Source organism: Lissotriton helveticus, chromosome 2_1 (genome assembly GCF_964261635.1).
Source record: "Lissotriton helveticus chromosome 2_1, aLisHel1.1, whole genome shotgun sequence".
Taxonomy (NCBI): domain Eukaryota; kingdom Metazoa; phylum Chordata; class Amphibia; order Caudata; family Salamandridae; genus Lissotriton; species Lissotriton helveticus.
In genome coordinates, this window is record NC_136059.1 from 1486525767 (window position 1) to 1486669945 (window position 144179).

The window sequence follows — 144179 nt, forward strand, 5'->3', positions numbered from 1 at the left end:
GTGCCGCCCACCTTTGGAGGATGACTATTAGTTTCATCCAGGGTCTGTGACAGATCTGCTATAAACAGATTAAAGAGAAGGGGGGCCAGCACGCATCCCTGTTTTACACCTCTCGTTGTCATAATTTTCCGGGAGAGATGCGTGCCGGACCCTAACTTCACTCGTACCCAGGTACGAGAGTGAAGTTGAATCATGGCCTCCAGTAGTTTGTCAGGGATTCCCCACTTCCTTAGCTTTTCCCATAGGGCCGCCCTAGGAACCCTATCAAATGCTGCTTTGAAATCGACAAAGCAGCATAGCACTGTCCTGGATGTTAAGAGTGCTTTGTCGACGATGGTTGACACTGCTAGGAGATTGGTCATAGTCCCTGAGTTGGCAACAAACCCCGTTTGATTCATCGGGATCCGGTTGTGTTCCGTTGCCCAATGCTTCAGGTCCTCCAAGAGGAGGCCTGCATAGTACTTAGCCTCAATGTCCAAAAGAGCTATGAGTCTGTAGTTGGTAGGGGCAGCGCGAGATCCTGATTTATAAATTGGATGTATTATTGCACCCCGCCATGAATCTGGGATGGTTGCGGTTCTCAGGGCGTAGTTGAAAAGGTTTGTTAGAGTTCCTGACCAAAAAGCTACATCAGATTTGAAAAGGTTCTGTGGCAGGCCATTTGGGCCCGGTGCTCCATCTGATCTTGCTTTAGTCACAACCGTCGCTACTCTGTCTTGGGACACCTGAAGATCCATATTGAGTGAGCTTGATGGCTCATTGGGTGTGTTCCGCTGGGTGCTGGCCCCGATCGCGGTCTCTCTCAACGGTCCACATCCTATGGGTCCTAGATGTTCTGGGGAACTGAAATGGTCTGTGAGGAATATGCCCATTCAGACTCTTGGATATTTGCTGATCCGAAGCTGGTGGTGCTCGAATTGGTGTGGTTTATTAGGGCCCAGAACTTTCTTGGGTTTTTGCTCTTACTCTCCCACACCAGTTTGCACCAAAATTGATTTTCGTGGTTCTGTTTGTCTTTGAAGGTCGCCAACCTAAATGACTTTTGGGCAGCTTGATAGAGATTTAAACATTCGCTGTTCCCAGGATTTTTTGCAAGTGACCGCAGGGCCTTATTCCTGGCTTTCTTAAGTACCTTTGACTGTAATGAAAGTTTGAAATTGTGAGGCTGAGTTGTCCTTCGGGCCTGCTGTATTACTGGAAAACAGTTGGTCAGATGGGAGCACAGCGTTGTCCATATTACGATAGGGGAGATATCTTGATCGTTTCCACCTTTTATACGTTCCATGCATACCTGTAGGATAGTTGGGCTGATATCATCGCTCCACTTAAGGCGCTTAAGATTTTCCGTATATGTTCCCAGACACGCCGAGGGTGCGGGTTTGTGCTTCACTGTGTTTGTGTTAAGGGATATGACCTGGGGTCTGTGGTCACTTTCAGAACGTGGAAGGATACAGAAGCTGGTCGAACAATGAAGCAGGTCCGCGTTACAGATGGTGTAATCCAGATAAGAGTGTTTGCTACCGTTAGACCAGGACCAATTCGGGGGGATATCCCCCGAAGACCTGCCATTCATTACCAGGTAGCCGGCGCTGTATAGTTTCATCACACAGATCTCACCCAGACCGCAATAGGCTTGATTGGTTGGTTTGATTTGTGTCAGGGCCTCAGTAATGGGGAATAAGAAAGGCCCGTCGGTGTCTGATAAGTCCCCCTGGAATAAGTTGGTGTTAAAATCCCCCGTGACAATGCAGTCTGAGTCGGGGTGTTCCGCAGCTATGTCGCTCATTATTTCCGTTAGGCGTGCCAAGTGATCTTTTTTTGTACATGTATTGGGGTTGATATATACATTAAAAAGAAGAAGTGGGCGCTGTTTTCGCCACGAGTTAATTTTAACCCCGAGTAGCCAATCTTCCTTGGTACTTAGTCGTGAGATTGGGCCTTTTAGGTTATTTGATATGTATATTGAAAGGCCACCTTTAGCGTGGCCATAGCGGCTGTCCCTGAGTGCGGGTTTCCATAATTCAATATAGCCAATGACAGGAAATCCTTCTGTAGCCCAGGTTTCCTGTAGGGCTATTACGGCATGTTCGCATAGGAAAGAAAAAGTGTCAGGGTGCGTAATTTTCTGGTGGAGGCCGCTAATGTTCCAAGAACATATAAGAAAAATTGGATCAGCTTCTGGAATTGGAGCGGTTGTAGATGAAACTACTGGTGGAATTGGCATTGCTTGGGGTTTGTAGTTGTCGGCAGAAAGCTCTACTTCGGAGGGTCAATCTGAGCTTTTGGTTGACAGGATTGCTGGAAGCCATTCCCAGCCTAGACTTGTGTCGACGTTGGAGACCACCGTTGGGGGGATATTATATAGTTCCTCGGATCCTGCCGCGTTTTTTAAGATCGAATACGGTCTGAGATAGGGCGCTGGTCTGGTAGTACCAGCATTTCGAGTAGGTGTCGGCTGGATTAGTAGGGAGGTGGGGTAACCTGGAGTGGAATATGGATACACTCTGATGCCCCAGTCCCGAAAGGTGGTCTTATGGTTCAAAAAGACTCCTGCCCAGCTGGCCGACTTGAGTGACACTAGCGTTACCTCGGACGGTTGGGTGCCTCTTGGTGGGAGAAATTCGATAGATTCTATGTCCTCCGATGCCAGGCCTGCGAACCCTGGGATGCCTTCCACGAGTTTTATTATGTTAGATCTGTTGAGGATATCCTGACGACCCCTTGATTTATATTCTGGTGCCAGTAGGATGTGAAAGAGTGAGGAATCATTTTTATTCTCTTCTTTGGGTATGCTTGGGGCCGACTTGTTGGTTTTATTAGTAGACTGTCCTGCATCTGTTTTCTGCACCTGTTGCATTGGACAATTAGGAACCTTCAATGAAGGATGACTGGTTTTGTGCACAGTTGTATTTTGGATGTAAATTGTTTTTGTGAGATTCATTCCTGTTTTTACAGTGTCCAAGCGTGGAGGGGATGTGACCGACGTTGGGTTAGATTTTATTAAAGTAACTGTGGGCCCTGTTGGGCTTGGCTCAACAGTTTTGGTCATTAAATTTTCCACAGCTATGCTTGATTCTTCAGTTGCTGCTCCCCTAGCTGGTTCGATAAGATCTTGGATACCCCCCAAGGATGGCTGGGTGGCGCTTGCTGGTGAATCCCCTTTTAATTTGGGGGCACTGGGACTAGTTAAAGTTGATGGGACATCCGTCTCACTTATGGCTTTCTTATCAATTGCCTTCGCAAAGAGGGGAAAGAAATCCTGGTATGCGGCATTTGCTTTGGCTCTTGTTTTGTTTCTATGTTTGCGCTGTCGTTTGCGCTCTCTCTTGCTGCATGGTGGCGGGGGGGCTGACAACGCTTCTGATTTGGAGGGTACCAAGGCCGCTGGGCTGGCCATTGACCTGGTCACAGGGTTATCCATGCAGGTTGTGTATCCGGTGGACGCCCCGGCGTTTTCACTCGTCACTTCAGTTCGGTCAGAACCTGTTGTTGCTGGTTGGAGGTGTCCGCTTTTTGGCTGATCGTTTAGCTGGTTTGTGCTTGGTTCTGTGCCACCACTTGGCTTTAAGCCTTTATTAGTAATGGAACATGGGTTAGTAGAGGCTTGGTCCGTTACCGATGGTCTTTGCTGTTGCAGACCAGAATTTGTGGGTAAGTTACCCCCCTTCAGCGACTTAACTTCCTTTATGACACTGGATAGAAAGTCTGGAAGCGAAGAAAGTGAGTCAATGATTGGGGAGCAACAGCAGACAGACTGTACGAGCTTGGTCGAGGCTTGTGCTCCTAATATTAAGTTGTTCAATTTGTCGAGTTTATTATCTATCCCTGCCGTGAACAGGGCTAGAGTATTCAAAAGGTCGACCTGCACGTCCAGTTTGTCCGAATGATAATTTAGTGCATTAACTGTTTGTTGAAACGTTAGGAGGAGTTGTGGCCAGACTCCGGTTACTGTTAGGTCTTCTTTGTTAGAGTTAATATTTGGCGTGTGATTGGGGGAGTTTTGAGTGTTTTTAAAAAAGAATGATAGATCCGCTAAGAGCTGGTTGTTCGGATCGGTTTTCTTGGCTGTTTCTCGAGGGGATGATATTTTTGCTGCTGGTGGTGAGAATACAGAGTGCTGAGAACTTGACACGACGTTGTCTATGCGCTGGGGACTTAGCGTGACCGGGAGCTGATTTAATGAGTTTATGACTTGGGGTGAATAGCACGTTTGGAGAGTGATATTGCGCACATGGGAATTTTGCACATGAATTTGTGCAAGAGTTGATTGGCAGTGGGGGACCATTGAAGGTTCATTTGACGGGGCGCGCTCTTGTTGAGAGGTAAGTGCAGGGGACTCTGATCTCGGTTTGTAATCTGAAAAGGAACTTGGGTTGGGTTGCAGGTCCACCGGGGAGGACTGGAGCGGGCATACTCCTTGCTTGTCTGTTCCAGCGGTTAAAAGTTGCTGTCCTAATTGCAACTGTGGTTGAAAAATGACTGCGGGGTTTTGTTTAGGGCTTACGTCCCCTGGCCTAGCCGAGATAGAATCGTTGAAAGTTGATCCAAAGATATACACTCCCGGGGGTTGGACAGACTTTTTGGATTTCATTGACCACTGTAATGGGGATAACAGTTGTGGAGGGGGCACGCTTATTTCGGCCAGTTGGTCCGGAGCATCAAGCCTTGCTGCGTCCTGGGGCTGGGACTGTGGATGCGTATCCAACGTGGGTGGTGTTTTCTTAAAGTAGGACAACAGGTTTGTGTGCTTCATGGTTTTTGGCATGTCCGAACTCTTGCCTTTCTGACTTGAGTGGCAGCAGCTGGTTGGAGAAGCTTTTACCGCTGTCACTATTTCCTCGGGACCCAGGAGGGTTGAATGGCTACCCGGATGGGGTTTCTCTTTGGGTGCCGGTTGTTTTGTAGTCCTCCGTTTGGGTGCCGCTGTGGTCCTTCTTACCTTCCCCGATCTCATTGCCTCAATTAAATGGAGGTAGGGTAAGCTACCAAGGCTGATAAGAGCCTAAAAGTAGTCCAAAATAGTCAAAAAAAGGGGGTTGCTATAGCCTTAAGTCTCCGATAGCTATGCAATGGCTATGCAATGGCTCTGCTGTTGAGGAGTTGGAAGGGATTTAATAGCCTTGGAGCTCTGGCGGGTGTGGTCAATGTGTTCAGTCTGAGGGTACTGCCAGTTCAACCGGTACAGATCTCTCCGTCTGGGTCCGCTATGCTTGGTAGTGCAGTATTCCTTTCCTTTTTGCTCCCTTCCTTTTTGTTCCTTTATGTTCTCCGCATCTGTTCTCCACTATCTTCCGTTTTGATTGATCTGATCTTCGGTGGCTACCCAGCTAGATGATGGGTAGCTAGGTAGCTATTTAAGTGGCACTGTGGCCCTTCACTGGGCGCGCTCAGGTGCTTTGTCTGCGCTTGAGGTACCTTTGGATGTGACACCCCCACGCCCTTTGCTCACTAACCAACCCCTTCCGCCTAACCCACGGCCGCCCGCCAAGCCGCACACCTCAAGACTGGGCTCAAGACTGAGCTCGGAGTCTGAACACAGATGGGAAGTTGGTGTGTGTCAGGCCGACTCAGCTTGTTAGTGTCCTGAGCTTGCTGGGCTCGCAGCTTGGCTGGCTGTCACTGGGCAGGCTGGGGGGGGAGGAAGGACGGCGTGGGGAGCAGCCCCAGAGCTGAAAAGGGCGGCCAGATACTCACACGGCCGACAGCCAGGCCAGTAGGTGAGGTTGCGCGGGAAAACCGACACAGGGCGCCGCAGGGGAGCTTGCTCGCCGGGCGGCCTTCTGGAGTAAATCAGGAGTAAATCAGGAGCAACACAAGAGAGACCTGGGAGATACCAGGGTGACTGTACAGGATGTACAGGGTTGGGGATCTCTCAGCAGCAGGCAGCAGTGGCTCTATGCGACGTGCGTGCGGTTCAGGGCAGGGGGCTTGTATCGCGTTTGTTAGCAGCTCCTACTGCCGGTTATCCAGCCCAGCCCTACCACAGCAGTGGCGGGGCGCCTCTCCACACCCTTACTCCCTCCCACACGCAATTAGCCGACTTACCGGCACACCGCCGCTCTGCTGGAGCCCCCAAACCAGACCTCAATCGGCTCCCGGCTCCCGGCTCCCGACTCCCTGCTCCCTGACCGCACAGCTCGCAGCAGCCCAGCTGCACGGCCTCAGCCAGTCTCCGCCCACCTCACACTCACCACACCTGCCCGTCGGCACGTCCGGGTAGCAGCCTGCACCTCTCGTCAATAGGGCGCGGCCTCGGTCACTCGTGAGCAAGGGAAGTGGTTCCCGAAACGTTGAGTGGGCTGTGAATAAACACCGGTTTTTTGAAAACTAAGCTGGCCTGGACGTCGTTCTTGTGAGACTGGAGAACGTGTGCTGTGAATTCGTAGGGAGTGGCGCTCCCGTCCTGGCCCGCCGCTGCAAGCGGCCACTTATGCTTCGCGCCAAACGTTGGAGTTGGATTTGAATCAAAGAAGCCGTGGCCCGCCTTGGTACCGAATCCCGGACTGATCTCCCCGATGGGACCTCCCGACGAAAGCTAATCCGGGAGTTATCCGCTTGGTTGAAGACCTGATAAGGTAACGCGTTAAGCCGACCTATGCGCTTCAAGTTAAACGTGCACCTTTTGTCTGTTACCGATAAGCGGGAGTCCCGGGGCAGTTAATCTTTACCTAAGGCAAGCGGAAGTCTGAGTGCTACAAAATACTACACGCACTGACTTTCAAACAAACCAGGGGCGCATTGAAATCTAGCGCTTAAACGTAAACAAACATTTAAACATGGCCGCATCCAGAAATTCTAAAAGAAATGAAGCAGCCAGAGAAATGTTCAATGTCGAATCGAATGTGCCTAACACCAATACTGGGCTAAGAAGCGACGGAAGCGGGGAATCTAGGTCTAAACAAGATCTATGGGCAAAACTATGGAAGCTGTTAAAGCTGGAACAAACAAAGTGGTGGGAGGCCACCACATTGGCAAAATATATTGAAGTGGATCGAATTCCACGAGGGCTCAGGATCTACACGACACCAACATTTAATGACCCCGACCCAGAGCTGGTAGACGAGTGGTCTACAAACAGTCACCAATGTTCTTTAATAATGCTAAAGCTCCTTGTAAAATACGCAAATAAAGACTGTGAAAAGTTTGCGTTGGAGATAGAAAAACTGATGGATGAATTGAAATCCGCATGCAGAAAAGATGAGTTTGATTTGGACATGGGCAAATTAGAGAAAAAATTGGAGATCACAGAGAAAGAAATAAAAGAAAAGAAGCAAAGAAAGTTTCTAAGAGACCATGATGACTATGCAAAAGGTCAAGTCCTAACCTTCGCAAAGAAATATGATCACCTACGTGCTCAGGCTCAAGCAAATAAGGCCAAGTCATCTTTAAACAAAACCCCTGTGGAAATTATTGATGAGGATTTAATTGATCAGGGTGATGAAAATGCAACAAACGAGAACCAACAAAATGAAATGCGGGCAGGGTTCCTAAGCCCAAAAGACAAGATTTTAAACGAGTTCACGCTCATGGCCAAGGGGAGAATGGAATCCCAGAGCAGAGTAAACACAGGAGGAACAAGAGGACGAGGAAGAGGAGGGAGAGGAGGAAAGCAGCAAAACACTGCAAATACCAGCGTATCGAGCCCAGTGGGAATGAGAACAAGGGGCCAAAAGAAGCAAAAATGAAAGACACCAAGACTGTAATTAACTTGTCTAGCAGGACACTCAATGACGCGGAAATTGAGGTACTTTCTTTTGGTTTATCTTTCTGTCCCTCCCCAAACTTTAACTATACCCAAAGTCGGATTGACCTTTTCCAATTTACGAGGAAACTTAGACTTAAGAAATGGTTTGCCACTAGGATGAGTGATAATACAGAAACTGGCACTACATTACCCAGTAGCATTCAGATTGGAGATGCTGAAATGCTACAAGTGATGCATGACCTAGGGGGAAATCCAGATGTCATTGAGAACCCAACCCTTAACTTAATCAATGAGAATATAAGGTTGGATCTAAGCAGCAAAAGCGGCTTCAAACCAAAGTCTATTTTTTTACCCATGCTAAATAATGATGCAATTGATGTGTTTGAACGGGGGGTTGTGTCAGAACTGAAAATACTAGCCCAGAAAAAAACGAGAATAAACAGTAACCTCAGTCAGGCACATAGAGCAGCGATTGATAGCTTATCCAAAGACACCAACATCGTCATAAAGAAATCTGACAAAGGTGGAAATATTGTTATTATGTCTAAAGAAATGTATATTAATGAGGGCATGAGTCAACTGAATGATGTTACTAAGTATGAGAAAAGCAGTCGAAAAATCTATGAAAGTAAGAACCAAGCATATCAGGAAAGGCTAATAGAATGGCGGAACCAGGGACTCATTGAGACAGAAGAGTTTAACTTTCTCAAATGTAAATTTCCGAAAATTCCAGCCCTATATCTGTTGCCCAAACTACACAAGAACGCTAAAAACCCTCCGGGGAGGCCCATAGTGTCCTCTAGGAACAGCTGTTTGGAAAACACATCACGGTATGTGGATCATTTTCTACAGCCAATTGTACAGAACCTTCCATCTTACTTGAAAGATTCTGGAGATTTTTTACAAAAGATTACTGAAATCAGAGTAGATACAGACTGTATACTAATGACGCTTGATGTTAACAGTCTGTACACTAACATCCCCCATGAGATGGGAGTTAAAGCCTGCAGACATTTCTTTAAAAGCAGGTCAGTCTCTTACCTCTTTCATACAGACATGCTATTAGACATGATCTATACCTGCTTAACCCAAAATTATTTTTTATTCAATGGCACCATATACCACCAGTTACTTGGGACTTCAATGGGCACTTGCTTTGCTCCTTCTTTTGCTGGAATCTACCTAGGTTGGTGGGAAGAACAAATTGTTAGACAGCTCAACCAATTTCGTACCGGAGTATGTACTTGGCTCCGGTACATAGACGATATTTTTATCGTCTGGAAAGGTACAGCAAAGGAGGCAGAAGAGTTTGTGGACATTTTAAATGTAAATGACTACAATCTCTCCTTCACAAGCCACATAAATGAGGTATCTGTGGATTTTCTAGATCTAAGGGTCACTAAAGAGAATGACCGGCTGGTAACGACTCTATACCGGAAGGAGACGGCTGGAAACAGCCTTCTGCACGCACAGAGCTGCCACCCGAGAAATCTGATTAACTCTATCCCCTATGGCGAACTGTTGAGAGCAAAGAGGAACTGCTCCAAAGTAGAAGATTTTGAAAAAGAAAAAAGCATTATGTGTGAAAGATTTAAAACCAGGGGGTACAGCAAAAAGTGCATTGGTGAAGCGGTGCGCAAGGTAATGGAGAAAAACATGAATCCTGCTACCACAGAAGTAAGTAACACAGAGGAGGAGGGGGTTAGGTTTATCACAGATTATAATCCCCAAGCCAAACAGGTCAGAGGAGCAATTAACAAATACTGGAGTGCCCTCATGACAGATAAGGATATTAAAGCAGGCATCCAAGAGCATGCGCAGATAACATACAGGAGACCGGCATCTCTGAAAGACAGAATCTGCCAAACACTAGTAACACACAAGAAACGGAACGAGAACCCAGTCCAAGGATTTTTTGTATGTGGGCGGTGCAAGGCATGTAAATTTAGCCACAGTGTTAAAGAAATCAAACTGTCCAATGATTGTGAACCATACAGAATCACCAAACATGTGTCATGCCACACAGAATATGTGGTATATGCCCTGAAATGTCCCTGCAAAAAATGGTATGTAGGGAGCACTATCAAACCTGCAAAGGATAGGGTGTTGCAGCACCTCAGAGCAATAAAAAATCATGACAAACAGTACCCTGTAGCAAGGCATTTTGCAACGCACCACCAAGGCAACTGTAACCTCCTATCATTTGTAGTGTTAGATCAAATACCTACAAGGGAGAGAGGGGGGAATAGATTACAGGAACTGAGGAGACTGGAGTCCAGGTTTATAATCAAGTACCACACTATGCAACCGGTTGGGCATAATTCTGATGAGGCATTGAGTGTCCACCTTGGATAAAAACTGACAGTGAATGATAAGTACATTGGACGAAGTAGTAATGTGTCTGGCTGTTTCAAAGTATTTTGTTGTTTTTAATGGTTGGTAGGAAGATTACTTAGATTAAGTTAATCACTGTATTTATTTATTTTACAGGTACCTAAAAACGTTTATTTTGGGAGAGTGTGAGACAACTAATGCAGCACGGAAAGAATGTGACACAATGCGTCAAGTGGTAAATGATTGGCTATTGACTGAGAACTGGTGACCTAAACGCCCACTTGGGCTGTATCAGAGTAGTATTCACGACGTGAGCAGCAGGATCTGTTTTGAACTACCACGAGTGAGTCAACTTGGAGTATGCTGAACTGACACTGCATGATTTATGCAAAGTTTAAAATTGCAATGTTTTGTTTTGCCCACTGGGGCCGAGAATCACGTGAGGATATGAAATACTACCATATCACCATTTGAGGTGAAACAGAGGCCAAACAGCGTTTAAACCTGAGCATTATGAGTATGGCCAAAGCACACCGCCAATGCAAGTATTTAATTATGTAAATTATTTTATTTTCACAATTGAAGGACGCATAAACTTATTTCATTTATTTAAATGAGAATTTTGAAAAATGTGCCACGTTCTACTGACTGTGTATAGAAGTCTGTCTTCGCAGCTCCAGATAACAAATTAAATGGGAGTCTGTTTATTATGTTTATTTTGTTTCTGATCACATGTCAAACCATAAAACACTGGGTGTAAACAGACACGATCACTTGTGAGCAAGGGAAGTGGTTCCCGAAACGTTGAGTGGGCTGTGAATAAACACCGGTTTTTTGAAAACTAAGCTGGCCTGGACGTCGTTCTTGTGAGACTGGAGAATATATATATTACCTACTGGCGGTCGCCAGTAGGTATATATAGTTAGGATTTTTTCTCTATGGGTTTTTTGAAAATTCTATGTCTAATAACTTTGGCGTTTGTGGACGGAATTGGCTGAAATTTTCTGGAAAATGGAACATTTTGTTTCTGAGCAGCCACTGGAAATTTGGGGGGAGTTGGTCCAGGGGGGGCCGAGAAAAAAGGGGGGTCCCAAAACGTGTTTTTAACATTGAGTTTTCCATAGGGCGGTTAGCCTCACTTTTAGCCCGAACGGCTGAATGGATTTGCACGAAACTTGGCAAATTTGTAGGGACTGGTAGCCCGATGTGCCTTTTGTAGGTCTCAATATATGTGCTGCAGTGGATTTTGAGAAAATAACGTTCAAAAAAAGATATATATCTGTAAGCGCGGACCAGGCAGCGCCCCGGTACGCGTACTTGACGCGTAACGGAACTTCGCGTAGCGAAGTTGATTGGCTCTGTGGTGTCTGTCAACATTCTAAACAGTCCGGAGCGGCCGCCATCTTGTCTCTCGGTAGGATCGAGAGACAAGAGGAGGTCAAAAGCGAAGGGGCAAATGACCTTAAGGGGGCATAGTAGATACTCCCTGACCCCCTAGGTTTGATGTGGAGGCTTTAAAGGGGCCCCGCTAAGCAAAAAAAATAAAAAAAAAATTTTGTTTTTTTTCGTGGTTAGCGCCCGGTACGCGAACCGGGAAGCGTACTGGGGAGCGTATCACAATAAAAAATGAATGATAGACTTTTCAAATGCTGTATGTTAATTGATTGTTGGTTTTGTTGATTATTTTTTTTTTTTAAATTTTTTTTATTGTGTTTCATAATTTATTAAACTTTCTAACATTTCATTGTCAGAAATTTCATAATCATGGAATATAGATTGTAGTCTCTGAGGTTGTAAAATGTCCTCATTTGCAAGGAGGTTATCTACTGCTTGCACACATTGCAGTAGTTCTTGGTCCCATGTTTCATCCATAAATTCAATCTCATTTGGATCAATGATTTCTGTGTTGGACTCTGGAAGGACAATTTCAAATGAAATGTTTTGTTCACTTTCCATTTTTCCTGAAATTTGCATAAAAAAAATATATATTAGTAGAGGTAGGGCACTGTTGGGATTAATTTTAGATAGGCAGTTTTTATCAGAGAATTTATCTTTGGGCAGTGTATAGTATCAGAGTGGAAGTAGGAATATAAAAAAGTGTATCTAAATTTATAAGTACTACAGAGGGATAGTATATAACTAACAGAAAAAGTTTGCCATATTAACTTAAAGTGCACAATATACTTCAGTTTTAAAAATAACAACTTACCTTTAAAAAGAAGTTGAAGTTATTAATGAAAATCCAAATGAAATGTACACCAGGAAGTAGTAGTCAAAATGGCTGTGTTTCCTTCTCTTCCTTTATATATATTCGGGTACATAACCAATCAAATATCATGTAAAAAAAGTAGAAAATGAAAGTAACATTTTAATTGGTTGTCAATTCCAACACTTCAGATGTGTTTTGTGAAGTAATTTACCTCACGGTATTTAGAGAGGACTACAGGCTAAATGGCTAAATGGAATTCCAATCAAATTTGTGAAAATGGTAGGGATTGGTATGTAGTATGAGTTATTCTATATTTGGTGAAATTGTCTCCAGTGGCTTTTCTGTGAACTACTTTCCCACCTTTTTTGATGGTGCGCTTCCCAGGAAGCGACCCGGTACGCGAACCGGTGAGCGCCCTGGTACGCGAACCTTAAGCGTAACGGGAGTTCACCATTTTGTGTTTCGGTCGAATTATGATACAAGATGGAGGGCAAATGATGTTCAGAATGGGTAGAAGGGGGCACGGTAGACTTATCTTGACCCCCTAGGTTTTGTGAGGGTGGCTGAGGAGGCCCATATGTGCGGAAAAAGAAACATTTTTTTTAAAAATTTCGCGAGGTTAGCTCCCGGTACGCGTACCGGGTAGCGCACCAGGGAGCGTATTTTGTTGAAAATTAGTGAAAATAGTTAGAGTAAAAAAATAATTGTGAGTGATTAGATGTAGGGTAGCTCTGAGAAGAGCTTTTGGGTTTATGGTACATTTAGGTACTTATAAGTAGGTACCAATGCACATTTTTAAATTCAGAGTGAAAACTCTGTTGCCCTCATCTGAGAAGTGAACTCCATCTCCTCTGTAGATATCTTGCATGTAGTAACGCAAGTTATTGTTGTACAGGGAGCCCATTCCATGGTCTCTCATGTAAGCTGAAACAGATTTGTTTACATGCTTCCTCGACTTCTCAATTTGTGGACAAAATTGGTTTGACCACCTCCATTTCTGTCTTTGGCATATATTTGAATATACCAAGGCAGTCTGAGGAAAAAGTGCCATTAATTGCTCAAAGGTGTCCTTTAAAAGCATTTCCAGACCTACACCAGTCAAAGTGCCCAAGTCATTACCTCCACAGTGCACAATTAACAGGTCAGGTTTTGGCAAATGCATAAAGGTTTTCACCAATGGTATCAATTGGTGACATTTTAATCCTCTCTGGCCAAACCACTTAATTTCCACATCTTGTAAATTGAGGTTAGGTAAATTCCTGCTTTCAACGTACCTTTGAGCCCAGTGAATATAACTATGACCAACAATCCAGACAGAAAACATGGTGAGAGAAGGTTCTCCTGCAGTCAGATGAAGTGTGGCAATGAAATGGCAGTTGAAAAAATGTGAGTTTGAAATGAAAAAAACTGTGGAGTTTCTGTGTTCATGAAGTAGTAACAGTGATTGGTGGATTTTGATTGATGAAAACAGAAAGTTAGGGTGTAGAGATGTGTTCTTTGAAAGATGTATTTTGAGTGGTCAATAAAAAATCATTAAATGAAAGAAAGCACTGGATATGCAGGTGCACTGAGAGTTCAGAGTTCAATTGCAACATTGTTGTGTGAATTTGCAAACACCAGAGTTTCTCCAAGAGGTGGTTGCTATGGAAAATAGGCAGAAAGGGCAGAGGGGGAAGGGTTTTCATTTGAAAAAAAGTGAGGGAAGAGTTTTGATTGGGTGACATGAGAAATATGTGTGAAGAATTACACCATTTCTGTGCTTTTGATAGCTGCAGACTCTGGAGTGCATACCTTTTGCTCTGCTGAAGACAAATTGGTGTGTTTCTGAGACTGTTTTCAAACTCAAAGTATTTGCTAAGGTGAGAAAATATTTCTTTACTTTAGATAGAGAATAGTGTGCTTTAAGGAGAAAATTATGATTTATGTGGCGCAATTTGCTAGTAAATATGCTCTCACATGTGCATGGAAATTATTGATTTTGAATGTTTCTGTTATATAGCCATGTTAAAAGTGACTCAACCATGCTGGAAAGTCAATCAAAAAATGATTTCATGTATTTTAATGACATTTTAAGTCATTTTCTGATGTGCAGTGTTTAGAAATTATGATTTGAAAATCGTTTTTGTGGAAAAGGAATTGTTTTTAAAATCATGACAAGGAAATAATGGTGTATGGTTATTTATAAGGCAATTGACTGTCCTTGATGTTATTTTTCTCATTTTATTGTAAGACCTTTCTCTGTGGCTCAAATTGCTTGTAAATATGCTCTTACATGTGCATGAAAATTTTAATTATCAATGTTTGTGTTACATAGCCATGATAAAAGTGAACCAACCATGCAGGAAAGCCAATAAAAAAACGCTTTCATGTGTTTCAATGACATTTTAAGTCATTTTCTCATGTGCAGTTTTTTGAAATTATGATCTGAAAATCGTTTTTGGGAAAAAGGAATTGTTTTTAAATTCATGAGAAGGACATAATGGTGTATGGTTCTTTATAAGGCAATTGACTGTCCCTGATGTTATTTTTCCCATTTTAATGTCAGACCTTTCTTTGTGGCGCAAATTGCTTGTAAATATGCTCCCACCTGTACATTGAAAATTTTGATTTTGAATGTTTATGTTACATAGCCATGTTTAAAGTGACCCTACCATGCAGGAAAGCCAATCAAAATACGCTTTTATGTGTCTTAAGGACAATTTAAGTAATTTTCCCATGTGTAGTGTTTTGAAGTTATGATTTGAAAATCGTTTTTGAGGTAAAGGAATGTTGTTAAAATTTATGTTCGCCATATGCCCCCAAATTTCTTTCTCAGGGTTGCAGCAGGGTGTTCTTGAGACACCCCTGCACTTTTGGAATAAATTCCTAATTTGTGATGAGCAAATTGTTAATCGCAAATTGCACCTTCATTTATATGAGCCTCCTAGCCCATGGAAATGAATGGGTAATTTGCAATTAGCAATTTTCTCATCGCAAATTTGGAATGGTAAAGAATCGCTATTTATTCCTTAAAATTCGCTTTTTTGGAAATGCAAAATAGTTATATGATACATATGGCGGTTGATGTCTAACAAGATAAGAAGCTTATGGATACATTTATGATGACTGGTGCAATGAAGTAGAAATCACTTACTTCATTGGTAGGCCTTTACAATAAATTATCTCCTCTGTATTCTTCATCAAGCATAACTTTAATCTGCAATCCTGAGTAGGCCTCACCTTAAACAAACTTCTGGATAGGCCACATCTTATTGTCATCCTGATTTAATCATTTATAATTCTAGGGACAGATTTATGATAGGTGTATACCTCTTTTGTGCCACTTAGAAAACATTGTCCATGGGGAAATGAATTAAAATGTCATTAAGACACATGAATGTGTTTTTTTTAAACGTTTGCAATTTTTTTGGGTCACTTTCAACATGGCTATGTGTCTGAAACAGTCAAAATCTAAATTTGCAATGCACTGGTGGGAGCATATTTACAAGGAATGTGCTTCATGGGGAAAGGTCTTATAATGTAATATGGGAAAAATGACATTAGAGATACTGAAATGCCTTATAGAGAAGCATACACCATTATGTCCTTGTCATAAATTTGCAAACCATTACTTTTCCCCAAAAACGATTTTCAAATTATATTTAGAAAACAGTGCACATGTGGAAATTACTTAAAATGTCAATAATTCAAAAATTGTGATTCCTTAAATGCAATGTATAAAAAAAAAATATGTAAAAAATGATATTAAGGATTTGGAAACTACCACCAACTTGTAGTTTGTGGTAATTTGCGAATTCTTTTCAAAAAGAATTTTTTTTAAAAAAAAAAAAAGGTCCCATATGACGCCCATACATGCCATTAGGGCATGTAGGTGTGCCATGTGCTCCCAAATTTCTTTTTCAGGGGTGCAGCAGGTTGTTCTTGAGATACCCCTGCACGCTTGAAAAAAATCCTATTTTGTGATGAGCTAATTGCTAATCACAACTTGCAACATTAATTCCTATGAGCCTCCTAGCCTATGGAAATGAATGGGTAATTTGCAATTAGCAATTTGCTCATTGCAAATTAGGAATAGTAAAGAATCGCTATTTATTCCTTAAAATTTGCTATTTATAATATGTAAAATATTTTGATGATACATATGGCAGTTCATCTGTAACAAGATAAGAAGCGTAGGGATAGATTTATGATGAGTGGCGCATCCCCAGGGATGTGACAGTCATCCTGCGCCACTGTTCCGCCACCCATGGTGTGCTGCATTTACAATGCGGCGCAGCATGGGGCAAAAAAGGCACAGATGCGTGACGCATCTGTGCTGTAAAGGTGGCGCATTGCTGGAGTTGTATCGTAAGTGCGATGCAGCTCCAGCAAGGATCAGGGGTGCCCCATCTATACAATGCTGCGTCAAGACCTATGCCAGCTTCAAGCAGGTGCAGGGTTTTGAAGCAGCTTTCTCCTATCTGATTGTAAATGCGGCACACCATGGGTGGTAAAGCAGTGGTGCACATTAACTGGTGCATGCCTGGGGATGTGCCATTTAATATAAATCTGCACTTTAACATTTGAGTATGTGCAGGGGACACAGAGTCGTTGAGGCTTATCCAAGGTTAAGAACAGATGAGTCCTGTTCAGTGAAAAATTAGACATAGGCTTCACCTGCTCAGCATCGCTGGACATGGCTAAATAACGTTTGCAATTTTTTTGGGTCACTTTCAACATGGCTATGTGTCTGAAACAGTCAAAATCTAAATTTGCAATGCACTGGTGGGAGCATATTTACAAGGAATGTGCTTCATGGGGAAAGGTCTTATAATGTAATATGGGAAAAATGACATTAGAGATACTGAAATGCCTTATAGAGAAGCATACACCATTATGTCCTTGTCATAAATTTGCAAACCATTACTTTTCCCCAAAAACGATTTTCAAATTATATTTAGAAAACAGTGCACATGTGGAAATTACTTAAAATGTCAATAATTCAAAAATTGTGATTCCTTAAATGCAATGTATAAAAAAAAAATATGTAAAAAATGATATTAAGGATTTGGAAACTACCACCAACTTGTAGTTTGTGGTAATTTGCGAATTCTTTTCAAAAAGAATTTTTTAAAAAAAAAAAAAAAGGTCCCATATGACGCCCATACATGCCATTAGGGCATGTAGGTGTGCCATGTGCTCCCAAATTTCTTTTTCAGGGGTGCAGCAGGTTGTTCTTGAGATACCCCTGCACGCTTGAAAAAAATCCTATTTTGTGATGAGCTAATTGCTAATCACAACTTGCAACATTAATTCCTATGAGCCTCCTAGCCTATGGAAATGAATGGGTAATTTGCAATTAGCAATTTGCTCATTGCAAATTAGGAATAGTAAAGAATCGCTATTTATTCCTTAAAATTTGCTATTTATAATATGTAAAATATTTTGATGATACATATGGCAGTTCATCTGTAACAAGATAAGAAGCGTAGGGATAGATTTATGATGAGTGGCGCATCCCCAGGGATGTGACAGTCATCCTGCGCCACTGTTCCGCCACCCATGGTGTGCTGCATTTACAATGCGGCGCAGCATGGGGCAAAAAAGGCACAGATGCGTGACGCATCTGTGCTGTAAAGGTGGCGCATTGCTGGAGTTGTATCGTAAGTGCGATGCAGCTTCAGCAAGGATCAGGGGTGCCCCATCTATACAATGCTGCGTCAAGACCTATGCCAGCTTCAAGCAGGTGCAGGGTTTTGAAGCAGCTTTCTCCTATCTGATTGTAAATGCGGCACACCATGGGTGGTAAAGCAGTGGTGCACATTAACTGGTGCATGCCTGGGGATGTGCCATTTAATATAAATCTGCACTTTAACATTTGAGTATGTGCAGGGGACACAGAGTCGTTGAGGCTTATCCAAGGTTAAGAACAGATGAGTCCTGTTCAGTGAAAAATTAGACATAGGCTTCACCTGCTCAGCATCGCTGGACATGGCTAAATAACGTTTGCAATTTTTTTGGGTCACTTTCAACATGGCTATGTGTCTGAAACAGTCAAAATCTAAATTTGCAATGCACTGGTGGGAGCATATTTACAAGGAATGTGCTTCATGGGGAAAGGTCTTATAATGTAATATGGGAAAAATGACATTAGAGATACTGAAATGCCTTATAGAGAAGCATACACCATTATGTCCTTGTCATAAATTTGCAAACCATTACTTTTCCCCAAAAACGATTTTCAAATTATATTTAGAAAACAGTGCACATGTGGAAATTACTTAAAATGTCAATAATTCAAAAATTGTGATTCCTTAAATGCAATGTATAAAAAAAAAATATGTAAAAAATGATATTAAGGATTTGGAAACTACCACCAACTTGTAGTTTGTGGTAATTTGCGAATTCTTTTCAAAAAGAATTTTTTTTTTTTAAAAAAAAAAGGTCCCATATGACGCCCATACATGCCATTAGGGCATGTAGGTGTGCCATGTGCTCCCAAATTTCTTTTTCAGGGGTGCAGCAGGTTGTTCTTGAGATACCCCTGCACGCTTGAAAAAAATCCTATTTTGTGATGAGCTAATTGCTAATCACAACTTGCAACATTAATTCCTATGAGCCTCCTAGCCTATGGAAATGAATGGGTAATTTGCAATTAGCAATTTGCTCATTGCAAATTAGGAATAGTAAAGAATCGCTATTTATTCCTTAAAATTTGCTATTTATAATATGTAAAATATTTTGATGATACATATGGCAGTTCATCTGTAACAAGATAAGAAGCGTAGGGATAGATTTATGATGAGTGGCGCATCCCCAGGGATGTGACAGTCATCCTGCGCCACTGTTCCGCCACCCATGGTGTGCTGCATTTACAATGCGGCGCAGCATGGGGCAAAAAAGGCACAGATGCGTGACGCATCTGTGCTGTAAAGGTGGCGCATTGCTGGAGTTGTATCGTAAGTGCGATGCAGCTCCAGCAAGGATCAGGGGTGCCCCATCTATACAATGCTGCGTCAAGACCTATGCCAGCTTCAAGCAGGTGCAGGGTTTTGAAGCAGCTTTCTCCTATCTGATTGTAAATGCGGCACACCATGGGTGGTAAAGCAGTGGTGCACATTAACTGGTGCATGCCTGGGGATGTGCCATTTAATATAAATCTGCACTTTAACATTTGAGTATGTGCAGGGGACACAGAGTCGTTGAGGCTTATCCAAGGTTAAGAACAGATGAGTCCTGTTCAGTGAAAAATTAGACATAGGCTTCACCTGCTCAGCATCGCTGGACATGGCTAAATAATAGCTGCAAAATGTTACTCTTGTTAAATAATTTTACTATTATAATCTGTGAGATTTGTCTCTTACTCTGCAACATCTCATTGTTGTTGTCTTTCTTTAAAGATAAAGACAACCTCAACATGAGCGACAATCTGCAATCAGTTGATTTTGACCTCATCATTGAACTTGTAATTGAAACATCAGTGGATGTTGATCCATTGGATGATTTAAATCCTGAGGATGAAGAAGAGCGTGATGAGGATGCAGATTTGTCCGAATTATATGATATAGGATGGGAAGCTGACCTGCTTGAGCCTTTGGAATTATAAACATTTATTTTTAAAATTTATAATCAATAAAAAGTAAAAAGGTAAACCGTTTAATTTAAAAATAAAGACACCTTCAAAAACAGGTTATGTGTAGTGTCTTCAATAAAATATTAAAATATGCTCATAAAATTAGATCAGATTCACATATAAAATAGCATAGGTAACATAAATATAAATCTCATTTCTTTTCTGCTACTTCTGTATTGTAAATTTGCAAGGACTAAAAAATCTTCTATTTAAAATGTCAAGTAGTGTGTTATGTTTTTGATCACTATTACTGATTTACTGTTTGATAATATTTTTTTATTAACATTTTTATTATATTTTTCCTCAGATTCAACTATGCCTACAAAAATAAGAGAGATGAAGGCTGCAAAACGTCAAAGACAGCAGGAGAAAAAAAAAATGCAGCAGTCCTCTAACAAAAAGATTTCTCAAGCGATGAAGAAAGCACCGGGTAAGAGCTCTAAATATTTCATAAAAAATATTTCTAATAAAAAAAATATTAGTACAGAAAATGTTTCAATCCATAACAACACAAGTAAATCAAATGGAAAGAAAAGGACAAATGAAAATGTTACTGCTAGAGCAAGAGATAAATCTGTGCATGATAGTAGAAGGAAACAACAGTTTACGGAGATTCGTAAACGAATGTTCCGTAACAGGATAATTGGCAATTTGTTAAAAAATATTAAGAAAGGTCAACAGAAATTAGTTTTTTATAGGAGAAAAAAAAAAGTTGAGAAAGTTATTGATCAGGCTTTTGAAATTAAACGTAAGTTATTTATTTTGATAATCAATAGAATTAGGAAGCTAAACAAGGCAATTTTTGATTTCAAAAGAAATAGTAGATGGAAGAGAATAGTTAATCGTAGTAATTTTTGTGAAGTTTTTTCTGGAGAATGGATACATAGTTCAAGCTGTGAGGCATTTTTTAATGAAGAGAGTTATTTCCAGGATAATGATTTGGTGCATGCAGTTGACATCAGTGGTCGTGCTTATGAAGTGAAAGATGGTTGTCCAGTTGAAAAAGAAAAACTTGTGACAACAGAGGCAGAAGAGTTGTTAGGTAATGAGGTTTTAGGAAGACGTGCTAAGGGTCCTGTGTACACCTGGAAGTGTAGTAGTATTTGCAGTGTGCGACAGGATTCCATCAATTTGCTTTGTGATTTTGTACGGTCATTTAACAAGAAAAGTTTGAAGCAGAAAATGAGGTTGTTGCAAAAATTAGATCCTTGCAGAGTGAGAGAAGTGACAGGTTTGCATGGTCATTCACTGGCTTGTCTTTCCAGGAGAGTATGCCAGAGTGTTTTTCATCATTTCAGGATGCTAGCAGTGCATCATAATAAAGTGAGGAAATTAGTTAGAATGTTGTATTATGCTAAGAGTCCAGCAATTATGCTTAAAAAATTATGTGCTGCTCTTTTGCATGGTTCTGAAATAGATGTGAAGAATATATGTGAAGAAATTGAGTTTTGTTACTTTGGAAGTAAAGAGGACAATGTTGAAATTGAGCAAGAAATAGAGGGTCATTTGGAAGATACTGTACATGTTTCCAGTACAGATAATTTCCAGGGGGAAATTGCGACGTTTGACATGAAATCAAGTGAGAGGCCTAATTTCACTTGTGTGTGTTGTCGACGCACTTATTATAAGAATCAGACTAAGTTAGTGGATTTATATGCAAAAAGTGAAAGGGAAAATAATAGTGAATGGAAGGATTTTGCAACATACTTGATGGTAGAAAATTGTTTTGATTTGGGATTGGATCAACGTGTGTGTACTTATTGTTGTAACAAATTAAAACAAAACCAGATGCCTGCTAGAGCAGTTCATAATAATCTGGAATTGGTTGAGATTCCTTCTGAATTGAAGGATTTAAATACTTATGAATCTATTTTGATTCAAAGTATCCATCCCTTTCAGGCTATTGTAAGAATGGAGCCAAAGACAGGGAAATTGCCTCCATCAGATTTACAGAGAGGATTAAAGGGAAGAGTTGTTTATTTGCCTCTAGATTTGAAGAAAAACATTAACACAATTGGAGTAGAAAAAGTGGAAGAGGAACCTCTGGTTATCTTAGTTAATGGGGTTCCGACAAAGAATAAGAAAATATGGCAAGATTTAGTAGATGTTAGGAAAGTTAAAAAGGCAACATTGTATTTGAAAAAAAATAATAAATACTATAAGAATGTATATGTTGAAGAAGAGGAAGTAAGTGAGGAAGAGGATAGCGATTTGTGTGCTGGTCAAATTGAGAAAGTAGAACCCTCTACTAGTGAGGAAATATATGAACATTATAGTGTTCATCCTTTGCATTCAAAGGAAGTCATGGGGAATGCTATTGAGTTGTTTCAAATGAAACAAGCCAAAGGGAGTCCCATTAGTGTTTGGGAGGAAAGTTTGGAAGCTCGGTGTTTCCCACAGCTTTTTCCAACAGGTCAGGGAGGAAGATATGATGAGCGACCTCATCAAATTCCTGCTTCTGAATACCGGACTTTGCGATTGTATGCAGGAGATGCTAGGTTTCGACAATGCATTCCATATTTGTTTCATCTCCTGTTTGAAAGCGATCTGTCTGGACTGTCATATGCAGTGAACCACATCTTGAAAAGTGGTATACACATGCAAAACATCTCGGCAAGTGATTTTATGGATAAAGTGAATGTCCAAGATAGTATTTTGGATTCTCACCTGATTAATCTCATGGCGTGTCAGCGTGGTACTAATGAGTACTGGTACCGTCGTCATGGTGATTTAAAATGTATGCTGAGGAACTTAGGTACTCCCACATGGTTCCTCACTCTGAGCTGTGCCGAGTATGGCTGGGAAGACTTACTTGAATTTCTACGAGAGGCAAATGCTAACGTAGAAAACATCGAATTCAAGACACCCGGAGAACTGTGCTCTTTGGATCCAGTCAATGTATGTAGGTACTTCAATCATAGATTTGAAGCTATGATGTCTTTCATCATGAATAAGAAGAATCCACCTCTTGGAGAGGTGTTGGATTTCTTCTGGAGAAAGGAGTACCAAGCAAGAGGTGCTCCTCATATACATATGTTGCTGTGGATCAAGGATGCACCTAAATTTGGAACGGATCCAGATGACTCAGTGATGAGTTTCATCCAACAGTATTCTACGTGTGCTGTTCCAAACGCAAAGGAGAAGAAAAGCCTAAGAGAAAAAGTTCTGCGTTTCCAAAGCCATCGATGTGGAAAGTACTGCCGTCGTAAATTCCGAAACAAGGACAAGTTCTACACTAAATGTCGTTTCGGCTTTCCACGACCGGTGATTTCTAAAGGAAGAGTAAACAGTTTGATGTCTTCGCTGCGACACAATGTCATGAAGAAATCACCTAAAAACACTTACAATTTGAAGAGGAACGAAGAGTCCAAGTACATCAACGACTACAACCCGGTGATTTTGTCCATGTGGAATGCTAACATGGATATACAGTTTGTGGCTGATAACTGTATGGCTGTGGCTCGGTATGTGACGTCTTACATCACCAAAAAAGAGAAGACAGAATTGAAGGATATGTGGGAGGACATTTCCCATGAAAAGAGCCTCAGCAAGAAGTTGTACAGTTTCAGTCTGAAGATGTTGTCGCATCGAGAAATCGGAGCGTACGAATGTTCTGACCGGTTGTCTTCAGCAAGTCTCTATGCCAAGTCCAGGAGTATCGTTTGGGCGAGTCTTGGTCTTGCTGCAACGCGTAATCGAGTTCTCAAACCTGTGCGGGAAATTGAGTATTTGGCGGAAAAGGAGCCAAACAGTACCGACATTTTGAAGACAAACATGTTGGATACATATTATCCAAATCGAAGCAGTCACCTAGAGAATGTTTGTCTGTATGAGGTTCTGCAAAATTACATGTTCAAGAGGAACATCAAAGAAGATACTGAGAAAGGAGTGTATGCTGTAATAGGAAGTGAGGGATGTCTGGTGAAGCAAAGAAAATGCCACTTGATAAACCATCGAAAATTGAGTGGCGAATCTCCTGAAAAAAAGGAGTTTTTCTATTTAGCACTTTTGCAACTTTTCAAGCCTTGGCGTGCAGAAGAGGAACTGCTTGGAGATTTCCTCTGTTATGAAGACTCTTTCAATGCCGCCAAGGAGACCATAGAATGTCCTGCTTTTCCGAAATATGTAGAAATGTTGAATGCGGAAATTGAGCAGGAAGCAACGATTGCAGCCGAGATTGCCAGAGACAGTTCTCAGGACAGTCAGAGTTCTGCTTCATTGAGTCAGGATCCACTAGGAGGACCTCTTATTGAAAATGAAGCTGCCACTGCTATGAATGAGGTGGAAAGAGCCATGGCACATGCTCAAGAGGATGCGGTTAACTTAGAAGAGTTGGAAAGGCAACTCAACGTTGAGCAGAGGAAAATATATGACGAAGTTACCATGCAAATTGATCATGGATTAAGTCATGATAAGAAAGAGTGCTCATGTACGTCGTTGAAGCCTGTCCGACTGTACGTGAGTGGAGAAGCGGGAACTGGAAAAAGTTTCCTCATTAAAGCAATTTCATGCTATTTGCAGGAAAGGACAGAGTCATCGCTGTCTTGTGTTGTCACTGCTCCAACTGGACTGGCAGCACATAATATTAAAGGGATTACTTTACATCGTTTACTGATGCTGCCAGTGGAGCATGACAACAAATTAGAATATCACAAGCTATCTGGAGATGCTTGTTTTGAAGTTTCAAGAATCTTGAGGAAAATGAAACTTCTTATCATTGACGAAGTAAGCATGGTTTCCAATGTCATGCTTGCCTTTGTGCATTTGAGGATGCAAGAAGTTCTCAAAACAGAGTATGATGTGTTATTTGGTGGCAAACACATCATTGTTTTCGGAGATCTTCTGCAGCTGACACCAGTGAAAGGGCAACCTGTGTTCAAAATGCTCACGCATGAAGATACCAGGAAGTGCCTAGGCAGCATTGGCAACGTCAATATATGGTTAAACTTCAATTATGCTGAACTGCATGAAAATATGCGTCAGGCAAAGGATGAAGTTTACAAGACTATTCTACAAGATGTTAGAATTGGAAAAGTGACCGAGCATGGGAAAGAAGCTTTACATGCACGATTACTGTCAAATTTATATCCAGAACAAGATGTTGTGCCTGAGAATATTTTTCAGAAAATTACTGATAAGAAATCTGGAATATGTTTGATGCCAACTCTTGCAGAATGTGCCAAATTTAACAACAAAATGTTGCATTTAGAAAAGCAAGAGATTGTGAAAGTGGAAGCTATTGATAGAGTAGAGCATATGGGATCAACAATTATTTTGTCTGAGAATCTGAAATCAAAATTGGATTCATTAGAGAAGACTATATCTAAAACTGCAGGTTTTGAAAAGACTCTGAATGTGTGCTTGAACTGCCGTATAATTTTAAGAAGGAATTTACATGTTGAAAGAGGTCTGGTAAATGGATCAATGGGTAATGTTGTTGATTTTGTGAAATACAGAAATAGAGATGGAATTGAATTTTTAAAAATTAAATTTGATGGCATTGAGGAAGTACAGCTAATTGCTCGTTGTTCTGCTAGATTTTTGCTTGTAAAAGACTTATATGTTCGCCGTAAGCAGTTTCCTGTTTGCTTGGCATATGCGGTGACAATCCATAAATCGCAAGGTTTAAGTGTAGACTGTGCATTGGTGAATATTGGCAGTTCTGTGTTCAAGGAGGGTATGGCATATGTGGCATTGTCACGAGTTAGGACTTTATCGGGATTGTACTTGATTGAGTGTGATGTCACAAACATTTGTGCTGATCTAGATTGTGTTAAGGAATACAATAGGTTAAGAAGAGAGTATGCGCCACATTTGCCTCAGTTTCCTTTGTTTGAGAAACGTCTGGTAGGCCGGAAACGAAGAAATGAGAACAATACTGGGGAGGTTGTAGCAAAAAGACAAAAAGTGAATGAACCTAAAATTACAAGCAGAAACAAAGAGGATTCTGTTGAAGATGTTGTTGGTTTTCAGTTTGAAAACAGTTCTGGTGTCAACTGCTATGCTAATGTAGTAATGAATGTTTTGTTTTCTCTAAAAAATGTAAAAGAAGAGATTGTGGTCAATTCTGATCAAAGATTTTGCAGTTTGTTGAATTCTGTGTTAGAGAAATGTAGCACAGATAGAACAAAAATAGAAAGTGTGTCTGAAATTCGAAACCTGTTAGACAGATGTTCAGGGCAAACACAATTCTCTCAAAATATTCAGCAAGATTGTCAGGAGTTTTTAATGTATATGCTTGATGTATTACATGCTGAAGGTGTAGATGTAGATCAGCTGTTTGGGCTTTCTTATCAATGGCAGCATGACTGCGAGAACTGTATGGTATCAAGTACTACTAGTGTAGACTCAGAAAGATTTATATATTTAACTTTGCCAGACAGTAAATCAGTCTCCTTTAATAAGCTAGTAAAAGCTGCTAATCACAGCATGGAGTGTAGCCAATGTAAATCTGAAATGATGTCCACATTATTTATACGAACATATGGCAAGTACGTCATTTTAATGTTCCAACGATGTAGGCCTGATGGAACAAAATTGACAACTTTAATAAAAAATTTTGTAGCTTCGCAGTTGTCAATATCAGGAAGGACTTTTGTAACTACAGCAATTATATATCATGACGGCCCTTCAATATCATCAGGACATTACACAGCTTATTTAAAGTCTAGAAATGGCTGGTCATTCTGTAATGATTCTGTTGTAATTTTCAAAAAAAAATTGCCGTATGACCTTAAAAACTCTTACCTGGTGTTTTTAAAACCAAAATTTTAGGAAAATAATCTCGGGATATGATCTGTGGAATTTCAAGAAGTTCTAATGGCTCCTACACAATTTGGCCTTGAGGATAAGTGTAGTTCAGAGACATAACTTCTAATCAAAGGATTGGACATCATGGAGATGTATGTGCACTTTAAATGAGTTCAGAAAAATTGTTTCTTTTCATAAGCTAATTGAAGCAGCCAATCAAAATATGGAGTAGAGGGAATGTAAGTCTGCAATGCTGTCTACTGTTTTACATTGCTTTGTGATTAAAAGTGATGTAGAGAATTAAATAATTGTAGTACTCATAGAGGTAGTGTAAGTCTGCTTCATATTAAGCAGTATCAGTGTCATAGGAAATGTAGAACATGACTGACCAAGAAGGGGAAGATATTACTATTCCAGGATTGTGAAAATGATCTTCAACATTTTAATTCTGAAAGTTGCGGAAATGCCAAATGATGGGATTGGCTTACAAGAAATCCAAGAGTTATAAATATCTCTGACTAGATTTGGCCTTGTGGAAAATAGTGGTAGAGAGCAAGAAGTCATTTATTGCATGTAACGTGTTTTTAAAAACGATGGAGGTTTTCTTTCAGAAAGTGGCGGGCTGAAAGTAATAACAGCACAAAAGAGTGTAAGCTGTTCATAGGACATCCTTGGACGTCATGGAAAGTAAGTTAACTTTAAGGAGTTCTGAATTTTATTTTCTGATGTTGTATGGGTTTTTTAAACACAATCATTTTGATTGTGTTTTTTTTTCCCCGCTGTTACATGATGAATACCTTCAAGTCACTGTTTTTAGTGAATTTTGATACATTCTGAGAACAGCAAAAATAAACCATTTAACATGTATAATTAATTCTGTACTGTTTGCATTTATGATGTATATGTAGAACTGTGTAGGAGGCATGGAGAAGGTGAGTTTTCTGTAAGTGTTAAATTTATTGTATGCAGTGCTGCACTTCTACGTATTCTTTCATATGCTGGACTATATCTGCACAATGAGATATCTAAGCAAAGGAAACACAAGTGATGTGATTGTGAAATGAGCAAAATAAATTGCACATATTTCAATTACATCACTTGAGTTTCCTATCATTACGAATCACATTGTGCAGATCAAGTTTAGGTCTGTCCAGGGAAACATAGGAGGTTTCTACTTTGTTGAAGAGTGCAGTGGACATGACTCACTTCATTAGTAGACTTTCACAGATATTATCTCCTCTGTACACTTCAACAAGTGTAAATCTCATCTTGAACTCTGAGTAGGCCTCACCTCAAACAAATCTCTGGATAGGAGACATGTTATTGGCATACTGAAGCGACACTTTTCTGAAACAAGAGCAATGCAAAAGATGCACCATGTTTTAAGATAGGCCTCACTTCATCTGCATCAAGATACTGTTACTTTAAAATGTATATCTTTAGCATTGTGTAGAGGACCTGGAGAAGCAGAAGCTTCTGTCAGTGTCAAAGTTGTTGAAAAACTATTTGTCCTTCAATATTTTCCCTTGTCTTTTGTAATTTTTAAATACATATTTAAAATTTTTTTCAAATGTTGGTTCTCTCTTTCACAGATTGAAAGTATAGAAATAAAATGTGATTAATTTAACGGCAATTACAAGGTAAATAGTTGTACTCTTTTCGTTACATTTCTATCACATTCACCTACTATTAGATCCACTGCTTCACTTCTTTAATCCTCAGTTTCCTGCCTTTGCTACTTTCCTCATTCCTTTCTCTATTACTTATTTACTCAACTCCTTCCACTCTTTTTCTCAGTCCCTCTGTTCTCATAGTTCCTCAGTCTTGTTCACTCACTCCATCTCTATTACTCTTAGTGTCTGTGAATTACTTTCCCAACTTTTTTTTTTTGGGGACCGCTTCCTGGGAAGTTGCCCGGTTCGCAAACCAGCAGCGTTATGGCAGTCCACCATTTTGTGTTTCGTTCGAATCAAGATACAAGATGGAGGGCAAATAATGTTCAGAATAGGTAGAAGGGGGCACGGTAGATGTATCTTGACCCCCTTGGTTTTCTGAGGGTGGCTCAGGAGGACCATAGTTCTTCACTCTTGTTCACTCTCTCTGTTTCTATTAATGTCACTGTTTATGACTGATCAAAAAAATGTTTTTTAAAAAAGAACAGTAACTATAAGGGAAGGAAATAGACAGTTATGTTAAAAGAAAGACAGCTATAGGGAGTAAACTAACGATACTGTTACCTTTAATCCACTGCTGTTGATGTTACTGACCATGTCATGAATGATGTAATATGTGAAATCATCAACAGTGGATTGTAGGTAACAGTATCCTTATTTTACTCCCTAGAGCTGTCTTTCTTTTAACATAACTGTGTATTTCCTTCCCTTATAGTTACTGTTCTTTTTTAAAAAATATTTTTTTGGTTAGCTTCCGGTACGCGTACCGGGTAGCGCTCCGGGAGCGAACTAAGAGAAATACAGGTTGGCAGAGTTCCAAATTTTCTACCAATTTTTTTATAATGGGGAGTTAGTTCTGAAAAGAACTTTTTTTTTTATGTTTTTGTTGTTTTATATTTTTTTTAGTATTTTTTGAACATTTTTTTACTTTTTTTGTATTTTCTGAACGTTTTCAAAATTTTTTTGGTTTTTTTGGGGGGGGGGAAACAAAAACGATCCATTATAAAGGGCTCAACAGGAGCAAAAAAAAAAAAGAATTTATTTTTTGGTGCGTTTTGTGCAAACATTAATATGATTTTGAATTGCTCGCAAAATCAAAGTGATGCTACTTTCTCTGTAGCAGATGAAAGCGCCACATTCCACGCACACTTGTTTTACGTGACCAAACAACATTTGGATGTTTGCAATCATCTCCCTCGCCTCTGGTCCCGACACCTCTGGAACCACCGATCTTCTTGCCATTTGGAGGGGATGTTGTTGTTGGTCACGTAGCTGGGCAGCACTATAGTTATTTGGGTGCCACCTACTCATATGCCGATGCATAGTATGATTCCCATAACTATATTTTTTATCGGTGCCCCTTGACAATCTGTCACCGCATATGCGGCAAAACACGTAACGAGCATTCACTTTCTTTTGCCCCTCAGGAATTCTGTAGAATTGCCAGATATAATTCTCCTGTCGATTGTACCTCCTGGGCTCCTCTGGCAAAAACTCATGCTCTTCCTCCTCTTCCTCCTCTTCCTGTTCTTCCTCTTCTTGCAGAATTACTTCTGCAGGTGGTCCTCTCTTTCTTGGATTTGGTGGAGGTGGTGGGCTAGCACCAGCTGAAGCTACTAATGAAGCCATCACAAAGTCTCAATAAAGGGTCTTTCTCTCACCAAGATGAAAGTCAGAGTGATGAAAGAAGGAGGGGTTTTCATCATTTGGGAAAAACAAAAGTTCTAAACCAATGAAAAGTGTCCATTTTAGATCACATGACCTTGTATTACATCATTAGGAAACCAAAAGTGAAATGAACCAATGAAAAGTGTTATTATCGAGTCACATGACCTGCTATGTTTACATTACGCGGTCGGCGCCGCGCCGCGGATCGCTTCCGGTTCGCGTACCGCTGCGCTTCCGGGTACGCGAACGTAGCACGTAATATGACGTATTACGCGAGAACGCGAAACGTCATGCTGACGCGAAGCGTCGCGATGTTGTTTTGTAACGCGAGAGGTGCGCTAAAGGAACGTTTACCAGTTCGCGTACCGGGTCGCGCCTCCGGATTGAGCTAACGGGAAGCTAACCGGTACGCGTACTGGGAGCGAAACAAAAAAAAATAAAAAAAAAATTGTATAAAAAACATGTAAAAAATATTTTTCTTTTTAAAGAATAATACATTGTAAAGGTTTTGATATTAGCTATTAAAAAACCAATGAAATTCACTGAAAAAACCATAGGTTATAGACCATATATAGTTAGGAATTAGCATTTACAAAACCTTAAAAATTCACTGAAAAAACCATAGGTTATAGACCATATATAGTTAGGGATTAGCATTTAAAAAACCTTATTTTACTCACACAAAACCATTGAAATTCCATATATAGTTAGTTGTACTAACTATATATCACGCACCCGCAATCCACTGCTGATGATGTCACATATTACATCATTCATGACATGGTCAGTGACATCACTGATGACATCACTGATGACATCTCAAATGACATCACTGATGACATCACTGATGACATCTCAAATGACATTACTGATGACATCACTGATAAAATCATTCATGTGATAATACGATGAACCTCTTCAGACTCTAATATAACCTTAGATACACTCAGTGTAAACACAGACTCACAGATTGTCACTCATCCATGAAGTTACACACACACCTAGACAGTCATGCAAACAATCAATCACACCTCCGTTTCATTAACTATACAGTTAAACACACCTTACTTATTCAAACATATACTAAAACATATTTACTCACTTATACAATCCTGGATACAAGTTCACAATGATCCATACAGCCACTCACACATTCACTGGCTCTTATGCACAGTTATTTATATATGTCAACTCTCACATGTACTGTATTTTACATATGTACTTAATTTGACATGTAGCACTGAGATATCTATTCACTCACCAATACAGTCATGCACACAGTCAACCGCCCATACAGCTGTTTCCAACATGCACTTTTGAATCCATACATCTATGCACAGAGTCATACACTTCCCAGCCACCCACACACACACTCAGTCTCCCATACAAATGCTTGTGCAACCAATCAATAACCTATATAGTTACTCATATAGCTACTGATCAACACATGCAGCACTTTACAGAACAACAGACATAATGATGCACAAATTAAGACAGTTTAGTCACTAACCCATGCACTCAGTGAGACACATTTAATCACTCACTCATACATTCAGTCATGCACCTACTAAATCCTTCGTCCAGACACTTATACATCGACTCATTCATAAATATGTAAGACATATTTTAACTTTACAGAAAAATACAGTCACTGGATGTTGTCATCAGTGATGTCATCAGTGATGTCATTTGAGATGTCATCAGTGATGTCATCAGTGATGTCACTGACCATGTCATGAATGATGTAATATGTGACATCATCAGCAGTGGATTGCGGGTGCGTGATATATAGTTAGTACAACTAACTATATATGGAATTTCAATGGTTTTGTGTGAGTAAAATAAGGTTTTTTAAATGCTAATCCCTAACTATATATGGTCTATAACCTATGGTTTTTTCAGTGAATTTTTAAGGTTTTGTAAATGCTAATTCCTAACTATATATGGTCTATAACCTATGGTTTTTTCAGTGAATATATATATATATATTACCTACTGGCGGTCGCCAGTAGGTATATATAGTTAGGATTTTTTCTCTATGGGTTTTTTGAAAATTCTATGTCTAATAACTTTGGCGTTTGTGGACGGAATTGGCTGAAACTTTCAGGAAAATGGAACATTTTGTTTCTGAGCAGCCCTTGAAAATTTGGGGGGGGCTCGTCAAGGGGGGGCTGAGAAAAAAGGGGGGTCCCAAAACGTGTTTTTAACATTGAGTTTTCCATAGGGCGGTTGGCCTCACTTTTAGCCCGAACGGGTGAATGGATTTGCACGAAACTTGGCAAAATTGTAGGGACTGGTAGCCCGATGTGCCTTTTGTAGGTCTCAATATATGTGCTACAGTGGATTTTGAGAAATTAACGTTTAAAAAAAGATATATATCTGTAACAGCGGACCGGGCAGCGCTCCAGGACGCGTACTTTTCGCGCAACGGAGCTTTGTGAAGCGAAGCTGATTGGTTCTCCGGCGTCTGTCAACATTCCAAACAGTCCGTAGCGGCCGCCATCTTGTCTCTCGGTAGGATCGAGAGACAAGAGGAGGCCAAAGCGAAGGGGCAAATGACCATAAGGGGGAATAGTAGATCCTCGCTGACCCCCTACGTTTGATGTGGAGGTTTTAAAAGGGCTCCGCGGGGCAAAAAAAAAAATATTAATAATAATCGAACGGCTGAATGGATTTGCACGAAACTTGGCAAAATATTAGGGACTGGTAGCCCGATGTGCCTTTGCTAGGTCTCAATATATGTGCTCCAGTGGATTTTGAGAAATTAACGTTCAAAAAAAGATATATATCTGTAACAGCGCTCCGCTTCGCGTACTTTTCGCGTTACGGAGCTTTGCGAAGCTGATTGGTTCTCCGGCGTCTGTCAACATTCCAAACAGTCCGTAGCGGCCGCCATCTTGTCCCTCGGTAGGATTGAGAGACAAGAGGAGGCCAAAGCGAAGGGGGAAATGACCATAAGGGGGCATAGTAGATCCTTCCTGACCTCTTAGGTTTGATGTACCATTTTGTCAAGTTTGGTGTAATTCCGTTCAGCCATTCAGGCTGTAGACGTATGTAAATGTCCTATGGAAAATTGCATGGGGAAAACACATTTGAAAGTGTTGAAATTTAGAACCAATTAAAATGTTACTTTGGTTTTGTATTTGTGTGTGATGAAAGTTAATTGGTTATGTATATATGTCAAATGAGAGGAAACCACAGCCATTTTGTGATACTACTGTCTGAGGTACATTTGTGAGGAATTTTTGGTGGTGAATTTCTGGTGTTTGATTTACACAGTACTAACACTTCTGCTACTTTTAAAAAGGTGAGTTGTTAATTTGTAAGGGGAACTATGTTGTACACTTGAAGATAATTTGAAAAATGTTTTCTGTTATTTATTTGCAGTCCTTCTGTTATACTAAATACTTGATAAAGTTAGTTTTATATTATGTATTACTAAAAACGATAAATGAAAGTGATTATTTTTTTCTGCAATTTACAGCAAGCAATTTCAAAATAAAATGGCTCACAATGAAGAGACCGTGGCAATTTCTTTTGAATTGTCCACTACATTGATTGAAATTGAGAGCACCAATAATGAAATATTGTCACAAGGAGGACATGACTTGTATGATTCCATTAGATTGATTGAAATGGACAGCACCAAGAATGAAATATTGTCACAAGGAGATGACTTGAATGATTCCACTACATTGATTGAAATTGAGAGCACCAATAATGAAATATTGTCACAAGGAGGAGATGACTTGTATGATTCCATTAGATTGATTGAAATGGACAGCACCAATAATGAAATATTGTCACAAGGAGGAGATGACTTGAATGATTCCACTACATTGATTGAAATTGAGAGCACCAATAATGAAATATTGTCACGAGGAGATGACTTGAATGATTCCACTACATTGATTGAAATTGACAGCACCAATAATGAAATATTGTCACAAGGAGGAGATGACTTGAATGATTTTTTTGATCAATCTCTTGATGGCGAATTTATCGAGTGTTTGGAGACCATAGAGTTACAAGAATCATCATTGGAGACTTTTAATGAGGACATTGCTGATGAGGACATGTTACTAGTTCTTTCAAATTTAGAAAATTCTGAAGAATAAATTTATATTTAGAAATCAAAAATTGTTTGAGACATTATTCATTTTTATTTTTAATTTATGAGGTTGTAGCGAAGTGATTGTAGTATAAAATGAGACTTATAGTATAGAGTGCAACATTTTTATGTTACATCGTAAGTTTACTCATATTTACTTCCCTTCTGCCACTATATTATCTCCAATGTGTATTTGACATCTCTTCTTCATCTCCGGCCTCCTTTCTCTCACTGTGTGTCTCCGATGCATCTTATCGCTGCTATTTTGTGTAATTACAGAAGAGAGTAAAATAAAATAGTTCGGAACGTGAAAAGGGGGCAAAGTAGAGTACTCCTCACCCCCTAGGCCTTTTTAGGCGGTCCCAAAAGGATCAGTTTCTGCTTTCCTGAGAGATTATGGTATGAGTTCCATATACCACAATAACTTGCATTACAACATGCAAGATATCTATCTCCTATTACCAACTTTTGGAGATATTCGCGCTAAGCGCGAATATCTCCAAAAAGTAACACCTGCCCTGAGCAGTTCTTAGCCATGTTATCCAATGGGAGGTGGATAACATGGCTAAGAGCATTAGCTCGGTAATGCATGAATATCGCTGAGTTGTTAGCGATATTCATGCATTGCGGCCGTTTATTATCGCATTTGCGATAAACCTTGATAATAGCAAGGTTTATCTTCGATAATTTCTGACGATGCTTAGTGGTAAAAAATTGGTTGGTAAGCATCGTTAGCGATAAATATCGCTTAACTTTGGTAATATGCCCCAACGTCTGTTAACGTTCGATTCGAAGGAAATGAGGAAGTGTTGAAAAACATTGTCTGCGCCATCTTGCCTTTTTTGAAATGCCACACTTTTGTCGTGCACGGCAGCCATTTTAGATGTCTTGACCAGACCCACTCTCTGCACGCTGTCGATTCGTAGCATGGCTCCTCACCCACGCAAGCATCTTCCCTAGGCACTGGTCACCACCGCTCTCTGTCTTATGCATGGGCAATAAACCTCCCCCCATCTGCGCTGCTCTTCCCTGAGAATCACACTCTGTGCCCGCCCGACACCTCCCTTTCGCCCTATTCACTACCGCACCCTCTGACACTCCTCTTTCTCTGTGTCCGATTGTCCAGGCTATCAGCTAGCCCTGCAGATGTAGTTTATGGCCCCAGCTGTAAAGAATCACCCCTCTTCAAAGGAGTTATAGTAGATCAAGGCCCACACCCGATGAGATCCGTCACACCACACGTGTTCCTACTATCTGAAAACCATCCTGTATTGTGATTGGGGAGGGGACCGAGCCTGAAGCGGAAGATTCCAGGAATGACTCTTTGTACATCAAAGTTTTTACAATTATGTGTCACATTAAAAATATATAGCACTCCAACAAAGTAGTAGGAATATAAAACTTTAATAACATATAAATATATACAAGAAAACAAAAACAGTAAAAACATTTAAACAACGAAGAGACCGTGGCAATTTCTTTTGAATTATCCAATAGATTTATTGAAATTGACAGCACCAATAATGAAATATTCTTGTCAGTAGCGGTCTGTTGTGCGAATAGTTCCAAGGCAGCAGAACGCGCTGAAATCTAGATGGCACGAAAGTGATGTCTAGTAAGTTGCCGCCCAGCAAAAAACGGCGTGGGGCGCCGCGGGGGTGAGTGAGTCCAGTAGGCACCACAGCTATTCTTACCGGCATTGCAGAATTACTGCTGGGGACAATGCCTGTGCTGTAGCAGGGTCACAGCAGAAACAAAAAGGATTCTGTTGAAGATGTTGTTGGTTTTCAATTTGAAAACAGTTCTGGTGTCAACTGCTATGCTAATGTAGTGGTTAATGTTTTGTTTTCTCTAGAAAATGTAAAAGAGGGGGAGGCAGTCCAAAGTTCCGTTAAAAGGGCAAAGGAAAGGATCGGTGGTTTGAACTATCAGTCAAAAAGGGGAGGGGGTGCAATAATTTTTCCTACCGGGTCACACTGTGCTTTCACCGGAAGTGAGGTCTGCAGGATTCTAGTAATTCAAAGTGAGGCTGGCGCCAGCATGGGAGCGCCGACGTCCCGCGGATACAGTTTCGTCACTCCACGGGCGATCATGGCAGTCATTCCCCATCGGGGGTCGGAGACTCCCGCGGCTCCTCTAGAATCTTCAAGGTCGTGGAGGACTACGGTGGTGGAGTCAACCAGTGACCGGGCCATTTCTTTATGCTGGGCCCGCTCTTGCCAGGTCGACCGCCATTTTGAGAGTTCGGCAGCTACCGGCGATCGCGGGGTCACATGAGCGGACGGGCTCCACCCTGCCGGGCGAGACGTTGCAGCATGGCCACAGTGGAAGAACCCTTTTCCGGGCGCCTGGAGCGCTGAGGGTGCAGCTGGGAAGCCTCCACCTGGGGAGGCGGGAGAGGCCTGTTCGCACCGTCTCTCCCTCCCAGTGCACCCCACGGCGTCTCGCTTGAGATTTGTTATGGCCGGACCAGGCGATGAGGACGAGGGGGGGGGGGGTCGGAGGCATGTGCAAGACATCCCCCCCCAGTGTTGTCGCAGCCATTATAAAAGAAAGAAGTGTCGCGTCCGTCTTCGGGCCGGGCTTCCGGTGGATGTCGGCCGGACGCCCCTGGCTCTGGCCCCATGAACGGGTTTCTTGGTTTATCGGCTGCAGCCGGATCCCGTCGGCCTCGGCCCCCCGACCGTTGGTGGCCGGACCGGAAGAGCATGTGGCGGGACTACCTGCAACTCTCAAGGGCCACCGCGGCCGGACTGGGAGAGAGAGGGGAGGGTCGAGGAGACATTCCCCCCCCCTGCAACTGTTCAGCGTTGTAAAGGCAATCCCCTGGCCGGGTCCCGCTGGCCTCGGCCTCTCCTCCGGCTACACCCTACGTTAGGATCTCCTGGCCGAGGCGTGGCAGCAGGACCTGCCTTATATGGGCTGCTCCCGGCTGGGCGTAGCCGGAACCCTGCCCCACCTTGGAAGTTTCCAGAGTGGGGGCGGATGTTCTACTGACTTGCATTTTCCCTAGTCTATCGATTTTTTTGGCGTGGCAGGCGGTGGGACAGCGAGGGGTGATTTGGTTTCTCTTACTGTTTTTCTGGTCTCTCACCACTGGCATATTTTAACGTTTTCTTGTTTCTAGGACATTAATAGGTTTTATCATTACGTTATGTTATCGTTTCTTTGTTCGTTGTTTAATAAAAGTTCATGTTCATCAGTGGCCTACTGATTTTCGTTTTCCTATTTTTTTCTTTCCAGGTTGTTTCATGGTAAAGTTTCTGTTAACAGGATACAGTGATCACTTCGTTATTATTGCATATGTCCTTTTCACTAGGGGTGCTCTCTGGTCGGGCCAGATGACGTATCTCTAGTAAATGGTCCGGGTAAAACAGGTGCATCAGTCAGTGGGGAGTAGATAGGCATGACAGATTACAACGGGGGAGAAAGGTCCGCATTACGTACCCTTTCACTACTTGCAAAGATTTTCCTACGTTTATTTGCAAACAGGGAATACCTCCAAAAAGAACTAATTCCCAAACAGTCAATGTTCGGACAATCAATCAATCAATGAGGAATGAAATAGGTACGACGTGTTAAAGGCTTGCGTTACCTACCCTTCACTATCTGCAAAGGGAGAGAGAATATTCCTATTCTTCCTCGTTTGCAGGTAGAGAAGATCCTTAAGAGAATTAACTTCGAACAATTCAATGCTCGATTGAAACAATCAACAAGGGGTACTGTGAACACAAATGAACGCCGCTTATGTACATACGCATTGCTATTTTCAACAGGTTGTTCCTAATGTTTCTATTTTAGCGAGGTCAAAAAGAGATCCCATTAGTGGCCTACTGATTTTGCTCGATTCCTTTTGTTTTTTTACACGATTTTTCGCTATCTGCAAAGACTAAACAGAGTATTGCGACTCTGTGCTTGTTTGTAAATAGAGAATGAACCAAAGAGAACAATCAATCAAATGGAGAGAGAAGCAGGCACGACGGATTACAAAGGGGGCAAAGGGCTGCGTTAACTACCCTTCACTATCTGCAAAGAGAGAGTACTCCTAATAGAAATGAGGGGTGGGGGGCAGCATTCAAAGCAGATCAGTGTGCATAAACACGAAAATGTTTTTACTTACCACGTACTTGACATTCGACAGCTTATGATATTTGCTATTAAAAAACCATTGAAATTCACTGAAAAAACCATAGGTTATAGACCATATATAGTTAGGAATTAGCATTTACAAAACCTTGAAAATTCACTGAAAAAACCATAGGTTATACACCATATATAGTTAGGAATTAGCATTTAAAAAACCTTATTTTACTCACACAAAACCATTGAAATTCCATATATAGTTAGTTGCACTAACTATATATCGCGCACCCGCAATCCACTGCTGATCATGTCACATATTACATCATTCATGACATGGTCAGTGACATCACTGATGACATCACTGATGACATCTCAAATGACATCACTGATGAGATCACTGATGACATCATCCAGTGACTGTGTGTTTCTGTAAAGTTTAAATATGTTTTACATATTGAAGAATGAGTAGATGTATAAGTGTCTGGACGAAGGATTTAGTAGGTGCATGACTGAATGTATGAGTGAGTGATTAAATGTGTCTCACTGAGTGCATGGGTTAGTGACTAAACTGTCTTAATTTGTGCATCATTATGTCTGTTGTTCTGTAAACTGCTGCATGTGTTGATCAGTAGCTATATGATTAACTATATGGGTTATTGATTGATTGTCCAAGTATTTGTATAGGAGACTGAGTGTGTGTGTGGCTGGCTGGGAGGTGTGTGACTCTGTGCAGATCAATGTGTACTTGTATCAATGATTGTATAAGAAAGTAAGTATGTGTTAGTATATGTTTGAAAATGTAAGGTGCTCTATGTTTAACTGTATAGACAAGAAAATGGAAGTGTGATTGATTCTTTACAGGACTGACTAGGTGTGTGAGTAACTCCATGGATGAGTGGCAGAGTGTAAGTGTCTGTATAGGTGTATGAGTGCATATGATAGTGTTGTAAAGATGAGTGATTGTATGTATGAATGATTGTATGGGTGAATGAGTGAATGTGTGTGTAGACGTAGGAATCAGTGAGTACGTATGTAGTAACTAGTATTGGTGTGTCAATGGTTTCAAAAATTATACTCTGTATTTAACACTGGGTGAAACAGAGGTTATATTAAAACGTGAGGAGATGCATTGTATTGTCACATGAATGATATCATCAGTGATGTGGTCATTGATGTCAAATGAGATGTCATCAGTGATGTCATCAGTGATGTCACTGACCATGTCATGAATGATGTAATATGTGACATGATCAGCAGTGGATTGCGGGTGCGCGATATATAGTTAGTGCAACTAACTATATATGGAATTTCAATGGTTTTGTGTGAGTAAAATAAGGTTTTTTAAATGCTAATTCCTAACTATATATGGTGTATAACCTATGGTTTTTTCAGTGAATATATATATATGTATATATATATATATATATATATATATATATATATATATATATATATATATATATATATATATATATAATGTTTAATATGCTTTGAACATGTTATAGTTTATTATAATAATAATTTATAAGTATTATTAAGTACATGTATATATTATATTTTATACATATGTATGTTTAATTATTTTAAAATTATATTTATTATTTATAATTTTAAAAATTTTCTAATAATTCTATGTTTTTTTTAATTATAGGTACTATTTACTTTATTTTACATTATTTTGTAAACATTTATTAAAAACAATATTTTTAACAACAATATTTTTAACAACAATATTTTTAACAACAATATTTTTGTACTTACCGTTATGTAGATAAGACTTCAATATTCTGGACAACAATATATTTGTCCTGATATTTTTGTACCTCGACATTTTTGTTGTCGATATTCTGTCAGTGATCCCTGCACTATAGGCTTCCAGGCCTATAAGGACTTTGTTCACAAACCTTTGGAATGTGGCAGATTTATTCTTCGAACCAAAGGACATCACAATAAATAAAAAATGCCCACTGGGGGTTGAAAATGCTGTTTTTGGTTTGACACTCTCAGCTAGTCTGATTTGCCTATATCCAGCAGTGAGGTCAAATGTGCTCAAGAATTTGGCTGAGGCCAAAGTGACTATGACTTCTTCTGGCCTAGGAATAGGGTGCATATCAGTCCTAGTGGCTGCATTGAGCCCCCTGTAGTCCACAAAAAAACACATTTCTATCTTACCACGCTTGAAAGAGGTTTGGGTACCAGAGCCACTGGACTAGCCCAAGGGCTACCTGATGCAATCTCTGACATGGCCAGGCTGCCTGTAAATCTTATTTTTAACAGGTAAGTGCTCATCTGTGTCCACTTAATGGGTACACCAGGTGGTCTGACTTCAAAGAGAACATATGTCTGTATTGATTGACCTTCCTGCACCCAATCTGCTGTTGCTCAGTTAGGCTGCTTGCCAAGGCCACACCATCAACTGAGCCATCATCAGAGTACTGTGAGAGGAGATCAGGGAGTGGGTCATCTCCTCCGCCTCTCCCTCATCAGTAGCCACGAGCAAGCCTATGTCTGCTCTGTCCACATAGGGTTTGAGCCTGTTTACATGGAGCACCCTGTGGGGGCCCCTAGGAGTTCAAAGGTCCACCAAGTAGGTGACCTCTCCTTTTTGCTCAATAATAGTATGGCGCCCACTCCATTTGTCCAGGAGAGCTGCTGGGGCCATAGGCTCCAACACCAATACTTTCTGTCCTGGCTTATAAACAGTCAGTACAGCCTTTTGGTCATGCCAAGCTTTTTGCAATTCGTCACTTGCCTCAAGTTTTTTGCTGGTCTATGATCATGCCCTTTAGGGTTTTGTTGAACCTTTCAACTAACCCATTGCATTGTGGGTGATTGGGTGTGGTGAATTTGAAATTCACGCCACACTCCTTCCACTTTGCAGTGATGTAACTAGACATGAAGTTTCACCCCTGTCAGTTAAGACCTCCTTAAGGAAACCCACTCTGGAAAAAATACCCAGGTGGGCCCTGGCCTCGACAGGAGCTGTGGTGGTTCTAAGGGGTATAGCCTCTGGATACCTAGTGGCATGGTCCACCATCACTAGAATGTAACTGTGCCCAGATGCAGTTGGAGGTTTCATGGGACCAATTATGTAAATCCCAACCCTCTCAAAGAGAACCCCCCGCACAAGTAGTGGTATTAGGGGGTCCTTTGTGGTACCTTCTGACTTACCACTGGCGTCCCCTGACATGTGAGGCCAGTGAAAGTGAGAGACAAGCCTGTCCCAAGTCTTGCTTTGGCAAAGGTGACTTGCCAAGGGAATGTCATGTGCTTGGGTGAGTAGGAAGCCCCTAAACCTCAGAGGTATTACCAGCCTCCTCGTGGCACCAGTCTTAGGGCTTCTACCCTCTGAGTATAGGAGTCCCTCATCCCAATAAATTCCGTGGGACCACTAATACTCCCAGAAGCCTCAGCAGCAGCTTGCTGTCTGATGGGTTCAAGAGAGGGACAGGTTAGCTGCTCATGACTCAGATCTGCCATGGAAGAGCCCCCTGTCCCCAAGTACTCAACCTGGTCAGGCTCCAGTTTATCTGGAACAGTTTCTTCCTATAGACTGGGGTCATCTTTCTCAAGAGACTTACCCTCTTCCTGAGCATGTGGGAAAGACAGAGCATTACCCCTCCTGCTCCTTCTCTTGGAAGATACCTGGTCCATCTTTCCAGAATCCAGCACCTGTTCAGTAGACATCTGTTTGGCCTGTGACCTAGTCACAACAAACACATCTGCAGAGATACCCAACATTGCTGTACGTGTCCTGAGTTCCACTTCAGCCCAGGCTGAAGTCTCCAAATCATTGCCCAACAAGCATTCCACAGGGAGGTAAGAGCTAACCACAATCATCTTTGGGCCAATTACCACTCCCCAGCTGAAATTTACAACTGCCAAGGAATGATCTGTCCTAACATTGTTAGCATTGGTCACTTTGTACATCTCACCCAGTATAATCTGGTCAGGGTCCACAAGAACTTTTGTCACCATCGTGACACTTGCACCTGTGTCCCTATATGCCATGGCCTCCTTACCATTAATCAAAGGCAGTTGTCTGTATTTGCCCAGGTTACTGAGACCTATACATAAGGTGGAAACATCTATCCCACCATCACAGACAAGCACAGCCTGAGCTGGAGTTCTGACTAGGCCAGAACACATCTCAGAGCCCAAGGTTTCCCCTACTAATCCATTGTTCCCTGAATCACCACTTGAAACTGTACTGGGGGAGCAGTTGTCTTAGGGGCAGTGGTGAGTGGAGTTGAATCCTTGGACTTTGGACAACTGATTTCAGATTCTTTATTTAAAACCCCTGATTGGGAACATCTTTGCCAGTATAAAGTCTGAGTTAGTTGTAGGCATTGTGTGGGACTTTGTGTGTCTTACTGCTATGAATTACGGATACGTCTTATTTTAGTCCAGTCATGGGATTCTTTGCAGGTCATCATGATTGTTTTAGTCCAGTTATCTCCAATTGTTGTGAGGGTTAACCCTTTGCTTCTAGCAGTACGCTCTTGTTATCATCTGGTTAGGAACATATGCGTTTTAGCATTGTGCAGCCCGGATCTTGTTCCGTTTCCGCTGACTTGGGTATTTTTTGTTCAGCCAGCATAAGAAATTGACCAATCTACAATTTAATTGTGTATTTCCTGGATTAAAGCATGCTAACACTGCATGTCTCCTGGTCCTAATGCCTTTCTGTCTGAAGTGTTCTTTAAGAAGCTGATTCCGTGCTTGGCGCAGGTCCTTGCATAGGCAGATTAAGTGTAATATGGCGCCTCGTTTGGTGTTGCACAACCTGCACGACTCATGTGCTAGTGGCCTTTGCCATGGTGGAAGGTGCTGATCGCATCGAAGGATTCCCATCCTAGGCCACAAAAAGTTTGTTTTATAGACTTCGAATAGCCCTGGTTGGAGTACAATTGTGGAGCCAGTGTTTTATAGGAGTTAAGGGTCATCCAGGTGTGTGATCTGTTTGAGAAGGTTGCTTTGTCTTCTACCAAATAAATTTGTTTTAAGGATTTCCAGACCAGTTTCTTGAAGTTGGAATAGCCAATGTGTGCATTCCAAAGTTCTGTGAGTTGGGTAGATTCTAGGGCTAGTTGTAGGTAGCTTCTTGCTTGGGAATGCTCCCTGTGCTGAATGTCCTGCCACAGCAGTTTATTTAACCTATTTATAGTTGCACTTCTGATCCTGTGCAAACAGATCATATACTCACCATGAATAGCTAGATCTTGCCATAGGAGACCAAACTCCAGCCTTGTTTGAGCCCGTGATGTGTAGGATGGAAGGCTGAACAAGATTCTACAGGCCTTGACTTGTGTGCTTTCCAACACTTTTCATCTCTTCCCCGCATTGCCTCACTGCCATACGAAATTGAGGGGAGTAATTTGGCCCGGACTACTTTCAAAATTGGAGTCAGGGTAGGCCCCATTAGTTTGCTTGCAAGATTTTTCATTGTTAATGCAATCAGCAGACCTTTCCTTCTAACTTCCTCTTTCTGACTTCTAAACGTCCCATCCTTGTCAAATGTCACTCCAAGGTACTTATATTTTTGAACTGGTACAAGTTTTGTACCATCAAGGAACCAGCTTTTTTGGAGGTTCTTTTTATTGTTTATTGACATTGTCCTTGTCTTGCTCAAGTTTATTTTTAGGTTGCTTTCTGAGGCGTAGTTCTGCATTGTCATCAGTAGACGCTGGAGATCAACATGCGTGTGACTGAGCAAAACTACGACATCGGCATACATGAGATTTGACAGTGTTTGCCCTACAATCCTTGGTGAGTGGGAATTGCAGGTGTTAAGCGCCTTTGGAAGGTCAGCCATAAACAGATTAAACAGGGTCAGTGCAAGTACGCAGCCCTGTTTCAGACCCTTTGTTGTGGGAACCTTTGCAGAGATGTGTGAGCCACCACCTATTTTCACCTGGACCCAGGTATCCGTGTGCTGAAGCTTTAGCATGTTTAAAGTGTGCTGAGGTATGCCCCATTAAGACAGTTTTCCCCATAATCTGGCCCTATCAACGTTATCAAAAGCAGCGTTGAAGTCAATATAACATAAATGTAAACGTATTTTTGAGGCTTTGGCTCCATCGATTATTAGCAAGATCGTGAGGATGTTTGTGGATGAACTTGCCATTTTGCGGAAGCCGGTCTGATTCAGCGGTATTATAGAATTCATCTCTGCCAAGTTTGTTAGCTCCTCTAATACAGTGCCCGAGAAGTACTTTGCTTCATTATATATTAGAGTGTTTAGGAGATAGTTATTGGCCTCAGCTTCATCACCTTTTTTGTGAATTGGCACTATGGTTGAGCCCTTCCTTGATTCCGGTATCCCATTTAACCACCTAACTTCCAGAAATAACAGATACAGGATATCCGCCCAGTCCTCGCGCTTAGCTTTAAACAGGGCTAGTGGAATTCTGTTCGGACCCGGGGCCCCTTCCTTCCTCCCTTTGGCTATCAGCTTCTTGATTAAGAGGGGCTGAGAGCAGTTGTCTGCAGTCAGAGGGCTGTTATCTTTGAGCAGCAGCTCCTGATCCCTCGTCCCCGAATTACTTGCTCAATCTTGATCTCAGATGTTCTGCTTTCAGCCATTAGCGTTCCAGCACTATCGGTCTGATTACAGAACTGAGTGGTGAGGAAATTTACCCAGTTTGCTTCCGAAATGTGAGACCCAGTACTCTTATGGTGTGGGTGAATAATCATGTTCACAGTCTTCCAGAACCGGGCATTATGATTGCTGTTTGTATTGTGTAAAAGTTTTGCCCAAAACACATTCTCAAGGTTGCTGTTGATGTTCCATTTCAGACTTTTTAATTTTGCCCTTTGCTTATTCAAGGACGCTGTGCAGTGGCGTTCTATGGGGATCTTCTAAGCCAGTGTAGTGTAGCATTTATTTACTATTTGCCGCGTTTCAGCTGCTGTCTCTGGTCCTTCGAGATTTTATTTTTCTCCCATGCTTTCTGGGAGTGGATTTTTGTTTCTGCATATTGATCTAAAAGCTTGTCCGTGAACTGTTCCGAGTGGTCAATTTTGTCTTCCTAGCTATTGGAGAATTAAAGAGTTGGATTGCTGCTTCGGCCTGAGAGTTTGTAATATTTATTGTGCATTTTATCCTTCTTAAATTGGACATGGAGATGTGCCCCAGAATTGCATCTGTGCTGATAGGTCTTGCTATGGTTGCTGTTATTTGAAATTCTTGTGGGCAATGGTCGCTATCGCCCCTATCCCCCATTCTGTACCCAAGTATATATGGGAAGAGAGCAAGGCTTACAAAGGTATAGTCCAGTATGGAGCTTGTTGTAAGAGAATAGTAAGAATCAACTGGTGGAGTGTCGTACGAGAATCTTCCATTTAAGGCTCGCAGATTTAGGTGTTCTAGTTCTGCGAGTAGGCAGCTATTGCAGTGCTTCTTCTTTCTATTCAGTGGGTGACTTTGTGTAGTGATATTATGAATTCCATTTTGTATAGCAACTTCCTCTCCTTGTGACAAACCTATAAGATACTGGTTTAGGTCCCCTATCAAAATGAAGTTTGGACTGTTGCGAACTTTGCTACTTGATTTACAAATTCGGTAGAGTCTTACACTTTCCGTTTGGGGTGAACATATGAGTTAATCAGGCACACTTCCAATTCTTCGTCCTCTGTGAGCATTGATATTGTGACTGTCAATATACCGTTTGACAATGAGTCCATAAGAGTTGGTGAGGGTATGCTTGTTGAGGAGACATAGGTTGCCAACCCACCAGAGCAATGGCCGAATCTGCCCATCGTTTTTGCTGGACTCGCGAAGTAAATGTAACCCTCAATGTGCTTGGGAACCGAGAGCCAGGTTTCCTGTAGGAAGATTATGTCAACATTTGTGACGTATTGCTGGAAGTCTGGGTCCTCAATTTTTTTGGCTAAGCCGTTTATATTCCATGAGCAGAATCTAAGAACGGATTCCTTTGTTCTGCTATGGCTTTGAACTTGCTCATCGCGCCATGCTCCTCTGAGCGTAGGATGATGGCTCGCGATATTGATTCCTTATTCAAGCCTTGGGTTGTTATAGCAGCTGCCCATGGTGCCGTTTTTTGTTGATCGCGGTCCGTGTTGGTGCTCTGCTGGCGGGATATGCCCCGTGCTCCTCTGAGTACACAGTTTGAGTGTTGTTGAAGAGTTTTTGGTGTTGGGCTTCCTTCACTAAGTAATGGCGATGGATAGGCTGGTTGTTTAAAAGGAACAATTTCTATGCCCCAGCTTTGAAATATGTCCAGTTCGGCTAAGATTGCCTCTGCAATTTCACTTTTAGTCCACGTTGTTTTGTGGCCTCTAGGCACTGAGGGTTGGTAGAGTGTATGAATTCTATAGAGAGTAGATCTGCTGACCTTATGCCAGTAATATTAGGTATTGACCCAGTTAATCTTAAGAGGTTCCCTCGGTTCAATATTTCCTGAGGTCCCTTGGAGGTAAAAAGAGGGTAAAATACCAGAACCTCTGCTGCCTGGTGTTTTCTTGGATTTGCTGGTGGCATTAGATTTGCTGTGTGTGGCAGTTCTGATTGGAGTATGCTGGAAGTTATTTCTTTGGACTGTATTTCCAGTTTGATATTTGGTGGTTCGGCCGTGGAGGTCCTAAGGATAGGCTGATCCTTGCTTGGCGTGGGGGAGGATTGTTTTATAACTTGCCCTTCGTGCTGAGCCTCCAGCTGTATCTTCCATTGGGCTGTATAATAGGCCCTTTAGGTTCTTCGGGCAATGGCTCCAGGTTTGACCCTGCTGATTTAACTTCGTCCCCCAAGTTTCTCGACTAGGCCCGTTGTTTGAGGTCAAATTGATGTAGATGTTTTTGTGATTTATGTTAGATATCTTTTGGGCTTTCGCAATGCACACTTCTTCCCTTGGTTCATAAGAAGGCACTGAGTTAATGTGTAGAACCCTTGTTTCTCCCATCAAGTCTTGGGATTGTAATTGCTGTTTATTATGGCCACTATCCAGGATTGTTGTATGAGGAGTGATGGTAAAAACTTGTTTTCCCTCTTCTTTGTGATCCTTGCAAGCACTATGTGTGATACTTTGACCATTATCTTCTCTCATTTCTCTGAGTGCCCTAGTTACACGTTCCTGGTGTGCGGCTTCTTCTTGATTCCTAGAACTATTGGAGGTATTTGTTGCCAGTTGTGTTTGTTTTGCAATGCTTACATCAGGTGAGTTACACTCACGTTTGTTGACATGATCTGAGAATATGGGGAAGTAAGCTGTTGCTCTTGAAGGGAGCTTTTGGTTACCTCCCCTCCTTTTCAGTTGGCGGCGTTGCTTTGCATTCAGTTTTGGAGATCTGACATATCTGGGACTGCCCTTTCCCTCTGTACCTGCCTTGACATTTCCTCTATGCATATTGCTGGTTACTTGAACATTGGATGGTCCCTCTGAGGTGCTGGAATCACCCTAGCGTTTTGTTGTTTTCCCTGCTGTTACCCTTTTGATATCCTTGACCAGGCTGCTTAGAATTGAGGGCAAAGTCGATAATTTATCGATGACCTGATCGCAATTGCATCTGAGTTGGAAGTTGGATTGGTCTCTTGTTTTTAATCCATTCAAGTTTCCCAATTTTTCGTCAATATCAACAGTAAAAACTGCCAGTGTGTTCAATAACGTTAGTTGGACTTCCATTTTCTCAGATTGAAATTGCAGTATGTTAACAGCCAATTGTATTGTGTTTAGCAGTGACGCCCACACCCCGGCTTTTTGATTATTTGTTTGCGCAAGCTTTTCTGCACCCTTTTTAGGTTGTTCTGTGGGGTGTTTATCCTCAGAGGGTTCTGTGGTGGTGACCTAACTTTGTTCCTGTTCCTGTTCCTGTTCCTTTTCTTTTTCGTGCTTTGGTGAATAGGTTGCGAGCAATTCTTCCCATTCTTGTGTGGTCAGATAGGACATTGACGCCCTCCCACCTTCTATCTGATTTAGATCCTGTGTCCATGCTCCCATTCCTATTCCTCCAAGTTGTTCAAGTAAGCATCCTTGTCCCGAGGGGTGGCATAGTTGAAAGTGATTTTATGCAAAGTCCATTTTCCTTGTAGCTCCTTTAGTGTCACTCTCATCGTTTGTTTTGTTAATACCCCCGTCCTCATCCCTAGCCTCTAATTTTGGTAGAGATGTGGGGGTCTCATAAAGCTTATGTTCAGCAGTAGGAAGCTCTTGAGGGCTGATTTTTGTTGGGGAAGGTCCTAAGTCCTCTGATGCACTTGCCGGAGGGGCAATTACTGGCAATTGTGTCCATTGAGGCTGTGGCGAGGTTCGGGTTTGGTGTGATGGTTGGTCTACTGTTCTTTCTTCTTCGCTGTATTCTTTGAGCGCCAAGCTTTGGATGGAGGTTTGGGACTGCAAAGGTACCAGTGGAGATTGCAGACCTTTTAGGGTTGAGGTGTTTGAGAAGAGGGCTGACCCTGGGTCCCTTAGAAAATTGAATTTCGTGTAGATCTTCGGTTGACTGGAGTTTATAGCCCTGCTGTGTTCTGGGCATGCTGCAGTCTCACACTGTTGATGGTCCAGCGTAACTAAAGATGGTTCTACACTTTGCACAACTCCGACATTTTTTTTCTCGCCTTTTCTGCCCTTTGATTTGGATGGCAAAGCCTCTCTTGTTCTACCGGACCTCATTTGGCCTGTGTGCCTGTGTGCAGCAGGTCGGCGTGTCACACGTTGCTAGCTGCTTTGGCAAAATGTCTCTTCTTCTCTTGCTCGCTTGCCCACGTGCTCACTCCAGACTTTCTGGTATCCTACTAAGTCAGGGCTGGACTGTGCTTAACCAGTCTTTAATGTCTTTAATATCTTTTGCTATTTTACAGGTTTTGTTGACTTTATTGCTTTAGCTCTCTTTAACTATTCTTTAGCAGATTGCTGTTTGCAGTTTGCTGTGTTCTATTTGGTGCTGGTGCTTGCTTTCTGTTAAAGTGGCGCTAAAGTGGGGTTACTATCCTTGTGCCTGGTTAACTCCAGCTAAGATGGTGAAAATGGAAGTGATGGGAACACTAAAGGAGCCCCGCTGTGAAGGTTTAAAACAGTTGCCCGCTCTGTGCTCTTTGCTCTGTGCTTTCCCGCATGAGCTAATGATCTGAGTATTCCTGGTTTTCCTGGTATCACAGTCTGCGGGGAGCTGGTGCGGAAAGGCTGGTGCGGGTGCTCTGGAGTGGATAGGATCCGAGGACTGGTGCTGAGCTATACAGGTCGATTGACAAGGGAAGAGGGAAGGGGCCACAAGAGAGCGACAAACGACCAATGATGAGCAGGGAAGCTGGAGCAGGAACTTGAAAGGTAATGGCCCCCCCACCTGTCTCCTGGCTCAACCCTCTGTGTAGCACTGTAGGCCTATTGCTGGTCCCCCAAACCTCCTGTCAGGCTGCCGGTGACTCACCACTCACCACTCCGTGCCTGTCCAAGGCCTCCTCCTCACTCCACCGCTGACAGAAGTGCCCACTTGCATGTTGTTTCCCACACAGCCTCGCCTCGACTAGCCTCACCTATTCCGCTGAGCTCCGTTCACCATGATGCCCTGCCCAAGGTGGAAACAGCGGAAACAGTGGAACCAAGAAGATGGGGAAGCCGCCGACGGTAGCCTCAAGGTTCGGGCGGCAACACTGTTGATCTCCCACTGCCGCCGGGACAGCCGCTGGCCGTGACCTTTCAAGTCGCAACACTTTTGATCTCCCGCTGCCGTCTTAGGAGCCCACATCAACAGGAGTAGGAACAGGGGGGAGGAGCCAAAACCTGGCAAGGAGGCTGGAACCAAACCCTGCGAGCCTTTGGACAACTGACATCTTTTTTTCAATTGGTCTTTTCTTCACATAAGTCACACCAAGGTTTCCTTTTGCCTTGTCCCTTTTCCCTTTTTAGATTGTTACTCCCCCCAGATACAGGTTTTTGGTGCCCTGATGAAGACTATTGATCTTTACCCTTTCCCTCACCCTTATCTTGAGTTTTAGAGTCTTGCTTCATCTGGTTACTACCAGAGTTCTGGTTTTTCTGCTTCACCATGGTTCTGATCCACTAATCTGCCTTCTTTCCCAATGTCTTGGGGAGAAGTCAGATCAGAGTCAACCAGGTACTGATGCAATAACTTATTTTGGCTTTTATTAATGCTCTGCTTCCTCATAATCAAATTGTATAATCCCTTGAAATCATTCACTTTGCTGTCAAGTAACCAGCCTTCTAGAGCCTTAATAGCACAATCTACAAAGTCTATCCAGTCTTGAGTCTGTGCCTTCTGGTGTCTCTGAACTTAATCCTATACTCTTCAGTGGTTAAGCCAAACACATCAATGAGAGTACTCTTCAGTACTGAGTCATTGTCCGCATCCTATTCTGTAACAGTGAGGAGCTTATCTCTACCATTGTCAGCAAAGGAGAGCCACTAGATAGCTGCCCACTGCTCTTGAGAGACCCTCTGAACTTTACAGGCCCTCTCCAAAGCAGTTATCCATTTATGGATGTCATCCCTAACATGGAAGGGAGGGACAATCTTGTTCAGGTTCCTATTGTCAAAAGAATGTTCCTTAACTCTAGGGACACTTTTGCTACCGCCATGGGACTCTAGCCCCATCTACTTTCTAGCTCTCTGGATTTCTAGGGTTTCTAAGTTTAAACATAGCTTTCTCAAGTTCAAACAGTTGATATTCTCAGTCTAAGGAATGGTCCCTCTTGCTCGATACAGAGGTCCCTATAGACTATACTGAGTGATGTGATTCTGCAGAGGGAGATCTAGATCTCCTTGGTAAACTCTGCTCTCTTCCGGGAGGGGTAAAGAGGGGGCCATGTTGGCCTTCTCCACCATCTCCCCGAAGATCTGAGTTGTCCAGGTGGGAATCATCTTGATCATTCTGGCCAGGGTTTGAATCTAGGTCATAGAAGGGGTCACCCCCTGCCCTGTCTTCATTCCCTGCCCCACCCACTCGATCCTGTTCGTCTGACCCAGGGGGCTTCCTAAGGTCATCTGACAGCAACACCTCAATGAGGTGTTGAGTGTTGGCATTTCTCCCTGTCTTTATATTTCTAGAGACACACATGGCTTTCAATTCCTGGAATTTAAACTCATTGTACCTAGAAGTCAGAGAGCCACTGGTGGCTTCTCCTTTAGAAGACATACTAAGTGTGGTGTGGTGTATGCACCTACCTAACCTAGTGGGAATCAAAACTCTCGTTGGTTTGAGAAAGGGTGTGATAAACCCTTGACTACCCAACCCCAAGTTCAGTGGAAACTTACTTATTCAAAGCTGGTATATATGTACCTAGTACTTTAGTGGTTTTGAGTTAATCAGTACAAGTTTTATCAGGTAAATCAAATGCAAACTTGAATCCCAACCGCTGCACATCAATGTGAGAAGTTGGCCTGGTAAATGCTGTCCACTAATTAAAGTGGGCACCTTGTACCAGTCCAAACGACCCTTATGATGTTTGAGGTCAAAGATAACCTTTAGAAAGCTATCCTAGTGGTAGCTGTGGAGAGCAGGAATGTGGAAGCAGCTTGCTTTACCAGAATATCACATGTGCATTAACTAAATGAAAAGAGAACAACACAGTAGTCATAAAAATATGTATTTATTTATATAACACTATTTAGTATCTTCTACACGAGGATACAACACAAAGCACACAATACTTCAGCAAAGAAACAGTTGTAAGAAGCACAATACACAGGGGGCTCCAGGGGGAGACCAAACCATATACTAAAACAGTGTCATAAGAACCACGACTGGAGTCAAGACAGTGTATAGAACACGTAGAATTGCAGGGACCCCAAGGAACCACCTAAGGTGAGTAGGAAGAGACCCCATGGAGGACGGATGCAAAGTGCTTAAATAACCGCTGGCTACATACAATTCTACGGGGAATTTGCGGTTATAATTTTAAAGTTTAAGAACCCTTCTTGGTGGACTTTGAGGAATCCCTATGGAACTTAGGAGGTTGGAGAGCCACGCCACCTGTGGATACTGGATTACCCAATTCTCCTATCCCACAGGAGCCAGTTGCATAGATCTGCAGTGGTGTCGGAAACCGCTGTTGTTCTCAATGGAGGGCTTCATAGAAGAGCTACTGCCAGTAAGGAAGAAAGTGTCCACAAGCATGGATTCATGATGGAAGGAATCCGGAAGGCAAAGGGGACAGAGTCTGGGTAACTTCAAGGTGACCATGGGCTCGGTAGACGTATGCCCACCGATGTCAGGTAATTCAGGTGTGAAGAAGGGATGCTTGACTCTGCAGCCACGAGGGCCAGAAGATGTCGAGGATGACCAGGAGCCAGATGCGAGCTGTCCCATTAAGGATGTCAAGTGCTGAGGGAGTCAGTGTCTGGCTGAAGCATCAACAAGCCTTGGCAACAGAAACCCACACAGGAAGGTCAAGCTGGTTACGGTGTGGACCAGCAAGGTCCAGGGGACTCACCAAGTAATGGAGAGTCTGGGCACGTCTGTGGCAACCAAGGAAGCCCAGCAGAATTCAAGATGACCTTGAAGAGGACCCACAGGCCGAGTGAACGGGACCTCGAGCAAGATCACAAAGTACCAGCCCACAGAGCACTCAGTGCAAGGAGGTCAGAGTTCTTTGGTGGATATACAGCTCAGGGTCAGGACTACACAGAGTCTAATGCACAAGCTCGGGAATTGCCAACAAGCATGCACTTGCAAAAGTACATGGTGCACAGGGGTTCAGGTTATGCGGTCACCATGAGGGATACTAGCCTCAAACTTGGTGAGAGGGCAGCTTGACCTCAGCAATCTTTGGAACCTACTTCCTGTGTTGCTGGAGCCTTAGAAGTCTTCAGGATTTGCAGACCAGTCAGTTGCATTACGGTTCCTTCGAATGCAGGGGAGTGACTCCTTCATTCCAAGAGAGATTCTTCAGTTGTCATTATTACTTCACAGGTCCTGCATGGAGCTTGTATGGTGCAAGGGCACAGACGATGTAAATGTAAATGTACAGGAATTTATATAGCGCAAATCACCGAGCGGTTTCTAAGCGCTTGCTTAGGGAACCCGTCCAGGTATTCCCGTGTGAGATAACCCCAGCAGGGTATCCGCAAGGTGAAAGCCAGGCATCCCGCCACGAGGGGCCGTTGTGGAGATTAAGCAAGCTATTGCCCAGAGTCGCAGAGTGTGAACCCGTGAATCGAGTAGGCACCGGAGCGAGAATTGTCGAGTCCATGGACATTTTAGGACTCAAGACCCCGCCGAGCCGGGAATTGAACCCTGGTCCCGGGCTGACCTCTGCTTCCAGGTCTGCCTCCTCTAACCAGTGAGCCACACTCATTACACTTAAAACTTGTAAGTCACCCCATAGCAGGCCTTAACAATCCTGAAGGCAGAGTGCTGGGTTTTACGAGAGAGGGTCCCCTGCATGAGCTTACCCCCTCTGCAGCCTTTGGAGACTATTCTCCCGGATTGTCTGTGACTCAGCCAGACATATAGGTAGAGGTGCATTATAACCTTGCCCTTGCCCATTATAACCTTAACCTTGCTTTGGACAGAGAGGGAGATGAAGTTGGGCCCAGTTATAGTCTTTGAAGTCCAGAGTGTCCAGACCGTCAAAGGTCAGTGGTTTCTTGTTGAGGAATCCTGTCCACATAAAATCTAGAGTCTTATAGCCCGGTAAGCCCTTATGTACCCACGGAAGAGGGTTGGACAGATGCAGGGGTCCCTCCTAGGGAAGGGTCAGGAGAGAGGGGAGGTTACTCTCATATCCTTTGTCCAGTTTTGCAACAGAGCAGGAGCAGGAGCCAACGGCTCCCAGAACTAGTTTGAGCTGGACTATGCACAGGGACACCAAATGTGCCCCAGTTGCAGACTTTTAGGCACTTTGGAAGTGCATCCACCCAGCCCCAATTCACTAAATCCTGTCTAGGAGGTGGTCACGCCTCTGTGTGACAGGATGACTATTGTGCTGCCTTTCTCTGCTTGAGTTTGACTCAGCAGCAGGAGCGCAGAAATGTGTCTCCGGTCAGCAGCATCCATTTTGTGCTGACAGGGGCAAAAAGCCTAGCACCGGAATGACCAGAGACCCCCTACGAAGCTCGCTTCAGAAGGATGGAATCATACCTTCCACACCCTTCACTGGTGTGGAGGTATGATTTCAAGGTGTTTGATACCAAACACGACATGTTTTATTTCAGCCGCTTTTGAGATAGCATTTACTGCAAGGTTATAATGCACCTCTACCTATATGTCTGGCTGAGTCACAGACAATCCGGGAGAATAGTCTCCAAAGGCTGCAGAGGGGGTAAGCTCATGCAGGGGACCCTCTCCCATAAAACCCAGCACTCTGCCTTCAGGATTGTTAAGGCCTGCTATGGGGTGACTTGCAAGTTTTAAGTGTAATGACCTATAGGTGTAGTGAACCTATATCTAAAGTAAGTTGTGCAAGCACCAGCTTATTTAAGCTGCAAGGGCAGGCCTGTAGTTCCAATTTGCATGGCCTCTCATGGGTGTCATAATACCTGCTTCACCCCATGGGAGGACTCTGGGGTACCTGTGCCCTCGGTAATTGTGTACCATATACTACGGACGGATATATGATGTTACTACGCATACTTTTACCACGCATACTTTTACAACGCATTTTTTACCACGTAAATACTATTACAACGCATGCTATTACCACGAGTACCATTACAACGCAATATAGTATAATAAATAGAAATGGCCTATTACAACGAATACGATTAATACGCATACCATTACAACGCAAATGGAATATAATTATAATTTTTTTTTTAGTACAATAAACACTGGAACGGGATGCAGGGAAAATAGGGGTTTTGGGTGGGGAAGTGTTTTAAAAAATGTTAAAAAAACTACAATGGATTAATCAAAATATTGGTTATTTTTGCAACATTAATACTCGAGTATTAAAATTAATACTCAAGTATTTAAATAATTTATTTCAAATTAAAAAAAAAATTTAAATACTATAAATAATCGATGATCCAAAATTACAATTTTTAATTATATTTTGTTAAAAAAAAAAATGGGACGGGATACAGGGAAAATAGGGCTTTTGGGTGGGTAAGTGTTTTTAAAAATGATAAAAAAACTACAACGTATTAATCAAAATATTGGTAATTTCAGCAAAATTAGTACTCGAGTATTAAAATTAATTCTCGAGTATTTAAAAAATGTATTTCAAATTATTACAATAAATTAAATAATTATAAATATTCAGTGATCCAAAATTACAATTTTAATTATACTTTGTTTAAAAAAAAAGGAACGGAATACTGGGAAAAAAGGGATTTTGGGTGGGGAAGTGTTTTTAAAAATGAAAAAAAAACTACAACGTATTAATCAAAATATTGGTTATTTTACCAAAATTTATAGTCGAGTATAAAAATTAATACTCGAGTATTTAAAAACTTAATATATTTTAATACTCATTTCAACAAAAGCATATATTTTATTACCAAAACAACGCATGCAGGAGTAAATTACATAATGTGCTCATTTCAATATTTCAATTTATGAAAAAGAATTATAATAAAGTCAACATATTTCATTATTTACGTTTTGAAAAGCAATCGCCATTTTAAGTAAGTAAATCAAAGATTAGTCCTACAACAATTTCAATGACAGTAAATTCATAACACTACTTACAAAATGGATGCCAAAACGGCACGAATAACCCGATTTACGTTTCTTTAAATAAAATTAAAAACTATATGTTTACACAGAAAAAGATTAGTTTTAAATTTTACATTACAGCGCTGTGTTTATGTAAAAAAACAGAAACATTAACCCTAAACATATAAATACGAGACAGACACCATTTTAAGACCAGTTGATCCGCAACTACCAGAGTGACCAGACGCCAAACCTGACTCTCTGACCTTATCACCTCTTCAAAAGAGAAATCAAATCTCCGGAGTATAATTTTGCGATTTAAAAGTAAGTAAATATAATATATAACGACATATTCAAATAATTAAATATTGATATAACCCCAAAATAATTTGTTTTATATATATATATATTATCAATAAAAACGTATATTTTAATAATTATATTATGTATTATTTTTAAAATAACTGGATATTTAAGAAAGCGATATAAAACAATCCAAAAAATTAATTAATTAAGTCACTAAAAATTAATATTTTGAGGTAAAATATTTTTCCTAAACCTTTTTTTTCCATTAGTCGAACAATTGAAAGCATTGGCGCAAATAACTATAGCAACCAAACTGTGCTAAAAAAAATTCCAGGTAAAATTCAAACATTAATATACATATTTTCGAATCTTGTGAAACGCATATAAAATTATTAATAAAGATATTTTTCAAATTTTAATCAGGTGAAATTATTTGACAAAAAATTCTACTTTTTACAAACATCGAGAATTTCAAGGTCATCACCTTATAAGGTAAAAGAAAATATATATTATTGTATTAATGTTTAATTAAATTAGAGGAGGCAATATTATGGATAGCGTAGTTATATTTTAAGGTAGTATAATGGAGAAAATAATGTCAGTGCTGTAACAGTGTAGTAGTGCTTAAGATTTAGGATACTGTAAAGGTGAAAGTAGTGTGAGTACCATAAAAGTGTATTAGGGTTTTAAGGAAGTGTAAGGGTGGAAGTAGTGTGGGTAGCAGAAAAAAGTTTTACGAATTAGAGTATTGTTGGTGTGAAAATAATGTGGCTTGTGTAGTAAATTTTTTCTGTTTATAATACTGTTGGGGTAGAGTAGAGTGGGTAACGTAATAGTGTTTTAAAACTTACAATAATGTTGAGGTGGGAAAAGAGTGGGTAACGTAGTAGTATTTAAGAGTTAAGAGTACAGTTGGAGTGGAGTAGAGTGAATAGCGTATTAGTGTTTTCGAGTTAATGAAAGAATTAGGGTGATAATAGTATGCATAACTAAGTACTATATTAAGGTTTAAATTAGTGTAAATGTAGGAATAGTGTAGGTATCGTAGAAGTGTTTTAGAGTTGAGGGTAGTGTAAATGTGTGAGTATTGTGGGTATTGTAGTAGTGTTTCATATTTGAGAGTAACAGACACAATGTTTATATCACCAATCAATAAACACAATAATAATAATAATCAACATTTCTCTCCCTTATTTTAGAGAAAGAGAACTATATATATAAACCGCCAACCAAAGATAACAACAAACAAAAGAACAATCTGACCACATTTTTCAGCAAAAACAAGCAGCTACCAATAAGGTAAATAAATTCATAAAGTGCTATTGTAGTTAAAGTGCTGGATAGTGTAAAGGTATTAATTACTATTCCAACTCCAAGTAAGTGCTGCAGTAGAGAAAGTGCTGGATAGTGTAAGGGTATTAATTACTATTCCAACACCAGGTAAGTGCTGCAGTAGAAAAAGTGCTGGATAGTGTAAGGGTATTACTTACTATTCCAACAACAGGTAAGTGCTGTATTAGAGAAAGTGCTGGATAGTGTAAGGGTATTAATTACTATTCCAAAACCAGGTAAGTGCTGCAGTAGAGAAAGTGCTGGATATTGTAAGGGTATTAATTACTATTCCAACACCAAGTAAGTGCTGCATTACAGAAAGTGCTGGATAGTGTAAGTGTATTAATTACTTTTCCAACTGAAGGTAAGTGCTGCATTAGAGAAAGTGCTGGATAGTGTAGGGGTATTAATTACTATTCCAATTCCAGGTAAGTGCTGCAGTAGAGAAAGTGCTGGATAGTGTAGGGGTATTAATTACTATTCCAACACCAAGTAAGTGCTGCATTAGAGAAAGTGCTGGATAGTGTAAGTGTATTAATTACTATTCCAACACCAAGTAAGTGCTGCATTAGAGAAAGTGCTGGATAGTGTAAGGGTATTAATTACTATTCCAACTCCAAGTAAGTGCTGCATTAGAGAAAGTGCTGGATAGTGTAGGGGTATTAATTACTATTCCAATTCCAGGTAAGTGCTGCATTAGGGAAAGTGCGGGATAGTGTAAGGGTATTAATTACTATTCCAACTCCAAGTAAGTGCTGCATTAGAGAAAGTGCTGGATAGTGTAAGTGTATTAATTACTATTCCAACACCAAGTAAGTGCTGCATTAGAGAAAGTGCTGGATAGTGTAAGGGTATTAATTACTATTCCAACTCCAAGTAAGTGCTGCATTAGAGAAAGTGCTGGATAGTCTAAGGGTATTAATTTCTATTCCAACTCCAAGTAAGTGCTGCATTTGAGAAAGTGCCGGATAGTGCAAACATGTCAATTTTCCACATATATACAGTTAAAAGTTTTTCAATTGCAATGAATAATTAGTTTTCTGTTTCAAATTAACAGACACAATGTTTATAACACCAATCAAAAAACACAATAATAATAATAATCAACATTTCTCTCCCTTATTTTAGAGAAAGAGAACTATATATATACCGCCAACCAAAGATAACAACAAACAAAAGAACAATCTGACCACATTTTTCAGCAAAAACAAGCAGCTACCAATAAGGTAAATAAATTCATAAAGTGCTATTGTAGTTAAAGTGCATTAGAGAAAGTGCTGGATAGTGTAAGGGTATTAATTACTATTCCAACACCAAGTAAGTGCTGCATTAGAGAAAGTGCTGGATAGTGTAAGGGTATTAATTACTATTCCAACACCAAGTAAGTGCTGCATTAGAGAAAGTGCTGGATAGTGTAAGGGTATTAATTACTATTCAAACACCAGGTAAGTGCAGCAGTAGAGAAAGTGCTGGATAGTGTAAAGGTATTAATGTCTATTTGAACTCCAAGTAAGTAATTCAGTAATTAAAGTGCTTAAAAGTGTATATGTATTATATACTATTCCAAATCTGATAAAGTGCTACATTTAGGAAAGTCTTGAATCCTAAAAAGGAAGTACTAAGTATTCTAACCCTGGGTAAGTAATGCACTTTTAAAGTTGCAAAATTGTCTGTAGGTATTACTCACCATTCATACTTCTCACAAAATGCTGCATTATGAAAGCTGAATCTTTTAAAAATAATTATAATTTTTATAAATGCAAAGAATTTCACTAAAATTCTTTTTTTTTTCCCTCTAGAACATGTTTACTCATCCAACTGCAAATTTTATTATGTCCAGAAAAGGAAACCGACTATTAAATCATGGTGGTTACATTTATTGTAGGGAAAGAATAAGTTTAACAAGGAATCATTGGAGGTGCGTGAATTACTTTTCAACCCGTTGCAGCGGCAGAGCGGTTACGGTTGATGATATTATTGTAAGAACAACTGACCATAACCACTCTGCCTCTGCAATGGAGGTTGATGTAAGAGAAACAGTAAATGAGATGAAAGTAATGGCAAGCACCTCCAATGATTCTACAGGAACAATTTTAAGAGAGGTTGCTCAACATGTCCCTACACATATAGCAAGTAATATGCCTACCATCCATAATTTGCGTAGAATAATTCAACGTCAAAAGCAGGCAAGTAATACACAAGCTATTACACCACATACCTTTTCTGACATAGTTATACCTCATGAACTTACAATATCTTTTTCTGATGAATCTTTCCTTTTACATGATAATGAAAACCCTCAGAAACGTATATTAATATTTAGTACTCCCCGTAACCTTGTAAAACTGGAAAGCAGTGAAATTTGGATGATGGATGGGACGTTTAAAAGCACACCCCATCCATTCACCCAAATTTGAACAATACAAGCTAAAATTAACAATAGTGTAATCCCCCTAGTATATAGTTTGCTGCCTGATAAAACTTCTGCAACATACACAGAATTTTTGTCTGTTATTAAATCCAAAACTCACCAAAGTCCTAGGAAAATAGTTATTGATTTTGAATTGAGCATGATCAATGTGATCTCCAAAATGTACACGGATACCCAAATTCAGGGGTGTTTTTTCCATTTTTCCCAGGCATTCTGGCGTAAATTACAAAAAACACCCCTTGTTACAGAATATTCATCAAACAGCAAACTACAAGTTGAATTAAAAAAATTAACTGTTCTTTGTATTGTCCCTCCTCAAAGTGTAGACGAATACTACACTGCCATTATAGAATCAGAGTATTATTTAAGAAATGAAGAAAAATTGGCACCCATTCTAAATTAAATGGAAGACACATGGATTGGACACCTAAGCAGATCGGGTCGCAGGAGGAAGCCACGTTTCCATGTGGAGTGGTGGAACTGTTATTCGAGTTGCTTACAGGGAGAGGCTAAAACAAATAATGCCATAGAGGGATGGCATAACTCCTTCAACCATGTAATTGGAAAACACCACCCAAATGTCTACTCTTTTTTGGAAACTTTGAAGAAGGAGCAAAGTTTCCAAGAAATGAGAATTTCTCAAACTCTTACAGGTAAACTAAACTCACGAATTACTCAAAAAACAAAAGAAATGTCTGAACGACTATTGGCATTATTGCAACAGTTTTCGTTGTGCGTGGCTTTGGATTACCTGGAAAATCTTGCTAACATTCTCTCTTTTTAGTTTTTACCATTACATTACTTTCCTGCTTTGCCCAAAAATTAATTACTCATAAAATTTTAAATTGGCTTTTATTTTATAAAAAAATTACTTTTTCCAAAAAGAAGTCGGGGTTCCTTTTTTAGTAATTTTTTTTACACTCTATAATACAATAGATTTGAGTGTTTTTCTACTAATTGGTGATGAAACCAATTTGTTAAAAGTTTATTATTATTTTTTACCATTCTGGATTTTTTAAAAATGCATTATTGATAAATTGTGTAAACTCTTCTTTTCTTTACTGTACCTCAAAAAAAATTTTAATAAAGCTTCTACAACTACCCTTTTTTAATGGCAAATGGATTAAATTTTTAAAAAATTGTTTATATTTTTTCTGAAATGATATTTTTAAATATCCTATACAAATATGTCCGAAATTAATAAATACATTTTTTTCATACTTTGCAAAAACTTTTTGTTTTCTAACAAGTGCAATTATTTTTTTTTAAATTTTCGAAACAACATTTTTCAAAAATATTATGAAACATAGCACTCCATATTATTCAGATGAAATAAATGCTTGCATATTTTTGTAAAGTATTTTCGCATTCCGAAATTATTAAGATGCATAATATTTTACAAATATTTTCTTAAATGAATCACTATTCAAAATCAATTCAAAGTTCACAGACACGTAATCCCAAATTTAAATCTCATTCTGATAATTACATCTCTCAAATGAATCAATCAGAATCGCTGTCCAAAATAAAACCAAGAAAAAGAAACATAACTTTCTATCTACCAACTTTAATCACCAAAATCAACCAAATTCCAACAAAGTTCGCTAATTTTTTTTTTCCGTTTTCAAAAAATAGGAACAAAATGCCCAATCCATTTGCCTAAATCAAAAATAAATCAATCATTCTTTTCCATAGAAGCTTTTTTAAACAATAAATTAACCTCGAATTACTCTCTCTTTTATTTTCCATAATATTTTGGAACATTCAAAAATGCATTTTTAAACAAACAATTCAACAAAAATACATGCAGCATAAATATGAAGCATATACATGTAGCATAAACGTAAACATCTTTTTACATGTTTAAAATGTAATATGCCTTTTTTGTAATGAAATATACATATCGATTTATTTCAATATGGAACCCGACTTAGACATATTCTCGATATATGATTAGCGACATGCATTTATAATTTCGTTAACATCTTTTTTTTAAGAGCAACCTCAACTTATACTTCCCTTACAATAAATGTGTCCCTTTTTAAATATTTTACTTTATAATACAGTTTAAAAAGTTTCCTACCTGAACGCAGATCAGCTTCCTGCTGCTTCCTCCAACGATGCTCTTCAAAATGGCCGCTTACGCACACGTTAACGTCATGACGACATGGATGCCTACAACGAAAAAAAAGGGACTACTTTTTTTTAAAGAATATTATTACTTTGTTGTATTTTTTCATTAATTGTACATGTAGTGCAAAATGTTTATAAAATATGTAATAAATGTAATTAAAAAAAGTACTTTAATTTTAAAATATATTTATTAATAATAACATTTCCAATTAAATTTCTGCCTCTGTTGTTTGTATTAATTTATTTATGCTGTATATAATTAATTGTCTACACTGTATATATATTAACTATCATGTCTCCTTACCTGTTTTCTTGCTTCTGTTCCTTTCTTTTCTCAGTCTATCCTCTTCTTTAATTCATCCTATAACTGTATCGCGGGATCCATATGCAATGTCATAGAAATAAATGAAGGACAATTCTTACCATAGGAAACAGTGTTAAACCGTTGGAACCAAAACTTTCAATATGGTTTTGAGTAATTTATTAATGTTAAATTAACATGAAATATTGATAAATAATTACTTACATTTTTTAGTAAGTTGATAAAATTAGACATTATTTTAAAATTACATTTAAATTTTAATTTTCAATTTTTAATATAAATTACTATAAAGTAATTTGAAAATAAATATAATACCAATAAAATCAAAAAAATTAATATTTCAATATTATTAAATAAATACATTTAATTTTAAATAATTAATTCATGTCTATTATTACAAAAATTATATGTAAAAATAATAACATAATATTACACATTAATTTATTTTACACATTAAATACATTACTATTAATTAAAATATAATTTAAAATATTTTTAAAATTTTACCAAAATAACAAATATTACTACATACATTAAAAATGCAAATATTACTAATTATTATAATTTTAAAAATAAATAACAAATAATATTACACATTAAATATATTACTATTAATTTAATTAAAATCAACATTATTTAAAAAAAATACTGCATTTACATTAAAAATGCGTTGTAAAGTACATGCGTTGTAATAATACATGCGTTGTAAAAGTATGCGTTGTAAATGTATGCGTGGTAAAAGTATTTGCATGGTAAAAGATGCGTGGTAATGATATTGCGTGGTAAAAAATGCGTTGTAATAGATGTATACCACTACGGACTTATAAGAGTACCCCAGTATCCAATCTGGAGTATACCAAAGTACATGGCATAACATTTCAAGGAGAAAGCTTATAGACTGGAGTCCTGATTAGCAGGATACCAGTCAGACTAGTCAAAACAGTGTAACACCAAGTAAAAAGTGGGGGTAACCATAAGAAGCAGATCCTAATTTCCTACAAGGGTGATTTGTGACAACAACTTATCTGCAACTTCTTCACATAAATGTGAGTATTGAATGAGACGAGTCAGCCCATAAAAATGTTCATTTGTGTATTGATGTTTTCCTATGTGTATGTATGCTGCTGAGTGTATGCTATTGTAAATGTAAATCTGTATTTTCAAAGCACAAACTACTCACCCTTATGGGTCTCAATGCACTGGTGGCTGTCTTGGAAATTAAGTGAGCTATTGCCCAGAGTCACATGGTACTGAGATGAGCTGCCGCCGGAGTCAGGGATCGAACCATGAACCCTGTGCTCCACACCTCTCCAATATTATTTCATGGTTTTGGACAGAATGGCCTAATCCAAATTGTCATGTGACAAGGACAATACTACAGTCAGTAAGAGCTTGTGTAGACACTGACATTGGCATGCTTTAGCTGAGACAGTTTGCAACATCAAGCTAAACTTTCAGAGTTCCTGACCCAATTAAGTTTTTCTCCTTCCCTGGATCATTCACCGTGTCAACTGCTGAGTTGTGACCATACCAGACCCATAATCCTGTGTCATCCTCCAGCAGTAAACCGTGGTGGACATCCTGCGCCACAGCACTTTTTGAACAGATGGTCATTTGTTTAGACTTGTGAGACTTTTGTTACAGTGTGATGTGATTGCAGTTTGTGTGAAGGTGCAAGGTTGTATCATTTAACTTAACCTGTGATCTACATTGAGGTGTGCATTTTCTGTTTGCACACATCCACAGGTTATCCTGATACAAAACATGTTCCAGGGAGATCAATTTTGGTAACAATAAATGTTTTAGGGCTTGCAGAGGGCCCATGTGTGCTTACGGTAGACTACAATGGCATCATTACCATGTATGATGGGTTCTGTGATGACCTGATTGTGTCTATCTCTCATGCTGTGACTGGTTACTTCTACTGCCAAACCAGTAGTTGTCATTACTGAATTGATTCCTTGTCCAATTTTGTGGACACCTTCATCTTTGATCTTCAGTGCGTAATTTCAATGTGTTTATTTGTATTTCAAAGTCACAACATGAGCAAGTATTTGGTACACATTGATTTATTTTAGTGCATTGTTTGTTAAAGACAAATGAATTGATGGGGGAGTGATCAAACAAAACAGGGACAACAAAATGCAGAAAGGAGTTGGTATTGTTTTAGATTAAGTTGTCAGAAGTAAATCCAGTTATTTGAGCCCAAATTCCAAATAAGACCCTCCAGCCAATGTGGGAGAGTACAGTGTGAGTCAACAAAGTAAATGCTTGGCACACAATGGAGGGTATCGGGAGCAGCTTTTGACCTCCTGGGGGTGATGCGTAGCCTTCAGTCTCTCATGTTGTCTTCTTCGGGGTGGACCCTTTTTCTTTTTCTCGGGGGGATCCTCGGGTACAGGCTGCAGCAGCGGTGCAGGGGGCACTCCACCAGTCACATCACTCCCTGTGGCTGGTGTAGATTTTGATATACCTGATAGTGTGGGCACACTGGGAGGTGTGGACATGTTGGTGGCAAGACAGGGGATTTAGGCTATGCCCATGCTTTTCCTTCCCCACCATGTGTTTATTTAATTACAGAATCTGATTTAAATGGCTTCACCATGGAATTTCAACACTACATGGAAGAATCTGACAACTGCAGGTACCATTCATTGTTGAGTGGAGTAAGATAGGTACTGCTTTGATTGCAAGGTCCTTAATTGAATTGACACCAAAACCCCCTTTTTCGTTTTATGTTTCAAAGTTAAGGCCATTTCCAGTCCACGTCTTGAGAAGTACCCTAGAACAAGGCAGGGTTTGACACGCGTTGACTCTGAGCTTGAAGTTGGAACATTTGTGGGGCACTGTTGGGATTCATTAAAGAAATGTATTCCCTATTGGTGTAATGACCTCATCTAACATCAAACGGTCTTCAGCTCAGTAAACAGGCAGGACTTTTTGAATTGTGTTATGTCTGCCTGTTACTTCATTTGTTACATAAGGACTGGTGCCTTCTAATTATTTTTGGAGGCAATTGACATTTTGTATGGTGTTTATGTTTTGTTAATGTGTTTATTAATTATTTTGTGTTAAGATTCACAGGCACTTTGCTGGTAAATGTGTTATATTTGTGTCTCTGTGGAGGACATGATGAAATATTTTCAAGTACAAAGTTTTGAATTTGAAAATTAAGGTGAAATAAATTATTCATACTTAGGATTCATTGTCTAGGTATTTTTAAATAATTGTTGAATAACCTATCTGGTCATTTTCTTGTTACTCATGTTATAGTGGTCTAGGCCAGTTAGTGATAGGACCCAAGCCTTTGTTGGTTCATTCATATGACAATTAACTCATCAGCAACTGCCATCCCATCCTTTACATGTCAACAAGCCTTAACCTCAGACCTCTAGTTGCATGTTTATCTCAAACGCCTCTTATTTTTCATTAACTTCCTGGGGTCTGTGAGTGGGTGTGAGAATATCTGAGTGGTTCTGTTAGTGGATGTGTGAGTGTCTAAGTGGGTCTGGGAGCAGATGTATGAGAGTCTGTGTGGATTTATCAGTGGATGTGTGAGCATCTGTGTGGGACTGTGAGTGGGTATAGGAGTACCTGTGGATGTCAGTGAATGGGTTTGTAAGTGCCTACATGGGTATGTGAGTGGGTGTGTGAGTGTCTGAGTAGATCAGTAACTGGGTATGAGAGTGTCTGAGTAGATCTGTGAGTGGGTGTCTGGATGGTCTGTAAGTAGATGTGAGAATATCTGAGTGGGTCTGTGAGTGAGTGCCATTAGTAGGTCTGTGAGTAGGTATATGAGTGTCTGTGTGAGTCTTTGAGTGGGATGGTGTGTATCTGTGTGGGTCTATGTATGGTTATATGAGTGTATGTGTGGGTATGTGAGTAGATATGTGAGTTCCTGTGTGAGTATTTTAGTGGCTGAGGTATGCCCCATTGAGACAGTTTTCCCCATAATCTGGCCCTATCAACGTTATCAAAAGCAGCGCTGAAGTCAATATAACATAAATGTAAAGGTATTTTTGAGGCTTTGGCTCCATCGATTATTAGCAAGATCGTGAGGATGTTTGTGGATGTACTTGCCATTTTGCGGAAGCCGGCCTGATTCAGCGGTATTATAGAATTCATCTCTGCCAAGTTTGTTAGCTCCTCTAATACAGTGCCCGAGAAGTACTTTGCTTCATTATATATTAGAGTGTTTAGGAGATAGTTATTGGCCTCAGCTTCATCACCTTTTTTGTGAATTGGCACTATGGTTGAGCCCTTCCTTGATTCCGGTATCCCATTTAACCACCTAACTTCCAGAAATAACAGATACAGGATATCCGCCCAGTCCTCGCGCTTAGCTTTAAACAGGGCTAGTGGAATTCTGTTCGGACCCGGGGCCCCTTCCTTACTCCCTTTGGCTATCAGCTTCTTGATTAAGAGGGGCTGAGAGCAGTTGTCTGCAGTCAGAGGGCTGTTGTCTTTGAGCAGCAGCTCCTGATCCCTCGTCCCCGAATTACTTGCTCAATCTTGATCTCAGATGTTCTGCTTTCAGCCATTAGCATTCCAGCACTATCGGTCTGATTACAGAAGTTTTTAAGAAGGTAAGGAAATTTACCCAGTTTGCTTCCGAAATGTGAGACCCAGTACTCTTATGGTGTGGGTGAATAATCATGTTCACAGTCTTCCAGAAGCGGGCATTATGATTGCTGTTTGTATTGTGTAAAAGTTTTGCCCAAAACACATTCTCAAGGTTGCTGTTGATGTTCCATTTCAGACTTTTTAATTTTGCCATTTGCTTATTCAAGGACGCTGTGCAGTGGCGTTCTATGGGGATCTTCTAAGCCAGCGTAGAGTAGCATTTATTTATTTTTTGCCGCGTTTCAGCTGCTGTCTCTGGTACTTCGAGATTTTATTCTTCTCCCATGCATTCTGGGAGTTGATTTTTGTTTCTGCATATTGATTTAAAAGCTTGTCCGTGAACTGTTCCGAGTGGTCAATTTTGTCTTCCTAGCTATTGGCGAATTAAAGAGTTGGATTGCTGCTTCGGCCTGAGAGTTTGTATTATTTATTGTGCATTTTATCCTTCTTAAATTGGACATGGAGATGTGCCCCAGAATTGCATCTGTGCTGATAGGTCTTGCTATGGTTGCTTTTATTTGAAATTCTTGTGGGCAATGGTCGCTATCGCCCTTATCCCCCATTCTGTACCCAAGTATATATGGGAAGAGAGCAAGCCTTACAAAGGTATAGTCCAGTATGGAGCTTGTTGTAAGAGAATAGTAAGAATCAACAGGTGGAGTGTCGTACGAGAATCTTCCATTTAAGGCTCGCAGATTTAGGTGTTCTAGTTCTGCGAGTAGGCAGCTATTGCAGTGCTTCTTCTTTCTATTCAGTGGGTGACTTTGTGTAGTGATATTATGAATTCCATTTTGTTTAGCAACTTCCTCTCCTTGTGACAAACCTATAAGATACTGGTTTAGGTCCCCTATCAAAATGAAGTTTGGATTTTCCATCTCTGTTGCGAACTTTGCTACTTGATTTACAAATTTGGTAGAGTCTTTCACTTTCGGTTTGGGGTGAACATATGAGTTAATCAGGCACACTTCCAATTCTTCGTCCTCTGTGAGCATTGATATTGTGACTGTCAATATAGCGTTTGACAATGAGTCCATAAGAGTTGGTGAGGGTATGCTTGTTGAGGAGACATAGGTTGCCAACCCACCAGAGCAATGGCCGAATCTGCCCATCCTTTTTGCTGGACTCGCGAAGTGAATGTAACCCTCAATGTGCTTGGGAACCGAGAGCCAGGTTTCCTGTAGGAAGATTATGTCAACATTTGTGACGTATTGCTGGAAGTCTGGGTCCTCAATTTTTTTGGCTAAGCCGTTTATATTCCATGAGCAGAATCTAAGAAGGGATTCCTTTGTTCTGCTATGGCTTTGAACTTGCTCATCGCGCCATTCTCCTCTGAGCGTAGGATGATGGCTCGCGATATTGATTCCTTATTCAAGCCTTGGGTTGTTATAGCAGCTGCCCATGGTGCCGTTTTTTGTTGATCGCGGTCCGTGTTGGCGCTCTGCTGGCGGGATCTGCCCCATGCTCCTCTGAGTACACAGTTTGAGTGTTGTTGAAGAGTTTTTGGTGTTGGGCTTCCTTCACTAAGTAATGGCGATGGATAGGCTGGTTGTTTAAAAGGAACAATTTCTATGCCCCAGCTTTGAAATATGTCCAGTTCGGCTAAGATTGCCTCTGCAATTTCACTTTTAGTCCACGTTGTTTTGTGGCCTCTAGGCACTGAGGGTTGGTAGAGTGTATGAATTCTATAGAGAGTAGATCTGTTGACCTTATGCCAGTAATATTAGGTATTGACCCAGTTAATCTTAGGAGGTTCCCTCGGTTCAATATTTCCTGAGGTCCCTTGGAGGTAAAAAGAGGGTAACATACCAGAACCTCTGCTGCCTGGTGTTTTCTTGGATTTGCTGGTGGCAGTAGATTTGCTGTGTGTGGCAGTTCTGATTGGAGTATGCTGGAAGTTATTTCTTTGGACTGTATTTCCAGTTTGATATTTGGTGGTTCGGCCGTGGAGGTCCTAAGGATAGGCTGATCCTTGCTTGGCGTGGGGGAGGATTGTTTTATAACTTGCCCTTCATGCTGAGCCTCCAGCTGTATCTTCCATTGGGCTGTATAATAGGCCATTTAGGTTCTTCGGGCAATGACTCCAGGTTTGACCCTGCTGATTTAACTTCGTCCCCCAAGTTTCTCGACTAGGCCCGTTGTTTGAGGTCAAATTGATGTAGTTGTTTTTGTGATTTATGTTAGATATCTTTTGGGCTTTCGCAATGCACACTTCTTCCCTTGGTTCATAAGAAGGCACTGAGTTAATGTGTAGAACCCTTGTTTCTCCCATCAAGTCTTGGGATTGTAATTGCTGTTTATTATGGCCACTATCCAGGATTGTTGTATGAGGAGTGATTGTAAAAACTTGTTTTCCCTCTTCTTTGTGATCCTTGCAAGCACTATGTGTGATACTTTGACCATTATCTTCTCCCATTTCTCTGAGTGCCCTAGTTACACGTTCCTGGTGTGCGGCTTCTTCTTGATTCCTAGAACGATTGGAGGCATTTGTTGCCAGTTGTGTTTGTTTTGCAATGCTTACATCAGGTGAGTTACACTCACGTTTGTTGGCATGATCTGAGAATATGGGGAAGTAAGCTGTTGCTCTTGAAGGGAGCTTTTGGTTACCTCCCCTCCTTTTCAGTTGGCGGCGTTGCTTTGCATTCAGTTTTGGAGATCTGACATATCGGGGACTGCCCTTTCCCTCTGTACCTGCCTTGACATTTCCTCTATGCATATTGCTGGTTACTTGAACATTGGATGGTCCCTCTGAGGTGCTGGAATCGCCCTGGCGTTTTGTTGTTTTCCCTGCTGTTACCCTTTTGATATCCTTGACCAGGCTGCTTAGAATTGAGTGCAAAGTCGATAACTTATCGATGACCTGATCGCAATTGCATCTGAGTTGGAAGTTGGATTGGTCTCTTGTTATTAATCCATTCAAGTTTCCCAATTTTTCGTCAATATCAACAGTAAAAACTGCCAGTGTGTTCAATAACGTTAGTTGGACTTCCATTTTCTCAGATTGAAATTGCAGTATGTTAACAGCCAATTGTATTGTGTTTAGCAGTGACGCCCACACCCCGGCTTTTTGATTATTTGTTTGCGCAAGCTTTTCTGCACCCTTTTTAGGTTGTTCTGTGGGGTGTTTATTCTCAGAGGGTTCTGTGGTGGTGACCTAACTTTGTTCCTGTTCCTGTTCCTTTTCTTTTTCGTGCTTTGGTGAATAGGTTGCGAGCAATTCTTCCCATTCTTGTGTGGTCAGATAGGACATTGACGCCCTCCCACCTTCTATCTGATTTAGATCCTGTGTCCATGCTCCCATTCCTATTCCTCCAAGTTGTTCAAGTAAGCATCCTTGTCTCGAGGGGTGGCATAGTTGAAAGTGATTTTATGCAAAGTCCATTTTCCTTGTAGCTCCTTTAGTGTCACTCTCATCGTTTGTTTTGTTAATACCCCCGTCCTCATCCCTAGCATCTAATTTTGGTAGAGATGTGGGGGTCTCATAAAGCTTATGTTCAGCAGTAGGAAGCTCTTGAGGGCTGATTTTTGTTGGGGAAGGTCCTAAGTCCTCTGATGCACTTGCCAGAGGGGCAATTACTGGCAATTGTGTCCATTGAGGCTGTGGCGAGGTTCGGGTTTGGTGTGATGGTTGGTCTACTGTTCTTTCTTCTTCGCTGTATTCTTTGAGCGCCGAGCTTTGGATGGAGGTTTGGGACTGCAAAGGTAACAGCGGAGATTGCAGACCTTTTAGGGTTGAGGTGTTTGAGAAGAGGGCTGACCCTGGGTCCCTTAGAAAATTGAATTTCGTGTAGATCTTCGGTTGACTGGAGTTTATAGCCCTGCTGTGTTCTGGGCATGCTGCAGTCTCACACTGTTGATGGTCCAGCGTAACTAATGATGGTTCTACACTTTGCACAACTCCGAGATTTTTTTTCTCGCCTTTTCTGCCCTTTGATTTGGATGGCAAAGCGTCTCTTGTTCTACCGGAGCTCATTTGGCCTGTGTGCCTGTGTGCAGCAGGTCGGCGTGTCACACGTTGCTAGCTGCTTTGGCAAAATGTCTCTTCTTCTTTTACTCGCTTGCCCACGTGCTCACTCCAGACTTTCTGGTATCCTACTAAGTCAGGGCTGGACTGTGCTTAACCAGTCTTTAATGTCTTTAATATCTTTTGCTATTTTACAGGTTTTGTTGACTTTATTGCTTTAGCTCTCTTTAACTATTCTTTAGCAGATTGCTGTTTGCAGTTCGCTGTGTTCTATTTGGTGCTGGTGCTTGCTTTCTGTTAAAGTGGTGCTAAAGTGGGGTTACTGCCACTATCCTTGTGCCTGGTTAACTCCAGCTAAGATGGTGAAAATGGAAGTGATGGGAACACTAAAGGAGCCCCGCTGTGAAGGTTTAAAACAGTTGCCCGCTCTGTGCTCTTTGCTCTGTACTTTCCCGCATGAGCTAATGATCTGAGTATTCCTGGTTTTCCTGGTATCACAGTCTGCGGGGAGCTGGTGCGGAAAGGCTGGTGCGGGTGCTCTGGAGTGGATAGGATCCGAGGACTGGTGCTGAGCTATACAGGTCGATTGACAAGGGAAGAGGGAAGGGGCCACAAGAGAGCGACAAACGACCAATGATGAGCAGGGGAGCTGGAGCATGAACTTGAAAGGTAATGGCCCCCCCACCTGTCTCCTGGCTCAACCCTCTGTGTAGCACTGTAGGCCTATTGCTGGTCCCCCAAACCTCCTGTCAGGCTGCCGGTGACTTACCACTCACCACTCTGTGCCTGTCCAAGGCCTCCTCCTCACTCCACCGCTGACAGAAGTGCCCACTTGCATGTTGTTTCCCACACAGCCTCGCCTCGACTAGCCTCACCTATTCCGCTGAGCTCCGTTCACCATGATGCCCTGCCCAAGGTGGAAACAGCGGAAACAGTGGAACCAAGAAGATGGGGAAGCCGCCGACGGTAGCCTCAAGGTTCGGGCGGCAACACTGTTGATCTCCCACTGCCGCCGGGACAGCCGCGGGCCGTGACCTTTCAAGTCGCAACACTTTTGATCTCCCGCTGCCGTCTGTGGAGCCCACATCAACAGGAGTAGGAACAGGGGGAGGAGCCAAAACCCGGCAAGGAGGCTGGAACCAAACCCTGCGAGCCTTTGGACAACTGACATCTTTTTTTAAATTGGTCTTTTCTTGACATAAGTCACACCAAGGTTTCCTTTTGCCTTGTCCCTTTTCCCTTTTTAAGATTGTTACTCCCCCCAGATACAGGTTTTTGGTGCCCTGATGAAGACTATTGATCTTTACCCTTTCCCTCACCCTTATCTTGAGTTTTAGAGTCTTGCTTCATCTGGTTACTACCAGAGTTCTGGTTTTTCTGCTTCACCATGGTTCTGATCCACTAATCTGCCTTCTTTCCCAATGTCTTGGGGAGAAGTCAGATCAGAGTCAACCAGGTACTGATGCAATAACTTATTTTGGCTTTTATTAATGCTCTGCTTCCTCATAAGCAAATTGTATAATTCCTTGAAATCATTCACTTTGCTGTCAAGTAACCAGCCTTCTAGAGCCTTAATAGCACAATCTACAAAGTCTATCCAGTCTTGAGTCTGTGCCTTCTGGTGTCTCTGAACTTAATCCTATACTCTTCAGTGGTTAAGCCAAACACATCAATGAGAGTACTCTTCAGTACTGAGTCATTGTCCGCATCCTATTCTGTAACAGTGAGGAGCTTATCTCTACCATTGTCAGCAAAGGAGAGCCACTAGATAGCTGCCCACTGCTCTTGAGAGACCCTCTGAACTTTACAGGCCCTCTCCAAACCAGTTATCCATTTATGGATGTCATCCCTAACATGGAAGGGAGGGACAATCTTGTTCAGGTTCCTATTGTCAAAAGAATGTTCCTTAACTCTAGGGACACTTTTGCTACCGCCATGGGACTCTAGCCCCATCTACTTTCTAGCTCTCTGGATTTCTAGGGTTTCTAAGTTTAAACCTAGCTTTCTCAAGTTCAAACAGTTGAAATTCTCAATCTAAGGAATGGTCCCTCTTGCTCGATACAGAGGTCCCTATAGTCTATACTGAGTGATGTGATTCTGCAGAGGGAGCTCTAGATCTCCTTGGTAAACTCTGCTCTCTTCCGGGAGGGGTAAAGAGGGGGCCATGTTGGCCTTCTCCATCATCTCCCCAAAGATCTGAGTTGTCCAGGTGGGAATCATCTTGATCATCCTGGCCAGGGTTTGAATCTAGGTCATAGAAGGGGTCACCCCCTGCCCTGTCTTCATTCCCTTCCCCACCCACTCGATCCTGTTCGTCTGACCCAGGGGGCTTCCTAAGGTCATCTGACAGCAACACCTCAATGAGGTGTTGAGTGTTGGCATTTCTCCCTGTCTTTATATTTCTAGAGACACACATGGCTTTCAATTCCTGGAATTTAAACTCATTGTACCTAGAAGTCAGAGAGCCACTGGTGGCTTCTCCTTTAGAAGACATACTAAGTGTGGTGTGGTGTATGCAGCTACCTAACCTAGTGGGAATCAAAACTCTCGTTGGTTTGAGAAAGGGTGTGCTAAACCCTTGACTACCCAACCCCAAGTTCAGTGGAAACCTACTTATTCAAAGCTGGTATATATGTACCTAGTACTTTAGTGGTTTTGAGTTAATCAGTACAAGGATTTATCAGGTAAATCAAATGCAAACTTGAATCCCAACCGCTGCACATCAATGTGAGAAGTTGGCCTGGTAAATGCTGTCCACTAATTAAAGTGGGCACCTTGTACCAGTCCAAACGACCCTTATGATGTTTGAGGTCAAAGATAACCTTTAGAAAGCTATCCTAGTGGTAGCTGTGGAGAGCAGGAATGTGGAAGCAGCTTGCTTTACCAGAATATCACATGTGCATTAACTAAATGAAAAGAGAACAACACAGTAGTCATAAAAATATGTATTTATTTATATAACACTATTTAGTATCTTCTACACGAGGATACAACACAAAGCACACAATACTTCAGCAAAGAAACAGTTGTAAGAAGCACAATACACAGGGGGCTCCAGGGGGAGACCAAACCATATACTAAAACAGTGTCATAAGAACCACGACTGGAGTCAAGACAGTGTATAGAACACGTAGAATTGCAGGGACCCCAAGGAACCACCTAAGGTGAGTAGGAAGAGACCCCATGGAGGACGGATGCAAAGTGCTTAAATAACCGCTGGCTACATACAATTCTACGGGGAATTTGTGGTTACAATTTTAAAGTTTAAGAACCCTTCTTGGTGGACTTCGAGGAATCCCTATGGAACTTAGGAGGTTGGAGAGCCACCCCACCTGTGGATACTGGATTACCCAATTTTCCTATCCCACAGGAGTCAGGTGCATAGGTCTGGATTGATGTCAGAAACCGCTGTTGTTCTCAATGGAGGGCTTCATAGAAGAGCTACTGCCAGTAAGGAAGAAAGTGTCCACAAGCATGGATTCATGATGGAAGGAACCTGAAAGCAGAGGGGACAGAGTCTGGGTAACTTCAAGGTGACCAGGGGCTCGGTAGACGTATGCCCACCGATGTCAGGTAATTCAGGTGTGAAGAAGGGATGCTTGACTCTGCATCCACGAGGGCCAGAAGATGTCGAGGATGACCAGGAGCCAGATGCGAGCTGTCCCATTAAGGATGTCAAGTGCTGAGGGAGTCAGTGTCTGGCTGAAGCATCAACAAGCCTTGGCAACAGAAACCCACACAGGAAGGTCAAGCTGGTTACGGTGTGGACCAGCAAGGTCCAGGGGACTCACCAAGTAATGGAGAGTCAGGGCACATCTGTGGCAACCAAGGAAGCCCAGCAGAATTCAAGATGACCCTGAAGAGGACCCACAGGCCGAGTGAATGGGACCTCGAGCAAGATCACAAAGTACCAGCCCACAGAGCACTCAGTGCAAGGAGGTCAGAGTTCTTTGGTGGATATACAGCTCAGGGTCAGGACTACACAGAGTCTAATGCACAAGCTCGGGAATTGCCAACAAGCATGCACTTGCAAAAGTACATGGTGCACAGGGGTTCAGGTTATGCGGTCACCATGAGGAATACTAGCCTCAAACTTGGTGAGAGGGCAGCTTTTCCTCAGGAATCTTTGCAACCTACTTCCTGTGTTGCTGGAGCCTTAGAAGTCTTCAGGATTTGCAGACCAGTCAGTTGCATTACGGTTCCTTCGAATGCAGGGGAGTGACTCCTTCATCCCAAGAGAGATCCTTCAGTTGTCATTATTACTTCACAGGTCCTGCATGGAGCTTGTATGGTGCAAGGGCACAGACGATGTAAATGTAAATGTACAGGAATTTATATAGCGCAAATCACCGAGCGGTTTCTAAGCGCTTGCTTAGGGAACCCGTCCAGGTATTCCCCTGTGAGATAACCCCAGCAGGGTATCCGCAAGGTGAAAGCCAGGAATCCCGCCGCGAGGGGCCGTTGTGGAGATTAAGCAAGCTATTGCCCAGAGTCGCAGAGTGTGAACCCGTGAATCGAGTAGGCACCAGAGCGAGAATTGTCGAGTCCATGGACATTTTAGGATTCAAGACCCCGCCGAGTCGGGAATTGAACCCTGGTCCCGGGCTGACCTCTGCTTCCAGGTCTGCCTCCTCTAACCAGTGAGCCACACTCATTACACTTAAAACTTGTAAGTCACCCCATAGCAGGCCTTAACAATCCTGAAGGCAGAGTGCTGGGTTTTACGGGAGAGGGTCCCCTGCATGAGCTTACCCCCTTCTGCAGCCTTTTGGAGACTATTCTCCCGGATTGTCTGTGACTCAGCCAGACATTTAGGTAGAGGTGCATTATAACCTTGCCGTTGCCCATTATAACCTTAACCTTGCTTTGGACAGAGAGGGAGATGAAGTTGGGCCCAGTTATAGTCTTTGAAGTCCAGAGTGTCCAGACCGTCAAAGGTCAGTGGTTTCTTGTTGAGAAATCCTGTCCACGTAAAATCTAGAGTCTTATAGCCCGGTAAGCCCTTATGTACCCACGGAAGAGGGTTGGACAGATGCAGGGGTCCCTCCTAGGGAAGGGTCATGAGAGAGGGGAAGTTACTCTCATATCCTTTGTCCAGTTTTGCAACAGAGCAGGAGCAGGAGCCAACGGCTCCCAGAACTAGTTTGAGCTGGACTATGCACAGGGACACCAAATGTGCCCTAGTTGCAGACTTTCAGGCACTTTGGAAGTGCATCCACCCAGCCCCAATTCACTAAATCCTGTCTAGGAGGTGGTCACTCCTCTGTGTGACAGGATGACTATTGTGCTGCCTTTCTCTGCTCGAGTTTGGCTCAGCAGCAGGAGCGCAGAAATGTGTCTCTGGTCAGCAGCATTCATTTTGTGCTGACAGGGGCAAAAAGGCTAGCACCGGAATGACCAGAGACCCCTACGAAGCTCGCTTCAGAAGGATGGAATCATACCTTCCACACCCTTCACTGGTGTGGAGGTATGATTCCAAGGTGTTTGATACCAAACACGACATGTATTATTTCAGCCGCTTTTGAGATAGCATTTACTGCAAGGTTATAATGCACCTCTACCTATATGTCTGGCTGAGTCACAGACAATCCGGGAGAATAGTCTCCAAAGGCTGCAGAGGGGGTAAGCTCATGCAGGGGACCCTCTCCCATAAAACCCAGCACTCTGCCTTCAGGATTGTTAAGGCCTGCTATGGGGTGACTTGCAAGTTTTAAGTGTAATGACCTATAGGTGTAGTGAACCTATATCTAAAGTAAGTTGTGCAAGCACCAGCTTATTTAAGCTGCAAGGGCAGGCCTGTAGTTCCAATTTGCATGGCCGCTCATGGGTGTCATAATACCTGCTTCAGCCCATGGGAGGCCTCTGGGGTACCTGTGCCCTCGGTAATTGTGTACCATATACTACGGACTTATAAGAGTACCCCAGTATCCAATCTGGAGTATACCAAAGTACATGGCATAACATTTCAAGGAGAAAGCTGATAGACTGGAGTCCTGATTAGCAGGATACCAGTCAGACTAGTCAAAACAGTGTAACACCAAGTAAAAAGTGGGGGTAACCATAAGAAGCAGATCCTAATTTCCTACAAGGGTGATTTGTGACAACAACTTATCTGCAACTTCTTCACATAAATGTGAGTATTGAATGAGACGAGTCAGCCCATAAATGTTCATTTGTGTATTGATGTTTTCCTATGTGTTTGTATGCTGCTGAGTGTATGCTATTGTAAATGTAAATCTGTATTTTCAAAGCACAAACTACTCACCCTTATGGGTCTCAATGCACTGGGGGCTGTCTTGGAAATTAAGTGAGCTATTGCCCAGAGTCACATGGTACTGAGATGAGCTGCCGCCGGAGTCAGAGATCGAACCATGAACCCTGTGCTCCGAAGTCAGCTGCCCTGGCCGCTGCACCACACCTCTCCAAAATTATTTCATGGTTTTGGACAGAATGGCCTAATCCAAATTGTCATGTGACAAGGACAATACTACAGTCAGTAAGAGCTTGTGTTGACACTGACATTGGCATGCTTTAGCTGAGACAGTTTGCAACATCAAGCTAAACTTTCAGAGTTCCTGACCCAATTAAGTTTTTCTCCTTCCCTGGATCATTCACCGTGTCAACTGCTGAGTTGTGACCATACCAGACCCATGATCCTGTGTCATCATCCAGCAGTAAACAGTGGTGGACATCCTGCACCACAGCACTTTTTGAACAGATGGTCATTTGTTTGGACTTTTGAGACTTTTGTTACTGTGTGATGTGATTGCAGTTTGTGTGAAGGTGCAAGGTTGTATCATTTAAATTAACCTGTGATCTACATTGAGGTGTGCATTTTCTGTTTGCACACATCCACAGGTTATCCTGATACAAAACATGTTCCATGGAGATCAATTTTGGTAACAATAAATGTTTTAGGGCTTGCAGAGGGCCCATGTGTGCTTACGGTAGACTACAATGGCATCATTACCATGTATGATGGGTTCTGTGATGACCTGGTTGTGTCTATCTATCATGCTGTGACTGGTTACTTCTACTGCCAAACCACTAGTTGTCATTACTGAATTGATTCTTTGTCCAATTTTGTGGACACCTTCATCTTTGATCTTCAGTGCATAATTTCAATGTGTTTATTTGTATTTCAAAGTCACAACATGAGCAAGTATTTGGTACACATTGATTTATTTTAGTGCATTGTTTGTTAATGACAAATGAATTGATGGGGGAGTGATCAAACAAAACAGGGACAACAAAATGCAGAAAGGAGTTGGTATTGTTTGTAGATTAAGTTGTCAGAAGTAAATCCAGTTATTTGAGCCCAAATTCCAAATAAGACCCTCCAGCCAATGTGGGAGAGTACAGTGTGAGTCAACAAAGTAAATGCTTGGCACACAATGGAGGGTATCGGGAGCAGCTTTTGACCTCCTGAGGGTGATGCGTAGCCTTCAGTCTCTCATGTTGTCTACTTCGGGGTGGACCCTTTTTCTTTTTCTCAGGGGGATCCTCGGGTACAGGCTGCAGCAGCGGTGCAGGGGGCACTCCACCAGTCACATCACTCCCTGTGGCTGGTGTAGATTTTGATATACCTGATATTGTGGGCACACTGGGAGGTGTGGACCTGTTGGTGGCAAGACAGGGAATTTAGGCTATGCCCAGGCTTTTCCTTCCCCACCATGTGTTTATTGAATTACAGAATCTGATTTAAATGGCTTCACCATGGAATTTCAACACTACATGGGAGAATCTGACAACTGCAGGTACCATTCATTGTTGAGTGGAGTAAGATAGGTACTGCTTTGATTGCAAGGTCCTTAATTGAATTGACACCAAAACCCCCTTTTTCGTTTTATGTTTCAAAGTTAAGGCCATTTCCAGTCCACGTCTTGAGAAGAACCCTAGAACAAGGCAGGGTTTGACACGCGTTGACTCTGAGCTTGAAGTTGGAACATTTGTGGGGCACTGTTGGGATTCATTAAAGAAATGTATTCCCTATCGGTATATGACCCCATCTAACATCAAACGGTCTTCAGCTCAGTAAACAGGCAGGACTTTTCTAATTGGGTTATGTCTGCCTGTTCCTTCATTTGTTACATAAGGACTGCCTTCTAATTATTTTTGGAGGCAATTGACATTTTGTATGGTGTTTATGTTTTGTTAATGTGTTTATTAATTATTTTGTGTTAAGATTCACAGGCACTTTGCTGGTAAATGTGTTATATTTGTGTCTCTGTGGAGGACATGATGAAATATTTTCAAGTACAAAGTTTTGAATTTGAAAATTAAGGTGAAATAAATTATTCATACTTAGGATTCATTGTCTAGGTATTTTTAAATAATTGTTGAATAACCTATCTGGTCATTTTCTTGTTACTCATGTTATAGTGGTCTAGGCCTGTTAGTGATAGGACCCAAGCCTTTGTTGGTTCATTCATATGACAATTAACTCATCAGCAACTGCCATCCCATCCTTTACATGTCAACAAGCCTTAAACTCAGATCTCTAGTTGCATGTTTATCTCAAACGCCTCTTATTTTTCATTAACTTCCTGGGGTCTGTGAGTGGGTGTGAGAATATCTGAGTTGTTCTGTTAGTGGATGTGTGAGTGTCTCAGTGGGTCTGGGAGCAGATGTATGAGAGTCTGTGTGGATTTATCAGTGGATGTGTGAGCATCTGTGTGGGACTGTGATTGGGTATAGGAGTACCTGTGGATGTCAGTGAATGGGTTTGTAAGTGCCTACATGGGTATGTGAGTGGGTGTGTGAGTGTCTGAGTAGATCAGTAACTGGGTATGAGAGTGTCTGAGTAGATCTGTGAGTGGGTGTCTGGATGGTCTGTTAGTAGATGTGAGAATATCTGAGTGGGTCTGTGAGTGAGTGCCATTAGTAGGTCTGTGAGTAGGTATATGAGTGTCTGTGTGAGTCTTTGAGTGGGATGGTGTGTATCTGTGTGGGTCTATGTTTGGTTATATGAGTGTATGTGTGGGTATGTGAGTAGATATGTGAGTTCCTGTGTGAGTATTTTAGTGGCTATGTGAGTGCCTCTTTGGATCTCTGAGTGAGTATGTGAGTGTCTGAAGCTTTGAATGGGTCTGGAGTGTCTATCTGAGGCTGTGAGTGGGTATATAAGTGTCTGTGTTGGTCTCTGGGTGAGTGAATTCCTGTGTGGGTCTGTGAGTGGGTAAATGAGTGCCTACATGGATATGTAAGTGAGTATGCGAGTGTTTGAGTGGATCTCTGAGTCGGTATATGAGTGCCTGATTGGATCTGTGAGTGGTATCTGAATAGGTCTGTGAGTAGGTATACAAGTGTCTGGGTGGGTCTGTGAGTGGGTGTGAGAGCATCTGAGTGGGTCTGTAAATAGATGTGTGAGAGTCTAAGTGGGTCTGCGAGTGGATGTCTGAGAGTCTGTATGGGTTTATGAATGGATGTGTTGGTTTCTGGGTTAGACTATGAGTGCCTATTTGAGTGCCTGTATATGTCTGCGAGTGGGATTGTAAGTGTCTACATGGGTATATGAGTGGGTGTATGAGTGTCTGAGTAGATCAGTGACTGGGTGTGAGAGTATCTGAGTAGGTGTGTGAGTGTCTGGATGGGTCTGAGAGCAGGTGTCAGACTATCTTAGTGGGTCTATGATTGAGTGAGTGAGTGTCTGAGTAGATCAGTGACTGGGTGTGAGAGTATCTGAGTAGGTGTGTGAGTGTCTGGATGGGTCTGAGAGCAGGTGTCAGACTATCTTAGTGGGTCTATGATTGAGTGAGTGAGTGTCTGAGTGGATCTATGAGTGGTTGCATAAGTGTGTGTGAGTCTTTGAGTGGGATGGAGAGTATATATGTGGGCCCATAAATGGGTATATAAGTGTATGTGTGGGTGTGAGTAGATGTGCGAGTTCTTGTGTAAGAACTTGAGTGGTTTTGTGAGTGCCTGTGTGGATCCCTGAGTGAGTGTATGACTATCTATCTGAGGCTATGAGTAGGTCTATGAGTGTCTATCTGAGGCTATGAGTGTGTCTGTGAGTGGGTATATGAGTGTCTGTGTGGGTCTGTGGGTGAATGAGCACAGGTGTGGGTCTATCAGTGCATATGAGTGCCTACATGGGTATGTGAGTGAGTATGGGAGTGTTCAATTGGATCTGTGAGTGGCTGTGAGAGTATCTGAGTAGGTCTGTGAATAGATGTGTAAAGATATGGGTGAGTCTGTGAGTGGGTGGGTGAGTCTGTGAGTGGGTCTGTTAGCAGATGAGGAAGTGTCTTAGTGGGTCTATGAGTGGATGCTTGCATGTCTGTGTGGGTTTATGAATGGGTGTGTGTGTGTATCTGTGTGGGACTGTGAGTGGGTATGTGAATGCTTGTATATGTCTGTGAATAGGTGTGGGTAAAAGGCTTTAGCCATTTTACAGCTCTGCATGGATAGCACTGTGCTAATCCTATGATTAAAGACTCTGCTGTAGAAATGGCTAAAGACTTTGTCCCTTTCTATCTTGGCGTGGATGGCACTGTGTTAATCTACGCTTAAGGACTTTGATAGGAAAGCAGACATTTGAAGTGAGCAAATTTGGAGTGTCGCTGGTGTTGAGAGTTCTCTGTATTGGAGCTGCTTTCCACCTCAACTTGAGAACTATCAAGAGTTCTCTGCTTCTTTTTTTGCATAATGTATGCATCTCTCTATGCCTGAAATGGTTTTGTTTTGACTTTTACTGGGTGCTCCCTTGTGTATGGACAAAGCTATACCTCTCTGAAGAGCACTAATGAGAGCAAAACAAGTGTTAGGGGTTGCTTTTGTTCATTTTCAGGTTGGATTGTATGGTATTTTATCAATTTCAAGCTGTAATGCTGTGCCTGGAGTGGTAAAAGGCTTTGGCCATTTTACATCTCTGCATGGATAGCACTGTGCTAATCCTATGATTAAGGATGTTGCTGTAGAAATAGCTAAAGACTTTCTCTGTTTCTATCTCGCCGTGGATGGCACTGTACTAATCCTACAATTAAAAACTTTGATAAAAAAGCAGACATTTGAGGTGAGCAAAGTTAGAGGGTTGCTAGTGTTGAGAGTGCTCTATACTGGAGCTGCTTTCCACCTAAACTTGAGAACTACCCATAGTTTTCTGTTTCTTTTTTTGCATAATGTATGTGTCGCTCCAAGACTGAAAGGGCTTTATTTTGACTTATACTGGGTGCTCCCTTGTGTCTGGGCAAAGCTATGCCTCTCTGAAGATCTCTAATAAGAGTGAAACACATGTCAGGGGTTGTTTTTACTCATTTCAGGTTGGCTTGGATGGTATTTTATCAATTCAAAGCTGTAATACTGTGCCCGGAGTGGATACATGTTTTTTTCCATTTTACTGCTCAGCATGGAGAGCACTGTTCTAATCCTAAGCTTATAAAGTTTGCTGTAGAAATGGCTAAAGACTTTGTCCCTTTCTATCTCGGCAAGGATGGCACTGTGCTAATCTGACGCTTAAAGACTTTGATAGAAAAGCAGATATTAGAGGTGAGAAAATTTAAAGTGTCACTGGTGCTGAGAGTTCTCTATACTGGAGTTGCTTTCCACCTAAACTTGAGAACTGCCCAGAGTTCCCAACTTCTTTTTTGCATAATTTATTCATCACTCTGTGCCTGAAAGGGTTTTATTTTGACTTTTACTGGGTGCTCCCTTGTGTCTGGACAAAACCATACCTTGCTGAGGAGCTCTCATGAGAGCAAAACACATGTCAGGGTTTGCTTTTATTCATTTCAGGTTGGCTTGGATGGTATTGTATAAATCCAAAGGTGTAATACTGTGCCTGGAGTTGTAAAAGGCTTTGATCACTGTACAGCTCGGCATGGATAGTATTGTGCTAATCCTATGCTTAAAGACTTTGCTGTAGAAATGGCTAAAGACTTTGGGGCATATGTACAAGGAGTTAACGTCACAGCAGCATACATTTGTTGACGGTACAACATCTTTTTTTGTCGCCTTATTTACAAGTTGCCACTAACCGCAGTTAGCGGCTGTTTTTCAGCATAAACATGCATTTTAAGGATTGCCACTTCTGTTAGCATGACACAATGAAACTGAGATGCAAGGTGAGTGTTCCTGTGTAAAAATTGCAGCTAACCACACTTCAATTAATCTACACTCTGGCGATTATTCCCAAAAACTACCACTAAGGCCAGTTAGCAGCTTGTTTTTAAGACCAGAAAAAAAGCTGATGTAAATTGTTTGGGAAGCACACCTGTACATAAGAAAGACTAATCCAGACCCTCATTTGCTTACCTATTGATGCAATGTAGGTACTTCTCCTGCAGCTTGAATCTCCAAGAAGACCACCACCACTGCACCTCCACCAGTTGCACCACAGAGGCAGCGCCAAAGAAGAGAGATGGTCTACCACCAACACATCATTCTGATAGACCTCCAGCCAGAGGATGTGATAGCCCACTACAGGCTGAAAAGGACCTCTATCCTATGCATACTCACCCAGATAGCACCAAGGCTGCAGGCACGATCACAGTGATGCACGTACATCCCTCTGCAGACAAACTTACTTGCAGTGCTGCACATGTTGGCCTCTGATACCTTCCAACCAACCACTTCCAGAGTGGGTGAAGTCTCACTTCAGAATTTTCAAGTTTATTCCCAACTGTCTTGGATGCCATCATCAGCCTGACGCTGCAGTACCTACGCTTCCCCAACATTGTGCAAGAACAACTTGACATCAAGCAAGGCTTCTAACACATTGCAGAGTTACTGCATGTGTTGGAGGCAATTGACTGCGCCCATTTTCTACTTGTGCCTCCTACAGACATTGCACATATATACAGGAACAGGAAGCACACACACTCAATGAATGTTCAGGTAATTGTGGACCACCTGGGCCTGATCATCAATGTAGTCACAAAGTTTCCTGGGAATGTGCAGAACTCCTTCATCTTTTGCCAATCGATCATCAACCAGCGGTTTGAGAATGGCACATATGAAAATGGACTGCTTATTCGTAAGTACAAACTGAACATAGCACTCACCTCAAGTCCCCAAGCATGGAGCTCAAATATGTGAAAATGCACATGCAGCCAATGTAATATGAAATACCTTGGAAAAGGTCCAAACAATATACACAAGCACACAATGCAAAATATACCTGACATATGTTAAATAGACCAACAAGGGATTAGCCTAGAAAATCTCACACAAACCACTATGGCACCCCATGGGATATAGATTTTTCTGAATTCATCAGACCACAATATTAATTAATTAATGTAGCACATGACACAGAACATATGCTTCTACTGTGCTACATACGTCTTGAAATAAACACACCTGCCATATGTACAACATGACAGATATCCCTGCTCTCAAATGTGATGGTGCACAATTAGCTGACAAACAATACAGCAGTTATTCCTGTATCATGGGTTTGCAAGTAGTGCTGTATGAAGGGAGCACCAGCTGCACGCAAATATTCACCAAACTTGATTAAACATCACTCTGTGTCATTGCAGAATGGAGCAGGCATAGGAAGAGCATGCAAACAATCCAAATCGCAATATCACTGCATGTTGTGCATGCATATGACTACCCTGGTGAGGTGAAGCAATCTGATGCACAAAATAAAAAATTACAAAGTGTGTCAATTGTGAACTGACGCAAATGGCAATATTGATGGGTATTACTCCAACATGTATACATGCAGAGTCAAAGTCAACTCATGCACAAGGACATCAATTTTTGCTCTCAGCTACCCTTAGCACAGTCACTCGCATTGAGGTATCTAGATGATGTTCCGGCATAGTAATCATCAAAATTTAAAGGTGGAAGTTTCAGCAGGCACATGTACCAATGATACACCCTATAAAATATGTGCACAGGAGACATTCATTTTGAACAACACACCTGTAAAGAAACTCTAATATCATTTTTAGGGAAACATACATCCTGACATTCACAACATGGAGGTAATATACAGAACCCAGATAAAGACAACATGGTTATGAGGCTGTCAAGTATAAGCAAGTTAATTTCAGTGATGCTTGTTAATTGTCTGAAGCTCCACATGACAAACCAGAAAGTGCAAAGTTGCACAATGCACATGCACCATAAAAGGCACTCTGCGAACACAGCATGCACAAATACTAATGGACTACAACATTGCATTGGGACGCACAAGGACCATTGTTGAACTCACATTTGGAGTCCTTAAATCCAGGTTCTGGTGCCTAGATATATCGGGGGACAGACTCCTGTACAGTCTCGAACTTGTATGCAAGATCATGATGGCATGTTGTATCTGCACAATATTTGTGTATGCACAATTACACCATTGGATGAAGACCAGGAGGAGGAGGGCAATCCAGAGGATTGCCAGGACGAAGAGGCAGATGCTAGACACACCACAGCTTCTGCGGCTGTTACAGCAAGGAGGGATCAAATCATCTGAATTATTTTACATAAGCACAATACACAAAGATTCTATCACATTTATTTTTCTTTAAAAGAACACAGAATGTTACCTTGTGAAATAAAATATCACTACACAAAAGTCTTGTATGCTTGGTTTATATCTTCAGAATGTCATATATCTGTTAAGTGAAAGGTAAATAAAATGGTCCCTCAGTGAACTTAGAACAGACATATATATGAGTGAAGTGCTATAGGAAAACCAATAAGTATAACCAAATGTTCCCAGCAATACATACTAGCAATTATATCAGGAATGGACAATGTATTGGGTTAAATGGGCATGACAAGAAATAGTAGCACCATGACATTGTCTAAAATGTCAGGGGATGATCACTACAAGTTTACAAATGGCAATTGCATGATGTTTGTAATTTAGTAATTTATCATAACTGCACAAATATACATACACACCCACCTGCAGTAACAGTGGAACAAATAGACAAACATGCAACTTAAAAAATGTGGCAATGTCAAATGTTGTTGCATCTCCCAAGGAATGTACAACATACTCTGTAGAATACAATGTTGGGCAAGATGGCCAGAAAACATATATGGAATGTGTTGCAGTCCTGTGTTGGCAACCTGTACCTCAACTCAAGTCATATGCATGCTACCCCAAAACCTATTTCCAGACAGAACCAAGGGAAATCCACCATACACACAAGAGAATTGTTAAAAATGGGATCTCTGGTTGGCTAAGGCTTGCGCCAAAGACAGGCAGAGACCACCACTCTAGTCAGGGCAAAGGGGTTTACAAGCCAAGGATGACCCCTGCTCACCCCCTTGGTAGCTTGGCACGAGCAGTCAGGCTTATCCCGGAGGCGATATGTAAAGCATTTACGCTCGCACACAGCAACAACACCACAGGCACACTACAAAAGGAACTCCATACAAGGTTAGAAATAGCCTGTGTATTCTCAAAACACATTAGAATAGTAAATACATAATATATATGGTGCCACCTGGCACTGGGTCATATCTCCATGGGATTATTTACACATAACAGGGCCCACTGGATCACTGTCAGAACCATCATATAGCAAACTTAGTAAAAATCAAACAGATCATAAACGTACAATCAGTAAACACGGGTAATCACTGTACTTAGCATCAGCCTGTAACATAAACTACAGTATGCACAGTATCACATCAGGTACGAATTACATTCTGCGCCAACCTCACCAGCATAAACACATAATGCAATCCTCTCACAAGTCTAAACACATTAGTCCCTAACCTCCTCCGCGCAACTCACATTAGGGGCATAAATCACACAGTGAAACATATTCTCACTAGCATAAACCATAATATGCAAAACAACCTTATAATCATAAGACACATTTAGAGGTATAAAACAGGGTGCATAAAACATACTACATACATTACATTTCTTAGCACCACATCACATTAGGGCCTGGCGCCCTACAATCCCAACAGCCCCCCTGGCCAAATGGTCATCTCAAACAGGGGCTCAAATGCCCTATGTCCCAAAAGTCAGGGCATGCTGCCAAAGCAGTGAAAGTAAAGGGTGCACAATCTGTGCAGACCTAAATGTTGGAGCTGCCCACTACTTGCTGGGCAGCTGTGAATCTCAAATGAAGGCCTAAACGGAGCAGCTGGCACTAAGTGCTGCGCAGCTGTGGGTCACATCTGAAGACCTGGCAGTCACTGTGCCCTCTGACCAATTAGGCAAAACGGGCCCTGGTATGGCTGTGCCCTCGGGGCCTCACTGGGGCTTCTTAAAAACACATAGCCCATCTTTGGAGCGCACTGGCGCTCAAAACCACATGTGCCTCCAAAACGTGGCAGCTGCCCTCTAGTCAGCGGGGCAGCTGTAAGTTAAAGTAGGGGCTTGGCACCCGGGACCCTCTGACCCCCACGGAGCTTCTAAATAAACTTTGTCCCCATGTTGGAGCCATACAGGCTCTAGGAATAATCCGGCGAGACGTTGGAGCCACATAGGCTCTGAAACAAACAAGGCCCACGGAAGGGGAAACAATAACAAGAGCAATGTTCCTTCAATGGCCACAATATTACAATACTGGTAAATATCCCATTCCTAATATAATACAGGTGAGAGATACACAACAGCTTATTTATTTTCTTCAAAAAATATAGAATTTTTTATTTTCAATTTGTCATTGCTTTTTTATTTTTATCTTTTTTCGTAATTACTTAGTTCATAAAAGACATTTTATCAAATATAAATTTCATAAACAATTTCATGGTTCATACAAGAAGGAAAACACACAATAAAGTAAATGCGACAATATATACACAAAAACAATTCACCTAAATATTCATGCCCCTGGTAACTAACAGTCTATCACAACATTCACACACAATCATACCCTCACTACATTCATAGCCACAGTATCTGAAAAAAGGAAACTGAGTCTAAATTGGCAGAGACATCCTGCCAATTTGCAGGTCTCAGGACACAATATGAGACCCCGCACTTGGTCGACGCGCGTTTCGGCGGCACAAGGCCACCTTCTTCAGGACCTCTCCCAGACAAACAACACAAATATCCAGGGGACCTAAAATATATATAATAAACACTGTCACCATATATAATCCTAAAAAATAAAAAAACAATGTATATACCATTTAGTATCATTGCTAGGAATTAAAACAACAACCCACCAAGTGACCAACCATCAACTGAGTCCTTAATTGATACACATCCACCCCAACTTTATAAAGAAATGAATCAATTTTAAAAAGTTGAAAGAACCCCAGTAATGGTGGCTGATGTTCCATATTACTGATAAATGCCAATGATTCTTACATAAACGGAGGTACATCCTATATCTTTCTAAAAACAATGTTTACTTCCAAAGGTATCTCAGACAGGACATATTCCAAATTCATGGTAAACACATGTTTACTTTTGATTAAAAACAGTTTACTAGTCCTAGCCCATGCAGGAAGATGTCAAAAAATGAACCATGTATAATTGTAGATGAAGAGGATTCCACTGTGGCTCCCTGGAAGATGAAAGGCCAAGCTATAAATACCCTGGTCTCCATACAATTTATACAGGTCAAAATTATGTTCCTAGTTATAGGGCTTATCTTACCCCAATGTGAAGAGAAAAATAATTTAGTTTGCGCTGGGTAGATTTTTACTGGAGGAATGTATCAGGAGTTTTCGCTGATTCAGTACGTAGTATATCCCTCAACTGAAAAGAGATATATCAGTATTAATGGGATAAAGCTTATCCATATCTCTTAGAGTCTCTCTCGTCTATGGCTTGACACTAAACAAAACCCACTGTAGCATTCACCACAAAGAAACAGACGTATCGTGTTCTTCCATTCGATACTCCTTACTCTCTTTCCTTTTCGGTTGATATTCAAGGTAATACCTTCCGTATATTCAAATTACCTAAGGTATGACAAATCGGTATCTTAGCATATACAATTAGTTGAAACCTTACTTCTGCATATCCAAATACTACCGACTGAGGATTATGTCCTCATATATACACACACCCGAGGAAGAGTACCCCACTCAGACTAAGTTCCTAAAGTACACGCTTTCTGTGTACATATACAAACTATGGGGCCCATTATGATCGTGGACGGACTTGAGTCCGTCCGCGATCACCGAGGAGGAGGGAACCTCCGCATGGGCATGCGGAGTTCCCTCCTGTCCAATTAGGATGTGACCGCCACCCTGGCGGTCACATCCTCTATTTGTAACATTGCGACGGGTGCGGCTTCAAGCCGCACCCGCCGCAATGTTACAAATGCATACATTGCATTTGTATGCAGAAAGCAGCAGGCACCGCGCGGTACCTGCCGATTTCTGCATACAAAGCAGGGGGTACCATAGGTACCCCCCATGTGCACCCCCACCCCCCACCCCTTCACCCAGGGGGCCCACTACGGGCCCCCGAGGTGAAGAACCGCATGCTTTTCCTCGACGGAGAAGCCGCCGCTTAAAAGCATGTCTTCTCATCCATCCTAATATGTCTGGTGGTGTCTGAGAGACACCGCCACCATATTAGGCCTTTTCCGCCGCGGTTGTAAGCCAACCGCGGCGGAAAAGCGGGGGACTGAAACCAGGACCCACCAGCCATCCTAATGTGGCGGTGGGTCTTTGGTGGGTCCGCAGAGGATTTTCCGCATCCTCCGGGCCGATGGTGGCTTCCGCCGGCCCGGAGGATGCGGAAAATCCTCCATCGTAATCAGCCCCTATGTTTCCTGAAAAGTAGGAAATAGTCGATAACGTCGTATTCATCTGAAAAAATATATATACATGTATCTATAACCTGCAGGTCTCCCTTATTAATGACAGTCAGATAACGTTCCTAAAAGTACTATATATAGATGCGGAATATAAGCAAATTCGTAACACACACATCTATATCTGCCTAGCCGCGCTTAGCGTACGCCTGCTCATACTTACTCCAGTGTTGTACGGATTGCGGGCCAGCATGCTCTCCAGCTATATGATACGATTTCAAACGGCAAACGCCAAAGTGGCCATGTTTTTAAATCCTAAGAGAACGCAGCAACTCACGCGATATCTGATCAATGCCGGAAGTAAATTTCATTGAGGTAGAGAGAGAACTAAAAATATAGAACGGACTACAGTCCCTACGGCGGCCATTAGAGAAGTAATGGTAAAGGTAGAATTCAATGCCAGAAAACCGTACAAATATCTCAATTTAGCTTATCCTTTGCAGAAGAGGACAGCCCAAAAAATCTAACCTGTCATTATAGAGTGATTACACCCTCAGATATTCATGTATTGACATCTCCGTATAATACAAGCCCAAACGAATTCTAGGATTATATATAAAAGACAATGAAATTTACAATATAGATGATATCCTCTAACGGCAGTCTCAAATGGAACGTGTTGAAAAAGGAAATGGCGATGTGGGGGAGAGGCGAAATATAATAATATTGTCAGGCAATTTACCACATGTCAATACGGTACATGTCACATCTTAAGAAGATATCAATGTCCACATTAACATCCAAATGGTAGAAAGAAGCCTCGCCACAAAGTACCTACGCTAAGAGGAGGGACAGGTCAAATGATGTAGTTAGTCTATACCGGATGAAAGTTATAGCCACTAAAGAAAAGAGACAGTGCAACCATAACAAATACATAGCCCAAAGGTTGGAAAAACAGAATACAGCTATGTATAAGTAAGTAGCATCTATTTTGTGACATACCAAGCTATTTCCTCATTCAAGCCACGTTTGAGGTAGTCAAGATGATAAATCCAAAAGGTTTCACGTTTTTTACGTGTGATTTCTATTGGTTGACCTAAATTGGATTGCACTTTCTCTAAAATTGAGCATTTGAGTTCTTGCTCATTGTGATTCATATTCAAACAATGTTGAACCAAAGGTGCCATACATTTTTTGGTTCTGATGGCGGACTTGTATTTGATGAATCGTAAGCGAAATTCACGGCCTGTTTCTCCTATATACGCCAGCCCACAAGCACAGAATAAGATATATATGAAATTACTACTGCGACAGTTCGTTAATTGGCGTAGTCTGACTTCTTTGTCATTATATCTGATTACCTCAGATGTTATCGCTGAATCACAGGCATGGCATGAGCCACATCAGTGATTATCCAAGATGACAGGTAAGCCTGTAATAGAAAGCTGGCCATCTAGGTGAGATCTATTAACCTGACGAGTATGGACCATCATATCTTTAAGATTCTTGTTTCTTCTGTAGGCTAGCATGGGTAATGGCATGGGAGGAACACTATCATCTGAATTCAAAATTCTCCAGTTTTTATTTATGATGTTCCTGATTTTAAAGTTTAAGGTCGAGTGATTTATCACACATGTAATCCGATTCTGATTCGGATGCTTCGACCCTTGTAATAGAGCTTCTCTGTCATAGTATTTTGCTCTTTTGTAAGAGTGACGTACAAGTCGATGGGGATAGCCCCTCTTAAGGAGCCTGTCTTTTAACGCATCTCCATGTACATGAAAGGCAGCCATGTCCGTGCAGTTACGGTGAATACGTAAAAACTCCCCAAAGGGAATAGATTCCCTTTGGCAGTTAGGATGATAACTGTCAAATTGTAAGATCGTATTCTTCGCCGTAGCTTTCCTGAAAAGACTCACTTTTAATTGTCCACTAGTAGGAAGGGGAAAAGCACGGGCCCCTCTTGGCCCTTTTAAAATAATTATCCCCATCGATGGAGCAGCCATCTGTCAAGCGGGAGAGAGGCACAGCGTGGTGCCTCGACTTAGCTTACCCTTGCCGACTTCACTCCATTGTCTGTGCTTCGCTGCCCATGGGACTCCTCTTCACCTGGGCCCCTTCCTGGGACCCGGGACTTCTCCTCCCTTCTGCCAGCACCGCAGGGCTCTCCCTCAGGCATAGGAGCCCCACGTCACCACTTCTCTGGTCGGCTGCACTTCTTCACCCGGGCCCCCTCCTGGGACCCAGCTGAAGGCGGCGGGGGCAGGCACCGGCAATGTGCCTCGGGCCCCCTCCGCAGTACTCCTCAATGGCGGCAGCATGCAGGGCTCTCCCTTACACAGGGGAGTCCCGGTATCTTTATTCCTGCCACTTCCTTCTCTCAGCAGTCCCGTGGGCGCGGGCTTCCCTCAGAAGGCGGAAGTCCCGCCCCACAACAGGCAGGACGCTGCCTGACTTCCAATTTCCCCGGCATTCTCCTTCTCGGTGCCACAGTGGTGCTTTTCTCTGGATAGAACGCAGGGTGGGACCCCGCAGTTAGATATAAAAATCCATAAGGCCCAATGAGGGGTAGGCTCCCTCCAAATTGGAATATAAAGCAGGATGGGCTCCTGCTATTCAAATATACAAATAGGCGCCCATGTGGGGTGGGCTCCTGCCTCTTTCCCCTCCAACATTGGGAATCCCTACATCGGGATTCCCTCCGGAAAGCTTGCAGTGCCTCGCTGCGGAGCCCTCTGGCTCCTTTTCTCCAGGGGGAAATCAAATTAAAGCATCATGCTCCCAGGGCGTAAAAGGATGCAACAATCCTCCCCCAGGGGAGAATATGTCCTGAAGAGACAAAGACAACAAGTGCAATGTCTCAACAATACTTTAGTCATTCAGGGGCAAGGCAGGGCCCAGGGGCCGGCACACAGGGCCCTCCAGCAGGGAGGCAGCCCCCATGGTGGTCCCTCCTGGGCCCCACCAGCAGCAAGCCCCCGTCCGTCAGATACACTGAACAGGACTGACCTTTTTCATGGGGACACAACCCCTATATTTATATTCATTCATTCATTGTATTCTTTATTTCGGTTGTGAGACCATAAAAGACAACATTTCATGTCAACAATTAAAAAGATTTAGAAAAAAGGTTTAAGAGAATAAGATACATTAAAAAAAAGGAAACGATCTTTCATAATTTATGAATAACCACATATAAAAAATACATTTCATTAAAGTTTTAAAAATTGCAGATGGGCCCACCGCATAGCAGCAAGAAATCGTGAGGTAGCAAATACCATATGCATACTAGTGTCAAGTTTTAGGAGCCTATACACATCAGTACAATGAACAGCACCATGATTCTTACATAATTGCTGTAGCTCTCTTCTTCTAATCTTGTAGTAGACTTGGCAGTAAAAAAAAACATGCAGTTCTGTTTCCTCGGCTAGACCACAGGCGGGGCAGACCACGGGAACATCCTTGGACCATTTTTTAACAAATGAATACAGGGGGAGACAACCATGTCGAAACTGCAGATAAAGTTTCCTAGCTATGGTTGGACATATAAATTCCAAGCACAGCTCTAGTTGATAAATGGAATTTATATCCATAAACTGGCGGGTCACAGAGACGATATTAGGGCCCTCTAAGATGTTATCAAGTTTCGTCTCCCAATACCTGGTGCATAAATGTGTGCGTGTAACCCTGGTAAGGGCAATTAGGGGACTCACCCATAGCTCGGAACAGCCTATCTCATTTAGGCTTTTCTTAATGTACATAAGCCAGGGTGACTTCCCTGCCCCCGGTAGGCTAAGCCCCTCTTGCAATTCGGCTCTGTACTTCGTCAGCTAATTTGTTGCCCACAGACATCACCAATACAGAAGCGGAGGCCTTGCGATTTCTTGTGCAATAGGTCTCCCCCACAGGTCCATGTTCAGGGGCATCAGAGGGGAGCTTTGCGGGAGCCCTATCAATTGCATCAGAAAGTTGTTTTCTGTGTTGGTAATTGGCCTAAGATTCGAATGACCCCAAAGTTCAGCCCCATAAAGAGCTGAGCTTCTGGCCTGTGTCTGGTAGATCTCTATAACTGTGCTCAGGGGTTTATGGTAGGACTTTCTAAAATGTTTAGCCAGACCACCGGCTGTCTGTATTAATTTCAGATTAGATATGACCACCTGCGGTTTCCAAGTCATGTTTTAATTTAGAGTGAGACCCAGATAGTCAAATTCTGATACCCTTTCTAATGGTACACCATTCATACAGAGATTAGTATGGACATTCTTGCTGAGGTTAAAAACCATGAATTTTGTTTTTTGTATGTTGGTTTCTAAACTCCTACCTCTACAGAATTCACAAAAGGCATCCAAAATATTTTGCAAGCCCATTGGGGATTTTGAGAGGAGCAAGGTGTCGTCTGCAAACATCATTGCAGGTACACTCTTGCTTGCTAGCTTAGGAGCATCAATATTCTGACATTTATTTATAGCATCCACTAAGCCATTAATGAAGATGCAAAAAAGTGTGGGAGCATCCTTGCCTCACTCCCCTATTAACCGGTATGCGATTAGTATGTTCCCCATTCTTACCAAATCTAATTTGGGCGAAGTTGCCGTTATGTAGTTTCCTAAATAGGGATAAAGATAACACGGAAGTCCCAGCTCCCTAAGCACTTTCCAGAGTGCCTCCCTAGGGACCAGGTCGAAGGCACTTTTAAGGTCAACGAAGACCAGATACAGGCTACCGCCCTCCATTGTCACTATTTTCCAATAGAGGAGCTGCAGCCTGAAAATCTGGTCTATTGTTGACATTTTGGCCCTGAACCCCGCCTGGAGGGGGGAAAGGATGTTATTATCCTCCATCCATAGTTGTAGGCGATCCAAATGTTCCTAGCAAACACCTTCTGGGAGACGTCGATCAGACTGATCGGTCTGTAGTTGGTTGGGAGAAGAGGTGAACCCTTTTTGAATATTGGTATCACCTCTGTACCCAGCCTAGTCTCAGGGGGTTCCATCCCTACCAGAATGGCATTAAAAACTACCCACAAATAAGGGCCCCAGATCTTTGGTACAGGTCGCCAGGAACCTTATCAAGGCCAGGTGCCTTCCCTGGCACTATTCTTTTTAGGGATTTGTACACTTCCTTCAGGGTGATCTTTGGAGTGTCTGAATCTGTTTCTAAAAGAGCTAAACTTTCCTGCCCCTGACCAGTTCATTCGTCAGGACTTTGGGCATATAGGATTTTGTAATGGGCTTCCCATTTTTCTGCTGTTATATTGGGTTCGACAGCCCCCTGTCCTCTTGCAGTTCCTGAGCTCACTATATTCCAAAAGGATTTGGGGTGTTTACTTTCCAGAGCCTGTTTAAGATTGTTAAGACTGTTGATGCGTGTATTATGAATTTGGCAGATATTGATTTGCTGATGGGAAATGTAGTCCCTCAGGCGTTGTGGGCCCGGATTCGTAAGGAAGACCACGACCAAGCTTTAGGTGGTGATTGGGCTGCTATAGTTGCTGCAGATACAGCACAAGTAGGTGGTGCTAAACCCGATGATTTGATTACTCAATTGCCTGGTAGGATCATCACTCTAATGAAAACGATGATGCCTGCCCTACGTGTTAGTTGGGATAAGTTAGCTGCGTGTAAACAGAAGAAAGATGAGAGTGTCTCCGATTTCTTTACTCGTTTTGAGGAGACGTTCATCGACCATAGTGGTCAAGATATGAGTACTGAAGGTGGACAGTGATTATTTGTGGATACATTTGTATTTAATTTACTTCCAGACTTATCGTATAAATTGAAAGATTCTGAAAGTTCATGGTCCGTTTCTTCGTCTGCCCAGATATTAGCTACTGCTCAGTACCACGAGAATAGGGATAAGGGAGAAAAGGATAAAGCGGAGAAAAAGACTAAAGAATTAAAAACGAAGGTTCTTTTGCAACAGGCTTATCCCCCTCGTTCTGCTCAGCACCAATTACAACAGCCTTCACAGTTTCAAAGGTTGTTACAGAAACCTGAACCCTTTGTTCCGCGACCTTTGCTAGGTCCTAATCAATGTGCCTATTGTACAGAGGAAGGTCATTTCAAGAATAGTTGTCCGGTTTTATTGCAGCGTAATGGTGGATTGTCAGGGCCTCAAGGCTGTGGTAATTTTCAGTCGATACCTAGAGGTAGAGGGCGAGGTGCATTGTCTCAGGGACAGCGTTCTTTTCCCTCTCAGAATTCTATGAATTATTTTTATCAGAAGAATTCTCAGTCTGCACAATATTACAATGACGATTATTGTACTGAGAGTGAAAATCAGGATTTTCATTCCAGCTAGGACAGCCATGGGCAAAGTAAGGGAGTCGTATCAGTTCCAGTGGTTCAGAATGGGCCTTATGTTAATGTTGTCGCATTGGGTGTTTCAGAACCATTTCTTTTGGATACTGGTGCAATGAGAAGTTCTATCATTCATTCCAAACTCCCTGGGGCACCTTTGTCTGGCTTAACAAATGTTTCTGTTGGATTTTCTGGGTCCCCAGTTCGTAACCCGGTTTCTTGTCCTTTGCCTATCTCCATTGGTCCTTATGATTTAGAGGCTCCACTTTATTTTAACGACTGGTTGCAGCAAGAATTTGTTGGGTTTGGATTTGTTGAACCGTTTACATGCAACATTGTATTGTTCCCCCTCTGGTGTACATCTTACTTTGGGTGATAAACTGGTTTCTCCTATGTATTTGTCTAAGGATCAATTGCCATTTGAATTGCGTTCAATTCCTGCTACGCTTTGGGCCACGGGTCCGAATGATGTTGGTTTGCTCAAAACGGCGTGCACTGTAAGAGGGTACCTTTGCCTTTGCCTTACGACCAGTGGGTCCGAGAAGGTGTAGGTGGCAGTGACAGTGAGAAAGTACCCCGATTTTTACCTTTCAGTAGCACACGCCTGGACTGGACAAGTTCTGAGAAAGAAGATGACGACGTGTTGCAAGAAGCTGTACCATCACATTTGCGATTGAATACAATGAATCCAGAGACTTTGTTTCGAGACCAAACGGTACCTGGCAAGACACGGTACAACCTAAGACCTAGGTTGACTAAAGATAATTGAACTTTTTCTTATTTTTTCTGGTTATACCTTTATGAAAGACATTTCCTTTTCCACTATCCATCAAGTTGCAGGGTCACAGTATGAGTCTTAGGCTGTGACCTGAGTAGTGACATAGGTCTACAGGACGGCTAATAACCATCCAGGAAGATTACCGTGAGCAAAGTTTTAGAGAATGGATATTAAAGTGGAAGGGAATGATAAAAAGATTGAAATGAAAAACAAATATAAGAAATTATTGTTTAGTCGATGTGACGTAACATTGTGTATTTTAGTTTGTTCATGTATTTAATTGCTTGTGTGGGATTGGTTGTCCACACTATGCAGCAGGCACCTGTTCCTACTTCTGTTTCTTTGCCTTTTCCTACTACTACCTCCCCGTATAAGTTCCATACACTCCCAGATCATGAGCAAATTAGGAGAACAGAATACTTCAAAATTCATTCATCCAGTTGTTACATCAGCATCAACTGGTAGTCAACACTACTGACTGTTGGGTTTGTGGGCTCATGCTCCATAACACAGAGAAATGGATGCCATATTTAGTCCTTCCGTTTTCCTATGAAGGTTCCGCTTGGGGTTATTTAGCCATGTTTTCTAACGCATATCAGAATCAACTTCGATATCCTCCTGGTGGTCCGTATAATGGTGGAGCAGATTTTAGTCATAGTTCTTTGATAAAGGGAATAGTGACTATGGCTAAAATTGCCGAAATTGGTAAGATTCCCGTTGATGAGAAACGAGCATATGATGTTTGGAACGTGACTCGTTATGTTACTTGCTTCACCGATAAGGCTAGACAAAGAAGATCTTTGCCAATTTGGACCATACGTCATCGAGGTAATTTATGTCTACAGATAAATGGTCAGAATATTAAGAATCAGCAGGAAAAGAGTGTTTGTTCCCATACATATATTTATTCACCCCTGATTTCTTCACCGTTGGTACCATCTCAAGGTACATATTTTGTTTGTCATGACAGAGCCTATACATGGCTTCCCACCTATTTTACAGGAACATTTGAAAAGCGTGCAGGCAGCACCAGTCATAAAGTAAATCGCAAGAGGCCAGAATTGTGCAAAAATAGATTTTTCTTTTTATTTTCGTTTTTTTTCAAAGTGCACAGGACAGCCAACGTGTTTCGCTCCCCAACCACTGGAGCTTCGTCAGGGCAGATTTAATAGATGTTTTTCCTCTATCAATGCAGTAAAAATGAAGAAAGTGCTGCACCACTGTAATGGTACAAGTACTAGTGAAAGGTTCAGAATTGCAAGAGTGTATCCAGAACCGAGGGGGGCCGCGGAGTGTGTCGAGCAAATTACAAAACGTCAGATGTCCTCATTAGGTTAATTTTAGTGTCAATTGAGGTATCGCGAATCGGAGAGACGTATAGAAAGGAGGCAGTCCTTGATAAGCTGCTATCACACACGTACTTAATTAAGTCATACGGACGCGACGACCCCCGGCGGATTTTAACAAACATGTTATGTGGCTTTTCTTCTTCCCCCGACATATACTGCTCCTTCAGGTCATCACAGAAAAAGATATGGCAGAGGGGTTATTGATTCCAGAGACACAACAGGACAAGAGGGAGGAGACTTTATTAAAAGATTTCTTTCTTTTTGGGGTCCAATGGCCAATAGCAGAAACATTAGACAGCTAGTTTGTGTTGTTGAGGCTACGATAAATGTGACTTCTGGAGCCTTGAGTAATCTGACAGCCGAAATTCAGTCGGATCGTCTTATGACTTTGCAAAACCGAATGGTTTTAGACATTGTTTTAGCGGATAGAGGAGGAGTCTGTAAATTGATTGGGTCTAGTTGCTGCATTTATATTCCTGATAATGCCCCTATGGTATACCAAGCCACCTCTAAATTGCATGTAATGTTCGAGTCCATTCACCAGGAGACAGGAGATTGGTCTGTGATGGGGTGGTTTTGTGGATTACTGTCCACATGGGGATGGAAGGTGTTAACATTCCTTGGAATGATTTTGGCCATCATTTTCTCTTGTTGTCTTTGTTTGCAGTGTGGCCCCGCCATCTGCGGTCTTTGTGCCACCTTGTGTGTCCCGAAGCCTGTGTCACAGAAAACAGAGAACATTAAAATGATGTTGCAGCAACAGCTCAGTGACCTCATAACCATTGACATCGACTCAGACTAACTTGAGTCCTTTGTGTTTTGCCTGAGTAATGGCAAAAGGAGGGCCAGAGGTTCTGTGGTTTTCGACGTTGTTCCGTATTTAGCCACCATTTTGTGTCCGTCGCCATTTTGTGTTGCCCTCACTCAGACTGCACGGTGAACGGAGTGTTTTTGCTTTTCCAGCTGCTATGTGTCTCTTCTGTTAAAAAGTAACCCCTTGTCCTTGTTTACGAAACCGATGTCAGGGCCTGGCCGAGTTTGTTAATCCATGTCTAGACTGATTGATCCTTGTCTTAGTCGACTGTTTGGGTCCCACCATTCTTTTTTTACTTTATCTTATTTGACTGGCCTTCGCTATTCTTTCCTTGTATTCTCCTATTACACAACTATCCTTTGAGGCATACGAACATGTCCTGCCACCTGTAAATTAGATTATGGGCACTAGCATTGATTAACTTGAGGGGAGGAGTGAACACGGGGTCTGAAAGAACGGCGTATTCAAGATACTTGATAGCTTGTTTTCAAACTTTTCCTATTTGTCAGCTTTGTATGTATTGGGAGTAGCGATTGTAAAGATGTGTGCTATAAAAGATTGTGCGCCACGGAGTTAAGTGGCAGTCTCCTAAGAACATACCAGTGTACTTATTGGATAACTGTGTTTAGCTGCAGCTAATAAACCCAATTTTCTGCGCCTAACAGAGTGTCTCGTGTCTCTGTCCGACAAGGCAGGTGAACCCGGAGATTTCAGGCATGCCCTGCGCCGTTCGGCCCATAAGGCCCGGTTCTCCAGTATCTTTCCCCGTGTCTACAGTGTGGGCTGTAGAATCTTCCCCTCTATTTTTCTCAGCAGATTTATTTCTCAGACTGGTAGATGTGGCTCGACCCGTAGTTCTCCCTTGTATGTTATCTGGGAGTGGTGGATTTGGTTTTGCCATGCCTGTGCATGTGCAAGTCTTGGTCATACTGTCCAGATGGGCATGGATTAAGGCAAGTTCTTCTTTTAGAAGCCCGCTGATTTGGTTAAATAATAAATGGGAAAATGAAGCAGCCCATGCAGGAGGCATCAGATCCATTTGAATTGGGGGCTCCCAAACAGTCTGATCGGCTCCTACCGACATAGCAGTTCCATTGTTTATTGTCCTCTTTTTGCCCCCCACGTTCTTAAGGATGATGATTGACCATAGCAGAATTAGGGGGGTTTAGTGCGCCCTCTATTTCTGGTGATTGCCTTACATTTTGCTGCTATGGTTGGAGCAGGTGACTTAATTGGTGAGGCCTGGATTTGTATGTTGTCACCCCTTTCAAGGGGAAGGGATAGTTTAGATGGTGACATGACCAGGGGAAGGTCCGGGGTTATAGACAGTCTGCTGGATTTCTGTAGCCACCACTCCTATCGCCCTTTGTAACATCCGATCGATTGATGTCTGGGGTAGAAGGGGGGGAGTAGAACAAGGGGGGCATGGCATAATGCTTTTACAGTTTGTTTGCCCATGCTCAACTCTAAAATGTCAGCTGACTTCGTGAGGGCTTTCGTAGCGCTGAATGTGACAACAAGCCAAGATGGATAACTTGAATATGCAGATTAGAAGTGACACTTATGGTTGTGGTGGAAATTCGCTCCTTCCTCTTCTCTGCCTGGCCACTGTTCAGGAGCCCTCAGCTCCTATTACTATCATCTTTAGGTTATTGACAAGCCAAGGGAGATGGCCCAGCCCAGCCTCTTCTGGCCACTGACGTCCTAAGACGGTCCCACCCTTGGCCCGGGCTTCGGGCGGAAGCTGCTCTCTGCTTTTCAAGTGCCTCCTGGCGCTTGTTGCTGGCATCTGTGGTGGGCGCCGCAGGGGGAGTGCTGGGACTTGTAGTCCTTTGTCCCCTGGTTGCAGCGGTTGTGGGCGCGGGAGCGGGAACTAGAACAGCAAACCCCCCAGGTAGAAATTAACAGCACGTTGCGGTCTCCTAGACCAAGTTATGGCGCGGTAAATGTTTACCTTGGTTTGAATGCACAATGTGGTATGACGCCCCCATCGAGGAGGGCCAAGCTCACCTCCTCGGCCACAAAGCACAGTCAATCCGGGCCTCGAGTTCAAACAGTCCTGTTGCCTACTGCAGCTCCCCACACGCCACCCTGCAAAAGCTCACTGCCAGAAAGAAGGATCCCAACAGTCCGTAACGGCGTGTGTGCACTTACTCACCAGCAGGGCGCGAGTGAGGCCAGCGCCGGTAAATGGGGGGATTGAACAGATCAGCTGGGGGTAATGCGCCCACACTCACCGCAGTTGCGCAGCCCGTGAGCCATCCGGAATGCAGTCTCACTCCAGCTGTACTACCATGACAGCAGCTTGGCACCGCGCACACCTCCCCAGCGCCTCCACGCAATGCCTATATTTATAATACATTTTCCCTTTGTGACACTGCACAAGGCTGGGGAAAAACAGACACAACTGGTTTAGAGGAGCTTTGGAGCTAGGTGCTCAGATGCACCACAGGAGGTGGAGTCAGCATTGTGGAGGGAAGGCACAGTCCTATTCAGGTCCCAGGTACAACTCCTCCCTTCCATCTACATGCAGATCTCCCTATTCACCACCCGGCAGACCCATCCTGACTCCTGGAGCCACCCACATCAACTAGCACCTGTCAATCACAAGCCAGGCTTGCAATTCACATCAGACAGGCAGACACACAGTACACAGAAATGCCAACTTCTAAAAGTTTAATTTCTAAAATAACCTCAATAAATCTGCGCACCCTGTTGCGCAGCATTTATACTCACGAGTTCGCACATACTAAACTTGACCCTGCACTCCCCTCATATTAGTAATTACCATGGACAAACATAACCCCCGTGCATTCCTATGCAGGGCAGGTCAATCTCACCACACGCACTCAGAGAGCGCACAGACTTTACACTGGGCCACAGTGCTAAAGTGCGCTGAAGCCTAAAATCACTACCACTATGTAAGAGCTCAAGGCAAAAAGTTCAGGGGTGAACCGGTCAAAAGGGCCAAGTCCAACAAGAATCATAACATCTGATGACAAAAAATAGACACACACGCTTATCTCCCCAATGACAACTTAAGAAAGCAAATTACATGTGAGACATATCCCATGTAAGTAATGGTTGTACAAGTAGTGTGAACATGCTTTTCAATCAATCAATCAATCAAACAAATTTGTAAAGCGCACTACTCACCCGTAAGGGCCTCAAGGCGCTGGGAGGGGGGGCGCTACTGTTCGAGGAGCCTATCTTGAGCAGTTTCCTGAAGGAGAGATGGTCCTGGGTCTGCCGTAGGTGGGTGGGGAGGGAGTTCCATGTCTTGGCCACCAGGTAGGAGAAGGATCTTCCTCCGGTGGTGGTTCTACGAATGCGTGGGACGGTGGCGAGGGCGAGGCTGGCCGAGCAGAGCTGGCGGGTGGGTGCGTAGAATGTGAGGCGGTTGTTGAGGTATTTGGGGCCCATGTCATGGAGAACTTTGTGTGCATGGGTGAGGAGTCTGAACGTGATCCTCTTGCTGATGGGGAGCCAGTGCAAGTCTCTCAGATGGGGAGAGATGTGGCTGTGGCGGGGGATGTCCAGGATGAGTCATGTCGAGGCATTCTGTATGTGCTGGAGTCTTTTCTGGAGTTTGGCTGTGGTTCCAGTGTAGAGGGTGTTCCCGTAGTCCAGTCGGCTGGTGACGAGGGCCTGGGTGACCGTCTTCCTGGTGCCGGTGGGGATCCATCGGAAGATCTTTCGGAGCATGCGCAGCGTGTTGAAACAGGATGATGATACGGAGTTGACTTGCTTGGTCATCGTGAGGGAGGAGTCCAGGTTGAAGCCCAGGTTGCTTGCATGGTCCGTTGGCTTGGGGGCGGTGCCCAGGGCGGGGGCCACCAGGAGTCCCAGGCGGAGGGGGATGGTCCCAGAATGAGGACTTCCATCTTGTCCGAGTTCAGTTTCAGACGGCTGCGCTTCATCCATTCCGCGACATCTTGCATTCCTTCCTGGAGGCTGGATCTGGCGGTGGCGAGGTTGTTGGTGAGGGAGAGGATCAGCTGGGTGTCGTCAGCGTAGGAGATGATGTTAAGGTTGTGTTGGCGTACGATGGCTGTGAGGAGGCTCATGTAGATGTTGAAGAGGGTGGGGCTGAGCGAGGATCCTTGTGGGATGCCGCAGATGACTTCGGTGGCCGCGGACCGGAACAGGGGGAGGCGGACTCTCTGGGTTCTTCCGGTGAGGAACGAGATGATCCACTCCAAGGCCTTTCCTTGGATTCCGGTGTTGCTGATTCGCTGAATTAGGGTGCGATGGCATACGGTGTTGAAGGCTGCTGAGAGGTCCAGGAGGATGAGGGCAGTAGTTTCACCGTTGTCGAGCATGGACCTGATGTCGTCGGTAGCTGCGATGAGGGCGGTCTCTGTGCTGTGGTTTGCTGGGAAACCGGACTGCGATGGGTCGAGGGATCCGTTTGTCTCAAGGAAGGAAGAGAGTTGTTTGTTGACAGTCTTCTCAATGACTTTGGCCGGGAAAGGGAGGAGCGAGATGGGGCGGAAGTTCTTGAGGTCCTTGGGATCCGTGGTGGGTTTCTTCAGGAGGGCGCTGATCTCAGCATGTTTCCAGCTCCCCGGGAAGGTGGCGGATGTGAAGGAGCTGTTGATGATGTCCCGGAGTTGGGGTGCGATGATGGAGTCGGCTATATTGAAGATGTGGTGTGGGCAGGGGTCGGTTGGGGAGCCGGAGTGGATAGTGTTCATCGTGCAGGTGGTGTCTTCGGTGCTAACCGAGGTCCAGGTGCAGAGGATGGTGGTGGGAGGCGTTGGTTCAGTTGTTGGGTGCATGGTCTGGGCGCAAAGCTGTTGTGTATGTCGGTGATCTTGCGGTGGAAGAACGAAGCGAGTGAGTCGCAGAGGTCTTGCAAGGGTGTGTTGTCGTTGTTGCAGGCACTGGGGTTGAAGAGCTCTTTAACGATGCTGAAGAGTTCCTTGCTGTTGTGGGTGTTGTTGTCCAGTCGTTCTTTGAATGTGGTCCTTTTGGTGGTGCGGATCAGCTGGTGGTGTTTGCGGGTGGCGTTCTTGAGGGCTGTCATATTTTCTGATGTCTGGTCGTGGCGCCAGGCTTTCTCGAGGGTGCGACAGGTTTTCTTGGAGTTTTGAGGTTGTCAGTGAACCAAGAGATTTTCTTGCTGCCAGGTCTGCTGGGAGGTTTCTTCAGTGGTGCGATGTCGTTGGCGCAGTTGGTGAGCCACTCTGTGAGGTTGCAGGCTGCTTTGTTGGGGTCCATCATGTTGGTGGGAGGGTTCTGGCTGAGGGAGGTGGTGAGCTGGTCGGCGGTGATCTTGCTCCAGCTTCTGCTTGGAACCTGTTGTGGGTGGTGGTGGGTCATGGTTCTCCTGTAGTTGTAGTGGACGCAGCTGTGGTCTGTCCAGTGTAGACCAGTGGAGTGGCTGAAGGAGATGTGCTTGCTGGAAGAGAAGATAGGGTCAAGCGTGTGGCCGGTGTAGTGGGTGGGGGTGTTCATTGAGTCCGAGGTTGGTGAAGTTGTCCAGCAGGGCGGCGGTGTTGCTGTCCTTGCTGTTCTCCAGGTGGAAATTGAGGTCTCCTAGGAGGATGTAGTCTGGGAAGGTAAGGGCGGGTGGGCTGATGAAGTCTCCGATGGCTTCGCTGAATTGTGTGCGTGGTCCTGGGGGTCTGTAGATGAGGGTGCCTCTGAGGGTGGTCTTGGTGTCGGTGTGAATCTGGAAGTGAAGGTGCTCGGCGGTGATGGGGGTGTCGTCGGAGTTTGTCGTGATTCGGATGGTGTTTCTGTAGACGATGGCGATGCCGCCTCCGGTTTGGTTGGCGCGGTGCCTCCGGGTGATTTTGTAGCCATCCAGGATGGCTATGGTGATGTCGGGGGCTGAGGAGGTGTTCATCCAGGTTTCTGTGAGGAAGGCAACATCTGGTGATTTTGTGTCGAGGAGGTTCCATAGTTCGACGGCGTGCCTGTGTACGGATCAGGTGTTGAGCAGGATGCACTTGAGGTGATTGTTGCTGGTGCCTGGTTTGGCGGGTGCGGTGCAGGTTCGGAGGCAGGTGAATTTGCAGGCTTGGCAGGTGAACGGTCTGTGGGTGCGCCTCGGGGTGGCTTGGTAGCAGGCGGTGTTTCGGCCGGCGTTGAGTACGTGGAGGGTGGCGGCGTTGTAGGTCCGTCGGGTGGGCTGGTGTCGACGAGGGCCAGGGGTTCTGGCGCTGGGCGCGGGCCAGGTGAGGACGGGTGCAGACGGGCTTGCCTTTGGCGCACCTTCGGCGCACAATCGGAGCATCCGCTGTGCTTCCGCGCGGCTTCCTCCATCAGAGGCACAGGGGAAGCCGTGCGGCATGTGGGGTGGCCAGAGGTCAGGTTACAACCACTGCCGCACGGCTTCCTCCATAAGAGGACAAGTGGGAGGGAGGAGCAGCTGGGAGGCGGGAGCGGGGCAGCCAATGGGCGAGGGAAGGGTTAACAGAAGGGAAGACGGGCGGGGGAGCAGTGGCGGGGAGCGTGGGGCGGGGGGGTCAAGGGGTGCAAGGGGAAGCCAGGAATCACGGGAGCAAAATACAAAGGCAGAAAACAGCAGTACAAAACGATACCGGGGTCATAGGAGCAAAATACAGGGCACAAAGGAAAACCAAATACAGACAGCAGCACAAGTACGATACCGGCGATATAAGTCCCAGGAGCAGGGGCATACCACCTGCTTTTGGTGATCATGTACCTTTCTTCCCTCCTTCTGCACCTCTCTTGCTTCTTTCTGCACCCTGTTCCCTCCTGCACATCTCTTGCCTGTTTCTGCAACTCTCTTGCCTCTTTTACAATTATCTTGTCTCCTTCTGCACCTCTGTTGCCTCTTTCTGTACTGCTTTTCCCTCTTCCTGCACCTATTTTGCCTCCATGTGCACCCATCTTGATGCTTTCTGCACCTCTGATCCTTATTTCTGCACTTCTCTGGCTTCTTTCTGCACCAATCTTGCCTCTTTCAGCACCTCATTTGCTTTTTTCTGCCTGCACTTCTCTTGCCTCTTTCTCCACCCCTCTTGCCTCTTGTTGCACATGTCTTACACATTTCTGCACCACTCTTTCTTCCTTCTGTACCCCTCTTCCCTCTTTCTGCACCTCTCTTGCCTCTGTCTGCACCCCTCTCGCCTCTTTGTGCACATCTCTTGGTTCGCTCTGCACTGCTCTGACTGATTCTTCACACCTCGTGCCTCTTTATGCACCTCTTCTGCTACTTTCTGCACCCATCTACCCCTTCAGGCACCTCTGTTGCTTCTTTCTTCACCCCTTGTGACTCTTTCTGTACCCTTCTTACCTTTTCTGCATATCATTTAGTTCTTTCTGTACCTCTTTTCCCTCTTTCTGCACCTCTCTTTCCTCCGTCTCGATCCCTTGACTCTTTCTGCACCTCTAAACCTCCTTCTTTCAGCACTTCACTGACTTCTTTCTGCACCACTCTTGCCTCTTTATGCACCTATGTTGCTTCTTTCAGCACTTCTCTTGTTTCTTTCTGCACCTCTCTTGAAAATTTCTGCACCTCTCTTGGTTGTTCATGAACTGCTCTTGTTTCTTTCTGAATCTGTCTTGCAAACTACTGCACAGCTTTTGCCTCTTTCTGAACCCATCTTCCCTCTTTCTGCACCTCTCTTGCCTCCTTCTGCACCCCTCTTGACTCTTTCTGCACCTTTGATCCTTCTTTCTCCACTTATCTGGCTTCTTTCTGCACCACTCTTGCCTCTTTCTGCACCTCTGTTGCTTCTTTCAGCACTTCGCTTCTTTCTACACCTCTCTTGCAAATTTCTGCACCCTTCTTGCCTATTTCGGCACCTCTTTTGCTTGTTTCTGCCCATCTCTTGTCTCTTTCTGCACACTTATTTGCCTCTTTCTGCACCACAGTTTGTGTTTTTGGTACCTCTCTTTCCTTTATGTGCACCCCTGTTCCCCCTTTGTGCACCTCGTTTGCTTGTTTCTCCCACTCTCATGCCTCTTTCTGCATCTTTCGTGCCTCTTTCTGCATATCTGTTGCTTTTTTCTACACTTCTCTTGCTTCTTTCTGTACCTCTCTTCCCTATTTCTGCACCTCTCTTGCCTCTGTCTACACCCCTCTTGCTCTTTCTGCACATCTCTTGGTCCACTCTGCACTGCTCTTTCCTAATTATGAACCCTTATTTCCTCTTTATGCAACTGCACTTCTCTCTCCTCTTTCTGCACACCTCTACCCCTTTCCGCACTTCTGTTCCTTCTTTCTGCACTTCTCTTCCATGTTTCTGCACCCCTTGTGTCTCTTTCTGTACCCTTCTTCCCTTTTCCTGCATATCGTTTGGTTCTTTCTGCACAGCTCGTGCCTCTTTCTGTACCTCTCTTTCTTATTTCTGCACCTCTCTTGCTTCTTCCTGCACCCCTCTTGTCTCTTTCTGCACATCTGTTGCTTCTTTCTGTACTTTGTTAGCTTCTTTCTGCGTCCTCTTGCCTCTTTCTGCACCTCTCTCAGTTGTTTTTGTACTGCTCTTGCTTCTTTCTGCCCCTGTCATGCAGATTTCTGCACCACTTTTGCCTCTTTCTGCACCTCTCTTCCCCAATTCTGCACCTCTCTTGCTTCTATATTCACCCCTCTTATCTCTTTCTGCACCTTTGTTCCTTCTTTCTGAACTAATCTTGGTTCTGTCTGCACCCCACTTGCTTCTTCCTGCACCTCTCTTGGTTGTTTATATTCTGCTCTTGTTTTTTCTGTACCTGCCTTACAAATTTCTGTACCACTCTTTCTTCTTTCTGTAACCTTCTTCCCTCTTTCTGTACCTCTCTTGCCTCTGTCTGCACCCCTCTTGCCTCTTTCTGCACATCTCTTGGTTCACTCTGCACTGCTCTTGCCTCATTCTGCCACCCTCTTACCTCTGTATGCAACTGTTCTGCTTCTTTCTGTACTTTTCACTCCTCTTTCAGCACCCCTCTACCCCTTTCAGCACCTCTGTTGCTTCTTTCTGCACCTCTTTTGCCTGTTTTTGAAACTGTCTTGCCTCTTTCTGCACTTCTCTGTCATACTTCTACAGCTCTGTTGCTTCTTTTCTTCACTGCTCTTGCTCCTTTCTTTACCTAATGTGCCTGTTTCTGCAACTCTGTTGCCTGTTTCTGAACTTCTCTCTCCTTCTGCAGCTCTGTTGCTTCTATTTTGCACTGCTCTTACTTCTTTCTGCACATCTCTTGCCTCTTTCTGCAACTCTCTTACCTCTTTCTACAGTTCTCCTGTCTCTTTCGGCACCTCTGTTGCTTCTTTCTGTACTTCTTTTGCCTCTTTATGCACCCTCTTGCCTCTTTATGCACCTCTGTTGGTTCTTTCTGCAATGTTCTTCCTTCTTTCTGCAACACTGTTGATTCTTTCTACACTCCTCATGCTACTTTCTGCATCCTTCTTTCCTTTTTCTGCATATTGTTGCCTCTTTCTGCACCTCTCTTGCCTCTTTCTGCACATTGCTTGGTTCGCGCTGCACTGCACTTGCCTAATTCTGCACCTCTCTTGCCTCTTTATGCCCCTCTTTAGCTTCTTTCTGTACTTCTCTCTCTTCTTTCGGCACCCCTCTACCCCCTTTCAGCACCTCTGTTGCTTCTTTCTGCACTTCTCTTCCTTCTTTCTGTGTCCCTTGTGCCTTCTTGTGCACCCTTCTTCCACTGCTCTTGCCTCCTTCTGCACCACTCTTGTCTCCTTCTGTACCTATGTTGTTTCTTAAAATACTGCTCTTGCTTCTTTCTACACCTCATTTGCCTGTTTCTGCAACTGTCTTGCCTGTTTCTGCACTTCTCTGTCAGCCTTCTAGAGCTCTGTTGCTTCTTTTCTTCACTGCTCTTGCTCCTTTCTTTACCTCATTTGCCTGTTTCTGCAACTCTGTTGCTTGTTTCTGCACTTCTCTTGCCTCCCTCTGCAGCTCTGTTGCGTCTTTTTACACTGCTCCTGCTTCTTTCTGCACATCTCTTGCCTCTTTCTGCAACTCTCTTACTTCTTTCTACAGTTCTCCTGTCTCTTTCTACACCTCTGATGCTTCTTTCTGTACTTCCCTTGCCTCTTTCTGGTACCCTCTTGCCTCTTTCTGCACCTCTGTTGGTTCTTCCTGCACTGCTCTTCCTTCTTTCGGCACCTCTGATGATTCTTTCCACATTTCTCTGGCTTCTTTCTACACCTCTCTTGCTTCTTTCTACACCGCAATTGTCTCATTCTGTACCCTTTTTCCCTCTTTGTGCAATTCTCTTGCCTCTGTCTGCACCTCTCTTTCTTCTTTCTGTACCCCTCTATCCACACCTCTTTTGCTTGTTTCTGCAACTCTCTTGCCTCTTTCTGTAGTTCTCTTGCCTCCTTCTGCACCTCACTTGCCTCTTTTCGCACTCCTCATGCTTCTTTCTGCATCCTTCTTTCTTTTTTCTGCATATTTTGCCTCTTTATGCACCTCTCTTGCCTCTTTCTGCAGATCGCTTGGTTCGCGCTGCACTGCTCTTGACTAATTCTGCACCCCTCTTGCCTCTTTATGCCCCTCTTTTGCTTCTTTATGCACTTCTCTCTCTTCTTTCTGCACCTCTCTACCCCCTTTCAGCACCTCTGTTGCTTCTTTCCGCACTTCTCTTCCTTCTTTCTGAACCCCTTGTGCATATTTCTGCACTCTTCTTCCCTTTTCCTGCACATCTTTTGGTCCTTTCTGCACTGCTCTTGCCTCTTTCTGCACCACCCGTGCCTCCTTCTGTACCGCTGTTGTATATTACTACACTGCTCTTGCTTCTTTCCACACCTCTTTTGCTTGTTTCTGCAACTCTCTTGCCTCTTCTATATTTCTCTTGCCTCCTTCAGCACCTCACCTCCCTCTTTCTGCACATTTCATGATTCTTTCTGCTTCCTTCTTTCCTTTTTCTTCATATTTCTTACCTCTTTCTGCACCCCTATTGCCTCTTTCTGCACATCTATTGGATCGCTCACACTGCTCTTGCCTAATCCTGCGCCCCTGTTACCTCTTTAGCTTCTTTCTGCACTTCTCATCTTTCTGCATCCCTCTACCCCCTTTCAGCACCTCTGTTGCATCTTTCTGCACTTCTCTTCATTCTTTCTGCACCCCTTGTGCCTATTTCTACACCCTTCTTCCCTTTTCCTGGGCATCTTTTGGTTCTTCTTCACTGCTCTTGACTCTTTCTGCACCACTCTTGCCTCTTTCTGTACCTCTGTTGTTTCTTAATGCACTGCTCTTCCGTCTTTCTGCACCTCTTTTGCCTGTTTATGCAACTGTCTTGCTTCTCTCTCCACTTCTATAGCTCCGTTGCTTCATTTCTGTACTGCTCTTGCTCCTTTTTGTACCACATTTGCCTATTTCTGCAACTCTCTTGCCTGTTTCTGCACTTCTCTTGCCTCCTTCTGCAGCTCTGTTGCTTCATTTTTACACTGTTCTTGCTTCTTTCTGCACATCTCTTGCCTCTTTCTGCAACTCTCTTACTTCTTTCTACAGTTCTCTTGTCTCTTTCTGCATCTTTGTTGCTTCTTTCTGTACCTCTATTGCCTCTTTCTGCACCCTCTTGCCTCTTTCTGCAGCTCTGTTGGTTCTTTCTACACTTCTCTTCCTTCTTTCCACACCTCTCTTGCTTCTTACTGCACCCCACTTGTCTCTTTCTGAACACCTTTTCCCTCTTTGTGCAACACTCTTGCCTCTGTCTGCACCTCTCTTTCCTCTTTCTGTACCTCTCTAGCCTCTATCCACTCCTCTTTTGCTTGTTTCTGCAACTCTATTGCCTCTTTCTGTAGTTCTCTTGCCTCCTTCTGCACCTCACTTGCCTCTTTTGGCACTCCTCATGCTTCTTTCTGCATGCTTCTTTCCATTTTCTGCATATTTTTGCCTCTTTATGCACCTCTCTTGCCTCTTTCTGCACATCACTTGGTTCGCTCTGCAATGCTCTTGCCCAATTCTGCACCCCTCTTGCCTCTTTATGCCCCTCTTTAGTTTCTTTCTGCACTTCTCTCTCTTCTTTCTGCACCCCTCTACCCCCTTTCAGCACCTCTGTTGCTTCTTTCTGCACTTCTCTTCCTTCTTTCTGCACCCCTTGTGCCTGTTTCTGCAACTGTCTTGCCTCTTTCTACACTTCTCTGTCATCCTTCTACAGCTCTGCTGCTTCTTTTCGTCACTGGTCTTGCTCCTTTCTTTACCTCACTTGCCTGTGTCTGCAACTCTGTTGCCTGTTTCTGCCCTTCTATTGCCTCCTTCTACAGCTCTGTTGCTTCTTTTCTTCATTGCTCTTGCTCCTTTCTATACCTCATTTGCCTGTTTCTGCAACTCTGTTGCCTGTTTCCGCACTTCCCCTGCCTCCTTCTGCACCTCTGTTGGTTCTTTCTGCACTGCTCTTCATTTTTGTGCACCTCTATTGATTCTTTCTACACTTCTTGTGCTTCTTTCTACACCTCACTTGCTTCTATCTGCACCCCGCTTGTCTCTCTCTGCACCCGTTTTTCCCTCTTCGTGCAAGGCTCCTGCCTCTGTCTGCACCTCTCTTTCCTCTTTCTGCACCCCTCTGGCCTCTATCTGCACCTCTTTTGTTTGTTTTTGCAACTCTCTTGCCTCTTTCTGTAGTTGTCTTGCCTCCTTCTGCATCGCACTTGCCTGTTTCGGCACTTCTCATGGGTCTTTCTGCATCGGTCTTTCCCTTTTCTGCATATTTTTGCCTCTTTCTGCAATTCTCTTGCATCTTTCTATACCTCTCTTGCCTCTTTCTGCACATCTCTTGGTTCACGCTGCACTGCTCTTGCCTAATTCTGCACCCCTCTTGCCTCTTTATGCCCCTCTTCAGCTTCTTTCTGCACTTCTCTCTCTTCTTTCTGCACCCCTCTACCCCCTTTCAGCTCCTCTGTTGCTTCTTTCTGCACTTTTCTTCGTTCTTTCTGCACCACTTGTACCTATTTCTGCACCCTTCTTTCATTTTCCTACACATCTTTTCATTCTTTCTGCACTGCTCTTGCTTCTTACTGCACCGCTCTTGCCTCCTTCCGTACCTCTGTTGTTTCTTACTACACTGCTCTTACTATTTTCAGTACCTAATTTGCCTGTTTCTGCAACTCTATTGCCTGTTTCTGCACTTCTCTTGCCTCCTTCTGCAGCTCTCTTGCTTTTTTCTACAGTTCTCTTGCCTCTTTCTGAACCTCTGTTGCTTCTTTCTGTACTTCTCTTGCCTCTTTCTGCACCCTCTTGCCTATTTCTTCACCTCTGTTGGTTCTTTCTGCACTGCTCTTCCTTTTTCTGCACCTCTGTTGATTCTTTCTACACTTCTCGTGCTTCTTTCTACACTTCTCTTGCTTCTATCTGCACCCAACTTGTCTCTTTCTGCACCTGTTTTTCCCTCTTTCTACAACTCTCTTGCCTCTGTCTGTACCTTGCTTTCCTCTTTCTATACCCCTCTAGCCTCTATCCGCACCTCTTTTGTTTGTTTCTGCAACTCTGTTGCATCTTTCTGTAGTTCTCTTGCCTTCTTCTGTACCTCACTTGCCTCTTTTGGCACTTCTGATGGTTCTTTCTGCATCCTTCTTTCCTTTTTCTGCATATTATTGCTTCTTTCTGCACCTCCCTTGCCTCTTTCTGTACCTCTCTTGTCTCTTTCTGCACATCTCGTTGGTTGCGCTGCACTGCTCTTGCCTAATTCTGTAGCCCTTTTGCTTATTTATGCCCCTCTTTAGCTTCTTTCTGCACTTCTTTCTCTTCATTATGCACGCGTTTACTCCCTTTCAGCACCTCTGTTGCTTCTTTATGCACTTCTCTTCCTTCTTTCTGCACCCCTTGTTCCTATTTCTGTACCCTTCTTCCCTTTTCCTGCACATCTTTTGGTTATTTAAGCACTGCTAATTCCTCTTTCTGAACCACTCTTGCCACCTTCTGTACCTCTGTCGTTTCTTACTGCACTGATCTGACTTCTTTCTCCACCTCTTTTGCCTGTTTCTGCAACTGTCTTGCCTCTTTCTGCACTTCTCGTGCCTCCTTCTGTAGCTCTGTTGCTTGTTTCTTGCTCCTTCTTTCCTTTTTATTCATATTTCTTACCTCTTTCTGCACCCCTCTTGCCTCTTTCTGCACATCTATTGGATCGCTCACACTGCTCTTGCCTAATCCTGCGCCCCTGTTACCTCTTTAGCTTCTTTCTGCACTTCTCCTCTTTCTGCATCCCTCTACCCCCTTTCAGCACCTCTGTTGCATCTTTCTGCACTTCTCTTCCATCTTTCTGCACCACTTGTACCTATTTCTGCACCTTTCTTCCATTTTCCTACACATCTTTTCATTCTTTCTGCACTGCTCTTGCTTCTTTCTGCACCACTCTTGCCTCCTTCTGTACCTCTGTTGTTTCTTTCTACACTGCTCTTGCTATTTTCTGTACCTAATTTGCCTGTTTCTGCAACTCTATTGCCTGTTTCTGCACTTCTCTTGCCTCCTTCTGCAGCTCTGTTGCTTTTTTTTGCGCTGCTCTTGCTTCTTTCTGCACATCTCTTGCCTCTTTCTGCAACTCTCTTACCTCTTTCTACAGTTCTCTTGTCGCTTTCTGCACCTCTGTTGCTTCTTTCTGTACTTCTCTTGCCTCTTTCTGCACCCTCTTGCCTATTTCTGCACCTCTGTTGTTGGTTATTTCTGCACTGCTCTTCCTTTTTCTGCACCTCTGTTGATTCTTTCTACACTTTTCATGCTTCTTTCTACACTTCTCTTGCTTCTATCTGCACCCCACTTGTCTCTTTCTGCACCTGGTTTTCCCTCTTTCTACAACTCTCTTGCCTCTGTCTGTACCTCGCTTTCCTCTTTCTTTCTGCACTTCTCTCTCTTCATTATGCACGCGTCTACCCCCTTTCAGCACCTCTGTTGCTTCTTTATGCACTTCTATTCCTTCTTTCTGCACCACTTGTTCCTATTTCTGTACCCTTCTTCCCTTTTCCTGCACATCTTTTGGTTATTTATGCACTGCTATTGCCTCTTTCTGAACCATTCTTGCCACCTTCTGCACCTCTGTCGTTTCTTACTGCACTGATCTTACTTCTTTCTCCACCTCTTTTGCCTGTTTCTGCAACTGTCTTGCCTCTTTCTGCACTTCTCGGGCCTCCTTCTGTAGCTCTGTTGCTTGTTTCTGCACTTCTCTGCCTCCTTCTGCAGCTCTGTTGCTTCTTTTTTGCACTCCTCTTGCTTCTTTCTGCTCATCTCTTGCCTCTTTCTGCAACTCTCTTACCTCTTTCTACAGTTCTCTTGTCTCTTTCTGTACCTCTGTTGCTTCTTTCTGTACTTCTCTTGCCTCTTTCTGCAACTCTGTTGGTTCTTTCTGCACTGCTCTTCCTTCTTTCTGCACCTCTGTTGATTCTTTCTACACTCCTTATGCTTCTTTATGCATCCTTGTTTCCTTTTTCTGCATATTGTTGCCTCTTTCTGCACCTCTCTTGCCTCTTTCTGCACCTCTCTTGCCTCTTTCTGTACATTGCTTGGTTCGCGCTGCACTGCTCTTGCCTAATTCTGTACCTCTCTTGCCTCTTTATGCCCCTCTTTAGCTTCTTTCTGCACTTCTCTTTCTTCTTTCTGCACCCCTCTACCCCCTTTCAGCACTTCTGTTGCTTCTTTCTGCACTTCTCTTCCTTCTTTCTGTGCCCCTTGTGCCTGCTTGTGCACCCTTCTTCCCTTTTCCTGCACATTTTTTGGTTCTTTCTGCACTGCTCTTGCCTCCTTCTGCACCACTCTTGCCTCCTTCTGTACCTATGTTGTTTCTTACTACACTGCTCTAGCTTCTTTCTGCACCTCATTTGCCTGTTTATGCAACTGTCTTGCCTCTTTCTGCACTTCTCCGTCATCCTTCTACAGCTCTGTTGCTTCTTTTCTTCACTGCTCTTGCTCCGTTCTTTACCTCATTTGCCTGTTTCTGCAACTCTGTTGCTTGTTTCTGCACTTCTCTTGCCTCCTTCTGCAGCTCGGTTGCTTCTTTTTTACACTGCTCCTGCTTCTTTCTGCACATCTCTTCCCTCTTTCTGCAACTCTCTTACTTCTTTCTACAGTTCTCTTGTCTCTTTCTACACCTCTGATGCTTCTTTCTGTACTTCCCTTGACTCTTTCAGGTACCCTCTTGCCTCTTTCTGCACCTCTGTTGGTTCTTTATGCACTGCTCTTCCTTCTTTCGGCACCTCTGTTGATTCTTTCCACATTTCTCTGGCTTCTTTCTACACCTCTCTTGCTTCTTTCTACAACTCAATTGTCTCATTCTGCACCCTTTTTCCCTCTTTGTGCAACTCTCTTGCCTCTGTCTGCACCTCTCTTTCTTCTTTCTGTACACCTCTAGACTCTATCCACACCTCTTTTTCTTTTTTCTGGAACTCTCTTGCCTCTTTCTGTAGTTCTCTTGCCTCCTTCTGCACCTCACTTGCCTCTTTTTGCACTCCTCATGCTTCTTTCTGCATCCTTCTTTCCTTTTTCTGTATATTTTGCCTCTTTTTGCACCTCTCTTGCCTCTTTCTTCAGATTGATTGGTTCGCGCTGCACTGCTCTTGTCTAATTCTGCACCCCTCTTGCCTCATTCTGCACAGCTCTTGCCTCTTTATGCCCCTCTTTTACTTCTTTCTGTACTTCTCTCTCTTCTTTCTGCACCTCTCTACCCCCTTTCAGCACCTCGGTTGCTTCTTTCCACACTTCTCTTCCTTCTTTCTGAACCCCTTGTGCATATTTCTGCACACTTCTTCCCCTTTCCTGCACATCTTTTGGTCCTTTCTGTACTGCTTTTGCCTCTTTCTGCACCACTCGTGCCTCCTTCTGTACCGCTGTTGTTTCTTACTACACTGCTCTTGCTTCTTTCCGCACCTCTTTTGCTTGTTTCTGCAACTCTCTTGCCTCTTCTATATTTCTCTTGCCTCCTTCAGCACCTCACTTGCCTCTTTCTGCACATTTCTCGATTCTTTTACTCCTTCCTTCTTTCCTTTTTCTGCATATTGTTGCCTCTTTATGCACCTACCTCTGTTGCTTCTTTCGGTACTTCTATTGCCTCTTTCTGCACCCTCTTGCCTCTTTCTGCAGCTCTGTTGGTTCTTTCTGCACATTTCTTGATTCTTTTACTCCTTCCTTCTTTCCTTTTTCTGCATATTGTTGCCTCTTTATGCACCTACCTCTGTTGCTTCTTTCGGTACTTCTATTGCCTCTTTCTGCACCCTCTTGCCTCTTTCTGCAGCTCTGTTGGTTCTTTCTGCACTGCTCTTCCTTCTTTCTGCACCTCTGTTATTTCTTTCTACACTTCTCTTGCTTCTTTCCACACCTCTCTAGCTTCTTTCTGCACCCCACTTGTCTCTTTCTGAACACTTTTTCCCTCTTTGTGCAACCCTCTTGCCTCTGTCTGCACCTCTCTTTCCTCTTTCTGTACCTCTCTAGCCTCTATCCACACCTCTTTTGCTTGTTTCTGCAACTCTATTGCCTCTTTCTGTAGTTCTCTTGCCTCCTTCTGCACCTCACTTGCCCCTTTGGCACTCCTCATGCTTTTTCTGCATGCTTCTTTACTTTTTCTGCATATTTTTCCCTCTTTATGCACCTCTCTTGCCTCTTTCTGCACATCACTTGGTTCGCTCTGCACTGCTCTTGCCTAATTCTGCACCCCTCTTGCCTCTTTATGCCCCTCTTTAGCTTCTTTCTGCACTTCTCGCTCTTCTTTCTGCACCTCTCTACCCCCTTTCAGCACCTCTGTTGCTTCTTTCTGCACTTCTCTTCCTTCTTTCTGAACCCCTTGTGCATATTTCTGCACCCTTCTTCCCTTTTCCTGCACATCTTTTGGTCCTTTCTGCACTGCTCTTGCCTCTTTCTGCACCACCGTGCCTCCTTTTGTACCGCTGTTGTTTCTTACTAGACTGCTCTTGCTTCTTTCCGCACCTCTTTTGCTTGTTTCTGCAACTCTCTTGCCTCTTCTATATTTCTCTTGCCTCCTTCAGCACCTCACTTCCCTCTTTCTACACATTTCTTGATTCTTTCTGCTTCCTTCTTTCCTTTTTATTCATATTTCTTACCTCTTTCTGCACCCCTCTTGCCTCTTTCTGCACATCTATTGGATCGCTCACACTGCTCTTGCCTAATCCTGCGCCCCTGTTACCTCTTTAGCTTCTTTCTGCACTTCTCCTCTTTCTGCATCCCTATACCCCCTTTCAGCACCTCTGTTGCATCTTTCTGCACTTCTCTTCCATCTTTCTGCACCACTTGTACCTATTTCTGCACCCTTCTTCCATCTTCCTACACATCTTTTCATTCTTTCTGCACCGCTCTTGCTTCTTACTGCACCACTCTTACCTCCTTCTGTACCTCTGTTGTTCCTTTCTACACTGCTCTTGCTATTTTCTGTACCTAATTTGCCTGTTTCTGCAACTCTATTGCCTGTTTCTGCACTTCTCTTGCCTCCTTCTGCTGCTCTGTTGCTTTTTTTTTGCACTGCTCTTGCTTCTTTCTGCACATCTCTTGCCTCTTTCTGCAACTCTCTTACCTCTTTCTACAGTTCTCTTGTCTCTTTCTGCACCTCTGTTGCTTCTTTCTGTACTTCTCTTGCCTCTTTCTGCACCCTCTTGCCTATTTCTGCACCTCTGTTGGTTCTTTCTGCACTGCTCTTCCTTTTTCTGCACCTCTGTTGATTCTTTCTACACTTCTCATGCTTCTTTCTACACTTCTCTTGCTTCTATCTGCACCCCACTTGTCTCTTTCTGCACCTGGTTTTCCCTCTTTCTACAACTCTCTTGCCTCTGGCTGTACCTCGCTTTCCTCTTTCTATATCCCTCTAGCCTCTATCCGCACCTCTTTTGTTTGTTTCTGCAACTCTCTTGCATCTTTCTGTAGTTCTCTTGCCTTCTTCTGCACCTCACTTGCCTCTTTTGGCGCTTCTCATGGTTCTTTCTGCATCCTTCTTTCCTTTTTCTGCATATTATTGCTTCTTTCTGCACCTCCCTTGCCTCTTTCTGTACCTCGCTTGTCTCTTTCTGCACATCTCGTTGGTTGCGCTACACTGCTCTTGCCTAATTCTGCAGCCCTTTTGCTTCTTTATGCCCCTCTTTAGCTTCTTTCTGCACTTCTCTTTCTTCATTATGCACGCGTCTACCCCCTTTCAGCACCTCTGTTGCTTCTTAATGCACTTCTCTTCCTTCTTTCTGCAGCCCTTGTTCCTATTTCTGTACCCTTCTTCCCTTTTCCTACACATCTTTTGGTTATTTATGCACTGCTATTGCCTCTTTCTGAACCATTCTTGCCACCTTCTGCACCTTTGTCGTTTCTTACTGCACTGATCTGACTTCTTTCTCCACCTCTTTTGCCTGTTTCTGCAACTGTCTTGCCTCTTTCTGCACTTCTCGTGTCTCCTTCTGTAGCTCTGTTGCTTGTTTCTGCACTTCTCTGCCTCCTTCTGCAGCTCTGTTGCTTCTTTTTTGCACTCCTCTTGCTTCTTTCTGCTCATCTCTTGCCTCTTTCTGCAACTCTCTTACCTCTTTCTACAGTTCTCTTGTCTCTTTCTGTACCTCTGTTGCTTCTTTCTGTACTTCTCTTGCCTCTTTCTGTACCCTCTTGCCTCTTTCTGCACCTCTGTTGGTTCTTTCTGCACTGCTCTTCCTTTTTCTGCACCTCTGTTGATTCTTTCTACACTTCTCGTGCTTCTTTCTACACCTCTCTTGCTTCTATCTCCATCCCACTTGTCTCTTTCTGCACCCGTTTTCCCTCTTTGAGCAACTCTCTTGCCTCTGTCTGTACCTCTCTTTCCTCTTTCTGCACCCCCTTAGCCTCTATCCGTACCTCTTTTGTTTGTTTCTGCAACTCTCTTGCCTCTTTCTGTAGTTCTCTTGCCTCCTTCTGCACCTTACTTGCCTCTTTTGGCACTTCTCATGGTTCTTTCTGTATCCTTCTTTCCATTTTCTGCATATATTTGCCTCTTTCTGCAACTCTCTTGCCTCTTTCTGTACCTCTCTTGCCTCTTTCTGCACTTCTCTTCCTTCTTTCTGCACTTCTCTTCCTTCTTTCTGCACCCCTTGTGCCTATTTCTGCACCCTTCTTCCCTTTTCCTGCATATCTTTTGGTCCTTTCTGCACTTCTCTTGCCTTTTTCTGCACCACTCTTGCCTTCTTCTGTACCTCTGTTGTTTCTTACTACACTGCTCTTGCTTCTTTCTGCACCTCTTTTGCCTGTTTCTGCAACTGTCTTGTCTCTTTCTGCACTTCTCTGGCATCATCTACTGCTCTGTTGCTTCTTTTCTTCACTTCTCTTGCTCCTTTCTGTACCTCATTTGCCTGTTTCTGCAACTCTGTTGCCTGTTTCTGCACTACTCTTGCCTCCTTCTGCAGCTCTGTTGCTTCTTTTATGCACTGCTCTTGCTTCTTTCTGCACATCTCTTGCCTCTTTCTGCAACTCTCTTACCTCTTCCTACAGTTGCACCTCTGTTGCTTCTTACTAACCCTGGGCGGAGAACTACGCTCCGTTCGCGGAGTTTGCAAATTTTCGGCAACTTCGCAGCGAGCGCGAAGTTGTCGACTACTTCGCAATCTACAGTGTAGCGTAGTAGTTTTTCTTCCTCGCGCGCTCAATAGCATTCTCGCGTGCGCCGTAATGACTTACCGTGGTACTGCGTTAGCTTTTTCGCTTTTCTCTCCTGGTCGCGTTCGCTACAATGTTTGGAATCCGGCCGCACAATCCCATGCGACTGTGAGAACGCGATAACGTCATTCGGACGCGCGAACAGGTCATTAGGATGTGCGATCCTCCTTGCAGCGCCATGTTGGTAAGATCGCGTTTCCGAACACGCAGAAACTGCAATCTGGCACAGAATATCTCTCGAGCATGTTAAAATCTTCTAAAAAATGTTCATTTAACCCCTCAGATTGTGATTTGGCTGTATTTTATTGGGCTAGGAGTCCTCTTTTTGTTTCTACTCATTTTTTTCAAGAGAAAGGAAGTGCCCCTGAGTCTCCAACTTCCTGTTCCTGCTGCTGAACTGCAGTAAAAAGAGGTTGTTTTTTGGCAGGATTAAATCGATATTGAAGTTACACATCGGATACTGAAGTAAGTGGAGTTGACACCTGTTTGGTGAATATATACACTTTGGAGTAGTCTTTTTAGTGGTGAATTTTCAGTGTTTTTAATGTGGATTTGAATTCCAAGTGTGTATTTGGTTTATAAGGTGTTGCACTGGGTATTTTTGGTATATTTTTTGGTGTCATTGTAGACAGGTTAATGTGGGCAGACAATCTAAGTGTAGGAATATGGTGAAGGAGTTGAAATTTAAGGATTATTGTTTATTGTATGTTTTATTAGATTGATATGCAACAACAAATTGTCCTGAGGATGGTCTCGGTGAAGTAAACTGGATGAGACCGAAACGTCGATGCTACTACACCGTTTTGCCACCAGACCCCAATATAAGGAATATGAACTCTTGTCTAATAGTCTGAACTATAGATGACAATCTCTATATATATAGGAGATATATATTTACAAACGGTGTATGTTTACTACTGATGAAATTGTATACTCGTAACAGTAGTAGTCTTTGTGTTGCTATAGAAGACTGCGGTCTCTAATAGGATTGTTGATAAGTTGCATTTATGGAAAATGAAATTGATTTGATATAAAAATGTATGCCTTCATGTCCGGTTAATTCATGAGTTTACGTTTGTGACAGATAACGATTGAGAAAGTATTGATGAAATAATTCCTCAAGGTACCTTTTCTTTATGATTTACTATACCCAGTCCCTTGGGGAATATTGGGTTGCCCTCTTGTGATTACACAATAGTAGATGTTCAACCTGAGCCACCGCCCGCAATAGTAGTTGTTCAACAACCACCGCCTGCAATAGTAGATGCTCAATGAAAAGAACAACCACAACCACCATCTGCAATAGTAGTTGTTCCACAACTACCACCCGCAATAGTAGATGTTCAACGAAAACAACAACCACAACCACCCCCTGCAATAGTTGTTGTTCAAGAACCACCACCGGCAATAGTAGTTGTTGTTCCTCCCGAAGTCAGGGCAGTTCAGGAAATTGAGCCTGATGCAGAGCAAGAAGAGGAAGCACCTCATGCAGGAGATCTATTGTTTTCCAAATCCCCACCAAGGAAAAGGAGGGTTAGTCCATCGGGTTCTTCGCCAAGCATCCCTTCTGATGATCTTGATCTCAATTGGGAGCCACAACAATCTGAGCATGAGAGGGAGAGACATCCCAAGAAGACCAGGCTAGGGAAAAGGAAGGTTCCAGGAAGCCTACCAGTTATGGAGTGCGATGTTGAACAGCCGGATAATGATGGTGATGACGAGTCAGACCCAGTTATCACAAGCATTATTCCTGGCCCTGAGGACATGGAGACCAACATTTTAACCCTAGCGAGAATGGCTGCGACTAGGGATGTAGCACGCATACCATCAACACAGGCCACACCAAAACTACCTCCAGCTTCCATTTTTACATTTGCACAGAGCAGGAAGCGTCCTATATCCAGCACAACTTCCACCTCAGCAGAAGTAGGTAGTGGTACTACTGTGCAGCCACCTAGTGAAATTCAACACACAACCTCCAGTTTATCCGGCATTGGAAGTGGCACCTCTAGCAGGAGACAAAAATTAAGCTCCCCAGTGTGGGACTTCTTTACAGTTAGCGCAAATGAGGAGAACATTGCTATATGCTCCATTTGTCATTCCTCTGTTAGTTGTGGTAAGCTTGGTACAAACTATGGTACCGGAGGCCAAATGACCCATATGAAAAAACACCACGCAATCAAATGGGAGGACCACTTATGTAGTGTGGTTCTGAAAAATCTAGGTTCATATTATAGTATTGGACTCGAGAATAAAAACTTCGTCGAAATAGGACGAATTTGGTATCAAAAGACCGAGAATGACGAGTACATCAAGTACATGTATTTTCGGCATATTCGAGTGACGATCTCACCTCGAAATCGTCATTTACCTTCTAAACCCTTAGCTGCATGTTGCCCTCCACATAGGCCTTAATCCAGTTGAATTTGATTCCACAAGGACACATACTCCTTAATCGACTTCTCCCTGACCTCAGTACAAGTTAGAACCATTGCCCCAGGCCGAACTCGTTAGGTCAGTTCCCTCCCAGTGGCCGAGCAAGATAGCATCTAGGCCCAACCGGCCATAAAGCCATTTCAGCGCGCACACCTGCCATATCTCGCTCACATCTTTCTCCACTCCTTTTCCTCACTTATTTTATGATGGGGAGGTGACCATTTTTATTAGGGGTCCAGCGATATCTGATGAAATGTTGGGCCTTGCCGGATGATTTGTTATGAGCAGCACGACGTGAAATATGTACATGTCATCATGACTCTGCTTTTCTTCTGTAATCAGTAACCATAAATGAAATACCGCGAATCCAAGGAATGTTTTGCCCAAGGGTGAAAATTGTGTATAAGAAGAGAAACCTAACCTTGTGAAAGTGTGCAGTCTCCTGAATATACTGGTATTGTACTTCTAGGACCCTGTCACCTTGGTTGCAGCCAATAAACAAATCTTTGACTTCACCTGGAAGACTCTGAAGTTTCTGTAGGTCTGACTCAGGAGAACCCGAGGTCTCTGGGTGTGATCCCCTGGCACCGCTGGGTTACCGGTTCTGTAGGTTCGGTACCGGTTCTTAAAAACCCAGTACCTCATTTGGCGCCCAGCGTTTGGGGCGATTCCAGTGGTACCAATCAGCCTGAAGATCGTGAGGAGCTTCGTGTGAAAATTCCGGAGGAGGGCCCACCACCTCATCGACCCCTGCATGTCGACGTGGTCCGAAGGTCTTTACTGCGAGGTTCCCCGCTTCCCGACGGCTACAAGGACTGCTGCCCTGGCTATCGCCCTGATGTTGGACCCTTGAAATTTTTGGTAGAGCGAAACGCTGAGACGAGTCTTCTGGTGAAGCCATCGATATTTTTCAGTTAAGTATAAGTGGAGCGTCTCCTAGTCCTTAGTTGGACTTACTTTGTGGTATCTTGGAGATACATAAAGGTTTTTATTGGTACTTGCAAGCACCATAACCGAAGGACTCGTGTATTCACGAGAAATATCGTAATCGATAAATCCTTTGAAGTTTTGGAACTAGACTAGAGAGCGAGGATGCCTAGTCTTAGACTCGGGAATTGGTTTTGTCTTGGTAGTAATAATAGGGACTCCCGATTGGAGGACTCATGTCCGGTTCCTCCAGTTGGAACTCCGACTTACGAGCTGTACGTTAAACATGGGGTAGGCCCCATTGTTTACAACGAGGTATGGATTAAATACACTAGGAAAGATGGTGTTTTAAAATTGCCCCAATATGGTAGCTTTGATTCTGAAACATTAGACAACCTTGAAGTTAAACTCTTCAAAAAGAAAGCCCGGCCGGCGATGTTTGACTCTTTCCGCCTATGGCGAAAAGAAGCCAAACAAAAAGAAATTAAATTAGCTAAGAAAAATAAGAGAGAAGGGGGACTTTCAGTAATGCAAGCTGCCGTGCAGTTTAAAGATAATGAGGAAGAACAGATAAATGAGCAGTTGCACAGGCAACGTAAAATGGCAATAGATAAGTGTTATCCAGTTTTGCCGTCTCTTCAGCAAGGGACAGCAAAAGAGCGTGAAAAAGAACAATTAATGTCGCAATTATTAACTTCACCACCCCCCTATGCGCAGAATGCCACAGCACCCCCGCAACCTTTAGTTGCACAAGCTGCGCCTCCGGCTCTTCCACAGCACCCACCAGCTGTTCTTCAGCTGGCTCCTACTTCTTCGGTGCAGCCTCCTTCAGGCCCACCGACAACTTCTGTTTCTCCTGTGTTTTCTACGATTTTGCCTAGTACCACATCTATTATTACTGATCCCTCTTCAGCCATCTCTACCACAGCCTTATCTCACCCCGTTTTTTCATCTGTTTGTCCTTCAGTTTCACCTTCCCTTCGGCAGAAAATGGCCAGCACTGTTACTAATCTTCTTTTACCCCTTTTTGGGTCGCCTGCTGCGACCCCTAACATAAGTAGAAGACAGTTGCGAAGTCAACTGCCTGATTATCAAGAGAGAGATTCCCTGAATGGTTTAGCTCGGAAATGGGTCATGGACACTGCAAAATATGATTTACAGTCTGTCATGGAAGTTTTCCATCAATAGGAAACAGCGACACAGAGATATGTGTTCGAACAAATGTGTGTCTTTCTTGGCGAAGATTTAGAAGACAATGATCAAGAATGTATCCCACAAGAAATGTGTCGTGTACGATTTAAGTTTGGAGAGGGTATGATTGTAGGTCCCGATGTAGAAAAAGCAGTTGAAATGCTATTATCATATCGAAGTAAGGGAAGCAGTTCTGGGTCACCATCGGAATTTAGTGCATCTAGTAGGAAAAAGGCACGACAATACCCTATGAGAGAAGTTCCCCCACAATGGAGAGAGGGTGACGCGACAGCTGTCCCACCTGTCCTGCCGCACTTTCACCGCGTATGGGTACACGTTCCATGGAAGCGAGCTGAAGTTTTAGCACTCAAACAAACACTACCAGATCCGCGTAAAAATCCTGCAGGGTACTATAAAGAATTATTGCAAACTGCTGGGTCATGTATAATGAATTTGGCCGATATCGATATGTTATTCGGGAACGTTGTTCCACAGCCTTTATGGGGAAAAATTTGTCATGTAGATCATGACCAGGAATTAGGTGACACGTGGGCTAATATTACTGCTGCAGATGCACGACAAGTTGGTGGTGCCAAGCCTGAGCCCCTGATAGCGGAACTACCTGGTAGGATAGTAGATTACATGAAAACAATAATGCCTGCAATACGCGTAAATTGGGATAAGTTATCTGCATGCAAGCAAAAGAAAGAAGAAACTGTTTCAGATTTCTTCACCAGATTTGAAGAAACATTCATTGACCACAGCGGTCAGGATATGACCACAGAAGGTGGTCAGAGATTGTTCGTCGATAAATTCGTGCACAATCTACTTCCAGACTTGTGTAGGAAATTAAAAGATTCAGAAAGTTCTTGGGCAGTCTCATCTTCAGCCCAGATATTAGCTACCGCACAGTACTACGAGAATAGAGACAAAGATGAGAAAGATAAAGTAGAGAAGAAAGCTAGAGAACTCAAAACAAAGGTTTTGCTACAGCAAGCCTATCCGCCACGTGGTGGTGGTAATAAAAATAATAATGGTCAGAATAACTACCAGAACACTTTTCAGCAGCCTCAGAGAAACTTGCAGAGATTGGATTACAATCAAAACCGCGTAGGTCCCAACCAGTGTTTATACTGCAAACAAGAGGGTCATTACAAATATGACTGTCTTGCCCTGCCACAACGGGCAAATGGATTTTCTGGCGTAAGAGGTCGTGGTAGTCAGCAAGCGCCTAGAGGTAGAGGGCGTGGAAACGCCCCTCAGGACACACGTCCCCTTCCACCACAAAACTCTATGAACAGGTTTGACCAGCAAAATAACGTATCTGACAGGACAGCTCAATACTACGTCGATGAGTATTACACAGAAAATGAGCAGTGGGAGAGTAATGATTGCTAGGACAGCCTTAGACAAGGAGAGGGAGTTGTTTCAGTTCCAGTAGATCAGAGTGGACCTTACGTTGAGGTGATTACATCGGGTGTGTCAGAACCTTTTCTGTTGGATACTGGTGCTACAAAGAGTTCGATTATGCACTCCAAACTCCCTGGCGCACCTTTGTCTGGCGAAATGAACGTTTCCGTAGGTTTTTCTGGCGCCCCGGTTAGAAATCCGATTTCTGACCCTTTATCTCTTTCTGTTGGTCCTTGTGAATTCGAAGCACCCCTTATTTTGACAACAGGTTGTGGTGAAAATTTGCTAGGATTAGATTTGCTAAAAAGATTGTATGCGACTTTGTACTGTTCTCCCTCAGGAGTACAACTTACTTTAGGTAAGAAAGTGGTTTCTCCCATGTATTTGTCGAAAAACGCGCTTCCAGCAGAATTGCCACTTCTTCCAGATATTCTTTGGGCTACTGGTCCAAATGATGTAGGTCTTTTAGAAATTCCACCATATGTTGTAACATTGAAGTCGAATGTCAAAATGCCACGAATTCCCCAATACAGAATATCTAATGAGGGTGAAAAAGCTTTGCTAGCGATTGTTTACGAGTTAATCGAGAAAGACGTAATTGAAGAAACACGAGGCAATGTTTGCAATAGTCCTGTTCTGCCTGTTTTAAAACGAACTGACCCTTCTCAGCCACCTGTGTATAGATTTGTGATTGATCTTAGGGAAGTAAATAAGATAGTGGTGCCACAATTCCCAGTTGTCCCCGACATTACAACATTATTGACCATGATTCCAGCATCCGCATCCTGGTTTTCGGTGATTGACCTGAAGAATGCTTTCTTCAGTATCCCGATTGCTGAGGAAAGCAGGGATATTTTTTCCTTTAGTTTAGGTGGTCGCAGCTTCCGCTTCAAACGCGCTCCTCAAGGCTACTGTGAAAGCCCCTCAATATACAGTCAAGCTCTGAAAAGTCAGCTTGACACAATGATTTTGCCCAAAGGTTCCACTCTCATACAGTACGTGGACGATTTGCTCATAGCTGCGGACACTGAGAAAATATGTAAAATGGCCACGTTGGAATTACTGCGTCATCTATGTGATCTACATCACAAGGTGTCACTTTCCAAGCTTCAATATTGCCGACAAGAAGTGACCTACTTAGGTCATCTCTTATCGAAGGAGGGGAGGAAACTGACCTCAGAAAGAATTCAGGCAATAGCTAAATTGAATGTGCCAAGAACGCAGAGAGAAGTACGCGCTTTCTTGGGCATTACATCGTACTGTAGACAGTGGATTCCAAATTTTTCGTTATTAGCCAAACCCTTATTGGCACTAACGTGTACAAATACACCCAATCCCATTCCTTGGTCCGATGAGTGTCAGAAAAGTTTTCTCGAATTACGCACACAGCATTATGTTCGGCCCCTGTGTTAGGTAACCCCAACTACAGTAAGCCTTTCACATTATATGTCCACGAGAAGGAGGGCTGTGCATTGTCCGTGCTGACTCAGTTATACGGAGATAGACAGCGGCCATGCGCCTATTTTTCGTCAACTTTGGATCCGGTAGCACGAGCATTGCCAAGTTGTTTAAGGGCCACAGCAGCAGCAGCTGTTTCTATTCGACAGTCTGCAGGTCTAGTAATGAATAATACACTAATCGTGATGGTCCCACATGCAGTAGACACATTGTTAAATAGGACCAAGACACAGCACTTAACTAGTGCTCGACTGTCCAGTTATGAATTGACGCTACTATCGAGCCATGTGCACATCAAAAGATGCAGTACCTTGAACATAGCCACATTGTTACCAATTACTGAGGAATCGGATGCTTCAGAACAGCACGATTGTTTCCTCAGAACAGAGGAAGAGACAAAAGGGAGAGTTGATTTATTCGACACTCCTCTTGCTGAATGTGATGGTACATTATGGGTGGATGGTTCCTGCTTTAAACTCCCAAATGGTAACATGACTACAGCGTATGCTGTCACAACTGTGCACACAATCGTTGAAACTGCGCGAATACCACATGGTTCAGCTCAAGCCGCTGAACTCGTGGCACTAACGAGAGCATGTGTGTTATCCAAAGGAATGAAAGTGACTGTCTATACCGACAGCCAGTATGCTTTTGGAGTGGCTCACAGTTTTGGACGATTGTGGAGAGAACGTGGGTTCCTGACTTCGCATGGAGCTAAGATTCAGCATGGTCAGTTGGTGAATGAGCTTCTTGAATCACTGACGTTGCCCCTGAAAGTAGCGATCGTGAAGTGTAGTGCACACAAGAAAGTGATTGATGATGTTGGTCGTGGAAATGCATTCGCTGATGAAACTGCTAAGGAAACGGCAAAGAATATGATGAGCCGAATGTATGTCGCGAGCCCAGAAAGATGGACTGGTGATGTTGGAATATGTGAAGACACGATAGAAAGTGTGAAGTCCATCCAAGCTGAGGCCACGAAGAAAGAGTTAAGCATGTGGAGAGAAAGTACAGGGAGAATGGATGCAAATGGTTGTTGGATTGAATCGACAGAGCAACAGAGATGGTTGTTACCCGATGCATATGTGCCTGCAGTGGTTACAATGGCTCATGGGATGGCCCATATCAGCGCGAAAGGGATTTGCGAGTCGTTGGCCCCAGTGTGGAAGAATTCAGGGATTCCCAAGTGTGCAGAGAATGTTGTCAAGAATTGCATGGTATGTCTGAAGCACAATCCTGGTAGGGGGACCCCAACTCCAGCTGGTCATTTTGCACCTCCTACGTATCCGTTCGAGGTTTTGCAGCTAGATTTCATACACATGGAGAGGTGCAACAACTTAAAATATGTGCTCGTGGTTGTTTGTGCCTTCTCAAGATGGGTAGAAGCTTATCCCCTAAGGGACAATACTGCCTTGTCCACAGCGAAAGCCCTTGTGAAAGAGTTCTTCCCCAGGTTCGGAATGCCTAGAATGGTCTGGTCGGACAACGGAAGTGAATTTGTGGGTTGTGTGATGAAAAGAGTGTGTGAAGGGCTAGGCATTAGGCAGAAGTTCCACGCTGCAAATCACCCCCAATCAGCTGGATTAGTGGAATGTTAAAATGGCACGCTTAAACTTAAATTGGCCAAAATCCAAGCGAGCACGGGTCTTAAATGGCCCAACGCTCTACCCTTAGCACTCCTATCCACCAGAATGACTGTGCATTCGCGAATGAAGCTCAGCCCCTATGAGATAATCTTTGGTCGGCCAGCCAACATATGGGGAGTGCCTAGGCCCATGAAGTTTAGCGAGCTGCAACACCCCATTTTGCTTGACTATTTGTATGAATTGATGGCTAAATTGCGTGTTTTATATCAACAGGTCCACAACACCTTGCCTCTGGTCTCTGAGACACCGGGTCACTCCATTGACCCCGGCTCCTGGGTATTGGTCCGCAATTTCCAGAGGACAAGAAACGACCAGCCCAGATGGACCGGGCCTCACCTCGTCCTCCTGTCCACAAGGTCGACTGTTAAAGTGGAGGGGAAGGCCAATTGGGTCCACGGGATCCATTGTAAGAAGATACCCTTCCCTCTGCCACATGACCAAGGGGTCCGAAAAGGAGGCACTGACTCAGAGCGCACAACTGATGAACGTGTAAAAGAAGCTAAACGTGATTGTAAGAGTGGGAACATTTTTCAAGAAACTACGCCGCCATCAGAACAATTGAACTCTGTGGAACCTGAGCTACTATTTCTGGACCAGACAGTACCCGGGAAAAGACGCTACAATTTGCGACCAAGAAAAACAGACTAAAAGTAAAAGTGATTTATTTTATGATCCGAGAGAAAAACCTGTGGACTAATAAAATACGTTTTTCCCAAATCCTATTTTTGAAAGTGCAGATTCTCCATCTAGGTAACTTGCTTATTTTTGTTTTTCTTGAACCGCCATCCGGGTTCGGCTGCTAGGGTCGCGCTTGATTAAAGACTTTTGGGTGCAGCTGACGACAATAGGTCGCTGGTTCCAGTTGGTCCAAGGGAGTCACCCTAGACTGACGGAAGCATCCTTTAGCAGAAACAACCTACCGCCGCGGGCAGCACCTTAGAGAGGATGGAGTTTCCTGATGTGGAGAGAACTGCCAAACAAATGAACTTTAAGCAGAGACTTTTGAAAACAATGAAAAAGAAAATTTTTATAATAATGTGTATTTTTATGCTACTTAGCGTAATGGTCTTTTTGATAAGCTATGTTTTATTCTCTTTTCATGTGACATTTGCGCCCACTACATCACCCATACCTCCTCCTACTGTTTCCTCTCATTCTTTCCTCCCTTTGCCTGACCACGAATCAAATAGGAGATTAGAGTTCATTAATAACTCCTTCGTTCAGCTATTACACCAACACCAACTTGTAATGAACACAACCAACTGTTGGGTGTGTGGTCTCATGCCCCACACCACGGATAGAGGTATCCCCTATTTGGTCCTTCCATTTAGTCACAATGGGTCAGTATGGGCATATAGGACAATGTTCATATATGCACGAGAAATCCAACCCCTACGTTCTGTAAAAGACAACCTCAAGACTAGCGCCCTAGTCAAGGGTATAGTTGACATGATCAAGGAAGTAACTTCTTACGAAGATACCCCGGATGATGAGATACTTGCATATGTAGGTTGGAATGTGACCGGATATGGCACTACATTAAGTGAGAAACAGCAAGCCAAGAGATCGTCCCCTATCTGGATCGTACCCCATCAAGGTCACCTGTGTCTGCAAGGTATTGGTAAGAATCCCAGAGCTCAGCTAGGGAAGAGTGTCTGCACAGAAACGTACGTTTTTGGATCTCAGACTTCCCCTACCTTTTTAGCCGCTAAGGGTACTTATTTTATCTGTCATGATAGAGCCTATACATGGTTGCCCCCTGACTTCTCGGGCTCATGTTTTGTTTCATTCCTGTTACCTCCCACCTACACAGCAGCGGCGGATTACCATCGGACAAGGGTAGTTAGAGGTGTTTTGAGTAAAGAAGACACTGCAGGTCAAGAATTTGGTGACTTTGCAATGGGTGTTCTGCCGTTCTGGGGAGCCATGGTTAACAGCAGAAACATAAGGCAATTAACAAGGGTAGTTGAATCCACCGTGATTGAAACTGCTGGTGCCCTTAGTAACCTGACTGCTGAGCTCCAGTCGGATCGACTGATGACCCTTCAGAACCGGGTCGCTTTGGATGTAATACTTGCGGACCGAGGTGGAGTATGCAAATTGATCCAGTCCAGTTGTTGCATTTTTATTCCAGATAATGCTCCAACAGTGTACGGGGCCATCTCCAAACTACATAAGATTTCCGAATCTATTCATATGGATAAAGGAGATTGGTCATTAATGGGATGGTTCTGGGGACTGATATCTGCCTGGGGATGGAAAATTCTGATGGTCGTTGGGATGGTCTTAGCCATTCTTCTTCTGTTCTGTCTATGCATACAGTGTGCTCCTGCAATATGTGGCCTCTGTGTTACATCATGTGTAAGGAAGCCTGTGTCAAGACATGAGCTCAGCCCTAGAATGATGTTGCAGCAACATCTCAATGACTTTAGGAATATAGATCTGGACTCAGATTGACATGAGGATAGATTAATTGCCTATGTAAGGGCAAAAGGAGGGACTGTGGTTCTGAAAAATCTAGGTTCATATTATAGTATTGGACTCGAGAATAAAAACTTCGTCGAAATAGGACGAATTTGGTATCAAAAGACCGAGAATGACGAGTACATCAAGTACATGTATTTTCGGCATATTCGAGTGACGATCTCACCTCGAAATCAGCATTTACCTTCTAAACCCTTAGCTGCATGTTGCCCTCCACATAGGCCTTAATCCAGTTGAATTTGATTCCACAAGGACACATACTCCTTAATCGACTTCTCCCTGACCTCAGTACAAGTTAGAACCATTGCCCCAGGCCGAACTCATTAGGTCAGTTCCCTCCCAGTGGCCGAGCAAGATAGCATCTAGGCCCAACCGGCCATAAAGCCATTTCAGCGCGCACACCTGCCATATCTCGCTCACATCTTTCTCCACTCCTTTTCCTCACTTATTTTATGATGGGGAGGTGACCATTTTTATTAGGGGTCCAGCGATATCTGATGAAATGTTGGGCCTTGCCGGATGATTTGTTATGAGCAGAACGACGTGAAATATGTACATGTCATCATGACTCTGCTTTTCTTCTGTAATCAGTAACCATAAATGAAATACCGCGAATCCAAGGAATGTTTTGCCCAAGGGTGAAAATTGTGTATAAGAAGAGAAACCTAACCTTGTGAAAGTGTGCAGTCTCCTGAATATACTGGTATTGTACTTCTAGGACCCTGTCACCTTGGTTGCAGCCAATAAACGAATCTTTGACTTCACCTGGAAGACTCTGAAGTTTCTGTAGGTCTGACTCAGGAGAACCCGAGGTCTCTGGGTGTTGATCCCCTGGCACCGCTGGGTTACCGGTTCTGTAGGTTCGGTACCGGTTCTTAAAAACCCAGTACCTCAGTAGCATAAAAGAAGGAACCATTAATGTTGGTGGGGAAGCAGTAGAAGGTCCGCGGGTCGAACAGGAAGAAGAGGGAGACATTCTATTTGGTAGTGGTACACTAATTACCCCTGTCCCCATCACTGCAGTGGTAGATCCCACATCGTCCGCATCAGCAACATCTCAGTGGCACCAGAATAAGACTAACCAGGAGACACCAAGGAGTACGGGTGCGAAGTTTGCGACGCGAAGTACTGCATCGGGCATAACTGAAAGAAATACCAAGCAGCGTACCATTGTTAGCATGTTTAGTCAGGAGGGAAAGTACGTGCGCAACCACCCAATAGCACGTTTGAACAATGCTAAGCTTGCTAAAATGTTAGCTCTGGACCTTCTCCCTTTTTCTTTTGTTGAAGAGGTGGGTTTCCTGGAATTTGTGACAACCCTTTGCCCAAAATGGAATGTTCCCAGCCGCTACTATTTTGCCAGAGTTGCTGTTCCAGCACTACACCACGATGTGCTGGAATTGCTTGGACAAGCCTTGCAGCAGAGTACTGTGCATAGTATCCACCTGACAACAGACATGTGGACCAGTTGCCAAGCCCCTGATTACATGTGCATCACTGCACACTGGATCTCTTTTTCAGGTGTTAGAGACAAGATATCTGCAGGCATTGACACTACTGAGATTTTTAATGATACTCGCAGACATGCTACTGTAGCCATGTTTGCTAAGGAGAAATCGCATACTGCTGCAAACATTTTGGATGAGTTTAACAGTAAGGTCTTTGAATGGCTGCGACCAAGAGGCCTTAACGTTGGTTTTGTTGCCACCAACAATGGCAGTAATGTAGTTAAGGCCATGGAAAATGGTCGCTATTTCAGGGTCCCGTGTTTGGCACACTGCATTAACATTGTGGTTCAAGACTTTCTGAAATATGAAAGCAAAGCCAGCAACTTACTGACCATTTGCAGAAGAATCTGCACGCATTTCAACCATTCTTTTAAAGCCTGGAAGCAGCTACGGGTCATTCAACGTGAGTATAAAATGCCAGTCAAAGCACTCATCCAGGAGGTACCAACACGTTGGAACTCTACTTATTACATGCTTGACCGGCTGTTTGAGCAGTACATACCACTTAATGCTTATGTCATGATAGTGCAAACAAGATATGCCACAAGGAATGCTCCCCCAGTCACTCTCCCAGGGTACAATATGGGCTACCCACCACTGTCAAATTTTGTCACAGAGGCCTCCAGAGCACTTCTCGCGCCGTTCTGACCGCCGACCTGGGCGATCTGCAAATGAGTCCCGCTATACCTCCACTCCCAGGCGTGTGTGGTGGTTATTTCAGGATAGTTTTGAAAGTGCCGGCACCACGCTCCAGTAGCAACTCAGATAGTCGTGATTATTCCCCCCACCGGGATGGTGTCTTACCGGTGGGCAGGAGATGCAGTCGAGTGAGTGCGCTGCGTAGTGCGTGCGACTGGCGGTGGCTCTCAGGTCGCGTCGCTCCCTCCGCCTCCGAAATAGTCTCTCGCGGTGTGTGGGGTGTGCGGCTGGCCGCCGGAGGTTATGGTGTCCCTGTGTGCCTTTTATGTACTTTATGGTCCAAGTTGTGTTGCGGGGCGGGCTTCCGGTGTCTCGTCCCCGGATCTCATGCACTTCCGCCCGGCCCGTAGTAGATACTCTAGGGCGGTGCTGTACGGTGTCGTAAGGCCGGACCTAGATGTTGCTCGGTACGGCCTTTCTCGGACCCAGACACTCTCCGGATTATTACCGGTCGGTGACGCCCGTCCCCAGACCCTGGTTCCTCTCCTCTGAGGTTACAGGATGACGGATCTTACTGCGGATTGATGTGAGAGGCCGCCTTACCCCCGGAGCTTCGCCTCTAAGCTGCCGCCATGATCGGCTGCTAGCCACGCCCCTTCATATTTTTTTAGATTCCTTTTTCCTCTTCATTTATTTTACGCTGTTGAGTTTGGTAATTGATTGTTCACTTAAACTATCTCTTAATTTTCTTTGCTAGCTTTCAGCCCGCTACATCAGGTATTATGGTTTTTCAGAGGGCATACAGCCTAGGCAAAAGTCATATTCATAATATCATATATAAGAAAGACTTCCTTTGAATTGTGCAGTAGTAGTTAAGTAATTACCACTTATTATTAACCATCAAGTTAATAATAAACCTTCATCATGCATTCATTTCGTTTTTCTTACTTGACTTTACATTTATTGGGTAGTAGTGGATCAGCAATCAATCACTCAATCAATCAACAACATTTATATAGCGCACTACTCACCCGGAGGGTCTCAAGGCGCTTGGGGGAGGGGGGTCTGCTACTGCTAGAACAGCCAGGTCTTGAGCTGCTTCCTGAAGGCGAGGTGGTCTTGGGTCAGGCGGAGGTGGGTCGGGAGGGAGTTCCAGGTCTTGGCGGCAAGGAAGGAGAAGGACCTTCCTCCTGTGGTGGCTCTTCGGATGCGGGGGACGGCGGCGAGGGCGAGGCTGGTCGATCGAAGCTGGCGAGTGGGAGTGTAGAAGTTGAGGCGGCTGTTGAGGTATCTTGGGCCTTGGTTGTGCAGGGCTTTGTGTGCATGGGCGAGGAGACGGAAGGTGATTCTCTTGTTGACCGGGAGCCAGTGCAGGTCTCTCAGGTGTCCGGAGATGTGGCTGTGTCAGGGGATGTCGAGGATGAGTCTTGCTGAGGCGTTCTGGATCCGCTGGAGTCTCTACTGGAGCTTGGCGGTGGTTCCGGCGTAGAGGGCATTGCCGTAGTCCAGTCGGCTGGTGACGAGGGCTTGGGTGACCGTCTTCCTGGTCTCGGTGAGGTCCACCGGAAGATTTTAGGTAGCATGCGTAGGATGTTGAAGCAAGACGAGGAGACGGCGTTGACTTGTCTGGTCATGGAGAGGGAGGAGTCCAGGATGAATCCCAGGTTGCGTGCGTGGTCTGTTGGTTTGGGTGCGCAGCCCAGGGCGGGGGGCCACCAGGAGTCGTCCCAGGCGGAGGGCGAGGAGCCCAGGATGAAAACTTCTGTCTTGTCTGAGTTCAGTTTCAGGCGGCTGTTCATCATCCACTCGGCTACGTCTTTCATCCCTTCGTGTAGGTTGGTTCTGGCGGTGGCGGGGTCGTTGGTGAAGGAGATGATCAGCTGGGTGTCTTCGGCGTAGGAGATGATGTTGAGGTTGCGTTGTCGTGCGATGGCCGCCAGGGGGCTCATGTAGACGTTGAAGAGGGTGGGGCTGAGCGATGAGCCTTGAGGGACGCCGCAGATGACTTCGGTGGCTTCTGATCTGAACGGGGGTAGGCGGACTCTCTGAGTCTTTCCGGCGAGGAAGGAGATGATCCATTCTAGTGCCTTTTCCTGGATTCCGGCGTTGCTGAGGCGCTGCACAAGGGTGCGGTGGCAGACGGTGTCGAACGCCGCAGAGAGGTCCAGGAGGATGAGGGCCGCTGTTTCCCCGTTGGACAGTAGGGCTCGGATGTCGTCCGTGGCTGCGATGAGGGCGGTCTCGGTGCTGTGGTTGGCCCGAAAGCCAGACTGCGAGAGGTCGAGGGATCCGTTCGTCTCGAGAAAGGCGGCCAGCTGCTTGTTGACAGTCTTCTCGATGACTTTGGCCGGAAACGGGAGGAGCGAGATGGGGCGGTAGTTTTTGGGATCGGTGGGGTCCGCTGATGGTTTCTTTAGTAGAGCGCTGAGTTTGGCGTGCTTCCAGCTCTCTGGGAAGGTGGCGGTGTCAAAGGAGGTGGTGATGATGTCCCGCAGATGGGGTGCGATGACAGCGTCAGCTTTGTTGAAGATGTGGTGAGGGCAGGGGTCGGTTGGAGATCCGGAGTGGATGGAGTTCATCATACGGATGGTGTCTTTGGTGCTGATTGGGGTCCAGGCGCAGACGGCGGTGGTGGGGGGCGTTGGTGCGGTCGTGGGGAGCGTCGGTTGTGTGCTGAAGCTGTTGTGTATGTCTGCGATCTTGTTGTGGAAGTAGGAGGCGAGGGAGTTGCAGAGGTCTTGAGATGGGGTTATGTCGTTGTTTCCGGCGTTGGGGTTGGAAAGCTCTTTGACGATGTTGAAGAGTTCCTTGCTGTTGTGTGCGTTGTTGTCCCGTCGTGCCTTGAATGCAGTTTTCTTGGTGGCGTGGATCAGTTGGTGGTGTTTTCGGGTGGCGAGCTTGAGGGTGGTCATGTTGTCTGGTGTCGGGTCTTTGCGCCATGCTTTCTCGAGGGCTCGGCAGTTCTTCTTGGAGCTCCTTAGTTTGTCGGTGAACCAGGATGCTTTCTTGCTGCCGGGTCTGCTGGGAGGGGTCCTCAGTGGGGCGAGGTCGTCTGCGCAGTTGCTGATCCATTTCGTGAGGTTGTTGGCGGCCTGGCTGGGGTTCGCTGAGCTGGTGGGTGGGTGCTGGTTCAGGGATGCGGTGAGCTGGTCGGCTGTGATCTTATTCCAGCTTCTGCGTGCAACCTGTTGCTGGTGGTGGTGGATCGTGGTTCTTCTGAAGCTGAAGTGCACGCAGCTGTGGTCCATCCAGTGGAGTCCGGTGGCATGGCTGAAGACGATGTCCTTGCTGGATGAGAAGACGGCGTCAAGTGTGTGTTCGGCGTAGTGGGTGGGGGTGGTCACCAGCTGCTTGAGACCAAGGTTGGCGAGGTTGTCCAGCAGGGTGGCAGTGTTGCGGTCGTTGTTGTTCTCCAAGTGGAAGTTGAGGTCCCTGAGGAGGATGTAGTCAGCGGAGGGGAGGGAGTGCGGGCTGATGAAGTCGGCGATGTCTTCGCTGAATTGTGTTCGAGGTCCCGGGGGTCTGTAGATGAGGGTGCCTCTGAGGGTGGTCTTGGGATCGGTGTGGATCTGGAAGTGCAGGTGTTCGGCGGATGTGAGGGTGTCGTCGGTGTTGGTCGTGATGCGGATGGTGTTCCTGTGGATGATGGCGATGCCTCCTCCCGTCTGGTTGGTGCGGTCCCTCCGGGTGATCTTGTATCCGTCCGGGATGGCGATGGCGATGTCGGGTGCTGAGGAGGCGTTCATCCAGGTTTCCGTGAGGAAGGCAACGTCTGGAGAAGTGGTGTCGAGGATATTCCAGAGTTCGATGGTGTGTCTGTGGACGGAGCGGGTGTTGAGCAGGATGCACTTTAGGTGGTTGCTGCTGGTGTTCGGCTTGTTGGGTGCTGGTGTGGTGCAGGTCCGGTTGCATGTGAACTTGCACGAGTGGCAGCAGAAGGGTCCATGGGTGCGTCTTGGGGTGGCTCGGTAGCATCCCGGGGATCGGCCGGTGTTGAGTGCGTTGAGTTCGGCGGCGTCGTAGGTCCGGCGGGTGGGCTGGTGTCTGCGGGGGCCAGGGGTCCTGGCACTGGGCGCGGTCCAGGCACGGACGGGCGCAGACGGGCTTACCTTTGGCGCACCTTCGGCGCTCATTCGGTGCTCCCGCTGCGCGCGTCCGCTGCGCGGTCGCTCAGGGGGCGTCATAAGTAAGGAGCCGGGAGGGCGGGTCAGCTGGGTGGCGGGAGCGGGGCGGCCAATGGGCAGTAGGGGGGCGGAGTCGCCGGGGGTCTGTGGCGGGAAGGAGGTCTGCGGGCGGCTCAGCGGCGGCTGGGTCGTACGGCTGAAGAACAGCACACAGGTAGGAGGAGGGCAGCAGGAGGGGGAAAGGAAAACCCAGAGGGAAAAGCGAGGCAGCAGATGGGGGAAAAGAATACCTAGAAGGAGAAAAACTAAGGCAGCAGGTGGAGGCAAGGGATACACAGAGGGAAAAGACAAAGGCAGCAGGAGGGGGAGGAGGGATTAGCACAGGAGCACAGGAGGCAAACGAGGCAGCAGAGCAGCGCACCGGCAGTCAGCAGGCAGGATCAGCGGTGTGTGGGGGCGACCTCGCCTGAAGCAGGCTCAGCGGTCGCTTCATTGTCTTCATTGTTTTGCTTTTGTTGTCTCCATGCGTACTGTTTTTCTTTGTCAAACCTTTCCCCAAACCCCCATTCCCATCCATTCATCGAACCCTAACCCTCTTCCCCCGGGCTGTGTGGTTTTATATTGAGGTGTGATGTTACTACATTAAATCTACACCAACAATTGATCACACGCTTGCTGGGGCAGATGTGGTGAAAGCAACACTAATGAAATCAAATGTCAACGAGGCAGGGCGAGGATCTTCTTCTGCTTGCCCACCCAAGCTCACTTTATGTACTAGTGTACAAGGCAATTAATTTCCCGAAGCGACCCAACGAATAAATCTAAATAATTGCTGGCATTGTTTGAATTTAATTTTAGAGCATTTAAGTTTACGATTTGTGTTGTGTTTTAATGACTCAAACGCAACTACAGTTATCTACTTGTACTTGGCAGTCCCCGACACCATTGATTTCTTTGAATTCGTTTAGCAGTTGCAATATTGTTTGTATTTTTTTGTCAGTATTATGTACTGTAATTTTCTACTTCTCCCACACTCTCTCTCAGGCAAATAACTGTCTCTTTGTTTTTGTTTGCCAATGCTAGTGCCAGTGTCTAGTCTACTGCTACCATCACACAACCACAGCATATTCTCCGTTGTCTTGGGAAACCATGCGGCCCTTGCGGTGCCAAACTTAATCATCATCAATCACAGGTAAGAAGAGAAGTTTGCTGGGAGGTATAATGGAGGAGAGGCTCGTATTACTAATAAGACAAATATAACTGAGTGAGGGGTACCGCATTTATATGTTTGCATGTTACACATGTGGTCAATTAATAAAGTATTTCAATCAAACACTGGCCGCTGCCCTGCATCTAGAGTAAACCTTGTGACGTTCAACAGTAACCCCACCACAAAACAACATCATATGTGTAAGTTGAAAATAAATAACATTTATTCATGCAAAAAATAAAATATCCTCCTAGTCCTCCTATCCCACCCCTATCCCCACCCTAACCCCAACCAATGTCCAAGTCAAAAGAATGTCCCACAGAAACAACCCCAACACCCAATTCCCACCCACCAACAAAAGTATTAAAAAATGGGCAAATCAACAGGGTCCATTACAATTGGCGGGCTTTGAGGTGTTTGTCCACTATTATCTTAACACGCTCCTCTAATTGGTCCTCCAGCTAGGCCACCCGGAGGAGAAGTTGTTGTCGAAATGCACGGCACCTGCATTTGCATCCTGGCTGTGAGGGGGTGGCAGATGTTAAATGCCGGCGGTGAGCGGCTGCCTGGCCGCGGCGTCTTACTCCTGCAGGTGGGGCCTTGCTGGGGCCAGGCGCATTGGAAGAGGAAGCAGCTGCTGCCGCCTCCTCTTCCTCCTCCTCCTCGGCCTCAGCCACCAGCTGGCGGTACTCCTCCACAATGGCCTGCAGTTTCCTTTGCCGGGCCCTGGCTGCCAACTCCTTCCGTGGGAAGGAGTATGAGTATTTATAAAAAAAAGAAACAGAATTGTAACTGAAACTCTTCAAAATTAATTCAACAGTACATTGTGGCATAGTAGCACTACCAAGCGCAGTACATACAATTGGTGTCAACTTTAAGTATCTATCTATTCTATCCTCCTGCTTCCCCTGCGTGTAGCATTTGTTGAAGTTTTTTCCGGCATTATACTTGCCCTAGTACTATGGGTGGACACAGAACAACACCAGTCTTTTTTGTATCTCCTTTTATATTTTCAAAGTAAGACTCTGCTTCCAGTGACAATCTCCACCTATGATGAATACAATACATTTAGGGGGCATCCACCCATTAAAAGTAAATGTCTATCATTCTTTATTATCGCCATGCGTCCACTTCTTCCTTGCCTTGGGTTTCATTGACACAAACTCCGCTCATGATTCTTGCTATCCACTATATCCATGCACCCATATTGTTTTGCCCAACCAGGCCTGCATTTTCTTTCACCTTCCAGTTCTACCCATCCTTCAACAACCCATGCATCGGATTCATATCAGCCACGTGCATGAACCTTCCAAAATATCCTTCTATGGTAGTCTTATTATTACATCTCTTTAGTCCTTCCTCCTTCCACCCTAGTTCACTTCTTTCCCTTTTTGTTCAACACATCCCTCAAGGTCATCTGATCTGACTTTTAGTCTTCTCCATAACTTTCACAGCTGAGTTGGAGTCTGATAGAAGAGGCCTTATTTACTCAACTCACACTAGTAATGCTGCAAAGGGTGTCTTCTTCAACCATTGTATATTGTCAAGTACAACTTCAAATTCATACTTTCCTAATAAGTCTCATAGCACAGTGAGGGAAATGTACCCCTTCCACCTAGTAATGAATATAAGTAATGAATATAACTTACCACCGCCCACCGCTGAAGTTTCCTCCCCCACTGATGCTCCTGCAGGTGCCGCAGCCCCTGTCCCCTCCTGGATGGCAATCGCATCACCGCTGGCCCCGTCGGCACTGGTGGTTGGTAGTGATTGTGCACCTATAAAAGCAAGTACACCTTTTTAGATGCCTGCACACCTCCCCCTATTTTACTAGTTGTACTTTTTTCACCAGGAAGGAAGATTGAAAAAACAGTTACGTACAACATAAATCGTTGTAACTAGTCCAAATTGCGTCCTACTGTACAGCAGTCCCATTAGACAGAGTTTAGTTTTAATTTATTAGATGGTCCCTAGGGTCACCTAATCTCTACTCCTACTCTAGTCTTTGGAAAGTTAGCCTGAGCCATATAACCATTTTAGATCCGGGTCTACTGCTTTGCCCATGTTACCTCGCAGCTTGTTGCACAGTAAGAAAGACACCTTTGAGGCCACATGAGTGTTGCATACAACTGAAGAGGTTGACAAACCAGTATTGTTAGTCCCTTTTGCTTATCCATAATGTTGCGCTTTTTGCCATGACTGCTAAAAACTGGCATAGTTGTATTCACTGTCTAACGTGCAACATTTTTCTCATAGGCAGATGAGAAGATTGCCTTCTACGAACCAGAGATTTGCAGAGCTTTCGAAAGATGCATGCGTAACCAGTATACGTTCAACGGTGAGGGGTCTCCCACAATTCACACAGTTCTCTATCGTGCACTAGATGTACAAAATGTATAGTTTTTAATCTTCTTCATTTTGCATGGTAGAGCAGGGTGTTTTTCATGGAAATACTTACAAGTTACAACAATACAAAGCTTGTTATTAAAAAAATTAAGTTTTTGAACTTGCACATAGACTCTGTGGTATATTTTGAGTGTCTGGGGTGTTGTGGACTGAAACGAGTGAGTGAGCGAAAGGGTGTTCTTCTGTTCTGGGTTGTGCAATAAAATCATTGGGTATATATATCTAACTATCTTCGTGTGGGGGTCGGGAGTGGGACAAATGACTATGACCGAGACACTTAGGTAGGTAGACGGTCATTGGATTGTGGGTCCAACCTCCCTATGACCAACATAAACATCCTATTTTCTTGTGCATAGTTCTGTATGTGCATGTGCAGAGAATAATAACCACAACAGTAGTAGTAGTATACTAACCGAACAAAATTTAGTAGGCAAACATCTGGCTGTGCATTTTGTTGGTGGGAATTGACGAAGACTGGAGATTACAGAGGACAACGCAAAAGACAGGAGTAGACCCAGTGGCTACAGCTATTCTATCACAGCTTTATTCAAAAGAATACCTTAACTAAAGAGTGGCCAACAGGGCAAGCTTAGCTACACACAGTCTAATAGTAGTAGCACAGAGAGTCATAGGGCAGAGGCAGTTTGAAGGAACTGAAAGTCAGGGATGGCATTGGATACCCAAAATTTGGAAAACAAATTTAAGACCAAAGAAGGTTTTGCTAACATTGAATTAGGAAGGAGGCTTAATAGGTTGGAAAAAATAAGGTGTGTTAAAAATTTAGGGAAATATCATTGTAATTAATATAAGCACTTTAGGACTTACTGGGGCCAGCAGCAGGATCCTCGGTGGTGGAGCGCTCCTCTTGTGGTTGTCCCGCCAACTCGGACCCTGTCTTCTTGTCCCTGGGTGGTGCTGATCATGTAAGAAATAATAAAGAAAGAGAAACATTAAGTGCTGTGAAACAAAGACATCATTCAAAAATCCTCTCAAACATTTTAGAAAACAACAATTCCAATAAAATTGACTTCGAAGTATAAATGACTACTGGCTTGCAGGATTCACAGACCGTCTACTTATAGAACACTAATCAAATGTTCCATAAACATTCTGATTGCAGAATATACTAACGAAGCCAGTACCACCTGACCTACACCACCTATTCCAGAATCCAGATGGGCCAATTGTTCAGTAAGTCGGCATTTCCATTTTATTTTTGCCCGCAAACATGCATAGATGAGATGGAGGACACATGCATACATTTGTGCATACACGGAATTGTTGGCTGCTTGCGTCATATGAACTGCTACTGACTGACGTGACCATGCTATTGCTGCTAAGCCTACCACTCAGTAAACAAACTTCAAACCGGTTCTATGAAGGGGTGGGGTAAATATGAACTAAGCATTCAGTGACAGAGGAGGCGTCATGCAGACGTCAAAAAAATATGAACTAATACTATCAATCCACCACTATTTCACTAAAGGACAATGTAAGGACTAGACTCCAGCAATAGCATTAACTAACTTCAGTTCTCTAAAAACTCTAACATCAATAATCACCAGCCCAAGCTAGCACAAAGTTACAAAGCAGTAAGAGAAGTGGCAAGCAGCACCTGTGTCATACAATAACAGAAGATTTTGAGACGGAATTGATATGCAATCTAACTAAGCGCACCAGTAATCGTGTTACTTATTCGTCCAAGAATTATACACAATACTTATACTACTATATTATATATTAAATTATTAATATTACTAGCTACTCACCAAGCCCCACGACCTCGACACCTAGCAGCTCCAACAGGTCCTGCTCCCTGTCCAGAATGTCTGCCCACTGGTGGGCCAGCTGCTGGTGGGTGCTCCGGATATCCGAGCGACGGTAAACTGCACAGCACACCTTCGCCCACCGGCGGTGACGCTCCTCTGGGAGGTAACCGGAGCCTGGCCTGCCACCTGCTGCCAAGGTCATGGGGAGGTGGCGCTGGATGAAAAAAACCAGGGCGGCCACCTCCGCCTCCCCGAAAAGATTCCGGGCATGCACCCCTGCAGGTCTCATTCTGCCGCAAGGCAGCCGGCTCTTGGGCGCAGGCGCCTTGCCCTTCGAGACGGTTCTGCTGCTCCCCTTTGCCATGGTTCTGGGGTGGAGGTGGAGGTGGAAAAGAAAAGTTATAACAAAAGGAAAAAAAGTTAGGGGGAAGAAGTAGGAGCTTAAATAAAGAAGTAAAATAAAATAGTAGAAAAGTTAAAAAAAGGTGGAAAAGTAGAAATAAAATGCAAAATATAAACTTAGGGACAGAGAGAGATAGATAAGTAAAAAAAAGTAACCTTCAATTCAATTTTTATTATATTTGGAATTCCATGGAATTCCACATAAAATACAGAATAAAAACAGCTTTTTCATACAAAGCAAAAAGATAAAAAACAATTTCACAATTACACCTATCGATACAATATAATTAACCTCGTAAATCTGGTTTACTAAAAAACATCAGTTGTTAAGATACAAAAATTAAAACCTCATTTTCACTAAATTTCAACTGCGAGGGTAAGTAATCTAATACGTCACATTGAAGGGCAAAAGTATCATATCAATCGGCTTTTAGTTTAAAAATCATCGGTTATCAGCAAAGACAAACATTTCGAAAGACAATGGGTGTTAAAAAAGTTTTTTTGTTAGGAGATGAACTTGTCAAGAAGAGAATCAAAAAAAAAAAGCAGCAAAAAAAAAAGCAGCAATTATTTTCAACAGTACTAACTAAAGTGCTAATACATTAATTAAAGTGCAAATGTTTTACTAATACTTTGTAATGCAACACACATAGTTAATTAATATTCCCACAAATATGATCTGAAGCAGTAGGGGTTGAATGGTGTTATTATTTTTAACGGTCTAACAAAGTGCCAATAGTGCTTCAATAAAATACTGATACAAAAAATGATTACACACAATATTTTTTAAAATATCTACAATTCACCCATACCCATTAATTTTTCTTTTAATAAACATTTAAAAATTCTTTAAAAAAGCAGAAAATGTTAAAACACATCAGTTCGGATGGGGGGAACATAAGAAAATTGCGGGCCTGTTCTGCCGTTGCAATATTATACTGTAAAAATCCATGCCTTAAATATTTACGGCGAATTAGGTGGAGTGCCGGACACACTATCAGGACATGATTAAACCACTTGGATGCTAAGGCCCTGGAAAGATTTACAACCACTTTCCATTGAAATCAATGGAAACTCCATGACGAGTTACCCTTGTCATTAGCATCCAAGTGGTTAAGGTCTTGTACACCGCCATTGCATAGATTACAGCGTCTTTCATTTTTGGGGATACCCTCCCAAGCACCTGTCACAATCCTCAAAGGAAGCATGTTCAATCTCAATAACAAGAGCACGCGGCTTGCTCCATGATACAGGTTCCAAAATACATATGGCTGAGGTTTTTTGACAATAAAGCTCCCCATAATGCAATCTAGCCTTCCATTCGCATTACATGTTTGCTGATCTCTTCTACTTGAGATCATATATA